General features: G+C 29.5%; 8 protein-coding genes and 1 pseudogene across 11 annotated transcripts in view; 4 read left to right on the forward strand and 5 right to left on the reverse strand.

Moving 5' to 3' along the window:
• Window positions 1-305: 305 nt before the first annotated feature.
• LOC113548691 (myocardin-related transcription factor A-like) lies at window positions 306-59,566 on the reverse strand. Of its 4 annotated transcripts, none has more exons than XM_026949703.1 (10): window positions 38,042-38,793; window positions 19,928-20,203; window positions 5,036-5,101; window positions 4,378-4,674; window positions 3,521-4,095; window positions 3,232-3,439; window positions 2,781-3,136; window positions 2,027-2,256; window positions 1,543-1,951; window positions 306-1,268 (listed from the first exon to the last, which is right to left on the reverse strand). In XM_026949703.1, exons 1-10 carry the CDS (start codon window positions 38,100-38,102, stop codon window positions 888-890), a joined length of 2,859 nt encoding a protein of 952 aa, XP_026805504.1. In that variant the 5' UTR covers window positions 38,103-38,793; the 3' UTR covers window positions 306-887. The 4 variants fall into 4 exon arrangements, with proteins under 4 accessions (XP_026805504.1, XP_026805503.1, XP_026805506.1 ...); XM_026949702.1 differs by having other exon boundaries at window positions 1,543-1,954; window positions 38,042-38,102; XM_026949705.1 differs by lacking the exon at window positions 38,042-38,793 and adding an exon at window positions 59,328-59,566 and having other exon boundaries at window positions 307-1,268; window positions 1,543-1,954.
• Window positions 59,567-59,910: 344 nt separating this feature from the next.
• Window positions 59,911-66,382, forward strand: LOC113550624 (ATP-dependent RNA helicase DHX8). The gene is made up of 18 exons (XM_026952573.1): window positions 59,911-60,004; window positions 60,111-60,196; window positions 60,520-60,740; window positions 60,820-61,275; window positions 61,389-61,584; window positions 61,666-61,775; window positions 61,837-61,981; window positions 62,049-62,219; window positions 63,177-63,339; window positions 63,404-63,585; window positions 63,663-63,910; window positions 63,985-64,510; window positions 64,595-64,735; window positions 64,983-65,123; window positions 65,188-65,340; window positions 65,401-65,726; window positions 65,800-65,979; window positions 66,055-66,382. Exons 1-18 carry the CDS (start codon window positions 59,911-59,913, stop codon window positions 66,275-66,277), a joined length of 3,762 nt encoding a protein of 1,253 aa, XP_026808374.1. The 3' UTR covers window positions 66,278-66,382.
• On the reverse strand, window positions 66,355-68,306 carry LOC113550625 (RNA-binding region-containing protein 3-like). The gene is made up of 4 exons (XM_026952574.1): window positions 67,947-68,306; window positions 67,670-67,881; window positions 66,604-67,608; window positions 66,355-66,542 (listed from the first exon to the last, which is right to left on the reverse strand). The coding sequence occupies exons 2-4, from the start codon at window positions 67,810-67,812 to the stop codon at window positions 66,380-66,382; spliced, it is 1,311 nt and encodes a 436-aa protein (XP_026808375.1). The 5' UTR covers window positions 67,813-67,881; window positions 67,947-68,306; the 3' UTR covers window positions 66,355-66,379.
• Window positions 68,307-72,146: 3,840 nt separating this feature from the next.
• LOC113547946 lies at window positions 72,147-75,566 on the forward strand (annotated as a pseudogene).
• A 7,391-nt stretch (window positions 75,567-82,957) lies between these two features.
• LOC113550653 (cyclin-dependent kinase 5 activator 1) lies at window positions 82,958-99,511 on the reverse strand. Its single transcript, XM_026952615.1, has 2 exons — window positions 98,051-99,511; window positions 82,958-89,534 (listed from the first exon to the last, which is right to left on the reverse strand). Exons 1-2 carry the CDS (start codon window positions 98,867-98,869, stop codon window positions 89,199-89,201), a joined length of 1,155 nt encoding a protein of 384 aa, XP_026808416.1. The 5' UTR covers window positions 98,870-99,511; the 3' UTR covers window positions 82,958-89,198.
• Window positions 99,512-113,749: 14,238 nt separating this feature from the next.
• On the forward strand, window positions 113,750-118,482 carry LOC113548089 (protein son of sevenless-like). The gene has a single exon (XM_026948758.1). The coding sequence runs from the start codon at window positions 113,888-113,890 to the stop codon at window positions 117,551-117,553; it is 3,666 nt and encodes a 1,221-aa protein (XP_026804559.1). The 5' UTR covers window positions 113,750-113,887; the 3' UTR covers window positions 117,554-118,482.
• Window positions 118,483-120,592: 2,110 nt separating this feature from the next.
• On the reverse strand, window positions 120,593-122,943 carry LOC113549246. The gene is made up of 5 exons (XM_026950455.1): window positions 122,807-122,943; window positions 121,757-122,147; window positions 121,454-121,689; window positions 121,047-121,381; window positions 120,593-120,973 (listed from the first exon to the last, which is right to left on the reverse strand). Coding segments are annotated over exons 1-5 (1,311 nt in total). The 5' UTR covers window positions 122,808-122,943; the 3' UTR covers window positions 120,593-120,625.
• Window positions 122,944-132,305: 9,362 nt separating this feature from the next.
• LOC113549175 lies at window positions 132,306-134,706 on the forward strand. The gene is made up of 5 exons (XM_026950356.1): window positions 132,306-132,442; window positions 133,102-133,492; window positions 133,560-133,795; window positions 133,868-134,202; window positions 134,276-134,706. Coding segments are annotated over exons 1-5 (1,311 nt in total). The 5' UTR covers window positions 132,306-132,441; the 3' UTR covers window positions 134,624-134,706.
• A 2,118-nt stretch (window positions 134,707-136,824) lies between these two features.
• Window positions 136,825-144,179, reverse strand: part of LOC113548582 — a 13,174-nt gene continuing 5,819 nt past the window's right edge. The window contains exons 6-10 of the mRNA XM_026949537.1: window positions 143,961-144,177; window positions 142,119-142,348; window positions 141,801-141,998; window positions 138,723-138,835; window positions 136,825-137,758 (exon numbers count right to left, since the gene is read on the reverse strand). Of these exons, the coding sequence (XP_026805338.1) occupies window positions 137,353-137,758; window positions 138,723-138,835; window positions 141,801-141,998; window positions 142,119-142,348; window positions 143,961-144,177 (1,164 nt within the window). The 3' untranslated portion in view covers window positions 136,825-137,352. The remainder of the gene's footprint in view (window positions 137,759-138,722; window positions 138,836-141,800; window positions 141,999-142,118; window positions 142,349-143,960; window positions 144,178-144,179) is intronic.

Consider the following 144,179-nt stretch of genomic DNA (forward strand, 5'->3'; position numbering starts at 1 on the left):
GTGTGCCGTATGCCGTTTCACATGCGCTCACTTTACAATATAATACTATGGTACTATTTTAATAACTATTCAGCACCTATTCATTGGTTAAGCGGATATTATAATTATGTATATCGTTTTTCAACCGCTTTTTTTGTCATTTTATTACTTCTTATTTAAAAATAAATAAAAATATAATTTAACTATGAAATTAGTAATACTTAATAATATTTAAAAAAAGATAGTTTAATACAAACATATTATATTATGTACAAGATACTTATTACAAATAAAATACGATATTTAAAATAATATTTTTGTTTATTTATTAAACACTATATATCATTATGCCGGACGTTTTTATTTTAATCTTTTAAATAAAAATTAAGGAATGTAAACCACAGATAATGGATTTAATGGGTTAGTTTTTTTATTATTTTATTTTCGGTTAAAAAAAAAAAATAAATAATAATAATTATACAATTTTGAGCAATGAAAAAGAAAAGAAAAATTAATTGTATTTTTATAATTTCTCTAAATAAATATTCCTTAAGTAAACACGACCCTGGTAAATAAATGAGCATATAATAATTTTTCGTCAATTCATTATTGTTTTTAACTATTTAAATAAAATGTAGTAATTTTTTTAAAATCTTTATACACATCGGTCGACACGATCAATCGACTCGAAATGATATGACTGGTAAATGTAAACAAACGTTAGTTTACTTCATACTTGATTTATTGGCGTTGGACGAGAATTTTCAGACGAGTGAAGAAGAGATGAAGATACAGAGAAAAAATAGACGAAGGGGAATGGCGATAACGATAGCGCGCAATACGCACGTATATAGAAGTAAATGTGTACACATATGTAGCGACGATATAATAATATTTTACATGTAAAATTACGTCGCGAAGTCTATTCGGTCCCACAGGAAGTCCATATTGGCAGGAAGTTTAAAGTCATTGTCGGTGGCTTCACCATTGAAAAGGTCGGCCAGCGGTTCAGCTGATGGAGGTGGCAGGTCCAATGAATCGAGCCAGTCGGTATCCACGTCCATCATTAGATCATCGTTGCACACCACGTCCATAGCGAATGGATCGTCCATGTGTATATCGAAGTCGGATGCCGCATTTACCACCGAGTTATCGACTCCGGATCCCGCAGACGTCTGATCGTGCGCCGCCGACGCGGGCAACTCGCCGTTCCTGATCAATATTTCCAGGACGTCGTCCATCATCTGACTTTTGGACACATTATGCCGGCAAGTGTCAGCCAAATGGTCCTGAAACACAACAACATTTTTTCATTAAAAATTTGTCATTATAAAAACGATTAAAATAAGAGATCGACTTTAACAGAACATATGGGGTTAAATTTAAAATAGCGTGTAGGTAACGAGCTGTTTAACGATTTTATTTTTTAGTAAATAAAAAAAACAATTTATGATGCTTAAAATAATAATGACCCAACACGTAAATTGAGGAGAAGAAAATCAATCGCGAGGTTCTATCCAGATACCAAGTACAAGAATTTAGAATATTAAAGTATCAACTAACGTTTTGAAACAGTTTCGTGTCGTCGAACACCATTGGCAGACTGTTGATATCGATGTAAGGAGACGACGATGGTGATGGTGGTTTTACGTCCTCCTGTTTTGGACTTTGGTTGTTGTTTTCCAACGTGTCTTGGTTTCGATTTTCCGAAGATGATTCAATAACTCTCTCTATTAGCTGCTGCTGCGATGGTAAGTTTACGGTGGTTTGCTGCTGCAATTTCACGTCATCTACTACCATGGGAACGTCGATTTTGTCGTCATCCACCACCTTGTGGAACCCAGAGGGGGTCTGAACGACTGTGATTGTCGGCTTGTTGTTGTTGTTAATGTTAGTGTTGTTGTTGTTGATATTGGTGGTAGTCAGGTTGGGTTGAACGAACGTACCCAAAAAATTCGGCAGAGAAGTTGTTCTACTAAAATAGATTTAATATAATATAATAAACACGATAATTAGAATCAATTTCAAAGTTTAATTTGACACATACCTTTGATTGTTGTGGTCTAACTGACTCAAAATCGATGCCGCTTGTTCCTTGTCCAATACGATTGTATTGCTCCTCCGTTTGGTTGTCTCAAGATTGTTGTTATTATTTTTCATTGAATTATTGTTGTTCGTCGTCAAGATCATGTGTTTCTGTTGTTTTTGTTGTTGGTTCAACTGTTGCTGCTGAAGGAAGGCTGCCAGATTTGCTTTCGCATTAACCGGCTGATGAGGCTGAAATATAAATAATAAAAATTAATATTATGAAAAAAAACATTATGGTTTTAATCATTAAACTTAATTAACAATAATTGCGATACAATAATGCCAAAATAGGGGATAGTCGTTTATACGTATACACGGTGTTTCTTTACCTCTAATGTCAAACAATTAAGTATGAGGTTAGGTTATTTTCAAAATACATATTTAAAATATTATGTACAACTATATATATACATGCATATTAAGTATGCTTAAATATCTTAAAATAATAAACTGTTGTAATCATCAAATAAAACCTAAAATGGAGTTAATACGTTTTTTATTTAGGTCATTAAATTTAAAAACGAGTCGATGACGATACCGTTGATTACATTTAATTGACTTTTAATAAATTCGATAATGTGGAATTATATTGCAATCATTTAATTATGTTACCTAACTGTATTTCTATTACTATGTCGTATTATAAATTTTCTTAAACGAGTTGCTTTTTTGGTAAATGCATGTTACGTGAACGCATTTATATTTTTATATACCTGGAATGTTTGTACCCTGGTTTGCTGTTGTTGTTGAAGCTGTAGTTGGGAGTTAAGTAGTTGTTTTTGTAGCTGTTCTATGCGCCTCTGTTGTTCCCGTATGATGCGGTCTTCTTCTGGCGTATTTTGGGATCCCGGTGATGGTAAGGGTGGTGGTGGTGGTGGAGGAGGTGGTGGTGGTGGCGTGGACGACGACCGAGGAGGACTGTTTGGATTCGAATGACTACTGGGTGATAGTATCATGTTCGACAAATCCGAATTGTGTTCAGCAAATGATCGTAGCCTTTCAATTAACTGTGGTTTCGGCCCAGACACGGGTAAATTACGTTTCTTCAGCTCAGCCTTTAAGTCACTCACTAAAACCAAATTTAATAATTATTTAAGTACAAACGTTAAGAAAACAAAAATTACATTAGAATGTTTTATATGTATACATTAATATAGTACTAACCCTTTAAATCATCGAGATTTCGTAATGAACGGGTTTCGATAATCTGCGGTAGATTGTTGATGGTCTGGGCGGACGTTGTAGACGACGCAGACGATTGCGCAGACGACGGCGAAGACGATGAAGACGACGATGATGATACAGTAGAAGATTGCTCAACAATTGATGAGGTCGATTTGTGTGGTGGGGCGGGTAGTATGAGTTGGGGATACTATGGATAAAAAAAAATTAATTGATAACATTTTAATGTTAATGTTTCCAAGACACAAGGTACCACACGATGAACTCTTACTTTTTGTTGCCATTCGAGTTGCCACTGTAAGAACAACTGCTGCTGCTGCAAAAGCAATTCGTACGAGGTCTCAGCCGAATTGGCATTTAAATTTTGTGATTTATGCGCACTTGGTGGACCTTTGTACTCATGAAACTTGATCGTTCTGGTCTTCGCCTGCGACTTACTTTTGCTTTTCTTTCGGTTTTTGTCCTTACCTGGTGCCGGCTGCTGTCCATGCACCTGTAGCGGTAGAGTTGACGGAGGCATTGGTGGAGGCGCAGGGGGTGGCGGTGAGGCAACAGAACTCATTGGTGACAAGCTGGACGTGGAAGAGCCCAAGGGTGAAGGTAGTAACGTTAAGGTGACAATACCTGCGTTGGCAGCGGCTGTCTCTATCATATCATACGCTGGCCTGTGGGTCAGCGCTACTGTAGGTGGCGGTGGTGGTGGAGGCGGTGGTGGCGGAGGTGTAGAACACGAACTTCCAGCACCACCCGAACTTTGAGAGTCCTCGTCTAAAGTCAAATACTGATCGGGGAGTTCAGGTTTGATTTTTTGTCCTTCGCTGGTGGCTTTGAATTCGATCTGACCCTCTGCAAAACAAACGAATGCACATCGATCAAAACACACTCGTGAAGCGAGATTCAACGCCAAACACAATCGCCAATGAATTTTGTATTTTTACTAACAGCTAAATAAACCATGTTATTTATTATGCATTTTGCAATTTTTTACCTCAGATAATAATTTACTGGCATAAAGAGAGAGGTAAATTTTAACGTCTCTCTTTCACCTTTATATAGTACTTTCAAAACTGTCAACTATGAATATTTCAGAAATGTTCACCTAAATTTGTGGTCAATGTATACACATACCTTTAACGGCCCTTTCAATAGGCTCGTCTGTATGAAGTATATTCTTTTTGATCAATTCTAAAGGACCTGGCCTATGTGCTAGTTGGGTATTTAGCGAATCGGCCAAACGACACTTGACCAACATGCGCTGACGTTCGGCTAATGATCGGTCAACGTCACCGACGTCCTCTAATATGTGCTGTCTGACCAGCTGCTGTTTGTCAGGCCTCTGTTGAATTTTGGCTTTCAACAGATCGCCCATCTTGGCCCTCTCCAACTTTTGTCGTTGTTCATGGAAGGCTGGTGGGCTTTTCAAACCTGCAAATACGCCAAGCGACGATTAGTTAAAAGACTAAATCACAAATGTTGACACACTATCGTAGTAGTGCCGACAAATAATCATTAGACAACAACCGCAAGACTCGTGACTGATACACAGTAATATCATCTGGTACATATCAATTAACAACCAAAGGCTTCGGATTAAGTATATTTTTTTTTAGATTAAGTGCGACTATAATGAAATAAATGCACGCCAAACACAGAATGTGAGATTTGCTAATAGTTAACTTTCGTTCAACCTTAAAGGGCGGTGGTGCATCATAAAAAATAGGGTATAACGCTCAAAAAATCGTCTTGCGTGTCACCAAGTATCTGTCGGGCGTGGTCATATACTTACAGGGCATAATTCCTTGGGCAACCAATTGGTTAATGGGTCTCCTCAACATCAACTTGACTTTGAGAGCTGAAAAAAAAACAAAAAACGAATTCATAATAATAATTATAACCAAGATGAATAAACCAGAGAATATAAATGTGTCGCGTGCGTACACAATTATTACGCTTATGGTTTCGGTCATAAATTAATGGGCGTAATGTATAGTCACTATAGTAGTAGTAGTAGTAGTAGTAGTGTGTGTTTGTGTATGTATGTGTATTAGAGGATCAAGTAGTTAAAAAAAAATCATAATCTCCATCGCGTCCGTTATTTTTACGAGCGTACAAGCGGGTTTTTCTATTTCGGTACGGCTGGCGGCGGCGCGCTGGCTTAAGAAGACGTTAAGACTGTCGTGGGATATTAATTTGAATCTGCGGGCGAGTGAAATGAAGAACGGGGGAAAAAAATTACATAACACGAACCGCGGAGAGTAAAACGTTGAGATTTTTACAGGCTATGGCGCGGCAGAATGAATTATACGTGTCATTATGTGGACATTGTGGCGGCGGCGGTTGGACGCCAAAAAATAGAATTTTTTTTTCGCTGAACCGATAACAACACATTGTAAAATCTCGGCTTTGGCCGTCGCAGCAAAATAATTATTTCGAAGAAGAAAGAGGCGACGGCGGCGGCTGCGGCAGCGGTTAAATATGCACACATAATATATAAATATATTAAATATAGGCAAATACTTTGCAGACCTGTGCCAGACAATTAGGTACTATTATTTTTACTTTTTTTTTGCTACCATTCATACATAAAATATATACATAGTTTACACCAGGGATAAACAATTAATATTTTTGGCCACTATAAAATGCATGAAGTTTTAGTCTTCGTCATATTCAATGAACATGTTCATTCAAATAAATCTAAGATAAAATAAAATATCAAAAGAAATCTTATAAAAACCTCATTTAATTCAGCATAAAAGTAATAATATATATTTTGTCCTCGCGCCTTCATTTGTGGTGATGTCTAATATACGTTTTGACAAACAACGTATATGGTATGGAATAACAATGCTAGAACTTGATTACGGGAAATTAGAAACGATATAATTCATACGTTCACATACGTAAAGCTTAAGGATTTCATTGTCGGGATTAAGAAATGTCTGATGAGTAAGAAAATGGTGCTGTTTTGTTTTACCAACGACGCGACGACAAAAATTTCGTCATCTCTGCAGGATGAACAATATTATATAAAAGACAGCTGCAGTTGGATAAGATAACATTCGTTTTCGGAAAGACAGCTATTGTTTACCCGCACTGTTGTCGGTCCAGACAATAATTCATGTACGACAGTCGACGACAAAAAAATTAATTTGGCCGGACACGAGTACGTTTTTTAAATGTCTATATAGAGATGGAATACGAAAACAGCTCGTATGGGGTCAAGTCCGCGACGATCATATCACCACGACTGCACAACTACCGCAACGATTGTCAACACGCCGCTAAACGGAATTACTTAACAAAAATAATAATAGTAATGTGTTTATGTATACACAGATAGAGATATGTACGGTTCGTGATTGATGGCCTATGCTTTACGGCCGCCGCCATCGAGTCGACCGCACGATTAGAAAGGGCCAACGTCTACGAAAAGGGACACCACACACACCATGCCTTGCGTAATTAGGCATATATATATATATATATATTATAGCACAAGAACAACGGTACAATTACAGTATACTACATAATATACATGTATTCTTGTTTGTGTGTGTGTAAATTCGAGATCGCAGCAAACGTTTCCGATTATACATTATACGAGATGAATATCTTGGCGACACAGTCTTGCGAAACCAACAGAACTATAAATGGGAGGTTGTCGATCGGTGTTTTTTTTTATTCTCCATAGATAGGTTGTACGTGAAATGACCACCGTACAATCACAACGATCATAATATTGTATTTTTATTCGTCGTGATTATACATTTATGTACGTACGAGTATTTATTTATTTATTACTTTTTTTTTTCAACAAAAATTATGGTTTTGATATTAAAATTATCTGGACAAGAACGAAACGGTACGACGCGACAATATTAAAAAATGTTTTCCTGTCAACAACTGTCGACTAACAGTTGCGGCGCAATCGCTAAATGTGTCATCATTGGCGTGATTAATTTAATGCCGCGCGGCGGCCGAGACTTGGCTGTAATTATTGTATTGGGTAAAATATAATATATACTTCGGTCGAGTACCGTATATTAAATACTAATTAGCAATCGTCAATCGTAAGTTTTTTTACTCCAGCGATTGATTAAAGTATGTACATTATACATGGTGTAAGTACGTATAATATACATCAATGTGGTCAATCCCAAAACCCAAAATTCTTCTAATTGACCACCCCCCCCCCCACACCACCACCGATAAAAGATGAATTTAAACGAAGTTAAGTAAATTCATTAACTCTCTAAATCGAAAATTCCGTAGATTAATATATTGAATCGAGTCTGGAATACCAGAGACCAATGAAGAATATGTTTAATATAATTATTTAAAGTATCATCAGTGATAAATACAAACAAATTCTTAAAATAAAAATAAACATATTTACCGGTCCATCATATAACAGCCTAAAATTAAAATAAAATAATTAATGCCTATTATTGTGTAGACCGTGTATAAATTATAACATTCAACAGTATAATTGCAATTTGTTTGTTTTTATGCACTTTTCGCGGCTCCAGATGGTATTTATTAAATCTAACGTTAATTAAAAACTCGACTATTAGCGAGTCATTCAAAATTCCACACTTACATAAAAATATATTGATGAGAGCACTTTAAAATTATTGGTCTTACAGAACCTATAAATGATTTAAATTTTCACTACGCTGCCTAATATATTTATTGAATAATTCATTATTTCTAAATATAAAAAAAAAAATGTTCGAGCCAAATGAACGTGAGATAACTTTTCTGGTTCACAGGTCATTGACTCAGACCAAACAAATTAATTAAGAAATGTATTTATATTATTAAAAAAATATTAGTTTCCATATTATTTTTAGATAATTTTTTCTTTGTATTCCGCTGATTAATTACTAATATTAATTTTATAAACAAAATATAGTACAATACATATCTGTGGTAAAATGTCCACGAATTCACTGCAAACTTTGACTAAACTCAACAATTTTATCCTACAATAAATACTCTGAGAGGACGGAATAATAAAATAAATAGTTACTACGACATAAATTAAGCTCATAAATTATTATTCATTTAGTTTATAGTTAAAATATCAAAAATCACACCTACTTCCTTCACACACAATATGTATACTTCAGTTTAATATGTAACTCAGAAATATAAAATATTAGGGACAAAAAAATTACCAAATAAATGCTATACAAACGATTTATTCCACAACAGTATAATAATTAATAATCAACAAACATATAATATTATTATAACATTTCTATGCCTACAAGCGACACAGTACTCATTAATGTATTATTTAATATAAAGTAGAGTATAGCACGTAGTGCATACTTAATGCATTTTATTCACACCATGGTGCCTGTAATATGGTACAGTAATGGGTTGTCAAGGCGACGATGAGGCATTCAAACGCAACTACGTTATTACGATGACAAAACGAATGACAATAAAATTTAAAAAAAAAAACGATATCGCTATGTTTATTATCCAAGAAGACCTCGTTCGAGTTTTCGAACAATATAATAATATAATTATTATTTACGTGCGAACACACTTTAAACAATTAATCTTGTCTGTGCATATAGTATAATTTACAGAAGTTTATCGCGTGAACAGTAAATACACTGTATTGGTTTTAATATCTATTTTCATATGTTTCCTTATATACATACATATTTTCACCCGCCGACATGCCATGAATTGTTTATCTTTGTTTAGGGTTGTGTTGACAACACGCCCGTCTATTTTTATTAAACACTTCAGCACATATTATACATATATATATTTTTTATATCTTAGTATTATACAAACACATACTACACACGTTTGGTTTACAGCATCGTCTCACACGAGAGTCAGTCGTAAGTCGTAACCCAACGACGCGACTTTATTGTAATCGGTGTTTTGTTTCTCGTACACATAATCACACTGCAGCTGGACACAACGCCATTATAATATGTTATAAAATGGTTTAATATTATGGACTATATAATGCGTACAAGACGATAGTGTTCATTCTTATGTACATCGTATAATATTCACTACATTCGGTTAGGCAAAGTTTCTCTATAACATAACCGTTTGGTTTTTGAGCATATTAAACACATTTTTGGTGGGTTGTGACCAAAAACAATAGATTTTCGTCATATCAATCGTCGCGTACGATAAAATATAAACCGTATTATATTATATACGAAATATCGAATGTTTCACACTAAGGTCATCTCCCACGCAACACGCTAGACTAAATAGAAATACGATACATATAAATAGCTTAATATGACATGCAGATCGTATCACACATCGTGTAACCTAAACCTATTTGCAGATGGTTCACCGCCGTCTTGCGAGTTAGGCGGTACAAATATTAAAAATTCAACCGATAATCGATTTAACCGCTGAACAATAAGAAACTATAAATGTTTTAAACAAAAAAAAATTTTTCCGAGAACATTTATGAGACTAATTACAAAAAAAAAATTCCATCACCCCACCCGTCCAACACCCACTAATCTTATTCTCGGTTTAGCTATTTCATACGCGAAATATCTCGTGATGCTCCTATCTACTTATGCTAAATAGCTTAATTAAACTAATTTTGAAACTTCCCAAAACGTTGTACTCGAAGCCGTGGGCGAAATGAGCAAATTACTTTATCATATTAGGACTAGAAGAGAAAAATTATTTTTGGGCGAAAGGAGTTGCAGCTCATGAAATCCTGTAGTCATTCACTTCGAAAGCACATGTGGTACAGGTACATAATATTATTATGTAGATAAACTAACACATATGTATATAATTAAGACACAATAACAGAACAACGCGATCGTCGATTGTCGTCGGACGTCATTATAGACGATTATTAGACGTTTTGTGTTTCGTCGAGGCTGCGATGACTACGCCGAAAGAAGGAAATCATTTAAGTCTTACGTGTGACTATGTGAGGTCTAAGAACACCGCGAAACTCGTTGGACAAAGCCAATTAATAACCCCGTCCGTGTATGCACATTGTACGTCATCACTCCTTCCACCCACTCGGACACCCATGGAAATATCCTAATCCTTCTCTTCCTTCACGGGGTGAGTGAGCACATCTAGTCGTACGGGAAGGTGTCATAAGGCATGTCGTACACCGACCGTAATGGTAAACGGGGAAGGTAGTGAACAGAAATCTGAGTGGAGGTATAGAGGTGGAAGAAAGTACACGCAGATTTCGCAGCCCGCGGACAGACCATATGTCGCAGCAGCGCTCAGACGACGCCGCTAGGCGCGTGACATAATCATATAATATTATTATTACTATAATGGTTTTTATTTCGTAGAACGGCGACGGCCACTTGTTATTATTGAAATATTATCGTTTCGTTCGATAGCATAATGACGGCGCCACCGCAGCCGTCGGAAAGTCTGTATTATTATTATTATTATTATTATTATTATTATTATTATTTAAACACTGTATAACCACATATTGCAATATGCACGTTTAGTCGTCATTGCATCGCGTATTACCGTAGTCGTGGTCACATAAAATTATACAATTGATATTATAAATCCTTCGCAGCAACAGTCCTTTTATAATAATAATAATGCATGCGATATGCGTCAATAAATTGCATATCGTATTATTATTAAAAATAGTATCATTTTTTATTCGCCGCACAGCAGTGGACCGAGAAAATCACAAAACCATCCCGCTCCGCCCATTCCTCTCGTCGGGAATCCACCCACCCGCGAGTACAGAGTTGACATGTGTGTAATAATCGTCGGTTATTAGTCCACTGTGAGCATATAATGCATATAATATATATTATTTTATTATTATTACTGACGTGCGCGTGTACTGGCTGCAGTATAATTACGCAACGTAAACCGCCCACGGGTCCATATTATATTATTTGTATATAATATACGTTATATATTACGAATGTGTATCATATATATTTGGTTTATTAATATCGCACGTGTCGTCCGTGGCGAATCAACGGGACACGATTTTATATTTTGCGGTCGTCATTACGCACGCTACCGCCGGTCACCGCAGTAGCGGCAACGATGACAACACCGCGCCGCTACACGCAGGCTGATAAACGAATGACGAATACTCAGCAGACGGAATAGATTTAAAGAAAACTATATCTTATATAATATAATAATGAATGTAAATTTATAAGAGACTCCTAAAATTGAAAAATGTAAAACCAATAGGCACGACATTTCATACATATTGATTAAGCCTCGCGGGATGTTCTTTGCTCAATTGTTCAACCCATTTAAAATAGGTTACACGTAAATTTCAATTTGATTCACAATAATCAATTTTTTTTTATTTATACTGGGTGATTTTTTTTATCTAACAACAATACTCATTATTTTAAAGTATATTGACGTAGGTATTTGTAAGAAAAAATGTTTATTTACATAATTTCCAGAGTATAATTAGTAGAGGTTAAATTGTATAACGAATAACGATTTATAACGTTTTAAAACGTAAAAAATATTAAAATATAATCTTTTTTTTTTATGGTTTTTTCGGCTGAAAATTATGTAAACAATTATTTTTACTGACATTTTAAAATAATAGTGTTCTTTGATAAAAGTAAAACCCTCTACTTATATATCGGACTTTAAGAACTCGTCAATAAATGTATAATGCCTTGACGCAAGATAATATTATACTATTATTTTAATATGATATAAAATAAAAACTCACATATTTCATAAACAATTTTAAAGCTAAATATTATTTTACGCTACTTCTACAACTAAAAATGTTATTAGTTATTGAAAAGTATACTGATCTAAATATTTTATTTTATTATTTGGTTAATGGTAACACCACGTTTTGAATTAATAAAACTGTCTGTAATAGTTGATAAGGTTATAATACACCTATTATATTTTGTACATTATTTTAAATTATTTATTATTATTTTAATTATCATAACTTTATTAATTAGTAGGAAAGCTATATTTTTTTTTACAATTGCGTAGTATATACTTCATTTACTACTGTTAATTATAATTTGTAAATTAAGTTTTCTCCGTACATAGAGTATAATAAATAAATAGTACTAACTTATAATACAGGGTAAGTGGTAAATCATAATATATGGCAATGTTGCATACGAAGTACGAACAAATGTATTCTGTTAAAACTTCATAGTTCCCCCAATAATTGTTAACGGTAGTTATATTAGTCACTCGAACGGCATTTTCGAAAAGACATATTACCAAGTGGTATGCAACACTAAATTGTATACAGTCCAAATAAAGTAACTAAAAAATCTCACAGTAACGTTGTGAATTCAAAAAACTTAAGTGTTTTTCATACTGGGATCTAAACTATTACAAAAAACGAGAAAATAAGACTTGCTTTATTTTTAAGTTTAAATATTGTGGGATTCTCAAGTACTATATAATACACATACACCTATTGTACCACGAGTGTACGCAGATATATAAGCCGCCGGGTCGGTGCCAGCTGCAGCGGTTGCGCACAGACAGACGGACGCAGCTTTGCGTCGGCAATGTCATATGGACTGTTTAAGAAATCGCGTTAACACCTCTTGTTTTCGGAAACCGTGTTATTATTATTGTTGTTGTTACGATCCAAAGAAATCCGCCGGACGTTACAAACACCAGACTCACGTGTACGGGTGGTATATGCCGTGAATGTTATGTGTGTAAATATATATATATATATATATATATATGTTTTTTAACGTTTCAAACAGGCAACTTTCCAGCATCAGCTGGGGCTGCCGAGCAGACGAAAATCGAAAAGCATTAAATATATATATATATTATACATATTATACATATGTATAACGAGAAAAAAAAGCTATTTACTTACTATATGACATTATATTACATAAACATGTAAATATTGCTATACACGCGTCATTATAGTAAATACATTGCATGAATGGTAAAAATGGGTTAATTTTTTGTTATCTCATTTCCCTACAATAAGGGTTCATTATTATTTCGCGTTCGGTTAGATTCTCTCTCAATCACACGGCTGCAGCATACACGTTATTACTATAACATTATATTATTATACCGTTTTTATTATTTTAATTTTAATAATTACCGCCAACAAACGTCCCGTGATCGTGATTGGCAGTCTCGGAGGCGGGCGAGAAAAATAAAATGATATTATATATACGTATATTATAATAATGTGTATATAGAACCGTGATGTCGCTGCAGGAGCGGCGGCGGGTTGGTCATTAAAAGATGTATGAAGATAATTAAAGAATCTTTTATCACGCCAGAACACAGTTGGCAGTAGATGCGAGAAAGCACTTTCATCGAGTGTGTCGCGCGAAACGGCCGCCATCAAAGCCAGCGGGCACGCGTGTATATTATACATATTATAAAATAATATGCTCACCCGCTTCGGCCGCCGCCCCATTCGTATATCACTACGTCGTCGTCGCAGCCGGGAATCGTCACCGGTCATCATCACACAACTAGACCATTTACGATTTCTTCGTATCAAAATACCATCAAATGGCATATAGACCTTTTGATTTCATAGAAGGGGCTTAAGTTTAAGATTTAAGTCTAACTTAAAATGTTCTCTAACTAAATGCCATTTTTTATTCTAATTTTTGCTATATTAATAAAATAATAATTTTAAAAGTAGCTTAAAAAATGAATCAAAGACATTAATAGAAAATAATAAGACCTAACGTCTAGTCTTTTTGAACCTAACTTCTTTAATCTCTTCTAATTCAATATCATTAGAAACATTTCTTTCAAAATGTTCTTATGATCATACTCATATTATATTCTACTTGAGATGCAATTTTGAAAGTATAATGTAAAGACGATCATAGAGTGACATTTTTATTTAATAAAATAAGTACATAGTATAATACGCTCTTCGTGTACGTAATAATCGTATTGTACCAAACGTGCGCGACCTCATTTTTAATGTATATGTGTCAAAAAAAAAAAAAATTATAACTTTTCATCACATGATTCAACTGTTACAGAATCAGATAAAAATATTAGAAACCAATATAACACACACTCGTGCCCGAAATACCCATACATATTATATATTTTTTTAACGTACTTCCCGGAATATCGTTTTGGTTTCCAATAGTTTGTCTCGTAGACTTCAAACGAAATATATTGGTCAAATGTTAACTGTCAGACGGTTTTGGCACGCAAAAGGATCGACAACTGATTACGACGGCTGAGAAAACGATCCTAGAATAAGGCTTTAAAACGATCACCGCAATATAATATGATGCGGACATGCGGTTAACTAACTACATTTAGTTGTAAAAATTTAAAAAATATCTATTATAAATGTTTCACGATAAATAGCGTATAAATAATTAATAAGTATATAAGTATTATCTAATAAATACAATATTGTAAATTACGGCTGCTACGCTGTAGTAACATTTTTTCACAAATCCAAATGTTTTTCACATGCTCAGAGACGCCGTACAAAATGAAAACTGACCAAATTTAAGAAAAAACAAACGCACCCACATATTTTTCTGTTTTTTTCTGTTCTTTTTATTTGTAGATGCGCATCGAATAATATATTTATAATATAATGATAATCGTCGTTGAATAAGGTAGGCATCGTGAACACAAATATAGCATAATTCAGTACCTAATAGTAAAAAGAAAAATGTGTTCGTGGCAGATAAATGTGAAAAAGATCATTATTTCACTGACAGACGAAAGTTAAATCACGAGACGATGCCAAAATTAATCCTCCAAGCTGGACATGACCTAGCGAGACGCGAGTCCGGCGACAAAATCCCAAAAACAAATGTTTCACGCGAAAAAATGGTTAATACTATTAAGTTTCTCCTGATAACACACAAATTACTTATATGATCGACATGTATACGGAAAAAAAATTAAAAATTCGAAGATATAGATAAGCAAACGTGATTTAAACTAAGCTCATTTTCCTAATACACTAGTTTTCCGTCATTATTTTTGAATTTTAAATTACAATACAAACATAACACGTCTTTCTTCTGCAAATTATTATTTTGCAATTAGTTTTTATGTGAATCATGTATCGATAGTAAGATGTTTGTATACTATATAATATTCATAATACGTACGGCGTACGCGTAAATAAACTAACCTATCCACTTATTCGTGAAGTAAAATTAATATATATAGGTTATAGTCGAAGGTTCAATTTTTTGTATTTCTTTAATAGAACCTTATCGCTCTGACGATCAGTTCCAATTTATTGTTGTCAAAACGGTATTTTATATTCCGCACTATAAAAACATTTTAAACGATAATTCGTCTGCGGGAGTCTGCTGGAGCAAAGATTACAAATATATATTGATTGTAATATGTCTATACTAAGATATATTATAATTTATCGTTTATCACTATTTGCGTTGGATATCTACGTACAATATATAGTATATTGATAATATTATAATTCAGTTGGGATGATATGTAATAATTAATAATAGCTGACTGTTGCACTATACAGAGATCTATTATATCGATGACGAGAGATTAGGATAGATGAGGATTTTTAAACATTATTAAGTATCCTGCAGCGACGGTGAGTTTATGTGCGCGTCAAAAAAAATGTATATACATAAATATAATATGTAATATTATGTATAGATAAAAAAGTTTCATTACGATCATATAATAATGGTACGGAAAATCAAACGGCACGTTTTATACATTAATCGAATGATTTATGTATAATATATATAAACACACATATTGTCAAGGATGCAAAATTCAGTGAATGGACCCCACGCTGATTGCCTTCAATAGTAATCGTAATTAAATTGTCATCATTTACGGCGATTTTAACGTAATAATATATAACATAGTCGCGACCTCATCGGTAAACGATCACATTAATATACTATTATATAACCGCAAAATTTGACATGTTAGAGAATGTACTTAATGACAGCTATTGTATAATATGTTTTAATACCATTATATCACCAACAACTAGACTAGATATTCGTTTTCTCAGTTTTTCGTAGGTTAAGATGTACCAATGGACTCACGAATCCGACCAACCCTTCCTTGGCAGTACACATGATAACCGAGAGCTGTCTGACCGCGAAATGTCTCATGTTATTTCTTATGATAAAATTGTATTTCAAATAATAACACAAACAAAACAAATTTACAATACTGGGATTTTCTATGATTCTGGAACAACACTTTGAGTTCATACTTGTAGTATACATTTAAAAAGAGTGACATGCCAAAACAACTAATATAAGTCTCTTTTTTAAACTTAATCCTGAATCCCCCTTTTCCCGGCTGAGTATTATTTTTATAAACAAACTTTAAATCAAAATCCAGACTTATAAAAAAAACTTTTTAATGCTATATTTTATATTCTCTACATCACGAATGACCAACATAACTTATTATATGACCATTTTAAAAACTGCTAAATGAGAGCGTACAAAAATGTTCCTATTTCAATGACGTTTTTTTAAATATTCAAAAAATTTAAATTTGAAAATAAACAAATGTGGGTTGAATTTAAAATACTCTAATTTATACTTTACAGTTTTACACTACGGACTTCATTTTATTAAATTTTTTGCACAGCATAATTTACCAACTATGCTTACCACTTGCATAGGTATTAATCTATACCTAAATCTATTTAATATATTGTTTAAAATAATCATTAAAGACTATATCATTTGTACACATATGTTTTGATAACACGAAAACTACTAATTCAGATTTCGATGAACAAATTAAAGAAAAAAAGAGTTACCATTTGAAAAAAATAATTCTGCTGTGTCGTCATATAGACAACAGTGCTCTACATAAAAGTTTCGAAAAATCTAAGAATTTGAAAATATTAGATGGTATTTTAGTAAAGTTAAAAATTCAAAAAATACGAATTTGAATAAATGATGATGAAAGAGAGGTGAAAATAATGATTGGTAGTAAATCACTGTTTACAGTGAACGTAATTGCCATTGAATGACTCAAGAATCGCGTATTTCTTTTGATGATCACGTTGTACACCGTAGCGTATCACATCGCTTTATCATAATATAATATGTACATCTGCAGGCACTTCAGCGACTGAATATAAACACACGCACACACACACATATATATATAATAGGTGCGTATAATAATAATGTATATATGACAGGCTCGATCCGCGGTCACGTACACGCGCACGGACGGTGGTAATAATATAACAACACGAGTTCGTATATTATTTTCGTATTTACACGATTTTCCTCGAAATGATAATATTATATACTTGTTTATTATTTTTTTGTTTTTATCCAGCGGAGGCGTATAAGTAACATGGTCGCACGTGACAATAATCGCGTGCCGGTCGCGTGTGTTTATTTGGGTCATCGACTCGAGCAACGGCGGCGGCGATGGCGACAGTGCCACCCCATCACCGTCGTCTCCTCTCTGGAGGCCGAGGCGAACGTTCCTCTCGCGATCTGGCACGCCGCCGCTGTCTTGGGCAGTTTTTCTCGGAACAATTAGCTTCCGTTATAATAATAATAAAAAACAAATGCTAGCGAACGCAATAATATCAACGACGATTTATCGCTATATCACTTATATAATTATATACATTGTTGCCGTCGCCGTTGCACAAAGTCATTAATCGTTCGGTAAATAGGCCGTCGCCGCAGCAGCGACCCAACCCTATCTCGTCGTATTTTTCGAATACAACTGCACTGCCGTTGCCACTGACGCCGCCGTGACGGGATGAACGGCCGGCCAAGACTTTTTTTTTCACTTACGACTATTATTAAGTTATTTTTTCGGTTCGATTTTCGAAGGCGGAGTTCAGGCGACAGATCGTGACATAAACAATGCGATTTGTCACGCGTCGGCTAATAAAACGAATGTTTTATAAACAACATAATTATTTAAACTTTAAACACGCGCCTTCTATACAGCGGGTTCTAGGCCTACACGAGTAATGTATATTTATATAGATGTGTGTATATGTGTGTGTTTATGTAAAAGAGACGCCGTCTTGAAATTTTTCGTAATAAACGATCCAGCAACAAGAATCTGTCAAAACGGTATTCCGACGACAATATGTTTTCGAGTGTTTTTTTTTTATTTTAATGTGTGTAATATTAATATTATTTACTTATTTTTCAACGGATTCGAATCAACAGAAAAGAAAAACAGCTCGGGAAAACAGGTCATGACGATAATAATTTTATCAATATGTTTATAACACGCGTCCTCCGTAAACAAGCGCTATTCTCGGGATTGGAATAATGAAATCATTTTCAAATTTTTTGACTTTTTTAAGCGATATTCGTCGCATCTGCTAAAATATACATTATAAAGGTTTTATTTTCATTTCAAAAAATATATTGTGAATGCGTCTGAATAGATTTTGTATGATGACGGTCACATGTAAATGTTTTTGCAGAAGTAGCAGTGTTTGCAGTGTAGCGAAATAGCTACACTCTCGAAAACTTTCAAAGCGATCAATTATACATTTGATGATCGTTATATATTTTGGTATTCACTACCATGATACCAAAATTGTTTGTATTTATATAGGTAACAAATATTTATAATTGAAATATGTCGACAAATAAACATGCAAAAACAGCAAATCCTTAGAAACCATAAGCTCGCAAAGTTTACAAATTAATGTAAATCTAACGGTAGGTACACTAGTACAGTCGTCCATTACGAAATAATTATAAACTCTAAAGCTATTGGAATATACTTAGAATGCAGATTATACAGGCATTTATATGTTTCAATAATTCATAAAAAATTATAGCTTTTTTTCGTATTGTGGTATACCTAACTACTAACATAACCTATATAGACCAAAGTGAATAAGGCCGACGAAAGTCTCAATCTATAACTTATTGATTTTAGCGGAAATATTTATTGTGTTTACTTATACGAGACTTTTGTGATGAACCATATATTTATTATATACATAAATAATGTTTTATAGTGCTAATATAATCGTAACCCAAACAATGCAAGACTAATGCGATTTCATATAAACAAAAAAAATATTTGTGCACTATATACATATAAATATGCAATCATTGACTCAATGTTCCCTCGTCATTATATGTATTGATTAAAAATTAAATTTATATAATACGTACAACAATAAAGTATAGTAATGTAATAACTCCATGGTATAGTGTAATCACAGTCATAACTGATGTTGTAGTGGGTACTAAAAATAAAAGTACTATGTGTAAACCTTACTACTATATATTTATACACGGGAGTGGTGTTATTGTCTCATGTACTAGATAGCCAATAGGTGTTATATCCGGTGATTTGTAGACGGAATTTCCATCGCCCCACGCGATGTCCTGGAGGAAGGGGAGCTGGTCCACGGAGTCACGCATGCACGTCAATATAATATAGTAACCTCGCCCACTACTGAAGTACGTATTTGTGGTTAACCACGGGTCGAAACGTACAAATTTTAAATTGTGGGTTATTTACATAAGGATATTCCAATTATGTGTTGATAGCTTAATTATAATAGTAAATATTAACCTATGATCGTATTTTAAGATAAGCACATAATCTAGGACTGATACCATACAGCTGAGAGAATTGCTTTTATATAAATAATATATATATATTTATATTCATAAACATAAATCAGATTGTCACTCACACTCTTTGTTTTTGTCCATAGACTTTTGCAACGGCGATTCGTCCACCTCGGCTGAGGGCGGAGACGATTGTGAAATATTATTCTGCATGGTTAACGAGTTGGTATGCTGCTGTTGCTGCAGCTGCTGTTGCTGCTGCTGTTGCTGTTGCTGCTGCTGTTGCTGCTGCTGCTGCTGTTGCTGTTGTTGGCGGAACCACTCGGGGTAAATTGACGAAATGGTGTCCACCAGGTCTTGGTCAAGCTGAATTTTCCAAAACAGCTCACCGCGGCCGCGATCTATGGTATGAAAAGAAAAAACGAAAAAAATCAATAAAGATTCGTTACCGGTTATAAAATAATATCGTTATATTATACACAATATATAGAGCAGACTGTAGGTATATGATTTTTTTTTCATATACGTAGTATCACATGCTTATGTAGTACGGGTTTATTTTTTAAGTTTCGCAATTCGTAGGACGAAGGTCACCGCCGTGAAGTTCACAAATAACAACAACAACGACGACGACGAACGAGAGCAATCCACCGCATAAACACGCACGTAACGTATATTTAATAAAAAAAAATTATAATGAAAATTATGGTAATTAAGTTATAATAATAATAAGTATATAAATATTATAATAACGCGTTCCATTGTCGCACGCGCACCGCGAATTTGCAGGTATAAGGCTGGCGCTGGTGGGCGACCGGCAGCCGCCGCCACCACTAGTGCCACCCACGTGCATCTCTGCGTCGTGCCTCACTCGCCTACTCGTCCCATTATATAGCCATTTTCCATTGCACTGAAATTCAGACATCCGATGATTGAAGACGGTCGACCCGAGCGAATTTCCGGTGCCAAACCCGTTCCAAAAGCCTACCCACCCTCAATATAACCTATACAACCGATCACTTTCGAGTAGGTAGGTATAAATATATAATATATATTACATGATACACCTATCTAGTATACTATATAATATATTATATTCCGACTACTGTGAGTCGTAGTCAGCGAAAGGTCGCGGGTGAATCGTTTATTACGTACACTAGCGCAACGGCAGGCGCGATGACACCATATTATGACAATATAATAATAATATACTTGTTTATGTAATCTCATAACAATATTATTTTATATATAATACTATATACTGTACAGAAAACCGTTTGTCCTCCGCGGTATATAGTGGTTATACGACGAACCGTCATGCCGTGAGCTATACAGGTATAGATAGGGTCTTTCTGGTATCAAATAGGCGTATATAATTATATGCGCTATCACTGGACGAATAATAATATTATTTACGTTTATATAGAACAAAATATACACAACCAATGATAAAAAAAATTAAAAAGTCTTAAATTTTTTTTTAAACATTTGTCGATTTTATATATACTACAATCAATAAGTTGTAATAACTTAAGACACACAATATCTATGCCTGTATTTAATATTATGACGAAACTGTATTTCCTATTAATATTCGTATAGTTTTGTACAATAATGCATTTAATGTGCATATTAAATTTATTAGGTTAAATTAATATACAATTCGAGAAAGGCCCCCTGGACAAGTCCCCCGCCCAATCGATCCTCCCTCGTAGACAAGCGTATTATACATTGCGTAACACCATACATGCTGCATAATACATATACCACATATAAATAACAATCAATATATATATTCAAACTGTAATATAATATACTCGTCAGTTGTCGTAATCGACGCCAGTACATATAGGTATGGATTACGAGCGAATGGAAAAAAATATATAGCGTCTTAAAACAACCACCTGTACAACAAATATAACACAACATAATTTTTATACTCGCTCTGATATATTATATAAAAATAACTCCTTATACGTGAACGAAAAATAAAAACAAAAAATTATAGTCTAAATTTATTTATATATATTATGATATATACTACCTACTTTCCGACGTTTACTATATACGCACATAATCGTTAATATCATCAATATATATATTCGCACCAACTGTTCGTCGTAAATTAATCGTTCAGACATCGTTTTCGATAAAACGAATATATTATTATTTTTAACCGACTATATTATACGCACATCATCCGTCGATTCCGTTTAAACTTTAAACAAAACTCGACTTGTTTGTTTACCCGCGATTATTTTGCTCGTCAGATACGGCTATATACGTGAGTATTATGCTGCGGTATACTGTAAACCATTTCAGTGTTTTGTACTCTCGTAAATAATCGTAAGCGAAATAAACAAGTATGTTACGGTTGAGTACAACGTGTGCGTAAATTATATACAGGAGGTACCAATACTGTATAAACAATATTAAATTATATCGATATGATGATAGTATCATACATAGCAAACTAGAAATCGTGTATGGTACCTACCATATGTGATTAAAAAAAAAAAAAACGACTGAGCGAAATGGACTGAAAATTGTGATCTCATACATTGGCCAAAACCTTAAAATATTTTAAATGAAATACTAGTACTCGTGTATAAACGAGTATATACGCTGGAAACAATAAAGTATTTTATTTATTTTGTTTCACATAAAAGTGTAGTGTACAAAAATAATATTTTCGAAATCAAAAAGATCAATCTGAATAGACAATTAAACATGTAATGATATATACATAAAGTATGTACAAATGATGATATGTATTTACCTACATATAGTCGCAATGTACACGAGTGCCGTATACGACGGCAAAACAAGGACACTGTAACAGTAAAATACAAAATAATGTTTAATGCATCGACCGTAGGCTTCTGCAGGCTCGTCAGTCGTCATCGTCGTCCGGTAAAAATCGCGTCATGGTTTTATTTTATTTATTTTTTTTTTTTGCACGAGGTAGGCCGGGCAATAAATTAACGTCAAATTACTTATACGAGTAGACTACACACTAGTACGTGTACTCACGAAAACAAAAAAATAAATAATAACCGTTTATTGTTTTTGCGTTCGATACAATAATAAATGATATTATATATAACAGCGATATAAACTTTGTATATATAATATACGCGTCTTATCGCACGCGTGTTATTTTCTCTGAAATGTAAGAATTCAAAAAAAAACGAAATCATCTGAAATTCTTTAATAATTAATCATTGCGTGATGCAGTTTATTCAAAATACTGCATACATCATGTGCCAGAACTCAATAATTATAAGTATACAATAATATAATTTTCAACAAAATAAAGTATATTGTACGTGCCGGTATAGCCAAAATATTAAGTTGGTGGCATCCACTCGAGATAACTTACTATAGTATTATTATATTATGTACGTTGACCCAAAAGTGAGTTCTCGAGCGTATCATTCTTTTTTAACACAATTATTGATATCTTCGTTTTGTCGTTGCGCGAACGGCAAAGATACGGCATCATATTACTCGTATTGTTATTCTATGGATTGTGCACGATTCTATATATTATATAATATTTAACGGTGGTTGATATATTTTTAAATGTAAGAACATTACCTGTTTTTACTGCGGTTTTCTCAATGTTTTAATTTTTAAGCGAGACGTAAACATTTTTAAATTGTTATATTTCATATATTACTATTACGCTTAAAAATTAAAATATTTTCAAAATACCGATGCAATACAACGGAAAATTTTTTTACCGTTAATATTTAAATTCAATACTAAATCAATTCACTTCAATATTAAAACTAAAGACGTGCAATTGAAACTGCCAGACGTAAGTTTGTTATGCGTGTTACCTTCGTATGTAAAACAACATTATACGGATGTCATATTGTCCTCTTAATCCTCTTTTATTCTTCTCTGAAGCGTGCACGAAGCATTTTCACAAACAGTTGTACACATGTCATTTCAATTCAATAGTAAGTGAAATAAATATACAGACTGCAATACTCAGTACCTACGAAACTCGAATCCACATACACAGGATAGACACTTGATTGGAAACAGAGAAAAACACATCAGTCGCCGTTAAATATATAAATATATACATCAGAACTGTATAATATACAAAACTATAATTCATAACGATATCATAATAATTTCATCTCCTAACTCCTTGCAACAAAAATACGAACACAACAATAATAATTGTGTAGAAAAAAAGTAAGAAACGACGCGATTGAGGATAATCTTCTTTTAGGAAGATACATATAATATAATAATAATATTCTATTGTTATTTATATAAAATAAACGAATAAATGTCACCCAACAGCCAACACTATTAGCCAGCCCATTGAAGATTGCTGACCGTAGTTTCGCGTTGGCGACCCGGCTGGACTAACAGGTGTCAGCGGCCGGTCCATCCCACGCGGTAATGCCGGCGCCGCAGTGGTTTTACATCAGAAGCTGATTGAGAAACTCACGACCCCGTACATACAACAGTAACACGTATTAAACATATGCTGGCCACGGGAAAACCATATACTCGAATGCAAACAGAAATCGAAAAAATGTAAAAAGACGATACTCATAATGCGTGTCCATACGGCATTTATAAAAGTTAAAATAAAATAAATGGCTCTGCCCGATATAATATACGTGTCTTGCACCTCTAGATAAATATATTTATTTATATACATACATATATATATAAATATATGCGTACGCTCTGTAAATTTAGAACACAACATATTATACGCAGCCAAACGCCTCCCACAACTGCAGTACACACATCAAAATATATTATACGTATATGCTAACGTGAAATAAATGCACAGCCTTGTCCAGATGACAGACAACCAGACGCAGCCTTGGACGAGATGACGGTGAAAGCAGCTTCTCCATACGCGAAAAAAAACCAACACGCATAATATACTATTGATATACATATACACACGAACATATGCGTATAATACGACAGGTATACGCACACGACAACATAACGTATTTAATATTATAATACCGACACCTGTTTGCTGCAAACCGGGAAAACGGATTGTCAATAAGGATTTATCGAGTGTTCGTCGACTGATGTCCACCCAAGTCATATGGAACTGTCGGAAAACGCGAAAGAAAAAAATCCCTATTTTCTCTGTTTGACATTATCTATAAAAACGCACATACGCATATAGGTGAAATGATCTGCTACCGAGATGATCACCCTTATCATATTATTATACAGAATACTTAGGGCTCGCAGCCGCATGGAGAAAAATTGCTAATTACTGCGCTAGGCCTTAAAATTTCATTCTTTAACTGTTGGCTGAAAATAGTTGTATATTTAACGCTCAACAATGTCCACTCTTCTCAAAACTTAGCTAATCCAAACTGCGAATTCAATCCATTAGACCTGGCATAACATATGTGCGTATTAATTATAAATATGATAGGTGGGCAAGATGCAGACAAAGTAAAAAGATTGTTCCGTATAGAACGTCGAAATGCTGAACTAGAGAAGAAATATGCAACATATATTGGTCGATGTTTATAATACTATACAAAATATCAAAAAATATAGTTAGTTAGGTAACGCATATAAGTACTATATATAATGCTATACACGATATATAAATTTTTCAAAGGGTACTGCACTGGATTCCCATGATGATTCTACATCGCGATTTCGGAGTCCACGTTACGTAAAGCGTGAGACGAGTACAAACTCATTGTGTATATAATATATACATAAGCACCTACCAAGTTATTATATAATATGCGTATAGATAATATCATATTGGCACAAATATAAGGGAAGGGGTAAGAGAGTTATTTAATCCCCTCAAATTTTAGTTATGTATCCTTATTTCAAGTCAGTACTTAAAATTCTAAGCATATTAAATTTTTTCGAATATATCCTGCGTGGACGGTTGCAAAAAATTTGAACTATTTGCACCCATATGGTTATTATTATATAAAGTATATATATAATGCATCATCAACGTGTGATTTTACTTTTTGACTGCTGCCCGAAGCGTACATGACGGCGGTGGTTGCCGGGAATTCGAGCAAGCAAACGGTAACCGGTGCGGCGACGGCTGAGGCAGTGGCGTTTGCCGGTCAGCTTGACGATTACACTCGCACACGACGAAAAAGCCGAACGGAAAGAACACTATTTAACGCGACACACCACCGCCGATGACGAAGGGAAAAACACACGCGAGCGGAACTTCGGCGGGGACGCACGACACATATACACACACAGTACGACGACGGTCGGGGGAGGACTGCGCGCATACGACGACCGGTTCGAGCGACGTTTCGGTTCGTGATGCGTACGAGTTCAGAGCGAGCGGTGCGTGCAAAACTGTGGGCGAATCCCACCACTTCGGTCCGTAACAGTGTCGTGCATGCAAGCGTGAGATAACGAGGTTACTGGTCCCGCGTATATCGGTAGGGGTGGTGCCACAGTGCCGATTGCGGCGGAAAGGACATTTATTGGAACGTAATGAGGACCTCGCATAATATTATGGTATAACATAGTGTTCCGTAATGCGAAGTCTCATGAGCAACAAAAACATGTAATATCATAGAAAAATTAGTTAGAAGGGCCTCGCATGTGTAGTATCCGTCTAACAAACCTAAAATATATCAAATTAGAGTTCAGTAGAACCAATTTTTTGTTACTTGTATAAAGATTAAAGTGAATTAACCAGTTATGATCATCTTATAATAGTAAGAACATTATACCTATGAGTTCTCTCGGTGGTATTTTTACGAAATTTTTATTTTATAGCGAGTATTGATGAGCATTTATGTGCTTATATATATATATATTAAATACTATAAAACTAACTTAAAAAATAAAATATCGTATAAATTAACGAAAGAACACAGATAATATTCATACCTTTAAGTTTTCATAAGTTCATCCATTGCAATATTAAATTTAACAAAACATAATTGATTATCCTGATAGCAAATTTTCTATGTTATAAACTTATGCTTGTAGAACTGAGACAACACGCAGGGGCCGATGTGGCGTTAATTTAAATACAGTTCATTAAATTTATTGTAATTTGATTTGGTTCTCAAAAATATTTCGTTAACAGAAATGTTGTCGAATGGAAATTCTTTACACGAAAGTTTCAAAGTATCAAACTAAATACGAACAGGTTTTTTCTTGGAAATCGTACAGTTCACGCAACATCTTTACAGCATGCCAAGCTGCTAATGGTCACACATATATTATAGATGATACACCAATGCTTACCATATGAGAATTAAGTAATAAACATTAAAGACACGGAACCCATTATTTTCAATATTTAGTACTGCAAAAAAAATGTCCATCCCTCTCCCCAACCTCTAAATAAAATACCACAACACCATATACTCTTATAGTTAACCCTAGACCAATCTAATTGAAAATTAAAAATGTATTAAAGGTCTGTGTGTGTGTGTGTGTGTGTGTGTGTGTGTGTGTGTGTGTGTGTATGCATGCATGTTTATTAAATGTGTGATTCTCTACAAGTGAGTACGAACAAAAAATAAAATCAGAATTTTAGACTAAGGAGGTATATTTCCTTCTTAGTCTTATCGGAAAACTTAAACCGGTATATACTCGTATAATAATTCGAGTGGAATAATAGTCGTTATCATCATTATCACCTTGATCCACACGTTGCCGTATGATAAGTGCTACGAAATAGTTTCGTCTTATAAACATGTTTTATATGTATAATGTATTCACATACTTCGGTTATTAGTAAGCAAAGTTTATATCTATTGACATTTTATCAGAACACAAAACATGACAAACGAGCTTCAATTGTTTTATATTCATTTTTTCAGAGCTGTCATAATTTAAGATAATAATCTAGTAAGTATGTATAGATTCTATGCAATTAAAGAAATCTGTGATTATATTATTATGGTAGAGGTGCACATATATATATATACAATGTACGCTCCATCCATACCACAATTCACGTATAACTACAAACGAAACGGGAAAAGGCCACGATTTATTAATGAGTCACGGCGCGGTAGCAAAGTGCACAAAAAGCTCATATGGGTATTATAATCACGCTTAAGGACATCGTTTTTTGGCGTCCGCACACACGCGCGCCTTTGAGCATTTAATCGCATTAACCTAGTTTATACGCGGCACAATGGCGACCGCACAAATATAATATACGTGTGTGTGTTTTATCACCTTTAAGAATATTTTTTACAATGGCTAGTCGTCCGTCCAAAGCGTCGCGGCACGTACGATTTGGGTACACTCAGTTGCCGCCGCGAGTTTCACGGTCATCGGTAATGAATTTCGCGCGCAGTAGGTGTGCGTCTTATAATATCAAAAAAAAAAAAAAAAAAAAACGAGAACGGTCTTCTTACACTTCAAAAGATTAACATAATAATACGTATACTGAAAGCTGCTAGACCGAAGAAAATAAATATTTGGGAGAAAAAAACGCCCGTCCGAGCCAATAATATTATATTATTTTCGCGCATAAAGGCAAACGAGCATAAAGGCCAAACGTGCCCTTTTTTTGGCTACAAGGGCATCGAGTACGGTACAGTAATAATAATAATTTTGTTGCTGTCGACTCCGCCACGATTTTTATATTATTATATGTATTTATCGGTCGACGGCGGCGCGTGTGTGGTAACCTAACGCACATGGTCCCGTTGAAGGGTTGGCCGGTCCGTCCCAGGTCGTGGTCAGAACGACAGCCGTCGCCGTTGTACGAGCCCATTGGCCACAAACCACAGGTGTGGCCGACCGGATGGACGGAAGACTGGCCAGAACAACACCATATGGTTCGGCCACCCGGCCGGATGACGTCATAACTATTACGAGGACGGGCCGTGTGCGTAGAATGTACACACGCGCTGCCGTGCTAACTGCTAACGAGTGGTTTTGCGTTTCGCATAACACAACAATAATAACAATATAATAAGATCTCAGTGATTATCAAAATGCGCGTAGTCCCTTAAATACTCGAGTGTTGGGGATGGAGATAAATCGATTTCTTGTAATATTATTAATCCAATATAATATGTTACAGAGATTTCTCTTGTATGCACATAATATATTTTACACAAATTATTGTAACGTGCGTAAAATAAATAATATTTATAACATACTTATCCAAGAGCTCGTAATATATTAACGTGTAGAAGAAACGTGTTGTACAATACTGTGTATAATTATGTAGATCAGAGAAAATCGCCGAAAACAATTTTTGTTTTTCACAGATCTATCCGAGTTCTAACGGATTTTTATTTTTATTTTATCGTTGACCACTATTCACTTGATATAGTTTGGAAGAAAACCGCGCATAATTTAGATATTTAAAGATTGCGTCAACCGTTACCTACGTAAATCAATAAATTGTTATAATATATGGGTATTGTAAAATTAAATTTGTCTACTGGAAATTTATATCACATAAGAATCGACAGTAAATTAGTATACGATACACGTAGTTATAATAGCATTATTATGAAAACCAATTGGCCCATTCGCATTATATACATATTTATGGAAACCAATGGCAAATTCGTTTTGTTGTCATGAGAAAAAAACGTATAGCCACGACAACAATAGTGACTTTCACCGTTAACGTTTTTAGAAGAAAAAACTACTATCCCATATTATTTTTACTGTCATTATTATTATTACTAGGTCAATGGAGGCTCCTATATCTGACGTTATTTTTAATAACGACATTTAAAATATCATAAGTCGATATGAACACCAATATTAATACAACACGTGGTGTTAAAATATACGTACGAACCCATATATTGTAGTGCACTTTAGAGCGAAATAATGAAATATCTATTTGGCTACAAGGATGACCTCATAAAATGGCAGCATTCCAGGAGAGTGAAGTGAATTGTTAGTAAAAAAAAAAATTAACACCCTTTTATTTAACTACCCAGCTATTAATTGTAGAAGATGTATGAAAGCGATGCATAAGTTTCAATCATTTTATTTTACTTCTAAAAAAGCCCGCATTGATAGCATAATTGGTTAAAATAGTATAACGCAACGATGATTTAACTAAAGATGAATTCTTTTGACCAGTTGGCGATTAACAATCCCGAGATAATTACGTACATATATTAATGATATAATGATATATACATAATATTATACTTATACATGTCGCTAGTTCGAAAAACATATTATATTAGTAATAAGAATAAGTATTATAGAGCTCTCTAATAAAAGTGTTTTCATCCTTTGTGCAAACAAATTAATTAAATATTAAATGTAGCTTAAAGTAAAAAATAAAAGATAAAAAACAAAAACAGACGTCTCGTGCCAACGGTAACACAGATTAGTTTTTTCGGCGTCTCACCGTCGCAATCGTGTGGTGTAACGCCGTCCACACGAACATAATCGGACGCAAGTATAATATTAATTATTATTATTATTATAATGATCTGATATGATTGTAATGTACAATATAATCTCCAAAACAAACATGAAACGTTCCAAACCCTAACGGGACGTCGCCACTATACACGCAACTCGCAAGAAGACGGCTGGAAATAAAAAAAAACCTACCTATATAGTCAAGTAAAATTTCTTTTTCTATATATCCCCTCCCCACATTAGCCTATCAACACCCATCCCCAAACACTTTATGATAATAACAATAATATATTATTATAAAGTTGTTGTATGACCATCACACATACGGCACAGACGAGACACGACGCGTATTATATATAGGTATGCACGCATGTTTGTTCTCTTCTCCTGTCATAATAATGTGAAAGTCTATAAGACGTACCGACTACATATATATGTAATAAACGTTTTATTACAATAAATCAATGCCACGATGACGACGGCGTTGTCGCATTTTGTTTACTCGGCGTATATTATGTTTATAAGCATTATACGATTGCTTCTACTGGCGTATAGATATTATACCTACTGAAAATACAATATGCGCAAAGTATATTATCCTCGTTTAAAACAACTGAGGTCAGTGTGGTTTTTCAGAGTCCAGGCATAAGAAAAATGAACAAAAAACATCGCGGTGTATGTACATAATTTAATATATGCTGTTTATATACGCATTATGGACTTGTACTACATAATATAATACATTATATATGTGATAATATTCTGTGTATCGACCACCTGATTCGTAATTGTCATAACTCATAAAATTCAATTTTGTGTCTTTATATTTAAATTTTAAAAAATTGTGATAATAATAATCATACTAATATAGGACAATGGTAAATTATATTCTATCGTATCACTTTTCGATTTGGAAAAATTAAAGGAGTTAGTTTTATGAAAAATTGCGCTTCTCTAAATAATAGAACTCAACTTACATCAATATCCAGCCAGGTTTTGTTAACCACATATACGTGTAATCTTATGCAGCGCATTTAAAAAACTCAATAGTGTACACGTTATATGCATTGAGCTTTACTAAATGGCAAACACCACGTTGACCAGGTCCTAGCAAATAATTCTGCGATAGTTTTACGAGAAACATATTTTGATGCGTTGTTGCCAGTTTGTCCATTGATCTAAAATCACTTGAATTTCTTAGCCACATCATATTGAATTTTGTACCATAATCTGATCAATAGTTGCAAAAATCAGATGCAGTAAAAAACTGATTATGTGTGTATATTGTAAATAATATATACTATTTATTGGTCAACATTTATTTTATAAATCAATAATTTAAATGAATTTACGCGATAATAGAATAATATGGTAAAAGTTGGTATTTGATTATTTTATACCTAATTTTGTTTTTATATTACTTATGTCTTGACGCTGACTGTTTCTATCATGCTTTACGTTCAGCGACTGATAGCAATAATATTGTACAATGCTGTAAATACAATCCCGTCAAACATCGCCTTAATTCTAAGGTCACTCGCTGTGTATATTTTGAAAACATATCTTACGTACTGCACTTATATCGTACCTTATGTGTATGTTAGTCTCTGAGGTAACAACGAATGAAGTCAAATTAAGGGTAGTTAAAAAGTATATGGTATAAGTTAACAAAACATATAGCTAAGATTATTATAATTTATAAAAAATGTAATACAGGAATAAAAAACAAGCACGTTATTATTATTAATATGTTATATTCAATTTAAGAATAATAATACAATTAATCGTTTCCTCTAGGAAAATCTCTTATAAAACAACTTATCGATACCTATAATAATATGGAATTATACGATGACTGTAAATTAGGCCAAACGATAAGTAATTTGGTCGACCGCCCGGTTTATTGTATTTTCTTTCAGTACCATAAAATACTATTGTTATATGACGTGTATAATAGGTTTTGTACAAATCATTTCTTCGTCGACGCTCAGGCAATCGCGAGTTATATTGGCGACTACGATGAATTAATCAACCAACGGCGACGGTGCGAACGTTTGCCAACAACCGTTTGATAAATTCACATATTAAAATCGAATCAATCACACGCAATATTATTATGATATATTAATCAAATATACATAATTATAAATAATATATCATACGCGATACGTATAAATCGCAGAGCATATTATGGGCACCGATGGTTAAGATTTTAGCAACGATTACGATGTCAACACAACACAGTGGGGTGACACTATGTACACATATATATATTATTATTAACAGGACGAGGGATAAGTCCCCGTAAAACTTCGCTTTTTTTATGCGGTGGCGACGACGGACGACGAAGCGTGCGTTGAGAATTAAACGGCTAATAAAACGCCGGGAGATGTTATTTTTATCTGCGCGCTAGCGCCGCGAAACCACTGATTCGGATTTAAAGTTGTTTTTTATTTCGTTTTTTCTTTTTTTTACACTGGTTCTCGGCATTGATCAACGCGTTTTATAAAAGTCACGCGCGTGTGGTTTTTCTAAATTTTAATCGCTGTTTGTCGGATTTGTTTTGTTTACTTTCTACCTATATCTAATAATTAACTATATATTATTATGAATATGTATATAAATATGTATAAATAGTATAATGTGTGTGCGTATATATATATATATATAGAGGAAGTGAGAGACGATAGGGTTCTATATTTTTTTATATATATAATTCGCTACTTTTTATAAATAATATTCAGTTTAATTTTATTTATTCTTTTTTGTTTTAAAATGTTTACATGGAAAACAAGAAATAACAGCACGCGCATAAATAATACAATCCTATACGTATTATTCACAGACAATAATATTAATGAATAAACAACAAACATTGCAATCCAATCCAATCCACCAAATTCTTTTTTTATTCTTTGAACACCCAAAACTCGTCTCGCGTAGGTATGTTAGTTCTATTGAACGTCTGTTCGTGATATGTATTGATAATCTTTATACATTTTTCCAAATCGCTCTTATAAAAAAATGTATTTTTAATCAAATGTTATAAATAGTAAAATATGCAATAAAGTCATATACTCGACTTAACAGAAAAATAAAATAATTAAATTTGAATTAAAATTGAAAAAAAAATTACTTACTCTTATACAATCGCAAAACATAATAAACCTGTACAGTACGACACATACTTTTAGAAACCAAAACAACACATGTTTTTGAATTTAAATCAGAAATATAAAGAATTGACATACATTAAATTTTATTGTAGGTGCCTACCTAATTAATTTTTATTCTTTAGAACAAATAAGAGTTTTTTAGTAATATAATGAATTAATAAAATGCGGTTAAGAAACAAGGTATATTTCAAAACTACACGTCCTGATAATACTGTATACACAATTCAGAACAACAAATTTACGCATAATAAACTGAAAAATTGCGACTTTCAAAGACAAGCCTGCATGTATTACCTGTACTATGTGTATACCTATATCTACTTATTTCACAAGCAATCCATATTAATTTATAATTCCAGACATTATGTAAGTGTTAATTTTTTTTAAATATTATTTATAATATAAGTAAATGTCATAACAAACAACATTTTATTTTTAAAGTTTTTTAAATTTGTTATCATTTGAATGACAACATATTATTTTGTACAAAATATTTGTTTTTATCATAAGTACTTAGATATTTCGATTAACATAAATCGTATTTTGAACGATAATTAATTATTAAATATTTATGTAAGCAGAATTAGTAATGAACTAACATTTTTCGAGAATACCTTTTAATCACGCTATACCATTCTCAATTTAACTAAAAAAGTACGATGAAATTAAGATTCTATATTGTTATTCAAAAATCTAAAAACTAATAACGATAAAATATTATTAAAAAATATAGTCTTTTTCAAAAACTATTGTTTGCAACGACATCAAATTACAAGTAAAAATGGTATGTTCGAAAAAGTCAAAACTTCGAAATAAAGATTGCATAGACACTTCAATTTCAGATTCTACTGATTATTATACCCATATACAAAGTGCATTAAACAAAATACATATATCATAATATACAAATCGATGGCGCCGCGGACATTGCACAATAATTTCTCACGTCGGATGTCTGTGTACCGTACTATTTAATAACGCGGCATGCAACCTGCAACCTACGCGTTCGATCGATACAAAAAATATAATAATCAACGCGTAACATATAAATTACACGATCGTACACTACACAAGTCGACCAACTGTCAACAACAATTCCACAGTTATCAAAATGTAATAATAATAATAGAAATTATTATTTATTATCATAGCTGCTGAGATGGCCTTAACTATTCCTACTCGCACAATCATCACCCAGTCCACCCATTAAGCTTCGCTGCAAGAGAAGCTGCACGAGCCGCAAGAGGTGTGTGTGTGTGTGTGTGTGTGTGTGTGTGTGTGTGTGTGTGTGTGTGTGTGTGTGTGTGTGTGTGTGTGTGTGTGTGTGTGTGTGTGTGTGTGATTGGCGTCGTCGTCACTTTATCGTCGTGACAAATTCGCATCGGCATTCGTTGGCAAACGACAATGTGGGACTCGACTATAGTCGGCGAATGCCGAACCACGGCGGCAGCGGTAAATCTGCTACCTAAACGCGACGGGCGTGCATAGCACAGCGCATACAGAAAACTTGCGTACTCGCGCGCGTAGTACAGTATACGCACGCACGTACGCGCACGCGTAATGCCTCTCCGGGCCGCCGCGTTTGTATTATATGTATATAATATGTTTTAGAACCGAAAATAGCGTTCATTCCGCCCGGCCGCCCGGTGCCAACAAAACGCCATCGCACACAATCGCGCCGCGCTGGCGTGTGCCAATAACCACCAATATAATACGCTCTAAATAGGTCCGTCTATAACCCCATTACGACCGATGCTACGCCGCGATCACCTTGCCTCCAGGACGAACGTCAAAATAATCGCCAAACGACCCCGACCGTCACCTGTGCGCACCGTCGTCCCGCAAACACTATATTCTTCGCCGTGTACACGCGAATACGCACTACAATAATATAATATATAGGTAGTGGGCACATATTATTATTATTTATTACTGTTGGTGGGGTACGTATGCGGTATTGGAGAATAATTCCTAGAGAGAAAAAGAGAGAGAGGAAATGAGAAATATACTACAGACGGAGTCGGGAGCAAATAAATTGTTTGGCGCGAGATTAGGTACCTACTATAATATATTCATATATTATGAGATGTACACTTGTATAAAATTTTGATTATTCTATCTTCCGAGATGCTCTCAGCGTACGCCTAATAATAGTAACAACAACAATAAAATATAATGCACTACGTCGCAACCATATTGTAACGTCATTGAAAATGTATCAAAGTAAAAATAATAAGTAATTATCAATTAAATATATACATATACAAGTCGGTTTACAGTCTCTAGATATGACTCTAAATAATACATTATTCTATAGTAGGTACTCGTACTACTGATTGGTTTTATTTTAAATATATAAACAAAAATATTGGTTTTATATGATCTATAAAAGTCGAAAGAAACAATACAATAGTACGTAGGTATTCTAAACTAAAAATATTTTATCAATTTAAAGATTTTTATTTATTTCTAATTACTTATTATCCTAGACTTTAGATAGATACCTAATTTTAATCCCCCAAAAGAATATTTACTTCAGTGAACAACGATAGTAGGTGTGTTCTATTTGTATTAATATATCAGACATTTTATCTGTAAGCGAAGTTTAATTGTAGCAATAAATATAAATATTATACATCGTTTTCGTTCTGATCGTTATACAGTCCCGTATACGTAACGGGCCGCTTAAAATCGTCAGAATATTATATTATTTTTTTACCCCCCTCGTCTAAACGGAAGCCGGTCGATTAATTTTTGGAACCTATACACCGAGAGGAAACGTCCCCGTGTGTGTGTGTATACAAACGCATCTATTTATGACGCTAACTAGGTCACACGGTTCAGGTGCGTACATAAAAGACTGCCGTAGGGTTAACTCGAGTGAACAGTATACGAATAGGTATATATTATATTATATATAGTGTCATATAGTGGCGTCACGGTTGCAGCGGCGGAGCGGCGGCGGCGGCGGTCGTATTTCTAGACTCGGCCGCCCGCACCCGGTGGACCCGCTCTGTGTCAAGGACGTTGTTTAGCGACTACCGCGAAGGATAAAAAGGACGACGGCATATCGCTCTACAACTGCTTTTCATGCTGGAGAAAGCCACACATATGCGACAAAATACTACATAGGTATTTATATATGTGTGTGTGTGTAAAAACGAAAAATAATACTATTATCTTTTACACTCAGATTTACTATACGGATTTCGATCTACGCGGTTGTACGTTATTGAATGAAACGTCCCACTCGCAGATGCTGCTGCAGTACAATCTCTACGCAATAGCAACAATTCATCGACGATTGATGTAGAATAAATTAACGAATGACCACATGTACATATAACGAGTACATATATATACAATATTATATGCATGTGTTTTGTAGGTACGCTCAGACCGTCAATCCAAAATTCTGTAAGCAGCCGTGTTTTTCGTTTCGAGCGATTTATAAAAAGAACAATCGCGTTTCCGGGTTATATCATTATAATATTATAAGTTATATACTGCAGGATAGCGACCAGCCGGCCGACCAGCATACAGTGTCCCGTAATTACACAGAATAATCCTGCCACGCGCGTATATAGACAGTCCGAGCCAATTTGGCGACTGCATTTAATATTTCCTCTGGTCCGGAGAAAAAATAAATAAAAGTCAAGACTCAAAAAACACGGTAGAGTGGTTACATTAGTGTGTTTTCTTTGAGTTTTAAAATTAATTATTATGGTCAACGAACGTCGGCGAGTTAGTGAAATAAAAAATTATGATTCTATACATTTTTTTTTTTTTACTACAAAATACAGAGCGATGATCGTCGTTGAGAATATTATATAAATATTGCACTCGTACATAAGTATTAGCTAAAACGATGATAATCATAGACACCGATTTATTTATTGCGAAAATAAATTATGAACAATCAAAACATTAGGACAACAAACGATTTATCAAAATGACGAAATTTCGCATCGTGAACATTATTCTCCTTATATGCTGGGATAATAAATTACATTAGTATGCATGCAATAAAGCTGCTTCTCTAACGTTGACAATTAACATTGATCTACGAAATCTGTAATGAGATAATTACCAGTGATAAGACTCGAATAAAATAATATTATTTAGATTTGTAAAGAGTCGACTAGGCAGTTTGGCAGACGTCCTGTTTTTTTAAACCATACTGTATAAATATATATATATATAAATATGTACCTACACACACACCGAAAATGTATATCTATGCGTATCGTGCGCGGATGCGACGTTTATCATTCGTAATTATCTACTGACAGGAATATTTTCTGGCGTAAACTGGCCGAAACTAATCTAGGACGAGTTTCGAAATACTATATACAGTATATACACGTGATGATTCTGACGGATGTTATTAGGAGTATTAAGAATTTATCTTATGCATTGATTACCGACAAATCGTTCGATGATGGTAGACTCCACGCGCAACAGTTGGTCGGTTAGGTTAGGAAGAAAACGAAGCAACGACGGCTGCAGCTAGATTAGAAATCCACTAGTGCGACTGATCTACGCCGTTAAATACACGAATTTGTGTACCTACATTTTATAATTTACTAGGAAGCCCTACTATATGTTTATATCGTTGTTCGACTGATTACAAAGCATATCACGCTAAATATTTATATTGTATTATATTTTGTTCAACAGTACCTTGACAGTGTTTACAACAGCATTTGGCATCTGGTACCTCTGTGCTGCTGCTGACCGGCATAATGACCCAGTGACTCTACGGGAGACGACCTCCACGCTCGCCGTTCCTCCCATAACACGTGCCCCTCGCCACCACGCGCATCACCGACGATGACCGCCGGGACCGCCGCCGTACCTCTGCCGGTTCCGATGGCGATTATGTCGGGACGACGACAACGATAAACAAACCCCAAGGGTTTGCGTTCATCAGCGGATGGTTTCAGGCACCCCAATGACGAGGTTGAGAGAGATTTTGGCGACGTCAGTTATAATAGTACACACACGACAAACCGTTGCGTTACGACACGATAAGATACGATACGATACGATGCGACGACAGCGATCAATTTTTGTATGATCAACAAAATATTATCAGAATATTATTGTTTAACTATTTATGCGTGTGTATTATACCTACGTGTATAACAGTACGAGCGAAAAAATCGGAAAATTTGAATACGTTTTCTCCTGGCTACGAATCATGAAGATCAAAATTTGTTATCGGCTTCTTTTTATGCGTGCATGTGTGTATCTATTGTGGTTGAGTGTTACTATATGCAGGTATGTCCGTGTTATCATATAATTGTATGTGCGATCGTTCGTCAGAAAATAAAAAACTGTTTACATCGGTTTTGCACTGTGCGCGGGATAGGCTGGCGTTTCGGCGTCTGCGGGCCGTATGCGTTATAGTAACGTGGTCCCGGGGACGTCGAGCACGCTCGGCATCAGTCGGACGCGGAATTCTTTGGCACCCGTCCAAGATCCCCCGTGTGCGTGTGACTCACGAACGACGGGTCCCGACTAAGAATCCGCGGTCACACCACCCTAAACATCAGTATACGACCCTTTTCCTTATGTATAAATACGTGTGCGAAATATGCCTACATAGACTATAATATTATATACTATACGACCACACGATTTCCGGGTCGTCCATTGACAAATAATATAACAAATATAATTTCCAATTTACCTAATATATGTATACAACTAACTATTTCAAAATCTTGATAGTATTAAAAAAATTGTCTATTATGTTTTCATTGTTGGTGGTAAAAAATCCACAAAAATACCACCCCACTAAATAACTGTAGGATAAATCAATGTCATATTGTCACCCATACTTAAAATATGACTATATTTATGTATTACCAGAGCAAGATTAATGTTATTAGAGAGACATGCATACATTCATACTTGAGGCCAAAGGAAACGAAACCCCTCATTGATTTTAAAATTGTAAATACATATTTTTAATGTAATATATCACATGATTATAATTATTATATGTTACACGATATAATTTCTAACTAAAAATATTTTTAAGAATATTAATTAATTAACCAACATTATTATTTGTCTTAATTAGTGCAGTTTTGTGTATTTACTACATTATCGACTTCCTAAATTTTTCATATGATCAAATAATATAAAACAATGTAATAATATAGATGCAATAATAATTTATTCAAGATAAAATCGAAGTAACAAGAATAATAATGAAAAACATTATTATTTATTTAATTTTAAAAATCAGTATTATTTTTTTCTTAGTTATAATTATTTCCTACATAACGTATTTATCTCCCCTTTTATACAAGTCTGTGAATCATAAGAAAAATAATAATGTTATTATCATTATGACATTATCTTTATGGTACCTTATTTAATATATAAATGTATTATGTAAGTACAGCATACAAATATTCATGTGTTCGCGGGCGACTAGGAATTTATAATTAATCTCGTGAAAATATGCAGCTAGACCCTAGAGAAGATCTATATTTAGAACTCGATGCAAACCCCGGCGGATTTATGGCCCAGTGTGGGCAGCAGCCCGTTAACGATGCACTTTTTCGCACTTTTACCCATGCGTCGGGGTCAAAGATAAGCTGCATACGCACGAAGTAGTGAAAACCCGCGGCCATCAACAAACTCAACGGACCGGGAACGTGCAAAGCCAGAGCCCAAGGGCACCACGTTATAATATTCGCTATATCAATATTGAAAACGATAGATGTGCGAGCTATAAAAAAATGCCACCGACGCGAGACTTAACCCAATTATATTATGCTGCATGCATTTGAACGGGAGGAAAGGGATGAGGTGTTTGTGTTTATTTACCAATGCTGCACCGCAGTATTATACTCGCTGCTAAGTCTCGATTATGTTTAATTAAAATTGCATTCTTGGCGCCGTATTCCTCTTGCAGCAGACACTTCATCGAGTGTATAGCAACGGTATACATACTTAACAATTATATTAATGCGCATTATTCTATACGTGTATAATTAAAACAAAGATAGATAATATGATTATATTGATATTTTTAACATTATTGGTGCGATACAATATTGTTACTGATTCATTAAGACCTGATAATATCATAATAGGCATTTACATTATACATATATATATATAATATCAACTGTCGATCTATAATAAAACACCAACGCACGTTTATAAATTATAAAAAAAATGTTTTTGTCCTTCAGATTTTACTTATACCTGCAGGCCTTATCGATTCAAAATAAAATAAACAAGATTTATGTGTACATAAAAACACTAGCAATAATACACCAATTTGCAGACTAAACATAAAATAAAAACATACCTACTGCTATAGCGTTTACGAAATATGCGGTTTAATAAACATTGGTAGGCAATTATTGTAAATAACTAGAATATTTCAAACAGAATCTAAGATACATGTTTATTATACAACAAAATTCCAGAAAAATACTGTCGCATGAAATAACTGAAGCACTAAAAATTATATTTTCTTCTTTCGTTACTATTTAAATTTGATTTTGTCATCCTTAAAACCCTTATAGTTTAAGAACTAATCAAATTAATTCACGGTCCAAGCAGATACACATATCATATAATCAGATCTATATTATGAGTACAAAGCATATGCTTCTACTTAGTAGTTAATAATTACAGAAATATATTAACATTTATTTATTAACTTAAGAAAAAAGAAATACTGCAATAGTTTTGTTATTTGTTGTTTAACATTTAAAACTCATTTTTAACGTTCATAAAATATATATTTGACGACATTGAATGAACAAAAATAAATTTATAGCATACAGAAGATTGAAATTGTTAAATATATCCAATAAACTTGTGCAAAAAAATGTTAAACGACCAAATTAATTTCCTTAGAAAGTAATTATTTTCACTATAACAATATGTTAAGATTTAAGAATTCCTGGCACAATATCATGTAACTTAAAGTGATAGCAGACTTACTTAACTAAACAATTTATGTAAACATTATATAGTATGATCACTGTTGTTGGCAAATAAATGATCATAATTATTATAATTTCAACACATGAAGTGTTTTACAGCTTTATAAGTTGGAATGGGAGAAAACGATTGGAAATATTTTATTCAATTTATTACAAGATTACATTACAATATAAGAAAGTTTTCATGAGTATTCTTAACTTAATTCAAAGTGAATTTTTATAAATAATAAAAAATATTATTATAACTTATATATAGGTATTCAACATTTTTAAACAGTTAAATACTAATACGATATTGTAATAAATAGGATTTTTAAATATAAATTGGCTAAAGAAAAACAGCTAAAAATGCAAATGAAAACTGTAAAATGTACCTACAAGACATTTACTACTTAACAAGTCATACAAGTAATAATCTAAATTTCGATCTTCCAAATAGCATTTATGTAAGATCTATAAAATTAGATACTAATATAATTAAATATAAAAACAAGAAATATACCCAAAATAAGCAATGATTACATTGGCCACACTTCAATTGTAAATCATTCAGATTGTAAAAAAAGCAGTTTATTGTTAACATACCAACGTAATAAAACAGCGTAAATTGCTAACTCGGAGTACAATAAAAATATGTTAATACCATAAGATAAAAATACATAAATAAATAAATATATATTAGTGTTATACCAAAAACTAATTTTATAAATGTCCACCATCAAGAGATTATACCAAAATTAAAAATACGTATTTTGTTTAATTATTAAAGTAAATGCCAATAATATTATTATGAAGGAGGGGAGAGGGATGAGATATATACATGATCTAAACTCTCATATATACATTAATTATATGCTCTTTCCAAACGAAGACGCATATTTCAATGTAACCCAACGACATTTTAACTTGGCTAAACTGAATGGACCACTACAGAAATGATTTCCCGCAAAACTCTGATCAAACTTCAAAGACCGTATTTACATTCAATATCACCAAGTATATAATATGCGTGAATAATCTGCATTGCAGCAAACAGGAAGAAGGACGCATGGGCGCGCGAATCGTCGTGGGCGCCGTCGGTATAAGAATGGATCGGACCAGCTGATCAACAGGTTTATACGGCTATTTCGCGATTTCGAATGAGTATATATATATATATTCAATACAAGAAAGAGAAAAATTGTATACTTGTTCGCCAAAGCGAAAATATATTTTTATTTTTTGTTTTAATCCAGGTGGGCGACTCCAATGGGCGTAATAATGCAATAATATCCGAATTACGAAGACAAAATAAGAACAGAAAGACGCCCACTGCACTTGAAATACACAGTGTTTTTATTTTGTAAAATCTATAAATTAAAACAAAAATGCTGCCAACTGACCATTAGACTTTCGTATACATATTAATTTTTTTAAATTCAGAGTAAGTCATTTTGAACAACAATCATTACTGTATTATTCCTTGCATGTGAAAAAAACTTAAAAAGCTGTAATCACCATAATTTTTTGTTATTTTATTATTGCAAATATACCTACCTACCACATTCCTCCTTAAGACAAAAACTATTGACTTTTTATTTAGAATCTATATACTAACCAAAGTCAACAAAATTTATTTTATACAAAAATAAACGTCAATTATGGAAGTTTACTAAAACTACATTAAAATCGTAGAAACTGTGAGCCAAATGTATAAGCTAGTATTGACATTCTGAAAAATATTCTTTTTTTAAGTTAACAAACCAACTAAATATTTTTAAATATTGCAAATAAGAAAAAAATTTACAAATATTGCCAAATAAAAAAACAATTTAACTTTAACTGGTAATATAATGTTACTATGAAACTAAGAATGAATAGGCTATTATTACTTAATGTATATACATAATGCATCATATAGATATAATTTATTGTTTATACACGAAATATTAAGTATTTATGCATGTACCAAAATTTAAAAATTATCAATAACATTTAATATGAAAAATGTTAATATTTAAAATATTATTAATGTCCATTGTGTATCGTTTTTATGTCTAAAAAGCAATTAAATATATACGTTATTTTCATCAATCACTCATTACGTACTAAAAATCAACTATTACTTTAATCATTACTTATGAACTATTGTTTTCAATAATTTCCATTATCAATACCAAAATCATGAAAAAAAGTTCGAATGAGAAGTGTTAACTCATGTTAGAGTGTATGTATACAAAAATGCTAAAAATAAAATGTTTCATCAATCTGTAAAAGTTGTAATAAGTGGCAAAGAAACTACAATACGACATAGGTACATTACGTTTAAGTTAAATATTATTCTATATATACAATGCACGTCGAATAAAATTTTATTTGTTAACTACCAATATTTCACTTACTAAAAAACACATTAGTATTATTTTAACGTATCAGAGTTAAAATTAAAATACTAAACATATTTTTGGCAATTTGTTATTTAGATTTAATATACTAGTTAAAAACATACTAGTTATATAATTCAATGCAAGAAAAGTGCAGTTTTTGACGTAACATACATGATTAAACAATATATTCTATGCTCAACTGTTTACACTCAGCAGTATGAACCCGACAATATGAATTAGGAACTTATTGGGGCAATGCTCCAAAATTCAAGTGTACTTGAGGACTGCCGATGATGATCACGATGGGACATATTTTAATGGTCATGACCCTCGTTGTCATTATGACTAGGGGAAACAAATAAATAAAAAATAATACTACTCTTTTCAAGCTCTACAGACACCACGTAGCTGCGTGAGACTAAACTAAAAACGGTCCATAACTTATGCAGAATCGCTCGGGCAACCTGCCGATCATTCTGTACCATTATAATAATATACAATATAATATACTACCCAAAGCGGAAAAATGTGAAACGAGAAAATTAAAGAAAGAACAATTTTTTCAACGAAATTTTACATAATCATACTACGATGGGATGGCATTCGGACGTTGTTTGTGACAACACATATGCACAACAAATTACTGTGCATTTACGGTCTATTCGCCCACATAAATTGGCACGTGTAACGGACATTTTTTTTTCTTCACCGCCAAAAAAACACGACCCGGCAACAGCGATTATTGCGATTTTTTATTTTTGAAACTAGCAACATATACACAAACACACACACACACACATTCGTTTAAAACAACAATTCCAGACGCCTTCGGACAACAACAGACCATCGGACACGGGATAAAACGAGCTGGGTGACCGCTTACTGTAGAGACACAACAACACTTTTCACGCAACTACATAATAATAATATAATGTTTCCCCCTACCCAATGAGTTCTCTTGCTATACCACAAAAACGTCTCTCATCGTTTAGATCGGACCCACGCGATTATTCCGGCTTTTCGTCGCGATGGGTATATAAGAACACACGCACACAATAATAGATGGTAATTCGTTCTCGCAAAGTCTGTAATCAATAAATAAACACACACATTGTATACCCACGGCCGTTGATGGTTTGACGACTTTATAATTTTGTGACTCGAGTATAATATGTGCATGTATTATATAATATTTTATACCTAACCTATAAAATATAAATATATAAACACAAATAATATGCATGTGCATATGTGACATTATTTCATTATACATTATACTATTCTGTCCACTGGTATAATTCGTGGACGTTTCCACGTTCAATTAAAGAGCTCTCAAACAATGACATTAACTTTTTCAACATATATTTTTTCACAGTATAACTTGATTAGAAATGCTATAATAAAAACAGTAAGACTTCTAAAATGAATACCAACTTCGAGCGATATATATACCTAATATTCAATAAAAACACGTAAATGATTAAATTTTGATTTTAATATACGAATTATACAAAATAATTATTTCTTCAATTACTACGTTAATAATGAATTTATTCAAAAACCAATCTTTTGAATTTTTAAATATACTTAAATAATTTATTTTTAAATTATTAAAATAAGTATACTAATTATTGAGCATCCTGTTTTTGACACTTTAATATTTTCAGAAAACTATTTGCTAAAAAAATTACAGTAGAAAAGGGGGTTCTCATTTGAAAATTAGAAGCTTGTACATCGCCATTGGATACGACATAAATAGAAAAAAATCTCAATATTCTATACATTATAGCCTTGAAGAGGATTGAAAGTGGTGATTTTCTGTTTTTGTCTAACACGCATAGGATTATAAACATGTTATATTTCAAACGTACCAATTGATATAATAAAACGATAAAAATTTTAGAAATATATTCAAATTTATCTCCAAGTTCAATTGAGATCGACATTCCCATATTTTTTATAGATCCCTCCCCGCAAAAAAAATTCTAAAAAAGTAATTAAAAATTGACATATTTAAATTTTTAGAAAAATTAAAAACAAAAATATGATAAGGCAAATTTCATAAAGATTCGATAACAAATTCAAATCTGTTTTCAGAATTTTTATCACTTAATTATATCAATCGGTACGTTGAAAATATAACATGTTTTATAATCCTATGCTGCGCAAATATTGAACAAAATCACCGCTTCCAATACCCTTAAGAGGGTATAATTGAAAGTTCAAAAATGAGATAATAAATGTATAATTCAAAAAGAAAAAATGGGAGAGTATACTTCGTGAATCACCCTATATAGTAAAGAACTAACACAGTGCATGACAACAAATGACTAAAATTAATTAAACAGTTAACGTAAACTTATCTATTGCCATCACCAAAAACAATAACATAAAACAATTTTATTTTTATTTTTTAGAATACAATGACATTAATACAAATATAATCCTTTTTTACCTAAATATTTATTTTGTAAAACATAGTAGCAATTTTTACAATTTCACTACATTCCATTACTTATTCACCCTTGTTTGTTCATAAAAACAATATCAACTTTTGGTTTTTACAAAGCAACCTATATTTTTAATTTTAAACCCTAAAGCAGAATATTCTTTGACATAATATATTAATGTGTATATTTATACAAATATCGAGTAATGAATGAATGATTTATTTCAATAATAAGTATTTAAAACCTATATATTACCTATATTTTTAAACTGTTCCTGTAGGCTGTATATCATACATTTTGTAGAATACCCCTTAATACTACACTTCCCATAACTAAATTAGATGTAAAATGGAATTTAAAATTTGATGTTTGAAATAATAATATATTTTATTATGTATATTATGCTTTGTAAAAAATAAAATAAATATTGCAAATATCAAAATAATCAAAGAATAAATATAGGTAGATTCCGTTGCTATTTCAAAGATTATAGATATAAGATGTTTGAATCAATGTTTGTTTCAATCTTTGATAATTAATGTAAAAAAAAAATCATTTTGAATACTTTTAGGAAATAGTGGTGTAATTGAACACAAAATATCATTAGAAAATTTCATTATAAGACCGAGAATTTTATTTTTGAGATAAAATTATGTAGATCTATTTTTTAACCAAATTATCATTTACATTCATTCGTTTCAAATACGTTTATTAAAAATAATTTTTTCATAAAATACAACTGATCTACAAGACTCCTTTGGCTGAATGATCCAGTTGAAAAGAAATTATCTTTCAACCCAGCCGTGGGTGTAGAGCTATGGACGGACAGCATTTTTATTGGTTTCTTCAGTTATTTATGTTAAACTCGGTGGTTATTTGGCAAAACCTCGTTAAACATAAATTTTGGTTGACGGGCAGACGAAAATGTTGGCATACAAATTTTTAGATTTCAATGTTCCGGTGTATTAATCAAATTTAATACAGCAAACACCAGGAGAAATCGAATTTTTTATACAAAGGAGAGCTGTTAATTTGAAGAAAATTAAATAATTCTATTTAATTAATGAAAAAATAAATTGATTAATTTAAACATTTATATAAAAGATAGCCCGATTATAACTATAATTTTCTAATTTTGAATTTCTGTAAAACAACAATTTAACTAAAAAATGAATTGTTAAAAATGTCAACTGCTTTTGTTAATTCTTTTTCGTATTATATCATTAAAAATATTAACTTCTAATGAATTTATACAATAAAAACCACCTAACTTTAAAGGAATAATTACCTCATATTATTAATAATAATCAAGATATAATTCTTAAAGAAATAAATTTAAAAATCATAAAACTATTTTTAACTATTAGTAAAATATAATACATTCAAGTAAGTAGTATTAATATATGATATTGTTACATCACATTTATTATAAATTTGATTAATAACTGTGTTATAAAATTATTAATTAAATACAATGAAAACAATTGATTCGATTTATTTACAAATACCAAATAATTTGGTAAAATTAACATCCTAAATTCATTATAATTTCTCCTTTTTTATATTTACTTCATATAAGTTTAAACTTTTTTCTCTTTAATTTCTTGCTTGTATATTTAAAATTAATTTTCAATATAATTATTCATTTTTACCCTTTAAATGTTCATACATTTTTAGTATTTTTTATTATTTATTCACATCGAATATTTATATATATACATAATGTAGCAAGAACTACAGGATGAATAATAATAAATTCATAAAACATGAGCAACAAAAAAATGTAGTAGATATTAAATAAATTATGTATTATTATTTATATAATTCACTGTGTTGAAAATATAAATGCGACATAAATTTAAAACATTGTATTCTAAAACTAAATAAAATGAACAATTTTCGGATTACGAAGAAGTTGATTGATATCTTATTGATAACCTAAAAAATTTAACACTTAAATTTTATGACAAATTATGTAGAATTCAAAACCATAAGTAATACTATTTTAATATCTGAATTTAACAAATAGTTATAGCAGATATAGACTGAACACGCCACCTTCATAAACATCTATTCTTCGATCACACAACTAAATCATATTATATACTAGATTATGGCAATACATCTTGCGAGTGCAAGACGAATAGGGATATTTTTTTACTCTGATCTAAGGTAACAACACATTATAAATCACCAAAAATAACAAGCACACATGTAGTTGTAATTTTGGGGTGACAATTTATGTGATTTTTACAACGTGTGCTTATTTATATAAAAATAAAATACGTACGTAAAAAGTCTCTACAGACGTTTAACGTGACAATTTCCACCGACTCACAAATCATATTTGCTGGCATCGACATCAGGACACGTACGCCTGTAACACACCGTATATACCATATGCATATACCCACTGCTGCCGTGCGGACGCCCCACGTACACAAGTGTAATTTATTTTGACGCCCGAAATTCCCCGAACTTTTAAATTTATTTTATTTCATTTACATTTATAATATACATGTTAATATTATTCATACGTGTGTACTGGAGCTTATTATAACTTTATTTTTTTAAGTGTTTTGACACCACCGCGACAACGTTAAAAAAAAACTTCGTTAAAGAAAGTCAGATTCGATAATCCAAAAGATATTTTGTAATTTACCACGTATCATTCTTATTACTCCGCATAAACACGTGGTCACCATAAAAATTGCAAGAACCTCAGAAAGTTATATTTTTATTTAAATCTATTTAATGAAAAAATTAAAATCAAGAAATTTGTAAGATGTCAGTGTGTATAATTCTATTTTTACCAAGATGTGAAATATCGCTGATGCGGACATTTTGGCGAGCATTTTCTCTGTTTATTATTATTGTTATTGCTGGAAAGAGTAAAAAAATTAATTGCGCAACGACCATTGGAGTTATTTAATGCACACACGTATATTTTACAACACGTAAATTTTAAATAAATCCTGTATAAAAGGAAATATATCTGCAATCTTTAACAAAACGATAAGAGTTGCAAGCCAAAAATATAAACAACACTTTAGTGTAGTGTAGCAGTTGCAGGAATTCTTTACATACAATTTAAATAATGTTAATAATCAAAAGTGAATTTAAAGAACAATTGGACAAATTAAAATGCTGCCAACATTTTTTATATAAAGAAAAAGATTAGTATAGTGTCTAGCGAATATTATTATTAATATTATAGAATGTTTCAACCATTATACTTTTACTATGAAGGTACTTGAAATAATGTGGTCATTATTATGTAAAGTATAAACATTAGACGTTGTTTAATTGAGACATGTCTCTCAATTTAAATTACACAGTTATAGTGTTATACTATTAATGAGTTGTTTTGCTTAAATTATCTGGAGAATGAATATTTTTTATCTTTTCTGTCCAAGAGAGGACGAATATGTGTTTAAATAAGGTAATAAAACAGACAAGGGGGAGTCACATCCCAAAGGCTTACACGTAAGAGAGCCCATAGTGTTTTCAGCTTAAAAGTACATGAAGTGATCACTCTTTATAATGTAAAAAAAGTATGTATTAACTACTACAGCTACTAAGTCATTACCAGATAGTGCTTTAAACTATTATATCTGTTTATAAAGTATATATATTTTGATATTATTTTATCTTCTCAATACGAATATAATCGACAAAAAACAACATATTTATTTAATTATATTATAGTATTGTACCCTTTTAAATATTATTTGAAAATGTATGTATAATCTAACAGTATTCAAAGACACTATTATACTTTTTATAACTTACAACTATTAAAACTGAACGAATTGCATCGAATGATTGAAAGCAAATATAGACCTTTCTATTTGACATTTTTTAGTTTCTTTAACTTATTGTCAAATACGCAAATACGAGTAGACATACCTAGCTTTGAAGTGAGCAAAAGAGAGAACATACGCAGAAAAATGCTTTGAATTTCTATTTTAAAACTGTATATCTAATCTAAGGGGACAAACATCCTGTTCCTTTAAAGCGCTAAAGCAAAACGTAGATGTTAATATTTTTTGCTAAACAAATCCTAAATATATTATTTTTAAATTGAAGTCAATCAAACAGCGATTAACCGACAAAATTTAATGAAATTAATATATATTTCATAAATAACATGATTCAATAAAGTAAGTAAAATAATAATAATATTTAAACAATTTTTTCGATCATATTTAATTAAATATAATAAATAATAACTGTTTCAAGGTTAAACTTTAATTTAAAGTTAAATTAAACATAACATTTTTTCGATACATTTAACTTTTAACTATTGTATCTTTTAAGTATCAAAACGTATACCAATCGCAAAGTTACATAACATTGCAAAATTATTGAAAAAAAATTTAATTTTTTTCGTTACAATTAATTTTCTCATAAAGTATTTAAGTTGCATGGTTTAAATTGGACAAATTGAAAATTGTATTTTTAAACATTAAATTTCTTAGAATATTCTAACCGGAGTATGAAATTAAAAACATACATTGTTGTTAAACAAAAAGTAAAAACCTTAAAAATATTTTTTTTAATAGTTACCTATACATCCTTTTTCAATAAAGTTGTGTTTTAATTGTAATGTAATGTTGACTTTAAATAATCCAAAAAAAATATTTTCAAAAATATTTAAACTTTTTGAGAAAATAATTTTAAAAAAAATCACCACCTGTTTTGTACACTTTTACCCTAAATTTAACTTAAGTTACTTTTGTCCTAAAAAAAAATTTACCAACTTATTCTTCTTAAACTAATACTTGACTGGCTTGATTTAAACTAAATTTTAAATAATAATAACTTGCTACTATATTAGTTTAAAATTTAAATCATGAGTATATAAATTGTATATAAGCTAATAAATAAATTTATTTATACATTTAAATCATTAAAAATAAATAAACAAAACATTACATTTAAAATTTGACGTATAAAAACGTCATAACGCAATGAAAGTGCCACTATTGCATCATTAATATGTTCTAAATTTATCACTATACGTATTATTATTGACATTAGTAGACTGCATAGTAAATTTGATCATGAAAATAAAACAGGTAATAAGAAAATTGGTTCAGGAAAAATAAACCGAAAAAAAATATTAGTAAGAACAGCAAACAATAACTTGACAGGTTAACTATAATCAATTATTATTAAAAAGTAATAACTATAATATTTTATAAGACGCTAAACCTATCATAATGTTATTCGAAAAATTATTCTGTAGTAATTATATTTTTGTAATACACACAATGCATCCACAAAATAACGCAAATATACATAGTTATAGTTGTAGTTATGCAAAAATGTAATAAGTACCCTGTCAATAACGAAAATGTAGGAGTAGGGTGGAATTACTTTTACTCGCAGTTGACCCACTTACATTATTTCAGTGTTGGCTCAGCCAATTAGACAGGCAAAGATATGTAAGTCTATTTGTTTAAATGACGCGTTTTTATGGGCGTCTACAGATTCGTGTCATATATGATTGAAGTTCCAAATTCAGATAGCTTAAACTCCGCCCACGGTCATTAAAAATGGGGGGCAAATTTAAAAAAAAAATGTAGGCTGAACATAGGAAGTCAGCATTTCTAAAATTAAGTCACCGAAACAGTAGGGAAAAACAAATGGAGCCTGAGTGCCAACTGTCAACTATAATCCGTACTAAGAGTCATTCCAGATCTACTGACGACGACGACGACGACGAATCGACTGTATGCTGGACTGACAGAGTAGACATAGATAAAAAAAAGTCGAAAAAGTCGGATGATTTAATGATTTTGACAACAGATTTTTTAACCCAGAATTTCAAATTCAAGTAGATATACAAAAAAAAAAAACTCGCAAATAACGTTCGCAACCCATGTTTTCTTCTTTACGCCCCAGATGCAATTCTCCATATGCCACACGCCGTATAACATCTAGAATAGTATACGACGAGTGAGAGTGCGCGATGTACCTAAGGGACAGGATAAGATAAAAAAAATAAAAATAAAATAAAACCCATTAAAACACACACCGAATGGCAATATAATAAACATTAATGTTCTAGTTTTTCTTTTAGTTATATATATACACTCAGATATACACAAATTATACTTAAATATATAATATATATAATAGAAATAAAACTTATTCGCCTGTTAAACCATTTTAATGGGATACACTTATAAAAAGGGAACAGAAGCTTAAGCTGAATTGAAAAATAATGAATATACATCACGATACACGTCATATACAACAATAAGTACGAATGATACACAAAATAAATAAATGATACAATGGTAATAATACATAATATACATATTAAGACAAAATTCTGAAAAATAAAAAAAATAAACATGTATACTATACAGAACCTAACTAATAATATCACATTATAAATGCAGAACTATATCACATAAAGAAGCAGTAAAGAAAAACCCGATTACAACGATCGTTCTACATCGTAAATATTTTTTGTGAAAACAACTAGTACATTTATCGTCAATCATTATACATTGTAATTCTATGTATTTTCCCATTATTTGTTGACTGTTGTTGGAAATAAATATTTAATAAGCTTTCAAAGTTATAGTTCCAATTAACAGTATAATTTTCAAGTATAAATTATTAAATGATGTTGATACATACATATAAAAAATGAAACAATATAGAAACTTTACTAAAGAATTAATTTATTATAAATATACCCAGAAAATTAAATCCAACACTATAATCTAAAATTTATTTATCGAGGCTTGAATTATCACAACTCATCGACTGATTACATTAAATACACAATACTAGTAAAAAATTATGAGTACAATTATAATGCTACTCCAACGAAGATTAATTAAATCTTTCATTCAAATTTTAAATAAGACATTCACATATTTAGTATTTTTAGTGACGATATTTAAATTAATAATTTAAGACCATTTGTTTTTAGGTTGAGATTTTTTGGCATGATATACAGAATACATGAACATGATAATCCTAATAAACTATTTTAATGGCATATTGTATCTTTAATAGAGTGGTTTAATAAAATAACTGACTGGAAATTAGAATAAATAAAAAACGACACAAATAACCTATAATCTTAGTTAACTGCAGATATAAAAAAAATATCTTACAAAATCAACTATGCATACAATAGATAAGTGTATGTATAACCTTTGTTTAATGAATCCCAAACTTTGTCTGTATGCACAATAAATTAGTTGAAAAATATTCAATCTTCAACTTAGAGAGTGATTTCTGATAGAAAATTGAACCTAATTTGTACTTTTGAGGGGACAAAACTGAAAATGTCCAGTTTTTTATGTAATTGAGAAAACGCACAAAAATAAAGAAAAATGAGAATTTTTACATAACACCAACCAATTTTTGAAAAAATAGATTGCCTTTTTTAACTCAAACAAAAACAAATAAAAAATGTATATTATTTTTTTAACTTTTGAGTCAATATCACCTTATGATAAAACAAGTGTAAATTGTTTCGTGGTAAAAATATTAACAGTAGCTTAATAATTAATCTACGTATTTTTAAAATGTTATTATGAATAGTAAAATATGTATAATACACGTAAAAATGTTATGTCCTCGCAGTGATAATATTTTTGAATTATAAAAAACTTATTAACATTATTTTCCATTTAAATGTGCAGTTTGTTCCAAATTTTTACTTCAAGCATATAAAAATAGTATATATGCTAATATATTTTTAGATTTTTTTTATGTGTTTATCAAAAATTTAAATATATATAATTTAACATACACATTCTATATATGAGCTAAATCTTTTATAATAAATATATATATATATATATATATATATATATTAAAGAGAAAATTTAATAACACTTTTCTATAGTTGATTTCTGGATACACTGTGAACAATTAGTAACAAAACTAAACCAAAATAACTGCAATACTAGTGCAATACATTAATATTATATAAGTAACTGCTGAAATATTTTCACTCCCGTAAGCTTATCTATATATCTATGTTAATATTTGCAAATGTCACGTATGCTTATTTTTCACTAGTATTATTTATAATGTACAAACAAAAGAAAAATACTATGAGCAATATGAAAATTATACATTTATACGGTTATATAATTATTATTAACATAGTATAATAATGATGATAATTGATAATATTAATTATTATTAATGGAAACAGCCGTTTGTCTGACTTTCCACTGGCGACAAAAATATGACGGTCCAAGCTATCTGCTCATTGTTCCGGTCACGGAAAGTCAAAACGACAATATCGGTCATACCTTTATTACAAAAGATTGAAGAGGTTTTTAAACAATATCCAAAATAACACCGATGGAAGGTACATTTACCTAATAGAACACAGACTTAAATCAATATTTTTTAGTACGTATAAATCTCAACCTCAGTCATATTGTCGATAAAAAAAAAAAGTGGAACATAATAGTATTGTACACGCGACAACAAACGCCACAGCGCGATTCGCTATTTTTTAATGTGTAATTCCAAAGGTACATCTAATAAGTTATACAATTAACAATTCTTAACCTGAGAGAAGTCAATACATAGACTCGCCAATACATAACATAATGTAAACTTAAATTTAAACAAATATTATATAGGTAATATATATTTTTCTTTGTAAAATCTGTTTTAAATAAACTTTGTGTACCTATTAGATTTTAAATTTTAACATAATGAATTAATTAATCAAATACTTATTTATTATTTTAATTGTTTTACAACAATGATCATAATAGTTTTTAACAACTTTTTATAAGACATTTTTTTGTAAACACACACAATCCATATTACACATGTATACATATAATTATATTTTATATTTGTACGTGCGTATCAGACACGAGTCATGGCATTACGACAGCAATAATTGTTATCTCGTCATTAAGTAAATATGCAATTCGGTAGTTTGAAGAATGCTGTTTTCTAGTCTAAAAATATTCATAAGCAGTTTATATTTTGTCGAGTACTCGACCAAAAGCCATTTTGCCACCCACGTAACGGTCGAACATATTCACGCGTTTACAGATACACACACACATTCGAAAACAAGTGGTATGTTAACTTATTACGCAAAAGTTGCACACAACACATATACACGCACATCCAATATAGCTAATATACCTACCTAATATTATAAATTATAAGGTTTGACGAATAGATGTCTAATAAATCAACTACCGTAATATAAATATTGCAACGACCAACGGTAGCAACGATCTATTTGTTCTTCGACAATTTTGGACACTAAATATATCATAGGCGGACTTGGGGGTTGAGCAAATAGGAGATTGCCTCTCTCCCACAATAGTAATTACCTTATTTATTTCAGTAAAATTCAGTCATTTGCATTTTCTACTACCATAAATAAATCTGATAAAATATTAAGAATCAAAATTCCAATGATATAAATGGTTTTTATTTTTGTAAGGACGTTGAAATAATTATTATAACGCTATTAAAATGCTAATTAATAATTAATAACACCAATAACATCACACTATTAATATTATTCCATGATAATTTAATATCATTACCTAGCTATGATAAGTTAATTTGTAATAAAATAATTACAGATATTAGAATAAAGCCTTTTACAAGCCACCTAAATGTCTTAAGATTATTTTTGACTAAAACCTCTCTTAAAATTTTACAAATTCACCTATAACGACATATTCAAAGACGTCTACCCGAACTTTAATATATACGGTAATATAAATTGTATAGCTAAACAGCACAGCTGCACAGTAGAATGGCTATGGTTTTGTGACAATTTTTACATGTATAGTAACATATGAATACATTAATTGCAAAATGAACATACAATAAAAAAAATTACAAAATCGCATACAGTTTAACATACATAGATCTCAAACAATTGTATCATTTATAATGGAAACGAAAATGGCAAATACTCGTGCACAAACCTAACAAAAAGTATATACACATGGTAGATACATAAGCAAATTATTATACTTGATATATTATATTATACTGACGACACGATTTCTGCTGATGGGACAGAACATTACATCGCCCTATACGCGCTCTCCATACGTTTTAAATTTACGAAAATTCATCACGCACTGTAAAAAATAAACAACATATTATAATAACAATAATAATATTCAGAAACCAATGGTCGACGTACATAATATTATATATGCCAATACCAGTACTTTGTGCGCGTGCATACGGCGTCGTTCCAGTTAAGCCAAATAATAAAATAAGGCCATAAACCATGTGCCAGCGCCAAACATAAAATGAGTCATTTGTTTTCGTATGACACAAAAAAGCTCTAAACTGCTGCCCCGCAACGTGGTGCAGGCGGGGGCGAGACAGACCGGTGGTGCTATTTATAGTCGTTAAGTTTCGCTGGTCGACAAGAGAAAATGGTCAACAACTGTACACATATACGCACACGGGCGCAAGCGCACACTTATTTCATACTCGTCATGTATACTAAGGATGTTTTGCGGCCAAATGCGAACGACGTATACAGATGCGAAAATAAATAAAACATATTAACAATATTATCGTCGACACTAGCAAGCATAAGAGGCGATGCCCTTCGGTACAGCAGAGAAAAACATTTAAAAAATCCAAAAAGGTTCTGTAGCTATCTCGATTTTCGGTTCTGCAATATCCCAAAAATATTAAGCGATTAGCTTTTTCAACTTTATCACTGTAGACGGGTTTCTTCACATTTAACGTGCACTGTTAGGTCAATATCTGTGATAAGACATTCATGAACAACCCACCTTTATGGCTATATTCCGTAACCGTACGCCAATACTATTTCATTGTACAATAGTAAACCATGAGGTATGAAAAATATTTAATAACAATCTCGTGCGGTCGACAATATATTATAGAAAAGTATAATTAATACATAATCGTTACATTTTAATGAGATGATCCAATACTCGACAGACGAGGTACCTGCTACCTATCGTTCCTGGCGTAATAACAATAGTGAATAGATAGGTATTATTTTAATATTTTTAATATTATATTAATATCAACAATTTTAAATAATTTTAAAATAACGAGATATATTTTTGATATATTATCAAATACTGTTAATAGAGTAACCTACCTGTCTCTTTCCTTCATCACTTTTATGTAAGCATTTATATCTTTAAATTCGTTAGGAAATCTGTTAAATCAACAATTATTAAAATAATTGTAAAATTGCTGGCAATTAATACGAAGTTTTTGGTCACACCACTAGCTGTTAAAACTTAAAGGTTGTATAGAAACTTACGAATTGTATTATTAACAAAACAAACCGAAATTCAATTTCAGTTATAGATTTATAATATATATAAAGGTACCTCAATAATCTAAACATTGATGTATTTAGTAATGCAATCCACGTATACGCTCGTAATATCGTAATAGTACGTTATAAGTATACGTATATAATAGTCATATAACATTCATTATACAGTATAGTCATCACTCATTATATTATTCATTTAGTTTCAGTAAATTTTATAATCTAAACAATTATTTTGCGCCAATATATTCCGTTCTTTAAACGTACACATTAGAGATTCTGAAATGATTAATTGAAAACCAGTAGGAAACTCAAAATTTAAATGCACATTATTCCTAATTAAATTTAAATTTATTTTATTCTCAATATCTATAATAAACCAGAATACATTTTTAACATTGTGTGATACTACTATTTAAAATGGTAAACAATCATAACTAAACAAACTAATCCAAAAAAATTAAAACAGATTTCAAATAAATTGATAAAGTTTTAGAACAAATTATAAAGAAAATTATATTTATAACATTATTAAAAATAATATTATCACCTAACATTATAATAAACCAAGAGTTGCGAGACATTATGTGATACAAAAAAACACAACTAGATATATAGTATAGTTTCAGTTTGTTCTATCAATAGTCAACACATAAGTATTTCAATTAATATGACCAATTGAATTAGCTATTTCCAAATAATAAAATGTAAAATAAAGTAATTCATAAAAACAATTATTAGTTCTTACTTAAAGTACTATTAATCTAACTTTATAAATGAGAACAAACAATTGAATATGAATACCTATAAACAAAATTGTAGATCACATTAACAAAAATAAAATGAATGATACAAAAATACATAATTGTAATATGTAAGTAAATTCACTTTTCAATATACTTACTCCATAATAAGTGAAAATGAAATCATTTATTATCATTATTATTTATGTAGGTCAAGGTTAACTTTAAAATATATAGTTAAAGGTACCTATGCTATACCTTAATGGTTTATCATTGTTATTGTAATAAATTTAAATGTTACAAAAAATGTATTTGAAGAAAAAGTGAATTTAGTATAAATATGCTAAGTCCCTACTTGATTTTTAAATATTATGATTTTACAACTTATTTAAAATAATCAAATCACAAGGTCAATAATTTTTTCAATAGGTACAAATATAAAAGTTAATAATTAAAGTTTAAGTGTTAATTTTACTCTGAAACTAAATAATCTTAAATTTGTATCTATTAACCCAATAAACTCAAAATGTCAATTATACCAACAATACATACTTAAAAACATTGTGTTTTTAAATAGTTATCATTATTTTATACACTGTACTTACACTAACATTGTCACCTAACTAAATTCAATAATAAAGTAATACAACTACCTATATATTTAAACGCCTGAAACAAATAAATCTACACCTGAATATGTTTGTATTTGACAACACAATCATCATCCAACTACCTGCTTAAACAAAATTATAAGTGCTAAAATATTGAGCACAATACAATAAAACTTATGTACCTATTTAATTATGAAGTAGGTAATAAATTATGGTAAGAAGTTTATTACTACATGCCTACAAACTAACAACAAATTATTTAACATTTTACAAGACTTTTTAGTTACATCAATATAACAACCTAAACAGCAAAAAAAACAATCAAAATGTATTAAACATAACATAGGAAAACAATAGATGACCACCTATATAGGTGCTAGATATTTTTGTGTTCTATCAAGTATGAATCCTATAATAAAGGTACCTATATGATTTTATTTCATTATTATCTTCGTTCAATAATAGTAAAAATTAGTGAAATAATAGAAAAATACACTTACATAATTACGTTCATGGGCGAATTCCAATGGATAATATAATATCTGTGTTGATATTCATTATTTTAATTTTCTTTTTGGTAGTCTGCATCTACGAATTATTGAATTTCGCAATAAATACTTTGACACTAACACTAGTTATTAACCCTAAACACAAAACAGACACAAGGAAACTTAAACGAAATAAAGATAACATTGACTAAAGTCTCAATTATTTGAAAAATAAAATATGAATTTTTTATGTGTAGGTATTATAAATTACAATAATAATAATAATAATAATAATAGTGATTTGACTGAGAATCGTATTGAAAAGTCTCTCGTTTCAATGATAAGCACGACGCCAACCTAACAGAAACCAAATGAGTTTGTTTCCGCAACGTTGGGACTCCCGGTCTATATTAATTGTTTTCAAACATGAGTTGATAAAAACAAGATTTTTGTTATTTACTGATGAATGATAATATTCCGTTGGTGTACATTTTCACTGTTCCGGTGTTTATGCTTTTGACCATGATATAACTAACATATCATGCCTTTGATTTTAAAATTATAAATACCAAATAGTAAATACCATCTAGTAACTATGGATGAATTACCGAAATTAGAACATTTGTCATTAGTATCAAAAATATGTACCGAATTAGAAAACCATTTGGGACTCAACGACAAAGATTTGGGTAAGACATAATTATTTAAACCTAATATTTCCTTATAATATTTTGTGTATCTTATTTTATACTTATTCTGTTTTGTATTATATTTATAAATTGTATTCATTTCTAGCTGAATTTATTATTGACCTAGCTTTCAACAACGATACATTAGAAACATTCAAAAAGGCTCTCTTGAAAAATGGAGCTGAATTTTCGGTTAGTTAATATTATTAACACTGGATATAGAATGTTGATGGCCTAAAAAATAAAAAATAAATGTCCTAAAATCTAAAATTTAAGAAAAATGCTTTGTGTTGTACAAAAACATCAAAAATTTATAATATAAAAAATGACATTAAAATCGAAAAATGCAAAATAAAATTAGTATGTTCTAAATCTATAAAATATAAAACAAATTTTTAGCTGCAATAGCATTTTATGAGATTAAAGCGAAAAAAATGTAAAAGTTATCAACATCCTAACTCTAATTATCACATACTTTTTAAACATATTTTGTATTCAATTCTTTTTTTTTCAAGGATTCTTTTATTGCCAATTTGTTACGTATTATACAGCATATGCAACCGAAAACATCAAAACAATCTGGAAATAAATTATATGATAATACTGACAAAAGTGATACATTGGCATGTAAATTTCCCGGTTTAGCAATACCCAATGATATTGTTGGTGAAGAAAATGACCCCATTAGTGCTGTCATGGCTGAATTAGAGTCTTTTGCTCCGATTCTTAGCACCAAGTATGATTACATTTTGTAGAATAAAAATAAAATTTAAACTTTTACCTTTCTAATATTGTATTTAAATAATTATCTTTAGTGGCGCTGTAGATGACAAAACTAACAAATCAAATGTTTCACATGACAAACGTTTGTCCAGAAGTCGATCTAAGAGTCATGATAGGCAACACAGGAGACGAAGTTCTAAAAACAGAAGTAGAAGTCGAGAAAAACATCGTAAGGACAAAAGTCGTGATAGACAAAGGGATAGAAGCCGTGATAGACAGAGGGATAGAAGCCGTGATAGACAGAGGGATAGAAGCCGTGATAGACAGAGGGAAAGAAGCCGTGATAAACAGAGGGATAGACAGGGGGATAGGAGCCGTAATAAACAGAGTGATAGACACCATAAAGAAAAATCATTTAGAGATAGAAGTAAAGAAAAACGAAGAGATCAAAATAACGATCGCTACAGAAATCAAGATAGGTATGACCATCACAATTCTAATAGAAGCAGGAGTGAAGATGGACAAAGAAAAGAAAGACATGATAAAGAGTATGTTATTTTCTATAATCTAGGATTGGTATCAAAAAAATTACAATTTATTCTATTATAGATTGGTCTTATGTAAAAATTGATTTTTAATATATTTCTATTATTTCATTTAGAATTGAATCAAGGAGCAAATTTCCAGAATTGGGAAAAGTGTATCCTGGTAAAGTCTTGAATATTGTAGATTTTGGTTGTTTTGTACAATTAGATATGTTCCGTCAATCCCAAGGACTTGTACACATTTCACAATTACGTCAAAAAGGAAGAGTGACTTCTGTTAGTGATGTTGTTTCTAGAGGTGATAAAGTCATGGTATGTAATCATCGTTTGGCAACAGAGACATGCTTTAAAATTCTGTGAATTGTTAAAATATTAGTTATTCAATTTTTACAGGTAAAAGTTTTATCTATTAGTGGTAACCAAAAGATTTCATTATCCATGAAAGACGTTGATCAAGACACTGGAGAAGACTTAAACCCTATGATACAGCCTGGAGATTTAGAGTATGATACAAAATATGTTAATAACACAATATCTTTTTAACCTCTCTTTTAATTATTTTAGTGAAGACGATGATATGATGGGTGGCCGTAACCCTGATAGACCAACTTCTTTATTGGAGTTACAAACCATTGCTGATGCAGATGAAATGACAAATTTAAAACGTATGAATAAGATTTCATCTCCAGAGCGCTGGGAAATAAAACAAGTAAATACTAAATATATTTAAAAATGACATACTTTTTTACTTATTTTATTATTTTTAATAATTATAGATGTTATCTGCCAATTGTATTGACAAAAGCGAACTTCCCGATTTTGATGAAGAAACTGGTATTTTACCCAAAGACAACACTGAGGAAGAACAAGATATAGAAATTGAAATTGTTGAAGACGAACCTCCATTTTTACATGGCCATGGTAGAAATCTCCACGATCTCAGTCCAGTATGCCACTTGAAACAAAATATTTAATTCACTTTTAATTATATTTATTATTTTTTTTTTAAAATAATGAATTTTTGGGTTAGGTTATTGTATAGAACAGTGCTTTTCAAACTGGGGTCTTGGCTATATTATTGGAATACCGCGAAATATTTATTTAATTTAAACTATTTTCTTTATGCCTTAAGCTTTTATATAAAATAAGAAAATACCATAATTATTTTCGACTCAAATTTAAATAAGGTTGTTTATTTAGTTTAATGGGTTGTTTGAAAAAGAGATTTCAATTTTACAGAAGAGATCAAAAACCTTATTTTGGTTTTCTGGTAGATGTTTCATTTTAAAAATAACCCATTCAGTTATTAAATTGACACCAACATTTCTCTATGGAACTGCATTTTTATAATTTCAAATAATAAAAACCAAGCATTCATCATGCGTTTCACAACACACAACAGTCTGTAGAAGCTAACTTGCACATTGCAGTCTCAAATATCACACAGCACATTAATATGTTGTGCAAAAGTATAGAAACCCACCCGTCACATTAATAATTATCAACATTTTTACAGAATATTTTTGTATAGTTTAAAAGTTATTAACTTTGTACTGTTAAGTTTAACAATTATTACTAATTTATTTGTATTTATACATGTCTAAAGTTTAATACTATTAAAAAAAACATTAAATTACAATATATTTCAATAGTGCATCTGTATGAAATACTACATGTAATTTTAGTATATAATAAAGAAAAAATAATAAATAATTTTGATTAAGGTGGCCTTAATAGTTTTACATTAAATTATGGGATCCCATGACAAAAAAGTTTGAGATATAGAACCAGATGTCATAAGCTTTTATAAAATAATATTTACTGTTTAGTACATACAACACCTTATTTTTACTTTAATATTTTAACTATTAAAAATGTATTAGTCTTATTTTTGTAATTTTTAGGTACGTATAGTTAAAAATCCAGATGGCTCTCTTGCACAAGCAGCCATGATGCAAAGTGCTTTGTCCAAAGAACGTAGAGAACATAAAATGTTACAACGTGAACAAGAAATGGATTCTGTGCCTAAAAATGTTACTAAAAATTGGATTGATCCTCTACCAGATAGTAAGTGATATTAAATTGTAAAAAATAAAAAAATGTACTTCATATAATTTTCAAAAATATTTAGACGATAGTAGACAATTAGCTTCAAACATGCGAGGAATTGGTTTGACTGCCCAAGATGTGCCGGAATGGAAAAAACATGTTATTGGTGGTAAAAAAAGTTCATTTGGAATGAAGACCAACTTGACTCTCTTAGAACAAAGACAAAGCTTACCTATTTATAAACTCAAAGATGAACTCATCAAAGTAATAAATATTATATTTATCTTTAAGTGACATTTAAATTATTAAAAATGTACATATATATTATTCATTTACAATAGGCTGTGACTGACAATCAAATTTTGATCGTCATTGGAGAAACTGGTTCAGGAAAAACCACTCAGATTACTCAATATTTAGCTGAGGCTGGGTTTACATCAAGAGGTAAAATTGGATGTACTCAACCTAGAAGAGTGGCAGCCATGTCTGTTGCAAAAAGAGTATCTGAAGAATTTGGATGCAGATTAGGTCAAGAAGTTGGTTACACTATACGTTTTGAAGATTGCACTAGTCCAGAGACCGTTATCAAGTATGACTAATATTATCTATTTTATTTGTAATATTTTTTTAATAGTCTAACAAAATATTTCTTATTGTTTTTAGATACATGACAGACGGAATGTTGCTGCGTGAATGTCTAGTAGATTTTGACCTGAAAAATTATTCTGTAATCATGTTGGATGAAGCTCACGAAAGAACAATAAACACTGACGTTTTATTTGGATTATTAAAACAAGCTGTCACAAAAAGGAAAGAACTTAAACTAATTGTTACGTCTGCTACTCTAGACGCTGTGAAGTTTTCTCAATACTTTTTTGAAGCACCCATATTCACAATTCCTGGACGTACATTCCCTGTTGAAGTGTTATATACTAAAGAACCTGAGACTGACTACCTAGATGCATCACTCATTACAATTATGCAAATACATTTACGTGAACCACCTGGTGACGTATTGCTTTTCTTGACGGGTCAAGAAGAAATTGATACAGCTTGTGAAATTTTATATGAGAGAATGAAGTCATTAGGACCTGATATACCAGAGTTAATTATTTTACCTGTCTATTCAGCTCTACCTAGTGAAATGCAAACTAGAATTTTTGAAGCAGCCCCTCCTGGATCTCGAAAAGTATAAATAAAACAGTATTCTATCAAAACATTAGAAATTTGTTTCTAAAAATATATTAAATTGATTGTCATATTTATTTCTTAGGTTGTAATTGCTACTAATATTGCTGAGACTTCATTGACAATTGATGGTATCTATTATGTTGTCGATCCTGGATTTGTAAAACAAAAAGTTTATAATTCAAAAACTGGAATGGACTCTTTGGTTGTCACACCAATTTCTCAAGTATGTTTTTTAATTACTTTTTGAATATTGGCTTTAAATAGTGTGATAGTACTAATTTGTAAATTAAAAAATATTGAAATATTACCCATTTAATATTTATTTTTTTATATGTATAGCTTACAATAGTATACAAAAACAATTTATTGTTTTAAATTCATTGTATATTAGTGTAGTGTAATATTTTAAATATTATATTTATTACTTACATAAAATTAATTATTTATTTAATATTATATTGCCATTTTAGGCACAAGCCAAACAAAGAGCTGGTCGTGCTGGCCGTACTGGACCAGGTAAATGTTATAGACTTTATACAGAGAGAGCCTATCGAGATGAGATGTTGCCAACACCTGTACCTGAAATACAGCGCACAAATTTAGCAACTACAGTATGTTATTAAATATTAAATTTCACTTATTTGTTAATTTCAATTTAAAAATTATTTACTCTAGGTATTGCAACTGAAAACTATGGGCATTAATGATTTACTTCATTTTGACTTCATGGATGCCCCTCCAGTTGAAAGTTTAATCATGGCCTTAGAATCATTGCATTCTTTGAGTGCATTAGATGATGAAGGTCTACTTACCAGATTGGGAAGACGAGTATGTATCTGCTTTAAAAAATTTAAATGTTTAATGCATAAAAGTATTATATTATTTTAGATGGCAGAATTTCCACTGGAACCAAATCTCTCCAAAATGTTGATTATGTCTGTTCATCTTCAATGTTCCGAAGAGATATTGACTATTGTATCCATGCTTTCTGTTCAAAATGTTTTTTATAGACCAAAAGATAAACAAGCATTAGCTGATCAAAAAAAAGCAAAATTCAATCAAGTTGAAGGTGATCATTTAACACTTTTGGCCGTGTACAATTCTTGGAAAAATAATAAGTTTAGTAATGCTTGGTGTTATGAGAATTTTGTCCAAGTACGTACACTCAAAAGAGCCCAAGATGTTCGTAAACAATTGCTAGGAATCATGGACCGGTAATGATTAAATTATGAATACTTATAAGTTATAACTAATTAATTTTTAAAATCTACCTCTACATTTTTGTAGACATAAGTTGGATGTCGTTTCAGCCGGTAAAAATACAGCTCGAATACAAAAAGCTATTTGTTCTGGATTTTTCCGTAATGCATCTAAAAAAGATCCACAAGAAGGTTACCGTACTCTTGTTGATGGACAGGCAGTTTATATTCATCCTAGCAGTGCTTTGTTCAACAGACAACCTGAATGGTTTGTATTTTGATAAATTAATTAATTATGTACTAATATTAATATTCATAAAAATTGAATGTATTCTATTATCAGGGTGATGTATCATGAGCTGGTTCAAACTACCAAAGAATATATGCGTGAGGTAACAACAATAGATCCAAGGTGGCTTGTTGAATTCGCACCAGCATTCTTTAAATTCTCTGATCCAACAAAGTTGAGCAAGTTCAAAAAGAACCAACGGCTAGAACCACTTTATAACAAATATGAAGAACCAAATTCCTGGAGAATTTCCAGAGTGCGTAGGAGAAGAAACTAACTTTTTTTTGTATACATTATTATTTTTATGTACAATATTTTGAATATAAACATATGTATAAATAATTAACTATTTCTATGCATTAAATTATTGTATTAATACTTATTTTGCTGTAGCTGATCTAGCAAATTGTACAATCATAGGTTTGTCTTTTAAAATATATCCATTGGTTTCATTCAGTGCCTGTTGGGCATTTTCTACACATGGTAATGTCACAAACGCTTGACCCTTCATACGCCCATCTTGCATCAGCCGTACATCAAACCTGCAAATATAGAACATTAAATAATTATATATTCAAATAAATATTATTTGATCTTACTAACATAGTTCCTGGTTTGAGATCTCCAGATTTGATAAATCTCTTATAAATGTATTTTAAATCATTATCCAGTACTGTTTTTGCTAAATTTTTAATGTATAACCTACAGGATGGAGCTCCAGGATAATAATTCTTAAAAATAGGCATATTATTCATATCTTTGTCTGACAATCTATTTGTAGCTAATTCTTCTTTACTAATACAATCTCCTGTTAAATCATCATCTGAATCGCTTTCTTTTTTATCTTCTTCTTTGTTTATACTCTTTGATGAATATATTACACCAAATCCGCCTTCGGTGTCCGCAGTTGGTCCCTCGACAGGTTTTAATTCTGCTGGTACTTTGACTTCAATTTTCTTTGGTATCTCATACTCAACAGCGTCAAAAACATTGGCCAATTCAACTTTGGCCTTTTTTAACACTGTAGTTGTGACATTTTTTAAACGCTTAGGCTTTATAACTTTACATATTTTCTTTTTGAACAAAGATAACTTAGGTTCTATATTATGATCACTTTCATTATCACTTTCCATTTCAGATTCTGAAAGATCTGGATCAGTTTCATCAGTGGTGGTGTACTTATCTGCAGTTTCGATTTTCATAAACTTATTCAGAGGATAACCTATGATAGGTTCAAAAGGCGCAGGCAGGTTCATGCGATTCATCAAGTGTAAGACTTGATAGTAGAACTTCTGATTATAAGCTAATGCATTGGCAATATTTGACAGTATGTATGGGTTTGGATCAGGATAACTATAGTGCAGATGATGTGGCGGTGGTTGATTTAGGTCAATTGCAGCTGACCAACTATTTAATTTTTTTAAATAATCCTCTTGTAATTGTTTTACTTTGTCAGTGTTGCATTCAATAACTGGTAGTGGCTTAGGGCATTTCATAAGATTGACATCGAGATCGTTTGCAGATAATTCAACAGTCAACCTATGGCCTAACAATTCTTTTTGATGCAACCGCTGAATAACAGCTTCAGCAAATTCTTGGGATTCAAACCTAAAAATATAGACAGTATACAGCAAAAGAAATAAATAGATAGTATCTTTAAAAAAATTACCTCGCATACGCAATAGATCTCTGATTTGTTCTAGATGTCAATATTTTAACATATTTGGCACCAAAATACTTGAGAAACTCTTCTTTATCTTCAGATGTAATTTGTGGAGGGAAATGACGCACTATGACTGTAGAAGATGCCATAGTTTTCACATAAACAAAACATGAACTATGTAAATTGGTAAATTGTTGAATACTTTTTGGATCTAGGTCCTAAAATAAAACAATAATAAAATATAACAACAATTTTTCTCATATAATTTTAAATAAAAACTCACCTATAGCAGAAGTACTACAAATAATAATTAGTCACAGTAATATAACATAACGTTTACTTGGAAAATATTACACCTCATTCCGAATTTAAAAACATAAATAAAATAGAACTGTTCAATAGGTACTAAGTTATAAGACGTGGATTAAGTAGTTAATTTGGACTAAACCTACTAAGATACCTATCAATATTTTACAAAATAATAAAAATTTAACATTAATTTTCGTATTGCAAATTTACAACTGATCACTGTGCGTAAATGGCCTGTGCAGGCAGCAATGCAGTATTGCAGTTGCTATTGCTATTTGCTACAATTTAAACAACACCACAACGGAACTTGACAGTTTGAGTTATCGCAGTATCACTAGAGCCTCGCTAGACATGGATAAGTGATAATAAAAAATATAATATCATCGAGAACAGTCATAGCCGATGGCCGTCCGTACAAATACAATTTTCTTATTATACCAAGAGCGGAGTTACAATAGTTACACATACATTAGCTCTATCTAGCAGCAGCCATGGAAGTTTCATCACGGATAAATTTTACGCGGTTATGGTTTATCGTCCTAAGTATAAATCAGTTTTTTTTATTTTACTCATAAACATGAATCTTGAAATAGTTGTAACGCTACCTAAAAAAAAAATCACTTGGTTTATCCGCGTTGTATGTTTCTAGTTTTTTGCGATAGTTCTATAAATTTAACATTTTTAAAATGAAAATTATTAAAACGGAGGGAAACCGAAAACTAATGTAGATAGCTTTACCTTACCTATGTAATACAAAAGTTGATTACTGTGGAAGTCGTATTAAAAGATGAAAATTATATTTAAATATAAATTTATAATTATTTAAAATTCATAAGAATTATTACACAAATTAACTAATTACAAGAATATGTAATTTTTATATTTAGGTAATAGGTATATTATCATAAGCGTGGATCAAGGGGGGGCTTTGCCCCCCCCCCCAAAAAAAATAATTTGAAGTTTAAGCCCCTATAAAAATATTAAACAAACAATACCGTACTTTTGTACAATTTGTAGATTTTTTATCATTATTGTATATTCTTATATCCACAATTATATAAATGTACCTAGTAAGTACTGTACTGTATTCATAGAAAAACAATTTTCTACCAATTGTTGAGACTATCCGACGTTTACCAATGTATCTTTATATCACTATTATTATTATTATTATTATTTATTCTATCGACTATTCTTGATTATCCAATTTTACTGGTGTATTATGTCATTCTCGATGCTGTTATAGTGCTGTTAGTTTTCTCTCTCCAACCCACTCGCAACATTGATAAAACAAATTCACGCAAAATCGTCCAAAATGTTTGTAATTGAATGTAATCTATGAGTAAAATCACCCATCCAAAAATGATAGTGAGTAGTTTTTGTTTTTAACGTCGATTTTATATTTCATTTATTATTTGACTCTACCTTCAGCTTTAAAATGGATATTTTCGATATAGTATTTAGACAAAATGTCCTGTAAATCCACAAAAATATTATTCTCTATCATTTTTGTTGGAGGCGATTTTACATTGATTACTCAAAAATAGAAAAAATCAATTTTGAGTGAATACACTTTGTTTAATATATTATTACATATTCGCATGTGAGATAAAGTAAGAAAAGTAATAGTGAACTGACATCTATAAAAAAAAAATTAAATTAAGTTAAAGTTTTTAATTAGTAATAATTTGATACATTTTTAGTAACATAATTAACTGTATTTAAATATTTTTAAAAATTACTAAACCTAAACTAAAGTTTAAAATTATAAATTAATAAGAAAATTTCACAGCGTTGTGAAAGTACATTAATATTTAATACATAATACTATTGTGCAAATAATGGTCGAGTTTAAATTATATAACACTACAGTATTCAAATATTTTAATGTTTATCTAAGTAGTAGGTGTAGGAACAATGTTAATTTAATTTGTATTATAGTTTCTAATAAACTAAGTAAAATATCTAGCTATAAAACTATAAAATGATAAAATGGAAATTGTTTAATTAACTTGTAGGTACATTGGTTGTGTGAATAGAAATGTACAGAAAATATTATCCAAATTGTATAATATAACTCCTTAGTAGGACTGTGCTTGTGGTATAAATGTATAACTATCATACTTAAGATATGAATAATAATAAATATTTTATTTTAGATATATTAGTACACAGGAAGAAGAATATATATTAAAAATAAATAATCAATTTCAACTAGAAAAAAATTATTTCACTTACGAGGTGAGGGCGATATTTAACGAGCTACCATTTGAAATGAAACGCATGAAATAATAATTAAAATTTGCAAGGAATTGGGAATACCGTGGAACATCTATGTAAGGAGGAGTGACGGAGAAAAAATAAGGACCGGAATACGAAGACACAAGTGCTCTATGTAGGTCCCTGAATATATAAGTGGGTGCTTATTATAAGTACTTGTTTTAAAAAACTCGCGTTATTCGTATATTACTACAGGTGTGAGTGGCATCGTACATAGGTCGTATAATATGGCTTATACAAATCGAATTTCCGTGTTTTCCGAGTACGCGTACTTGAAACCTTTAAAACCAATATACACATATTATGTAGGTGTGACAAGTACGTAGCACACGACTTTTCTACTTAAAATAATAAGCACCTACATATAATAATATAATATCAAAATATACGTAATGTCGTTCGATTAAAACAACGGCGGTGGCTTCGAATGCCGCCAAAAACATGGTACCTATATAAGTGATGTTATTCTACACATTTAGAATATTATCCGTGACCTACTCTACACAGCAGTTCTCGCGATAACGACCACTAAAAAGTCTGGGCCGATCACGCAGGTCACCCGTGCGCAGGGACACGCGTCGTCGCGTCCTCGGTCTTGCACCGGGTCAATCTGCGCCGTGTGTCCGTGTGTATACGATTATAATATTATTGTTGTGACGATGCGTATTATATCGAAAACGCATTTTGCGCTCATCTATTATGCAATGTCGGTAGGTACATCGCGGGCCGCGTGTTGACAAATTAATTGGGTCGATTTATGCGTTACGGTTACGTTTCCCAACACTCGACACACATGTATATTATAATACCGCGACACGATTAACCGCGATATTGTACATACAGGGCGATGTTTTTTAACGTCGCGATTGCTCGCAATTATGTCTCGATTGATTCTTGTTTGTTTGCAGAAAAACTACGATTTTTACGATTATACGCAGTTAACCATAATTTAACATATTTCGTTATTTCAATCTCCTATAATTCAAAGAAAAAGAATAATATACCAATTATAAACAATTTCTTATAGAATTTCTATAAATATATTATTATCTTATATCAAATAAGTATTTGCAATATTTACGAGAAATTGGAGTTTGAAAAAGTTTAATGTGTATCAGTAAATTCCTTGGAAATATTGACATTTCACACCCAAATTTGCTGAAAAACCACCAGGACCATTAGAAAAAACCTAGAATACAGTAACAACAAGTATGTTGGTGATGTGAATACATGCAAACAGAATTGATGATATCATAGTGTTGTACGTATAAAAAAAACTATAATACCATAAAATAAAAATAAAAAAGTGCATGTTTATGGGCCGTATAAATTTGTAATAGACATGTCAAGATTCAAGCCGGAAGGATTCGATTCTAGGGGCAATCTCTTCCTATAAATTAAGTCTTACTAAAAAGCAAATTACAATTTAGCGAATTTATTTATACCGTAATAAATAATAATTGATTAAAAAAAATGTATCTTGTGTCTTAGGCGATAATCAAACTCATAGGTATAGTATCTAAACCCATATACTGTTGTAGGTACCTATCTTATTCATCACTGTACGTAGTGCTATTGATTTGAGTTGCATCAGTGTAAATAAACACTGTTCGATGAACGCGAAAATCCAGCGAGACGATATAGGACGAGTATACCTATACGGTATATGGACGACAAACGAATCACCCTGTATACAAAATACGCGTGTACCTATATTATTATGTACACTATTGTATGTATGTATAACTGCTGATAATGTTATGCATGTCGCATATATTATTACGGGTTGACATACGACAACAAATAACACGTTGTTGTGATGTTGGCGCGAGCGATTAATGAAAACAAACAGGAAAGGACATATTTGTATTATTCTTTTTTCGCCGCGATAACGGTCATCCCACATCGTGTACCGAATGGACAACGGGAGAGGTCGATGACGACGAAGAGAAGGAGTAACGGGTAGAAGTGGTGGAAACGGAGACAAATTTGGCGACGGTATATAAATGACGACGATGGCGATAGCAACAGTAATAATATACGCGTTTCGTACAGATCGTGTTGGATTTTCATTTTTATAGCGACAAACCGTCGACGCACCTACGCGCACGTACAAATTACGGCAGAGTCGGACCAGAAATCTCGAGCACGTCTTCTTGCCACGCGGCGCACTCACTTACACCGCCGTATACACCGTCTTCGTCGATCCACACCGACCCATCGATCCTCGGGGTTCCGCCTGCTAAGCACGATAAGCAATTGGCCGCGGTTGCAGGATGACACCGTCGATTGCGGTGCAGGTTTCGGTCTTCGTGGTCTTGGCGTTATTCCGACCGCGGTCCGCGCTCGGCGGTCCGCTCGGAAGTCTGCCGCCGCACGACTACTACGCCACAGAGGACGCCGTGTACAATGCCACTGCAGCTGACCGCGAAGACCGAACATACCATGCCCGACACAGTTACGGTAAACATCACGTGCACGTTTTTTAATTTTTTTTTTTCGTTCAACGTTGTTACCTGAAATATGGTTGTTACCATAAAGAAACACCGTGTCGATTCAACTTCTGTCCAACGAATTACGTTCTCACTCATGACGTGACGACGTGTACATATTATGATATATTATATATATCTATATAAAGAGATTTATGTTATAAAACGAGTATACTAAAAACCGTTTGCCTTGTAGACCATTATCTATGGCATACACGAAGGTTTCTATGAAATTTGAAAATGTTTTTATAAAATACATATTTGTATAAATTTTATATAATCACCTCCTTCTTACCTTCTTTTCTAAGGCGAATTGAATCGATGCGACGTGTGCTTTATATAATACGGTTGCGTAATACCTATTTGTATTTGATTTAAACAGAAAAAAATAATTATTCACGTGCTGTTTTTGAATGTTGTTATTTTTACCAAAGATTTGGCAGCTACAAACCCCTAAGTAGATGTATCGTCTTTGGTAAAATCAACTTTCTTAGACTATGCGTGTATTTCTATTATGGTATAATAATCTATTTTATTTTTTGAGTGCACTATACACCTACTTAATTTTTATTAACTAAAATATTATACTGATGTGTGTATGACAAATGGTTTTATATTTAATCATTTTATATATTAAAATGTATAAATAATTTACTGTATTAGCTTTTAACAATATATGTAGGTATGTGAAACAAAATCTATACTTACTGCTCAATGGTTTAAACTTACGATGATGGATATTACATACCGACAACAAACCGAAATGGAATATAAAATAAACTTTGGATATCGAATGATTCATTCCATTAAATCGAATGCTTCTATTAAAAACAAAAAAAAAATTCTAATCTAGTTATTATTTATTTTATTAGGTCTATTTTTTTAATTATATACATACCTATACTGGGTTGAGGTCTTGACAACTGTTCAATTTTTCATCATTGTTTTTATGACAAGCACGCACTAGCTATAGAGATATTAATATTTTATTTCTTGAATTTGAAGTTTTAATTATTATTTTATGAAATAATATACAATATAACATTTTTTTTCGTACACGATGTAATAAAATAAATTTTTTTATACCTACCCCAATCTACGGATAGCTTGTGTTAGATATTTCAAAATATATGGTTTAGTATCGGCATAATATATACTGAACAATCAACAAGGTACCGATATTAGTTACTCCAAATAACTAACGACTACTTTTTATCAAGTTCAATGATCAAAAATATTTGTTGAAAATTTCATTACATTAAAATTTACAAACATAAAATATAATATTATACCTACTCTAACAAATCATTTTGTAAATAAGGTATGTTTACTTTATTTTTAATTAATATATATATATATATATATATATAATACACATTTATTTATAAATAGGTACCTTATCACTACATGCAGTAACAGAGCAAGACATACTAATTGAGAATACTATTATATAATATCGTACGTCATTTTTCGATCTCATATTTTAAAATCAGCGTACTATTGTGTGTCAACTGATAATACGAGTTAATCATAGTAGTGAAAAAATTAAAATATCTAAAACAAGAAGAGGCGGCTTGTATTAGCAGTTTTAGGTACCTATTTTATTATTTTGTGGGGTATTTCAAAATACGTATAGGTCATTTATAACATAAAATATATTTTAAATAATTTTATTCATTTATCTTATAAGTTTGCATAAACTAATATTAACTATAGAATATTTAATTAAATTTTTTAGATCAAATCTGTAAGAAATGACATTTGATATAAGCTTATTGGAGCCAAACGATGTTTCCATAAACTTGAAATTATCCAAATTATTTTATATGTTTCCTCTATTTGATCCAAAAAGCAAAACAATTTGCAATTTCAATGTGTACCATCTAGCTTGGTACATCATAAATTGCGTTATTGGTTGTATAGTAGTATACGGATTTTTTGGTTATTTTACTGAAATGGAAGATGAAATCGACATCGTTGATCAAATACAGTTAATGTATATGTACCTACCTTCTTTATTCTACAGGGTTACTTAAAATAAATACATTTTTATACAAAGCAAACAAAATTTGGGATTTACTCCGTGTTACTGATATACATTTTCTTACCAGTACACATGTGTCAAACACGTATTGGAATTCTCCTTAAATATCGCAAAAAGTCAATAAAAATTACAAATATCATAATTTGCATTGGAATTGTAAATAACATTCAATGGATCCTGTATCCTCAAATTCTGCTGTTGTTGCAAAAATTTAACGTAAACCAATCGAATCGACGCTTCGAGAATATTATGAACTTTCGGTTCCCGGTGACTATAATAATAATTATGTTAAATTTTATATGATGGAGTCGTCTACTGCAATGTTTCTGTTTTACATAACGTAGTGATTGACATCTTTTTTATTTCTGTCTGGTTTGTTGTAATTGCTCAATACAAGATGATCAAAAGAGCTTATGAAAGTGTCAACAGTGAACTGAATTCTGAAAATAATAATGGTAAGTAATAGATATAACATTTTTTTTGCCACCTTGAACTTGAGTGAATGATTTAACTGGATAACTATATCACGTGAAGATGAAGAATAAATAATAAAATCCATGGACTAATGGTAATGACTTTATATTATATATTTTCAGAAAAAAAAATGAATTTAATGTGAACGACTGTTTTGAAGATTTGGTATCAATTATGAAGGACCAACAAAAACTTTTTGCGTTAGTGCCTAATACCTATAGTCGTCAATACATAGTTTAAAACTTTAAAAATCAGTTATAAGAGATTTATTTAAGATTTTTTTTCTTTCTTTACTATATCGTATGAAAACCCAATTAAAATTAATTTATCAATTAAAATATTTATTTTATTTTTCAGGAAATTAAAATTATTTTATACTTTGTATAAGTTTATTATTTCATCAACTGTTATAATAAATTCGGGGTCCATGGTGATTTTAACATTTGCATCAGTTGTGGTAAAAACAAAATTAGATCAATTGAAAATGTATAACTCGGGGCGGATCTTTATTCTATAGAGTGTGTAACGATTAACAGATACAAATTATAATAAAAAATATAACTTCTTACTAAACAAAAATAAATGTCTAAATAAATATAATAAATATATTATCTTAATTCATAATGTCAACACAGACCTACAAAACAGGTGGAATGTTGTTTAATAGGTTCCGTGTAAGAATGTTTTAACATTCCCCAATTCCTAGATCCACCCCTGTGTGTGTGTATATATATATATATAAATAAGTGGTGATAACGGATTATTGCGAATTTACGTTTATATAATTTTAGGTTTCACGTCATCAGAATTTATGCCAGTTTTTGGTGTAATCAAGTTGATATCAGCGTTTGGGTACATGTTACTTGTTTTATTTTTCATTTGCTATTTATTAGAACGCATTAATAATAAAGTGACGTTAATTTTGTTAACCTCTGATTTAGTTGATCTATAAATGTAATATTTTTTGCAGATAAAACCCGTTTATTTTGGAATGTATAATAGTTGTAATTGGACTTCGATGAATTTAAGATCAAAAAAAATGTTGTTATCAATGCGGTTGAATAATGCTAATGAATTTATGATTAAACTAACACAGAGAAAAATTGTCAATCTACAATTATTTAATAGCGTAATACGTATTAACATTAATGTATATATTATAATTATAATAATATAATATGTAATCATAGAATAACATAGATTTGGATAAATTAAAAAGAATCAATTCTTAATTTGAGGTAATAGTGACATGCTATAACGTTCTATCAGCTATGTTGAATACACGATCTAAATAAAAAGAAAACAATTAATAAATAACATCAATAAAATTTCAAACATAACGTTGACTTCTTTATTATTTTAATTATTAATGATATATCTGTATTCTTTGCTAGTTATATAGTTGTATTCTAAACATAATTCTTTCTCATTTATAAATTATATAAAATAAGTTATGAGTTATCATTAGTCAATAATCACCTAAATCATTTTCTAAAATACTTTGTTCTTTATTCTATAATTTCACTTAAATTATTTTTTTGTAATTTATATTGTTTATAATAATTATAGACATTATACGTGTATTAATTTAATAGGTAGTGAATAAATAAATTGATTTTATTACAATTACGATCGATGACGGTACGTATTATAACTGTAATCTATAACATATTATAAATAGTATACGTACTATTATTTCGCTTTCGTCATCTATAATACTCTTGTTGTGACGAACTACGAAAATAATCTTGATACAGCCTATAATGAGCTACATGGGCTATAGGCAACTCGCATAATTTACTATGAGGCCCTCATAGTGTCAATGACGAATACAAGCTTTACAAAGCTGCTCAATTTACTGCTATTATTTGTTCAATATAATATATCGCTTTGATAACAACCAGATATTTACTATTTGAATTACTTACATAAAATAAATAATTTTAAGTAATACTATACTTATTACGACATTGTTTATACCTACCAAATACATAATTTTGTGTCTTATATAGATGTATAAATTGGCTTTTATTAATTTATACATTAAAATTAAAATTTCTTACAAGACCTTTAAGTTTGTAAAATTATATAAAAAATAAAGTAAGTTCATTAAAAAATAAAATAAATATATATAGGGCCCTTCAAAATTCTGCACTGGGCCGCAAAATCCACGATCCTGGCACTGCCAACTTAAACTACGATTAAAATATTTAAAAAAAAGTTAGAAGTTATAACTAATCAGTAATCAGTAATCACCAAAATAATTATTCAAAATTTTCTATTCTATATTTTATAAATTCACATGACGTATGTCTTATGTGTTACTTTGTAATTCGTATTATTATTAATGATATTAGACATAAGGTGTATTAATTAAATTAGTTGTAAATATTTAGATTTTACTTTAATTACAGGAAAATGTTCTGTTTTATGTTTTCCACTACCTTTAAAATCAATAAAAATACTTCAATCTTCTTTTCATTATAATATTATCACATAATAACACAAATTTTAATAAATTAAAAATAGTTAATTCTTAATTACAAGTAATTAAGTGAAACTAAACAATTACTACTAGATACTACTAGATATAAAATTATATTAATAAACTTTCCAAGACATCGTAAAACCTAATAAAATATTAAAAGATTATCGATTTGTACGTAATGTTATAACAGTTGTACGCTGGAAAGTAATTTTATTTAGGAACCAATTCTTACACTTTATTTAGGAACCAATTCGTACACTTTATTTGATCCGGGAACCAATCCCGCATTACCCGATTTATATTTTGTGGTACCTATAAGTAATATGCTTTAAATTTTATGACTTATGTATGGTGTTTTAACTTACTATAATAAATATTACCCTTTCAACATGGCACTTTCAAGGTTTCAACGGAAGGGTGCAATAAGGGTGTTCAAAAACAAAACATACATATAATACTATTGTCATAGATGCTATTACTATTTGCGGTTTACACGTACGTAAATACATCAGAAATATCACCCCATTTGGGGGATGGTATGTGAGATGTATACGCGTGTAGTTATTTTAATGTACAAATAAAATCCTCGTCGTCATCTACTCTACTACATTCGCATTAAGTTTTCAACCCTCGAAAATATATTTTCGGAGAGTAATGCTTATATATTTTCAAGTGAATTTTATGCCCACGGTAAATAAAACTTGACGTCAGATATATACTATAGACTTAATTCTAATTAACTAAAATATACCTCGGTAATTTAAAAAATGTTATAAAATATACATTTAACTATACTTGTAATTACCCGAGAAAACCTCTGTATAATTCGAATAAAAGTAATACATTTAAATCCATTCTGTAGAGTGTAGATCGAAGGTAAAAGTGATGAGAGACTTCTTGCACCGTGATTAGAATTTTTCGACTAGAAATTTATAATTTTAATTAATATATTAGCTCTAGGATTGCTTTCAAAGCTTGTGGTTTTATAAATGGAAGACAAGGAGTTTCGAATAAATTTCTGTTATACAAAGTGAGAACTGAGAAGGCTTATAAAGTTATAAATAAGATGCAACCTTACTGAGCGCATGGATCAGACTTGAGACGCAGGTGGTTTCCCTTTCATTTTATGAATTTATTCATTTCGACATTAAGTTTTGGTTACATTTCAAACAAAGCGATCATACAACATGTACACTATAGGTGTTCAGCTTGACTCCGATCAGAACGATAAGGAAAAGGATGAAAAGGTTTCAATCATATCATCAAACGAAGTCTTGTTCAACAGTACTACTATGTCAAATGTCAATTATTTAAAAAGACAGAAGTGAAAAATATAATTTTTTTAATCTAGTTTAAATTTTTAGAAATTGTCTTGGATTTGAATTTTTCCTTTATTCTAATTGATAATTTTATCTCTGACTTAATTGAAAACATCAATAAATTTACCTTGATCCTTTATAAACTTTGAATTATTGAAGAATAAACTATATGCTAAATTTGTCAATTAGTTATTATTAATATACTTATCAAGTTATATATATATGGACATGTTATATTATTAATCGAATAAATATTACACCATTTTTATCATTTCCATTTAATATATAAATATATAGAATTATTTACATTGTTCATTTTTTCTTAACTACTTTTATTTACTGTATATTTATTGTATAAATAATCTCATTAATTTAATACTATCTTGTTTTTATCCTATAAACTAAAATTCCGTTTAATAAAATGCCCTTGAAAAATTAAATTGTTTTAAAATTTATTTAATTCAATATTTTAAAAAAATCACTGGCACAGACAATAAGCTTATAGATTATTTTATGTGCAGTGTTTGCTCGTTGAGGCCTGCGATAATATAATCATGGAAATAATGAAATGTACTCTATATTTAGAGCGGTATAAAATATGATTTTATGTAAATTATATTGGATTTAATTATTAAGTTAGCCAAACTTTTATCATACCCATTTTGTGAGTTAAATTAATCTTTAAAGTCTTTATTGTTTTTGGGAGTTTTTATGTAGCTTAAATAAATAAGCCCGGAGACCAATACATACATTTTTCCGTACAACACAGATTATATTAAATTTTGCAAAGCTCATCACACCCCTCCATTCTCCAACATGAATTTAAACTATAAAAATAAACATGAATTAGTGAAAGTTTCTATTTGAATAATATACATATAGTACGTTATTAATCTATGTATATATGTATACATATTGTTAACAGTTAGTATATTATATATTACGGGCAAAAGTTTAAATGAGGTTGGTCACAACTATGTTTATTCGGGCAAAAGCCAAAATATGACATTTTGCCCATAGGTAGAGTTAGCGTTTTGTATACGCATATTTTCTGAAGTTTGCCCGATTTTTACTTTTTACCTAACATAATAATTATATATTGTGCAGAAAAGATTTTTATAAAATATGTCAGAATTAATTTATATATATGAATTAATCAATCAAGAATGGATGAAGATAAATCTGTAAAAAACAGTTGGACTATTACACATTTTTTAATTTTGTACTACACACAATTTTAGACCCTTAATAAACTACGTATAAACATTACTTTAAAAATTGAAATTTAAAATACCTTATTGTTTTTCAAATCGTATTTACGTAGTATTCATCAATTATATATATTTTATTTACAAAACTCACGATGTTATTTATAATAATATTATATGCAATAGTTAATGGTGGTTACTTAATTGACGGCTAACGTGTGTCTGTCTGCATCTGTATGGTATTATTTCGAAAATGAATTCGTATAGGATTTACAAACTGTTACGTTTTGTTATTGTGTCACATCGTTTATTTAAATATTGTTTTTCGCATCATTTCAAAACATCATTTACACAGAAGATAACAATATGTTTATACAAATGCACCGCTGCGTAATACTAATCCACTGTGGGGATTTTGGGGTAGCGTATAAATAGAAAGCTACACATATATTACCAACTTGCATAACTTTTTTGAATACCTACCTATGGTACCTATTTAAAAGAACATTTTTATTTATAATTGGTGTACACAATATATATAATATATATATACAGATAAGCTTTGAAAATATCAACCATAAACGTTATATGCACTATACTATATTATGAGTATAAATACTATTTTGGACTAGCTCTCCAAAAAATTATGGTCGGAGACGAACACTACTACAGATTGGCGAGTGTTGATACATTCTGTATATCATACATTATAACTAGTAGTTAATAACGTGACATACTAATACGCATAGGTATAATAATATTGCAAATGCGCTGTAGTGTATTGTCTTTATGCTGTTTGCCATTGTCCTACCAGCCACGGCATTGAGTCCATTAACGTTACAATCATTTCAAATGGTGTGACACGCAATGCATTGTATACACGCGCTATTACATATTATTACGATAATATGTATTATCGCGTACAACACAATATTGCCAGCCGCGCCTTGTGCTGCCGGCGACGAAGCACATAATCTTTGTGACACTCATATAACATCATATTCTTCTTTACGAGTCATTATTTTCGCAAATGTACAGTTTACATAATCGATTATTGATATCGAAATGCTGACACAGTGACAAAACTGCATGTAATATAACGATCGTATCTCATGCCATATAATATTAAGAGGTATATAGAGTATATACGTATATTACTATAAGCGTCCAAGCGGCAATCTATAATGACGATTCAGTGAATTCACCTTAAACTGATTTCACCTTCAGCAGCGGTGCAGATATATTGTAATGTGATGTACAATTAAATTGTTTACTAGTTACGACTCATAATGATTATATTATATCATTATGCGTATATGTTATTATCACAATACATATTACTTATTAAATCTAAATATATACTATAGGAATACCGATTGCGTGTTAAGAGATATTTGCGTATGGCACGCCGTACCAAGGAGAATGCTTCGATTTTCAATTTCGAGGGTGGTTTTTATGGCAAATTGGATTTAGTTTCTACTTTAGAGGCATCAGAATAATTGGGAAAAACAAACAAATATTCTTGATATAGAAGCATATATTATAGATTTATTTATTTTTATTTGTTGTACCAAATTCAAATTCAACATATCTATTTCAGTGACTCGTTCAACGAACAGCTGAGCGGTACCCACTAACCCATCTATTTTAAATTGATTTTTAAATCGTTGAAACTGTTTATGTTTAAAAAAAAATATAGAACTCGTTTTATAAGGATTTAATTTATTATACCTGATTTAGCATATAATTATCTCATAATATTGCACCGTTGCAAAAACATCAATGGTGATATTTTATAATATACGACATAATATGGAATATGCTTTAAAAATTATAAATTAGCAACGTTCTTGAAATCCTCACTATATTGGTTTTTAGGCCATATAAACTATAAGTAAAATTATAGGTACTTCTTGATAATGGAATTACTAAATTATACGACACGTTGCCACATTTTAAAATATTTTAATCAAATGATTATAGTATTATGCAACCACTTAATATATTCCATTGATGCAGTAATAGTATAAGTTTTAATTATTTTGTGTTCTTGCCGAAAAATACATTATCATGTCAACGGCATAAGACTATATAGTATACAATGTTTATTGTATACTTGATACAGACTATATAGCGTACAGCATACACGGTATACAGCATATTCTAAAAAAAAAATGTATCGTGCAGTCAGCAGATTGTTACTAGGTGGTAACAGGTAACTCATACCAATACCTGTTATAAACTTACACCGCAATGTTTATCTATAATAAGACAAGTACGAATCAACTGCAATTTGAAATTATGATAAAACTATAGAAAAACTATTCATTATGTACTATTATATATTATACTTTATACATATATAAATTATATATATATTATATAAGACATTTATAATTTGTATTATTTATTTCGGTTTAGAAATAATATATTATTTACGATATAAAACAATTTTGATATTTTCTCAGAATTCTTTTAACTCGACGGTCGTCAAATATATATAGAGCTGTATAATAATATTATGATTTATGTTATAATATAATAAGTATATTGTGTATATTGTTACGGCGACTGAAAACAAAAATAAAATAATGAATAGCACACAATAATTTTTTTCTCTCATCGTTTTGTTCAAAATACAAAAAAAAAAACATTATTCACTTATTGATTAACACACCTATTAAGTATTAATAATTAACAAAACAAAAAAATATAGTAAAAGAAAAGGAAATATTTTTACAAAACATTATAAAATGACAAGAATTACAAATAAACAATATTATATACTTAATTATAATAATATAAGCCTACCAACAAATATTTCGTACATCGAGACACAAAACGTTTTAATCACTATAATATATAGACACAAATATAAGTACACAAACGAACACGTATATTTTCAAGTTCATATTAAACAGAGTACTCAATATAATTGTGAAACATGCGAAATTCATCATGTTTATTATAAATTATAATATACATATTACATATAAGTATTATTTATCATTATGTGTGTATACTGTATAGTATGATTTGTTTTTTGATCGGTGAAGGGAAATGGTACATATCTTACTACAAAAAACAAAACTGATTATTATTATTGTTATTATTATTATTATTATTAATAATATTTGATTGCACAAATTGAGGGTAAAGTCTAGCTCATAGCTAGTGTTTAATTTATATAACAATATTGTCATTATACCATTAACATAACGTAGTAATAACAATAATAATAATAATAATAATAATAATAATATTAATAATAATAATAATAATAATAATAATAATAGTGATAATAATAATAATATTTAAGTTACAAAGTTTAAGAAGTAATATTATTGTTTAAGTAAACACGCCGCAAGAGAGGGAAATCGTTATTGGATTATCCCAGGGATAAAAACTAAACGACGACATTTTTCAACGTGGTCGTCATGAAAAGCTAAAACATGAGATCATTTGAAGCTTGCCTCTTATGTTTTTTTTCATTTAAAAAAACAACAACATAAACAAAATAAAAAATTACATTTAACACAAATAAAAATAAAACGAGAAAACAGCGGTGAAAAATGATCATTCTGAATCATGGGCACCACTCAATATTTATAATAATACAATGGTCAGTGACTATATAATAAGTGATAAATAAGTGATGGTCAACGATATTGAAAAATAATATGATGAATCGAATTCAGTTTCATTGAAAGCGTCTGCATTGGATCCTAGCTAAATCCAAAAATTAAATTTTATTCTAATGAACGCTTAATTTTGATCCAGGAACAAATATAATTTTTAACTATTTGAGAAAAATCAAAATACCTTTAAGACCAAAATTTGTGGTACTAGTATTAGTTATATTCAGTTATATATATTTTTTTCATTAATCATATAACATGAAAATGTTTGTTTTTATTCGTTAGTACATAATTCGATATTGCGATACGATATTGGCATTAAACATGAAGTCGTTGGGTACTTTGGGTATCACAAATATTAATACTGAACGTAAGTAAGTACATCGCATTGTGTTATATTAAATATATATAATATCCGGTGAGATTAGATTGGAAGAAGGTATCCAAGTATAATAATATAAACGTTCGATGGTGTCTGGCTCTCTCTCGTTTTCCATTCTCAGAACAGCCATTTTTCGCCCAATTAATAGTAAATGCCTTAATGATTATTACACATAATATCAATATAATTATAATAATTATACATATATTTATGTACAAAACATAAACGGTTTAAAGACGTTCGGCTAAATTTTAAAATAATAATGAACATCATATTATAAATTTAATTTGCATGTGTAACACTAAGATATTATTAATAAACCGATGCGGTCTTCGGCCATAATATTATTATAATATATAGTAATATTGGTTTTAACGTTTTTTTCAATGTTGGTTTGTGCCGATTTTGAATTGTACCGAGAGAAGTAAAATATAATAATGTATACTAACCAAGAGTTCGAGTGTGTTAAGAAAACCATGTATTATTTTAAATAATACTAAAAACCAACCTATTGAAACCCCTGGAAAGTTGTAATAATAGCAGGAAAAAATGTTATTTACGAGAAAAATAAAATGACGAACATCTTATTAAACGACTATGACATTAAATCTTAAATATACCTATCATTTAGTACACGTATATAATGTATATGAATTATATATATATATAATATATAAATAAATACTTAAGTTCTAATATTCTTATAGACTAAATGTCGTGTCGGATTTGGACGGTTTCTCGAACGAGAAACTACAATCGAAATCGCGATCACGAGGACTAGTGACCCCACTCGCATTTTCGGTCGACGTGTGATAATATAAATATATTATACACGCACGACCACGTAATATTAATAATAATAAACGTATAATAATAATGTTATGACTAAAAAACAAACCGAACAAACAAATAGATAAAATAATAAAAACAAAACAAAAATTGCAAAACGCCTACAAACTACATTTTGTCCTCGACCACGGATGCCTATTGACCGCATTTTATTTGCACACCCACCACATTGTCATGTGGAAGATGGCAGTGCAGTCGCCCGGGGAGAGGACATCATATTTGAAGTATTAAATGGCCACATTCGTCACGGTAACGATTTAATTATCATTGGTACCTACATGCTTAATATTATATAAGAACTTAGTGTGTTAAGGAAAGAAAAAGTATAATATTATATTATGCTATAAAATTATTATTTAATTTATTGTATTATCAATATTGTATATAATATATATTCGATTGTTGGATAACAATAATGTGATGTATAGTGTATACTTAAAACCTACGGAATTGCATCTTCCCAGCCTTAAAAATAATTATGTTTAATCATTTTTTTATTTTGTTTTTATTTCAATACTTTTTTTCTTTATATTTATAATACAACATAACTTATTTATCATTAAAAATAATATTAATCTATTTATGTTCATTAAACTTAGATTAAATATTAAATTGTTAAAAAGAACCTTAAAAAAGTAGGGATAAAAATATGAAAAAAAAATATTTCATCAATGTCAGTCTTCTGAAGGGAAAACGTACAACATAATAATAATAAGTAATAACAATGTCAAAGATTAATTTAGTTATTAATTAATATTAATATATCCAATGCATTTACAACATGATATTGTGTTGTCTACTTATATTATATATTATAATAAATGGAATGTTTTGTATGGAATACTGAAATTGTATATGGTGGAAATATATTCTAACAACAGTCGAATCTAAAAAAAATTGCTTTATATTTGCCTATATAATTACTTAGGTATTATTTCATTAAATGATGGCGTCGTAATAATTATATTGCATCGTACGGCTTCTCAAATTTAATTCGATACACTTATAAGTTATAACAACATCGTTTTATGTCTACTTATAATATAATAATATTTATAATATGTGTAATATTATAATAAAATAATATTAAAACAAATATTAATTACCATAATAATAATAATATTTTTTTTCTTTTATTTAAAAAATGGAGGAATTTTGAACCCGTGCTTTACGGTTGTCCAAACGACGAGTAAGTACGACTACGTGGGGCGGAGCGGCCGCGGTTTTTGTATATCACGTGCCCCACCCCACCCGCACATATGCACAAGCGTTTGGGTCACCACAAAATAAATAGAAAATCGCCTCGAAAATGTATAATTTTGTTCAATGTTACGTTATTATATTATATAATGTATTCAAATTGAAAAAGTAAAATGCCTTTCTTCTGTTGTGCGTGCAGTTATTTTATAAGGGGAGGGTTATCACTGTTATATGACGAACAATAATAATGTATTTTATCAGTATGGAATATTATTATATTAACACGACCACGATAGAAAAACTAATTTAAATTATTGCCAGAGAATTCAACAGTTAGACATGGTGGGTGACGGCGAGGGATTAAAAACTGAAAAAATTAAAACGACTAAAATACATAATTATAATAGGTATATTATATAAACCTACTCGTTGATTTTTTTTTTTTTTTTGAAATATAATCAATTACACTATACATTGTTATTTTTTTTGATTATTTATAGTTTATTCGGTATAATATATTTCGATAAAAAAATATAATATTGGTTATATGAAAAACCACTAAATCAGTACTAAATACACATCAATCGCTCTGCAAGTTCGATCTCTGTGGACGTAAAACTGTTGATGAATTATTAGTACAATAAAAACGCGTATACGATAACTATAGTGTACGTTGAATAATGTATAATTTATGTATTGTAACCGTGGCATATGTATTTAATGCCTGTAAAAAAAACCACAACGCTCTCTTTTCAAACATCGGTCAAACAATTGTGTAAAAAAGGACAAGGAGGTAGGGCAAAGTTCTGAATGCTCTTTTAAAATTTTTTTTTATGTATATTGCATACTTAACTCGGGGTTGGAATACGTATGTATATTTGTATTATACGCAGATTGCTGATTTTATATATTTGTCAGTTTCCAAAAATATAAACTAAGAAGAAAATGATACATGGCTTTCTATAGTTGGCGCTGCGTGATGGTGAACATTTATAGGCGAAACGATACATTAGTTTCTCTGTATAATTTAATATTATTCTGAATAATCGTACACGGCGCAACCCCACATGTATTAAGAAACAAATTACTTCGCCCTATCTTCTTATTTTTTGAAATCGAGGCGCGAAAAAACCTGACACCGCACACGCGACGAACCCCATGTATTATATATGATTTCAGCCCCCATTTCTATTTTGTCAGAGAGATTAGATTTGAATCCCAGAGGCCTACGAATGGTTTCAAATGCTGTCTATAGAACCGCGCCTACGGTTATGGCGAAATAGCCTAAATATATTTTTGAGAATGGTCACTGAATTTTTATCGTCTCCGACGAGGTGGTTGTGGAGAGAAATACGATTATGCGCATTTCCGAGTATTGGTAAATGAACGGCACGATTATAATGGTACGAGGGGAAAAAACTTCAACTCCACCCACACAATATAACATATCTAGGAAAATTTGCGGTGGGTAAACGCACCCCGGACAGAGGGATTTATCGATTCGAAAATGTGGACGGACGTGAAGGGTGGTGGCGGGTGGACGGGTGTGCGCAAACGTTATATTCACCATGCGCATCAGTATATTACAATAATAAATAATGTTATACGACTGACGGTGTTTCGTCGCGATCTCGTACGTACTGCGTAATATCCGCTTAAGCAAAATTAAAATATGTTTATACATAATGTATATGCGACACCGTGATAAACTGATAACATATCATAATCAAGCAGTATACTCGCTATACAAACTTCTCGAATATAATAATATATACGCATTTATTATTAACAGTATAATAACCTCGGCATATTACTGAAATCGTATAATTTAATTTTGTTAATTTAAACATAACGTTAGTTCGATATACAAAATAGATGGTTTATGATAATATTAACCGTCAGTTATGACGAGACGAGATTGTTCCAACACTGTAGTCAACCCATCGTATAGAACTATTGCGATGGGAGTATAATAAAGTTTTGCGGTATAAACACGCCTGAAGGAATTCAAACTTAAACTGTCTGACGGATGTTTCAACACATTAGTAGACTAGTTCTTGCAATTGGTTTTTAATAGTCAAAATTATCCACGCATTTTAAAAATAAATAGGTACGTCAGCAATAGTACGAGTTTCAGTTACACCGTTCCTAGTTATATATTCGTGGTTTACCTTATCTCGTTGGTCAAAAGACAAGTCCAACATCGTCATATCATATATACTACCAACGAGAAGAGGTTTTTATGGATTAGACAGGCTTATTGACGATATTTGGAATGGTCGACGAACACGACTCGTGTCATAAAGTTACTGACATACCCATGTATACTTTTTCGTTGATTCAGACAAATACTTGAAGTTGGAGACACTGCAGTTCGAAACGCGTTCCGACAGAATCTCATTAGCGTACGCTCGGTGAATCAATCACAAATCAGTTAGAAACTAGTCCCCAAGTCTTCGCATTCCGTTTTAGAACAAACCTTAAATATGTTGTCGTTTCACAGAAGGTGATATGGCCATCGAATGGTGGCGGAGAGAGCGGGAGTACGCGGTGGCATTTAATAAAAATAAAAATAATAATTATTATTATACTAATATTATATAACGTGGTAGACACTGTGGGAAGACGTGTTCCAATACACATAACATATTATGTTTTATAAACATTTTTTTTTATCATGGTTTGGACGATCGACAGTATTTACGTGACGTTATAACAGTATTAATGACGATGCGCGTTACCGTTGCAATTGACAGGTGTTACAACTGCTGCTAGCGGCGGATGCGGCGATGACGCGGTTTGTACTGCATGTTTCGCGGTGGTTACTGTGCACGACGGCGGCGGCGCGATCATCACGCCGACTGCAACACCGCGTTGAGCGTGCCGCACGCTTTGAGTTCGCTGAATATCTCCGTGAAGTACGCGGGCTCGGCGTTGATGCGCAACATCTTGGATGACATGGCGCGGACGATGCCCAGACATCGGTCCCAGAACGCGTCCCGGCTGTCTTCGACCAGGAAGGGTTTCAGCGGATACGATATCTCGTTGCCCATGTACGAGTACGCTAAGTACAAGCATGTGAGCACCACGGCTTGTAGTTCCGGTTCCGTGGCCACGCGTTCGTCAACCAGCTCCCGAACCAGCATGTACACGAACACCACGTTTGCCGGGTTTATGAACGGCACGTCCTGCAAAAATGCATAAACGATACAGACTTTATTATTTAACAACGACGAGTAACAGTTATATTTTATATAATTAAAAAACACAATATAGTTTATAGTTTAAATCGTATTTCGGATAAATATAAATCTAACTTCACCTTAAATTCATGCCATAAAGTCAATGTGGAGGGAGGAGTGAGTGAGGATTTCAAGATTTAGATTTTTTATTTCTTCGTGTGACATTTAATAGCATTTGTAACATTGCAGCTAACGTTTGTTATAAGTCTATAGTGTACATCATAATTTTAATTTCAACAGTTCAATGACGCATTTGACTTTTCCAAATTTATTTGTGTTTCGAAGTAACTAGCTATTACTATAGAGTCCTCGTTACGGTATTTCATAAAAGTACAAAGTACTTATGATATTTCAATGATAAATGTCGTTTTAATAACACAAATATTTTTTTGTTTTTATCAGACAGCGTCCTGGATAGGCAATTTAGACATACTATTTGGTTTTCGTTTTATTTTAAATTTTTATACAACATCGAATATAATAGAGGTAATAATAAAATAAAATATAATAAGTTATTAGAGCTATTAGAATTAAAAAACGGTAAATTTAGTTTTATTTTTTTGTACAATATTTTTAAAATATAAATGTTCAAATGTTATTAAAATTAAATATGTAGGAAACGTATTAATAATAATAATAATAAATGTTTGAATTTAAAGTATTATTTTTACATTGGAATATTTTTTTATATTTTCAACGTATTTTCATTATAAGAAAATACACCAGGCATAGTATTGAAATTAGTTTAATAAATAATAGAAATGGAAATAATAAACTAATTATATAAAAAAAAACAATTTATATAGATAAAAATAACTAATAATAAAAATGGGTAAAATAGTATACATATTGGACGACTCTCTCAAGGAAGTGGTTTTTTATGGTAGAAAAGCAATGTTTTAAAATGTACTTTTTGGGGGGAATTTTATATTTATTCGTCATAATAATAGGTATATAATTATTATAATAATAATACTCATTTTAATTTTAATTTATTTTTTCAAATAACTTAACACCCCATTTACGCAGTAGTCACTTAACGCACAAAGTATCTAAACTTTAAAACTGAAATCTCAATGGATGTTTCACGAGAACTGGTATAATTAATTACTTCTTGTTATTTATGTTGATATTTTCAGATAATTTGTTTAAAACGAAAATGTATAAAAGGTTGAGTTAAAAAAAATCAAAAATCTATAAACCAATTAAGAGAGGATAAGAAATAATCAATTAGGTACAAAAACTGTTCTTATAGTATCATAAAATGTTTTTTTCCAAAATAATAACATTTTACCAATAACATAGAACATTCATTCGTTCGATACGGTCTCGGTATTATGGTATTATAGCTTTTTATATAGCTGTATACGTATATTTAAGCGATTTTTATGCTTTTTAAACACCATTTCTGATTTTTTGAGTTACCTACACTTAACGATTGGTATATTTTAATATATTAATATTATATGGTACAAAAAACTGTTACATATTTATAGCTACTATAGTATTACGAGTATATAATGTAAGAGACTTTATAAAATATACAGCATACACATAATATATATAACACGCTGCAATTTTTTTTTATATATTTTTTCTTATGAAGTAGCAGAATTTAATAATTCTATATTTTACAATTAGGGATTATGAGTACTGAAAAATCAAATTATTCTCCATTTTTTATAATAAATTTCGATGACATATTATATTATATACGAGTATAGTGATGAAGTCAATTTACAATAGAAGACAATATATCAATATGCATTCAAACAGTGATACTACAGTACATATATATTAAACTTATTATTTAATGTTGTTATTTTATACAAATTATTGTTACTAAACGTGTAATTTTTTGCCATGATTATACACAGTGGTAAGTCATTAATCAAAAATAAAAAACCAATCTACTTATCTACATTTTGATACGACTACATGACATTTGATAGACCTTTTATCATGTTTTTTTTAAATATTCGTACACTTGTTTAGCATATTATAGTGATGAATTAGTCAAAATTAATTTATTGGTCCGTTTATAATAAAATCTGAGGTATAAACAGTATTAGCCGATTGATAACATAAATGAGTCTATTTTTTACAAAACAAAACATTAATTATTAAAATAAAGTTTGTAAATTGTTTACATATGTCTATCAACTATGCAATAGATTCAAAGATAATTAAAACTTGATGTTTAATATGCTTTACATTTCAGCAATATATTTTTTTAACTTAACAGAATTAAATATATATTTTAAAATCAAAAAAGCAATCGTTAAGTAACAACACTAATAACTGACAAAACAATATATATCTATTTAAAAATGAAACAAAAAATGATGTTGAACAGATTATACAGAGAAGTCTAAAGTAACTAAATATTAATGTCCATAAATTTACGTTATTTTTAGAATAAAACTATGATTCCAATGTTATTAAGTTCTTATGAGACGAGTAGCACAGAATTATTTAAGCCATTTAAAGTTTTAATAATGATAACACATTATTCAAAAAAAAATTATAAATGTAAAAATTAATGATTTAAAATATAATTATTAAACATAATAATATTATGTATTTGAATAAACTACATATCTACAACTTTTAATTTTAGTGACTGTTTGGCGCCTTCAAACAAGCCTTAGTGTACAAGTACACTTACGACTTATTACTAATATGACCATCAGATCTCATACTTGTGAATACGTATTCGCATAATCCTATTTCCGGAAGTAAGTGAATAGAAATGAAATCCGTACATGTATACGTTTCGATTTAAGCTACCACAAATCACCGTTGTGTCGGAATGATGTATATTATTAAAGCGCCATCAATGAGGTCGGTTCTATTCTACTCACGCACGAATTTCATTTTACTCATTTTCACAAACACAGCTATTTCACACAATATATTCTATACATCACGTTCTATGCGAAAAATACATTATCATTGCTTGCACAATGCATTAGTTAAATATCTTTAACCTATACTTGTGTTGTAAAATATAATCGAAAAATTACGTATTTACACGCAAGGAGATTCGCGTAAATACGGTATTATAGTTGCACTTGATCTTCGATACGATACGACTCGTATACGGCCCTACGTCAACTCGATCCTGGTTCCCTCCTCGCAGTTTTTATTATGGTAGAACTATTGTTAATAAGGACATAAAATATATTGTAATAACACGAGAGGCCATTGTTGCTGATTTGCACACGTAAGTGGGGTATGAGAATAAACACATTATTATATAGGTAATATAATTGTACTTCTACAAAACAGTGGTAGCAACACCTATACAATTTAATGGGTGATTGGGTTGTTGAATATTGGATGATTAATAATTCATATTAATATTATTAAATTGTTTTTTTTTATTTTTTTATCACCTTGAATTTATAAATTATAATGCGTCTCAAATATTTTAACATTATGCAATTTTTATGTTGTATACTTGTATAAGGTCTATGGTCTACACAAATTAATAATTTTTATTAATTTTCCTATTTTTGTATATGTGCAAAACTGACTAGAACTAAAAAACCTAGGACCGAAGTTATACTAAGTGTACAATATAATTCACATTTTGAGAATTAATATTGATGTGTAAATGATGTAAAAATAGAAAGCAGGTACACATTTATTTATATTAAAAATAAAATTATTTTTTAAAATTAAATAAAAAAAACCTACTTTTTAATTAGTTTTTATTCTTGAGCAAAAATAAAAGATTATTAGTAAGTGCGATTGATAGCCATAATTTAAACATTTTCAAACATTTTACGTGAAAAGTTTCCAAATCTTTGTTTTAGAAGTGTCATTTCAGGCACATCACGTCAAATTTGAGATTTATCTGATTTACTGCAGGTAAGATATTTAGACGTATGCTATATAAATTGAGGTATAGGTACTCAAGTGTATAAAATATAGATATTCTTCGCTTGGAGTTTATTATTATATCATTAAAACTTGTTGATGTTGACTTTTTGACATACAACGTGCATGTACATACGCGATACGCATATGTCACGATTCACGATGATGGCGAAATATTAAGTGAGAATTTACCGTATTACATTATGTTGTTATTTTATAAAATTAATAATGATTTTACTTGACGGGGTAGGGTATACGAATGATTCATAAATCATCCATACGGATATACTGTGTAATATATAAAATAAACTATATTAACCATAAACAAATATTGGTACAAAACGACACAGTACTTTTTCGTTAATCTGATTACCCTCTATTACCTCAAATTGAGGAATCCTATTGTGCATCCTATTTATTCAATAATTATAAATATATGTCAATTTTAATACAATGTGCCATATGTAGCAGGTGTATTATAATCAATGATAACATATATTATAATATAATATCATTATGAACTTATAATAATGTATATATATGTTATATTCATTATCCATATGCGAATAATTGTCGAAGTCAACAATCGATTTGGTTTTTTTTATAATTCAGATGATGGTTAAAATAATTTACAATTTATTGATTTATATTTATATTTATCATGTGTGAAAATTGTATTTTATTATATTTCACAAGTTAAATTGAACATTTTTAAGCACACATCTATGAAATTGTATTTTGATTACTATTTCTACGCATGCGTTTATTGCAGTTTACAAAATGTACGTTAAGTATAAATCAATTTAATACACTAATACGGTTGTAGTATGTTTATGAATAAATAATAATACTTGATAGGTTAATATATGAATATAAAGTCGGTCATTGCTGAAACACTTTATAACGACACTGACCTAATTTTCTGATATCATCATACTAATAACCCAGTATAATATAAGACCAAGTTTCAAATTGTATTCAACTCTATACGATATTTACAAATCCGCATTGTAAGTATTTACTTATTTACATAAATAACCTTTAAATATCACTTCTTTTTTGTAGCGCATCGTCTTATTTACATATTATAAATATATTATCTTATGTTATAAAATTGTAATATAGGTACTATAACTATGAATTATAGTTAGATATATTAAACATTTTCTCACCAAATATAACCTTTTTCTCCTTTATTATAATATGGACTTCCATGATATATACCAATATTAATAAATTATACAATTTTCATGTTATATTATTGTGTGTTTACTTTATTGTATTAAAAACCATCTCATTTAAAAGTTAAAATACGAATTATGGCTTTTAAACACCGAACTTAGTTGGTAGTTGACAGATGTGTATATTGCAATATTTTATATTATTATATATAAATATAAATATTTGATATTAATTTATACTCAATGTATACTATAAAGTAAAAAATGCAATTTATTAGCCTTTGAAATGGCTTGGCATCACGCGAATTTGTCAATTTATAAGCAGTTCATTCAACTTAAAGAATAGTTCACGATATATGTATACACGAAGTATCTATAATTCCAAGACAGCTTAACTTATAAAAAATCAAATTTTTTTTACTAAAGAAATCAAAATAATAAATACAGTTTCAAAACTATAACATGAGGCCAATCCTGTAAATATATTGTTCTCTACGAGTATGTAGTAGCGCATAATTTGTTTTGACACAAGCTGGAATTTAAGTAATGAATTCCCATACTAAAATATATTCTAAATTCATGTACATGCTTGTCTCTTTCCTTTACGTAACCTGGTGCTAATGCGCTAAAGCATATGCTATAGCTGTACGACTATTACAACTTTTATTCATATGTGCACTTGTTACTTGTTTGGCTGTTCACCGTTTTGCGTTTCATTAAAACTTTTGACGAATGCGAGTGTAAGTTAAATGTAATGTAATTATATGTCAGATAGGTACATTATATAATTAGTAACTATTTTACCAAGGTTTGGCTGGAATAATCCAAGCATACATTATGTAAGTATCTATACAATATACACGCGTTATACGTGTATAGTATACAATTTAATTAAACACTATAGTGATATATTAAATGTTTGTTATTTCTATACAAGGAACTCATGAGTAATAAAGTTATTGATGTACATCCTATTGCAACCTACCTTTACAAGCCACCAAAGCACGTAATCTTCGAAAAATACGTAGATATAGTCAGTAGTCACACTTTACACACTTTATATGGTTTGATCGAAAAAAAATGTGAATCTGCAAGTGGACTGGAAGAGATGGCTATTATCGCAGTTGCCGGCTTATAGAACACGCGGGCTTACACATTTCACGACCTTACTATGAAACACGGTCAGACGCGATCAGGAGGTTGGCATTGAAATATTTACTGATAAAATTCGGTGAAGTTCGAAACGCACACGGTCTGACCGCGGTAATCGTTGACAGAAACGACCGTCGACCATATTATTATTTACGATATACTGTTTTTGTACATTTTGTGTTTCACTTACACAAGTGCATACTATGTATAAAATAATGTTGTTCAATACAGTCAATTTTTAAAATTCTGGCCGTAAATCTCGATCCAACTGTTTTTGCAACATCGTTCACGAATTCATGAACCTTTACCTATATAGTATATATTGTATTTCTATAATACCATTTTATGTCTAAATTGTGCCGTGCAGTGATGAAATAGGGGTGATCACCTATTCACCTCCGGTCTGAAAACATGGCATAGCGCCTGTTTACAGAGGATCAATATTGCAAAGTTGCTTATATTATGTACAGGTTATTGCTTGTATAAAAATCATTTTTGTACACGTCGATGACCGTTATTTATAAAGCATATTAATATGTATTATATTTATAAATTAGTATATGGGCAAGTATACAGGTTTGAAATATCTTGAAAAAACCTTTGTTTAATTATTGTTTTATTTTTATTTTTAATGATATTTAATAATTCAAGCATTTTTGCATTTACATTTTGGTTATTTTAAATGAATTTAAATTCGTGTTTTGTTGGTTACAATCATAATATTACATTAATAAAAAAAATTATTTACTTATTGCTATTAGTTTTAAATGTTATTGTTATTAAACTCAACAACAAACATTTGGTGAAAAATAAATTTAATATTATATACTTTCATAATATTCACATCATACAATTTGTAAAAATACATCAGACTTACCGATTGGTTATGAATAAAAATTAAAAACTGTGTATCAATTTATCAATAATTAATTTTTAAAAGAATAGATGGTTTAAAATACAATAAATTAGAGTTTAAAACTTTTATAGTATTTTATAGTATTAACTAGTTCTCAATACATTAATACATTTATTCGAAAAATTTTAATGTACCATAAATAACTTTTATTTTATTTTTAAAGCTGTATAAACGACGCGTGTACGTAAACGTGTAATAATTATTGATTAAATGTTTCTACGCGCGATGACGAGTTATCAGAAATTCTCTCAACGGTCTCATAGAAATGTAACATATGTATATCGATTAGAAGCGACATTATGTTTATGCCGGAACGACAAGTGTTTTACGCGGACGTCGGAATTTTATTTCACCCTCATTTTCCGGATGGGGATGAAAAAAAGTTTGTATTCTATAGTGTATACTCGGGAGACCACGGCGGCGACTTCTAGCGCGGCTGCATAATAATAATCGACATACGTTTATATATACGTATACAAAGTAATTTATTGCAACGGTGAGCGAAAAATGGGGACGATGTTCGAAAGGGGAAAATTGCGTTTTTACTCTCTTAAGTTATAGTACACGTCATCGGACCATCAACACAGCAAAGAGTGCTACGAAATTCGTATAAAATGGGGAGAACGACTGAGGCCGCGTGCGCGTATATACCATAATAATAATATAGAGAGTCTTGGTGGCGCCGGAGGGGGTATGCAGTAGTCGACGTGGCAGCGCGAGGGTGGCGGTGAACTCGGCGGCGCGTAAATCACGCGACGCGCACGGCCTGACACTGAAGAAGAGGTGGTATAGGGTATATATATATATACAGGGGGTGATTGACCGGGGGGAGGGTTGCAGATGGGTGGGGATGATGGTCGTATGACGGGAAACGTAAAGCGAGGGTTTGTGTGCCTGCCGTAGGAGGGGATGGGTCAGAGGTGGGTGGGCGCACGCGAGAGGGTCGAATCGTTTGCAAAACGGTGGCGGTGGCGACGGCGCTATGAGAATATATATATACATGTATACATGTATATCGACGAGAGTATAATATATTATATACATACGCAATACGCACATAAAATATGCACGAACCCGTCATATATAATGCATCCACCTTATTTCGAAAACAATGTTTCGCTACAAATCCACGGTGTACCATTTTTTTTTTTTTTTTTACAACATTCACGGCATTTCCCAGTTTGAGGAAAATAAAAACAAAAACAGATAACCTCCCTCCGCCCTATAATAACCACATATATTATATAACCGCGCTATCACCCCGTAACATAATATTATTATTATTATTATTTATAAAATATAAAATATATGCAACTAATGCGATTTACCTGCCATCCCTGTATGAGTAGACTTCGGTCCACCGTCCTCAACCACATGACCGCGTCGCCCGCCTGGAAATCGTTGAGCTTGTAGCACTTGTGGTGCAAATAGATGCCCAGGCACTTGAGCAACTCGGACGTGCTTGCTTGTATGATGGTCTTCCGCGGCACGAGGTTGTGGCACGTGTGCGACGGGACCAGCGTGGCCCTGGGCACTAGCTTGTCGGCGCAGCCACCGCTGCTGTTGTTGTTGGCCACGTCCAACCCCGTGGTGGTGGCCGACCGGCGGACGCCGTTGGACCGGCCGACGCAGTCGACGTTGGCATTGGTGTCCACCAGCGGTTGCCGGCCCGCCAGCAGTTGCTTGGACTTGACGCCGCCTCCGCCGCCGGTTGTGCCGCCGTTGTCCAGCTTCTTTTTGTTCTGCGACGTGCTGAACCGCTTCCAGCTGAGCGCGTTGATCAGAGCCGAATGTTTTTTCATGCTCTTTTCCAGCGTGCCTCGCTGCTGCTGCTGCTGCTGATGCGGTTCGCAGCCCGTTGTGGCCGTCTTACAATTGTTCTCCGAGTTGTTGTTGTGGTGGTGATGGCTGTGATTGTTGTTGTTGTTGTTGTTGTTAATGATGTTGTTGTTGATGGAGTTTATGTTTATGTTGGCTGGCAGCATCATGGATATGCTACGGCCGGCCATGACATCGGCGTGCCGACGTTTCGTCAGCTGCTCGTACGTGAAGCTGCTGAGCGTGAACTCAGCCGCGCTGGCACTGCTAGCCATGGCCGGGTACACGGACTTGCGGTCTTTGGGGCTGATACTGAGCACGGTTCCCATGGCAGATAGCCGAGCTGGGAACGGCGCGGACAGGCGTTGACGCGCAGGCGGTGCCGCGAGTGCCGGTGCTGCAGATGCAGCGGCGACGGCCGCCACAACCCCGGGTCCCGAACGGCGGTTTTCGAGCTGCTCAGATGCGGCGGCACGTCCTATCCGTACTGTGATTGTAATCTTCACAGTGGTCGTCGTTTTCGCCGACGTTTCTATCGTTGTCGGCGGCGTCGTCGTCGATGTACGCCGCTCGCACAGTCGTCCTAACTGCGGCCGACCACCGTGACAATCGATAGCGGCCGCGGCATCGTCGCGGCAGCCGTCGCGCGGGCGGCCGTCCCGCAGCTGCAGCGCATTCGGTGGCGTGCACTTCGAGCTGGCCCGCAGTGACACACCGACGGGCGAGATCTGCACCGTATAGGACCGCAACGTTATCGTGACCGTTACACGGCCGCACGGGGAGCGCGTGCAAATCGGCCGCGGACGACCTACGCCGCTGCTGACGGCCAAACGTCGTGATAACTATTATATTACCGTACGCGATTGTCGCGCGTTCGAGACGAGGCTGACACTGACGTGTGGTGATTCCGGGTCATCCCCTGCAGCACACTAGTGCGCCGACGACTAGCACGCACCGACCGCGTACGCAACACAACGGACGTCGGGTGTACGTGGTGTGTACGCGGGTGTACGTGTGTGAGGGTGCGCGCGTGTAGCGACAGCAGCGGCGGCGGCGGCGGCGGCGGTGGCCGTCGATAGCTAGGCGCGCGCGTGCGAGGGTGGGCCCGGGGAGCTTTTCACGGCGACGGCGCTCCCGCGCCGCCGTCACTCGAGGCCGGTCGATACGCCGCAGAACAAGCGCACGCGCGCACCGCCGTCCACGTATATTGCGCTGTCGTATTAATTACGTCGAGCCCGCGATTTTCGGACGAAGCTATGTGGCGTGAAATATAATAATTTGAGTATACACACACGACGAGTATATTACACGCATGTGGGACACATTTGTATAGTATTTGTGCGTAGAGCGTATAGTACGTCTGGACGCTATAGATGACGAGGGTAGACGCATTATTTGCGTTATTATTGTTTCTGTGGAGTTTAATTTTGTCGTATAGAGCTCGTCGCCGGATACGGCGATGGACGATTTCGTCTATATAATAATAGTAATAATTATTATTTTCACATAATTGCCGTATAGACACACCATACTACAATTGTATTCATATAATCGTATTTATATGGAGATTTAGTATAGGTATATAATATTTATGCATGATGTAGTCCATCAATTTTTTTTTTAATTCGTGATAAATATTGATAAAATTTTAACATTGAACGGAATAATGCATTTTTTTCTTATCAATTTTCAGTACTTTTTTTATTAATAATTTAGTAAAATTGAAAAAAAATGTTAGTTACTTGAATCATTTATTTAGAACCATTTAGACATTTTTTTTATTCTGTAAATATTGATACAAGTAACTTTTCATTGTATCATATGTATTTATAAATATTAAAAAAATATAGGTAAACATTTTTTATGAACATTTGAAGTTCAAATTTTGACAAAATTCGTTAAAATCACAAAATAGATAATTATTGTATAGCTAAAAAATGTATAAAATGTATAATATTTATAGTTCATATTTAAAAATTTAATACCTACACGATTCCTCATAAGTATTTAATACTGGAACCGAAAATATTTTAACACATCTCTCTTTTATATATTATAATGAAATCAGATATTTAAATGAAGAACGGCTAAACTATTTTGTTGTAATTTAAAAACATTATTCGTGGGTACTTGAAACTTTTACGAATATTAATATTTTTTATATACCTATACACAATGATATTTTCAAAACATTTAGATTAATTTTAAGCTATTGCTTACGAATATTATACTATAAACCCGTTCATAACCAACCATTGGCAATATGAGCCCACCTTTTAAATGTAATACTTTTCTTCAAGTCTTGGGATAAAGGATTACCTAAGTATCAATTAGGGAAAATTGTTTCAAAGAGAAATATTTTAACAGGCAATAATAATTATAGAATATACATCGTAATGCCAATGCATAAAAGCACTATATTTTTTAAACATTTCAAAAGTAGGAGATCTTCCTCCCCAGCTGCCAGCTGCCACATTAGACAATTTATGTTATGACAATATGTACATTTAGTATTTACATTTCTGGTGTCAATTATCTGATACTGCGTCTGTTTGTGAAGTCTCTTTGTGTACTCTCGAGGTAAGCTCAAATAGGGTAGATACTGAACATAGATGCTTCAAATCACTACGTTACTAGGTATTTCAGTATTAGTATTAACTATGTAATGTGATGTCTTAGTCAGTAACGTGTGTAGGATTACACGCACATTAAAGTACCTACTCTACTTTACCGTTTTTACCCCACGTAGATCAATACAAAATCCACCCTGTTTATGGATACTATTTAAACGGTTTATTGTGTTGTGATTTACTGTGCACGCTGTTTATTGAAAAGCTTAAACTCAATGATACGTCCGTATTTATTTCTAATCGTTTTTAATTGTTGGCCATTTCAAATAATTAATGCGGTGGTCAGCATTACTTACAGTACTATTAATTTATTAATATTTACAGACAGACAGACTACAGCATTTGATAAGACATTTTTCTTTGTGAAATATATTTTCGTAGGTACTATAATTTATGAAATTCTCGCATGACCTGGGCGTGACCTGTTCTACTTACAGTTTTCCTTCGTGCGCTCATATGTCATGTACTCGTGTACAATAGTATTATGTGTAATACTTGAAACATAAAATGCGTACCTAAATATAATACTTATAAAATTGATATATATTTTATATCATGCCATAAAGGTAGGTTTTTTTAACGATTAAATATAAGTCATAGCAGCATATCGAACATAAAATTATTATTATTACTATATTTTTTGTTTTCAATAGAAAAAAGAAATTCAATTCAATTTGTCCAGAAAAACATATTTTAATGACATTTAAATTTTAATAAATTTCTGTTAATATTATAGTTAATTGCTTACTTAACATAGAAAACGATTTATTGAAGAATTTAAACAAAGAAAAAATTCTTAATTAATTTACTAAAAAATCAAAAAAATTTTAAATTTTCATTTTTATGACAATATTTCAAAATATCAAATAAAATAGTGTATGTTTAAAAAAAAATTGCTTATACTTTATTTTGTTAATATATAGATTATAGGTACTGACTAATATTCATTATTCTAACAAATGTGACAAACATACAATATTATATCAAATAGTTGGTACTTATGCGTTTAAATTGATTTATATAATTAAATATGATCATGGGTTAGTATTATACTATTTATACTACTTACTTATTTAATAATATCTACAATTTAATATAATTCGAGGCTGATTTAATAAATTTTATCAATTTTTGACACAAATTAATCATAATAATAAAATTCTTCTTTTTCAAACGAGGCCACATAATATAATATATAATATATAATAAATAACAATAATAAAATATTATAATATTTATATATTTTAAACTTATAACCACCACAAATAAGTTATTCCAGACATACGTATGAAGTTACTCCCAGGCACCACCATATCATGATAACTGCACAACACTTTTTAAACCTAACAGATAACAATTTTTCAACTAACTTGATTACGAATCGAAAAACATATCTTTTAACTTAGTAGTAATGAGTATAGATATTTATCTAAAAGTTATAGCATAAATTTATATTAAACGACTTTTTTTTCTGTTGTCTATTACTTATATTATTTATATTATTTTTTTATAACGATAAGATAATTTATTTAAAATTAAAATATCGATACTTTAATACAATAATTAATATATAGGTATAACAAACTGTTAATAAGACAATTAATAATGTAATATAAGTGATGGCCATCATTCAGTATTCTAAACATAATAATTGATAATTGGAATTAATTGCAGCAAAAAATAATTTTAATTTTTTTAAATATGACTGCTGTAGCTGCTAATGATTATTATTTTCATTGATACTTATTAGCAGAGCTCTGGACTTATAGCACTCAAAATCATTAAAATAAACACTTAAAAACATCGTTATAAACACTCAAATAAGCATTTGAAAAATATAAATTTGAGCAAAAATATTTAATCAAAAAAAAAAAAAAAATTTTTTTACATGATAAAGTAAGTACTAGATATAATTTGTAACTATGCTAAAAATAATATAATAAATTCATTTTCGAGACATTTTGTCTAATTGTTTATAGATTTTCTTAGGGATTTTCCGAGAAAAAATATAAAAAGTAGAAAAACTGGTCAACAAAGTAAAAATAATCACAAAAACTAGAAATAAGCATCTTTTTAAAAAATCGTTGAAAAAAGCAAAAAAATCACTTTCAAATTTCATAATTGAACGTATTGTAACATGACATACACTTTCATAACATTTTAAGTCAATCCATAAAAATAAGCAAATACTTTAAGTCCCGAGCCCTGCTTATTAGTTATTATCAAGGCTGTGAATTTAATGCATTTAAAAACTATTAAATATGCACTAAAAACTGACAAAATATGTTCTCATTTTTCAAAACTATGCAAAAAACACTATTAAAATTTAACTTTTATTATTATTTCTTATCAATAATAATTAAATATTAGTAATATTACAAATCGGTATGCTTGCATGAGTATATGACTTATTGGACAAGACTAGTCTTGATTTTCGTCGTGTTCAAGATCTATAATAAAGATATGCATAGAATAAAATATGTTTCTACTTAAAATTATATATTTTATATCTTTAAATTAGTTATTGCCTTGTACAATCAAGTGATTTTTGTCATCCGTTATGTACGAGTTGATATCAGTAAATTAATTAAATCTCGACTTCAAGACTACAATAGTCAATAATACACGTTAAATACTCGATTAAAAATAGAATAGTACGAAAAAAAGCATTTATACAAAAAAAAAATCGTTAAAACATGCATTTATATGCTCTAACGTCCCTAACCTATGAAATATGCAAAAATATGCAAAATATGATTTGGTATTTGAACTATAAATAAGTCAAAACAAATTTTGGCCGAATCCATTTTTTATTATAAAGTGTAGCAAAAAAAAATATGCAAATGCATTAAATTCACAGCCTTGGTTATTATACATTTTTATACTTACTTATAGTATAGAGTATTATATACTCTATTAAAATTATTCGATTATTACTTATTACTTATTAGTTATTATTCTTTAATTTTACAAAGTTTGGGAAAAAAAATCAATACTAATGTAGCGTTAGTCTCAATTGACGTATTCTCCATTCGTTGTATTTTTATATTTTATTTTTTATCAATGATGATTCATATAACAGAATATGTTGAGCCCGTTAAAAACTCAAATGGGGTAGCTATTAGAACCCGAGCACCATGTAGCGCTCAGTGCGTTGCCCCTGTTACAAAACAACATGATCTATATGTATATAATAATATTTATTGGATATTATTCATTTCCATTATATTCATTATTCGTGTCACTGAACTTTTTTGTTTATTTTGTTGTAAACTAACAACTGCAGCACCACAATTGAACTTCAAAACAAGTACATAAACCAATAGCATGTGGACAATATAAAAGATAATAATAATGTTATTATTATTAATATTGTATCAATAAATAAACAAACACTACATAAATGGCGTATACTAATACTATATGTTATATTAATATATAGAGCATTGGTAGCTAGAATATGCCACTTTGACATGAGTTGATGACATTTATCAACTATATAATACAAAACGTTGAAATGTTTAAACTTTAAATAATAATCACCTGCCTCTATATTATGTATAACTAGGCAGATATTAATTTCGTATAATAATAATAGTTTAATCTTTAATGATCTATGTAATATAATACATAGGTTATAAATTATAATGATATTATATGCGCATAGCAAACTTCAATATTTTATTTTAATTAGGTAGATACAGCGTATGATTTAAAATTTTAATTGGAAGATATACTACGGGTACCTTCTAAAGTCTGTTGTTAATGTAGAAATTAAATATTCTTATTTGTTATATTATGAATTTTAATAATGCCTATGATTAGAAATTAGAACTTAATGAAATAGTTTAACTAGTTACGTCTGCCAAAAAAAGACCCATTAATAAATTATAGACCATAATTATTATTTAAGTATGTATAAATTAAGTTTCGTGTACGATTTAGAGGTTATGAATGTTTGTAGATGAATTCTACTATAAATATGGTATATACAGAATGTCCCGCGAGGATTTACCCATTGCAATATCTTCTGAAATAATGGAGATATCATAATTCTGATTTTTTAATAAGATTCACGGGGACAAGAACTACAAATATTTCATGTTTTAATTTATTTTTATGTTTTGGTAAAAAAGTTAAAAATGTATTTTTTTATTTAATTATTTAAAAAATAATTGAAGATAGCCATTTTGTAGAGTTTTTTTTCTGAAAATATTGAGGTTTTAACATTTTAATTTCATCAATTTCCTGATTTTTGATATTTTTTCTAGTTTCGAAAAAACTGCGAATTCTTTAATACAATAGTGCCATAGTGGTATTATTGTATCAAACACACCGCGTGCTCGTACGGCTGACGAACGGGTTTCAGTGTGGCTCGCAATAAACGTCATATTTTATTTCTTCAACATTGTTAAATTTTTAAATTAAGTTAATAACTATTATACAAAATATTGATATGTACATTTTTGTTATACCTAGTATTAAATACGGTTATATTATAATAATTATAATAAATAGATAAAACAAATGTATTTTGTTTACTTTGAATTTAGTAAAAAAAGGTGTTTTATCCGCCAACGTATAAATACGTAATAGTTAATATTTTATGGCTTGTTGGTAATTTGAGTATGGCTTAGTCCACAATTTAAATACCTAATTTAATGTTTTGATATTATTACCTTGTCCCATTTTTTAGCAAGACGTAAACATAATAATAATTTTGTAGTTTTTTCAAAACTAGAAAAAATATAAAAAATCAGGAAATTGATGAAATTAAAATGTTAAAACCTCAATATTTTCAGAAAAAAAAAACTCTACAAAATGGCTATCTTCAATTATTTTTTAAATAATTAAATAAAAAAATACATTTTTAAACTTTTTTACCAAAACATAAAAATAAATTAAAACATGAAATATTTGTAGTTCTTGTCTCTGTGAATCTTATTAAAAAACCAAAATTATAATATCTCCATTATTTCAGGAGATATCGCAATGGGTAAATCCTCGCGGGACACCCTGTATAGTATACCATATCAGTATACATAGATTTTACTTTTTTAGTTTCAAAATTACGCAAAACAAACAATTGGGATGGATTAAAAAAAAATAGCAAACTATAAGCTTTTAAATTATTTTCATTTAAATATACAATTAATTTCGAGAAATTAAAAAAAACCTATAGAAATAACATTACATTATTATATGATTATAATATTTTAATATTTATATTTATGAAATATAAATAACAATATTAATAAACCATATTATATCAATTATAACAATTATCAACGTATATAACTCAAAATTTAATAACATCTTCCTGTAAATATCGTAAAAAAGTAAAAATAGATAATAGCTTAAGATAAATCAAAAAATTATTACGTATAATAAAATTACACATAAACTAATATACCTACGTAGATATATGTCTTAAATTTCCATAAATAAAGTTTTTAAATTATATCAAAATAATTAACATCGTTGTTGTAATCGATTACGTAAGTAATTTCGTCCAAAATTGAATTTAAAATGTCTATAAGTACAAAATAATTATCTTTATACATCTTTTAGATTTTATGGTTTCAGTATGAACTACTTATGAAAAATCTTGAATACATTTTCAAAACATAGATATAAAAAGAAAAGTTTTAATAAATTCTTAACTATAAAATAGTTTACAACTTTTTGAGATTTTGGTGAATTTCTTCAAAATTATAACTTCAAATGTATATTAAATAATTATGGCTAGATATTTTTAATATTTTTATATACATATAAAATAACTTATGTGAGATATCGATTATATCGTAATAAATTTTCAAGAACTTTATCCCAGTGAATAATTTTATAGTATAAAAACTAAAAAAACTAAAAAATATCATACCTCTAAATAGCTCAAAAAGAGTTAAAATTATTTGGAAATAAAAAATTAAAAACCAATAAAATTAATAATTATTATGAATAGTTGTATATTATAATATAAATTGTTGCCAATTAAATTTTACATAAAACAATTTTTTTAATTATTATACTATTATTTTTAATAATTTTATAGATATAATTATTAATTAAAACTTTAACTTTGGTTACACAATTTTTACATATCTACAAAAATAATATTAACAGTTTTTAAAAATTGCAATAAAATATTAGAATAATAGTACATATTTTGTTTTTATTTATTATTTTTTTTTTTTTAATTACCGATTTATATTATTTATGTACATAAACAAACACCCGAGCACAACTATTTATATATCTTTGTAAATACACAAAACATCTAGGTAATAATTTTTATTGTAAATAAATAATGAAAACGTGATACCCAACTTATATTATCCAAATTTGGTTATATACGCTATTATTATAAAACGTTACCTTACCATTTCACATTTTCATACATGATCTTAATACTACGTTCATTGTTTACAAAATATAAAGTAAAAGAGTGAAATTTTCTATAAACAATTTTTTTCATTAACAGAAAATACTTGTATTTCTTTTTATCCATGTAATGTTTCTTCTTTAAATTGTAATAAATAATTAAAAAGTCTCAAGAAACATTTCGATTTTTATTAAATTTTTATATTCTCTGTGTGAATTCTGTTAATTTTGTATCTTATGAAAAACCGAATTTTAAACTTTAATAAATTTAATAGTTCCTTTGTAAATATTTAGGTTAATGGATTCAGGATTGTGTATTTGTGTAACAGCGTTGTCTTCCTAAACAAATGGTACCATGTCCCTAACCCTGCCTATGCATTGCCTAATAGTATTTAATAATATAACATAATACCATATCATGTGTAAACTTTAATAAACTATACTATTTATTTTAATAATAAGTATATAATTTGTGCCTTTTTCTTCTCTATTGGCAAGATTTTGTTCACTAAAAATATTCGATGGACTTAATATAATGACTGTCTGCTATAGACTATTTAGTAATGTAGTATATATAATACATAGTATATACTTTAGCATTTATTCTTAGCCAGATCGATTTTTCAAGAATCATTCTATGAAGCCCAACAAATTAAAATGTATAGTGTTTAATGAAAATGTTTGTTATTGCTATGCATGTCCCACTATTCAAGAAAATATTAATTACATCATCGTTTCAAGAGAAGTCATATTTTCATTTGCTACGGTATGAATTTCATGCTTTGGTAGGACTTGTTTATAATCGATCCGAGAACTCCCTGAATCATGGATTTCACAACTCCTGTTTAAGTACCAAGTTAGGTAGTAACTATTATTACAAAAATTATATATTTATTCAATTAAAATACCTACCTATTTGGACGAGATAAAATAAATTCAATACAATATCAATATACCTATAACTAAAAATATTATTTTAACTGCGAACTTTATATAATGTATTAATTTAGATATTAAAAATTTGAATTAGTTATTTAATTATTCATATTTCATAATATTTGTATACATAAACAATAGCAAAATTTAAAAACGAACAATACGTACAAAATTTATTACAAAAACTGTATATCTATCTATTTATTTTAAAAGTGTGTTTGTCGTCTATGAAAGTAATTAGCATAAATACCTTTAGTTAATAATTAGGTAACATTAATACTACATAAACCACTAAAATCAAACTTATTTGGATTCAATCGCTATGTTTTATTATACGTAGGTTATTCGAGATTGTTCGTTATATTAACACTCTACTCCACCATAAGCCAAGGCTTACTATATATTCTTTATCTTTGTATTATATTAACATTTTTTATGTATTTGTAGTAAATTGTAAAAAAATATATTAAATAAAAAAAAAAAAATAAATCGAATTTTAAGTATGTAGAGTTTTAAAAAAACCCAATATTAACAAGTTGACTGCCTCGTAAATTTCACTGGTCTTGTCACAAACACCTTGAGTATCATATATGCACTCAGTAGTATTTTCAACCCGGGCTGAATATCATAAATGATACTCAGGGCAGTCAACTTGTTTTAATAAAGTTTTTTTCGATAGTATACGTTTTCTGCAAAATGGAAAACACAATATGACAGATTCAAACAAAATAATAACTCTAATTCCTAAAAGATGAATAGTATAAACCAATTTCTTACCTCTTTAGCCATTTTCGAAATGCATCATTGGGGACAAAATTATTCCAATTATCTAAAAATGGAAATTGCCTATAAGTTACTTGTAGGTACGTCGTACGCGTTTCACTCAAATGGTAACACGAAATATTTCAGTTCAGTGACCTTGGATTGAATTGGGTTTTTTTCGAGGAGCTAGGGAATACTAAAATATACTTGTTTTGATCATTTTAAAATTTTTAATTCTTTTATTGGTGGGTCAACATAAACTACAGTTTTTAAATGACCCCAAGCTATTGGTCCATTTGTTTCCATCCAATTATTTCCAAAATTATCATTAAGGTATTGCTTAACAACAATAGCATTATATGCTGGAGCACCATCTTGTTGAAAAAACAAGCTTTTCCGAATATTTAATGGAACATTTTCCAACATTGATGGTAAATGGTTAGAGAGAAAATCCAAATATCTTCTTCCATTTAGGGTTCCGTCATAAAAGTAGGGCCCTATTATGGAATCTCCTAATATTCCACACCACACATTTGTTCCCCATACTGTTTGAAAATTAGTTTTAAGTGCCCAATGTGGATTATTACTTGCCCAAAAACGGTTATTTTGTTTGTTTATCACGCCATTATTGGTAAATTTACTCTCATCCGTCCAAAGAATATACTTTAAAAATTGAGAATTATCTTCAATTTTTACCAGTACCCATGCAATAAATAATAATCTACGTTCACTATCTCCCGCTCGAAGATGGTGAACTAAATCCGGTTTGTAGGGACGAAGTTTAAATTTTTTCAAAATTGAGTGTACTTTGCGTGGGTTAATTCTGATTTCATTTGCAGCGTGGGTTAATTTGAACATACACCAATACTTGTATTTCAATTTCTTCATTTACTTCAGCCTGTACTTGTGGTATTTGACGACGAATACCCCTATTTCCAAACGAACCATAAATTCAGATTTGATTTTCGAGCCTTAAAAAATAATTATGCGCTGGTTGATATCTATTGGGATATCTTTCGGCGTATAATTGTGTAGCTTGACGAGAATTTCGATGACACTCATTATAAATTAAAATCATATCCTGCAATTTTTCACTATGGCTAGCCATTTTTTTATTATAAATAATCGAAAATATTAAAATAAAATAAAAAAAATCAGAATTCAATTCAAACGTAACCAAAACGGACGTAATTATCGGTTTTAATAATTTAATTATTATTAAAAAAATATAACTGTCTGTGAAATAACTTAATAATCAAAAATAGGTAAATAGTAGGTACTCATTTAATAAAATAAATGAAGATAGGTAGTAGTGAACTACTTAGTGTTATCCATAAGTCAGCCGATAAAGACACGTTATAAATATTATTATTCTATGCTATCTGTTTCACAATACACTAAGAATTATTTTGAAATAATTAATTAGATTAACTTTTACCTTCGTTATTTCCAACCAAAAATAATTTTAAAATGATAAAATGCAGAACATTGAAACATTTAGAAAATTTTTTTTTTTTTGTTTAAACTTAGGATTACTATAATTCAGTTAATTTTTGAGATTGGAAAAAAGTTTGTTTATCAAAGTTGCTTAAAAAAAATAGATCTATTGAAATCTAGTGTTGAAAATAGTTGTTCCTCGAAAAAAACCCAATTCAGTCCAAGGTCACTAAACTGAAATATTTCATGTTACCATTTGAGTGAAATACACTATATATATATTATATATGTAATAGCTAGGTATACCCCGTGATTACTTTTTAGTCCAGATAACCAAAAGCTTATCAAGATAATATAATAATTTTTGTAAAATAAAGTATCAAAGATGTAATACAAATAAACATAACAATTATTTGTTGTTAAGAATGGTATATTACAGTAGAAATGGAATTTTATCTATACTTCATTTTTCTTTGATATTACATTTTATGGCTACATTTTTATTTTTACTTTGCTTTTTTCCACCGAAGTAAAACATTTTTATTGAGATAAAATATACCTCCGATTTACGAGGCTACAATAACTTATGAATAGCGATACAAATTTCAATGACGCTAAAATATCATACAATAAATAATCGTTTCGCCTGTGTCCACGGGCTACGAAAATACGGATTATAGGTAAGTATATATTCTCTATTTCTTTATAGTAGTATTCATATAATAACCATAAATCTCACATCGATCTATACAATTTAATATTACAATAGTATTATACTCGTATTAACGATACAGACGAATGCGCACGACTCTCTCGATCACTAAAAATCACAAAATGTCCTGTCCCGCAGGTTTATCCGAATTAATCATGTATACCTACTATATAAGAATATCCTTTCATGATGCCTACAACTATGTGTGTGTGTGTTGCCAAAGGTGAGTTAATCATTAAAGTGTAACAAATATTGGTCAATTGTCATAAATATGTACAATGTACCTATGTATAATATGCAAACTTCAATAAACGCAACACGATTCGCCCACCGCCGTGTATATAAACATACATAAAACATTAACGTCATTAACATACAACTTTTGCTGCTCCTGAATACTCCACGTGCACACAATTATATTTAATAAAAAATGTATTGACTGTACACATTACGACTGGGTATAAAACTTTGTCAACCAATAAATAAGGCCGTAAGTTCTAGATATTGATTTTAAGTAAAAATATCGTAGAATAAAATATCCATAAACAAAATATCTAAATTAAAAAAAAAAATTCTCTATAATTTAAATTTAAATAATAGGTATACTTATCAATAATATAATAGTTCAATTTTATATGTTATACTACCTGAATACCTACTATAATAGAGTAGGCTTATTATACTTATTAGTTATTATTAATTATTACATCATTTATATCATAGATACATTCATACATTTAAAAATGTAGTTATAATTGACAGGTTACACTTTTAAATTAAAACACATTTGTATCAAATCAAATTTTTAATACGAGATATACTAATTGCTTATAAATATGAATTCTACTACTTATTTAGTATTTACTATTATTCAATAGTTATATTACACAATAATATTGTATAATTTATAAACCGTGCAATGAACTGATCTTGGTGTCAGATGATGAAAGGTACACTGATAGCAAAGAAATATAGTTACGAAGACTATCATCATTAGAAAAAGATAGTATAACAACATTAACAATTTTAGGTCCATTCATAATCATTCATAGTAAAAAGAGAGAAAAAATTTAACAAAATAGATAGCATATATTATACAGTTGTGTCATATTAGGTCATTAGGACCATTAGGTGTATATCAAAGTTTAACTTTTTCTTACAATGTTCGTACTAGGCAATGTTTAAATGTCTAATGGATAAAACTAAACGTCGTTGAAGTATATGAAAAAACATTAACAAAGATAAAAAATTAATTTCCCAGACATTTACACAAAATCCAGTAGGTAATCAAACAAAAAACAGAAAATAAGGTAATACTTTAACACATATATAACATACATACTAATTATATAGATATATACTTAATTACTTTGAATTTTGATGCTATTTAATCTTTTAACTACAACACAGTTAAAATGTATAATAATAATATTAACATGCGTTTGAGAGGGAAAACAAATATTGCGCTGACATCCTCTTGTAATAAATAAATAAAATTAAAATTAGTTGTTTTTTAATTAGGTATTTAATTTATTAAATGATACGAGAAATATTTAAATTCAGGACAAACATAATCATTTAGTTTAAACACCATAATATTATTATTTATTATAAAAAATCCGTAGTACAAATCACTGCGAGATTGATTTAGAGTTGGACAGTTAATGTGTTTTTAAAAGATTTTTTGTGGAAACGTGATGTGTTTTATAAGTCGGATGTCGGAATTTCCTTAAAGTACAATAATACTTCTAATTTTAATACCTAGTACTATATAATATTCCTTATATACCTATAAATTATAATAGGTATTAACTTATAAACTATAATTGTAAATTACAAAGTAATATTGAATCTTTATGAAAATGACGGGGAAATAAAAACGCAGCAAAAGTAAAATAATTTAAATAGATATAAAAATTATCTAGATGTATCTCTTGCATGTATAAAAATCTTAAGAATACTTACCCAAATCATTGAAATACACGGTAAAATCCTTGCAACAAATTACAAAGTTGTATCTTGTATCTACTACTACTACAAAACGTGTAAGTAGTATAAATAGTATAATGCCAAGTTTAATACTACGAAATTATACATATTAATTGACAATATTAGAAATTACTTTGGCCACTTAGGGTTAAATTCATACCTAAGAATACATTAAAATGTATTTAAAAATCATTTGTGGAGGAGAAAACACCATGAATTACCGTTTACTCCATGATAACCACACATGGAATCTATAGATAATAATGTAAACAACAATAATATTATAACAATAGATATAATGTTTATTTATTAGTATGAATTAGTTTATCTGATAATAATGTATTAAAGTCAACAGACAACAGTGAATAGTGATAAACAAGTAATTTATTTTAAAATTAAATTTGTTTTTTTTATTATTACCTTCACAAGTTAACTAATAACTTTATTATCCGAGTTTGGCGGTCAGGTAAATATAAAGTGATTTTTCTGGCCAGCAGATGGTCTCCAACTCGTTCACCAAAGCGGAAATCGAAAAATGTTTGTGTATACAAGGTAATCCAACGAAATGGAAGGGGCTGTTGGTGGGATCATTAAAAAAGGTTGCCGATCGAGTGCACCCTTCGTTAACAGTCAGCGACGAAGCATTAGAATGTGTCGAAATGCTAGTTATACAAATTCTGGAGATACTCACGCTAAGGTCATCTCCACCACACACTGTTTACGATATCGAAGACCAAGTTAAACGATGGTTTCCCAAGCCAATAGACAAGTGGGCTATTAAAGATGCAAATGAGGCTATAGAAAAGAACAAGAAAAGACACCTATTTTTACCGGCTGATAAAGTTCATAATTTAGTGCAAAAAGAAATACTCCAATACAAATTAGACTATCCAGTGGCTCTTTATATAACAGCTGTTTTAGAATACATGGCATCAGACATTTTAAAATTAGCTGGTAACTATGTAAATAATATACACCGTGTAGAAATTAGTTACCAAGACCTTTGTGTTGCAATATGTGGCGATAAAGTATTAATGGACTTGTTTGGCCAGCATGACAACAACGGTGACTTAAACTTGTCTGAATTAGGTATTGATAAAATCCAGAGAACTACTACTTATGAGGAAGTTATAAGAGACCTAATGCATGATGAACGACAACTAATTAGAGATTTACATTTAATTTTAAAAATTTTCAAAGAAGAAATTGATCGTATCATACCCACAGGTAGCAGTCAAGAATTGGATAGCATGTTCAACAATATTACAGACATATGTAAGACTACCGGATTGTTTTTAAGTTCTATTGAAGACATATTAGAAATTGCAGAGGATAAATCAGCTACAGTTGGTTGTTGTATTGAAGAGTTGGCTGAAGCCGCTGAATTTGATGTGTTTGCACGCTATGCTAATGATATCGTTAAAAAGCAGTGTAGGAATATATTTTGGAATTTAATTGGTAAACCAGAAGTCTCAAATTTACTTCAATCAGCTGGTTATGGTTTTAAAGAAGCAGTAAAATATTATTTTCCAAAATTATTACTTTTACCCCTATGGCATTGTATTCTTTATTTTGAGTATATTAAAATTTTACATCAACTTTCTCCTTCCCAGCTTGATAAAGAGTGTTTAGAACAAGTAGAAGGCATTTTGAGACCTTTACAATTACAAATGACTTCAGCTGCAAATCAAGTTAACTTACCAGATAATGTCAAAGAATTTGGACTTAAAATTAATGCAACACCTAGACGATTACTAGCCATTGAAAAACTGAATGAAATGCAAAAAGCTATTGATGGTTGGGATGGTAAAGATATGGGTCAATGTTGTACTGAGTTCATAAGAGAAGGAGTTCTTGTAAAAGTTTCAAGTGGAGGTAAACGTTGTTCAGAGCGCAAAGCCATCTTATTTGATGGTGTTCTACTATTATGTAAATCAAATAGCAGAAGAACTTCTGTATCAGTAAGCTCTCAACTTGTTGGTGGTTTATCTGAATTCAAATTGAAAGAAAAATTGTTTATTAGAAAAGTGGAAATTGTTGATAGAGAAGATACAGAAGAGACTAAACACTTTTTTGAAATAGCCCCTCGTTTACAGCCACCAGTTATATTAGTTGCCAATTCATTTCAAGATAAAGCTAATTGGATGGCTGATTTAATTATGTTGAACACAAAAAGTATGTTAGATAGAACTTTAAATAGTATTCTACTCGATGAAGATAAAAAATTTCCTTTACGTTTACCTTCCATTGAAGAATACAGATTTGTTGAACCTGATTCTCGATCTAACATCATTTTTGAGGAAAAAGAAAATAATGGTGTTCCACTTATTAAAGGTGCCATTTTGTTGAAACTTATAGAACGTTTGACTTATCATATTTATGCTGATCCAAAATTCGTAAAAACATTTTTAACAACATATCGTAGTTTTTGTTCACCTCATGATTTGATGGATCTCCTAATTGAAAGGTACAACATTCCTGAACCTTTTGGTATAACTATGGATTCAGTAAGTCTTCGAGATGAAAATAAACGATTTAAAAAAGAATATTTAGTACCTGTTCAATTTAGAGTATTAAATGTAATTAGGCATTGGGTCGATTATCACTATTATGATTATCAATGTGATCCATATCTATTAGATAAATTGCATGCATTTTTAGATTCAATTAATGGAAAATCAATGAAAAAATGGGCAGATTCTGTTATTAAAATAATTCAAAGAAAAACTTCTGAAGCTCAAAAAGAAATAACGTTTGCATTTGATTCACCACCACCAGCAATTGAAGTTCATATGGATTTTAATGGAAATGATGAATTTAATATTCTACTTGTACACCCTATTGAGTTTGCAAGGCAATTAACTCTTATTGAATCTGAAAATTATAGGGCAGTCAAACCTTCAGAGTTGGTTGGATCTGTATGGACTAAAAAGGATAAAGAAATAAATTCTCCACATTTACTCCGGTTAATTAAACGTACTACAAATTTTAGCCGTTGGATTGAAAAAGCTGTTGTTGAATGTGAAAATATTGAAGAAAGAGTAGCGATTGTGTCAAGATTTATTGAAGTAATGATGGCATTAGATGAATTAAATAATTTCAATGGTGTCTTAGGTGTTCTCTCAGCTATGAGTTCAGCCGCAGTATTTCGCCTAAAATTTACAATGCAATCTGTCAATGCTAGACTTGAAAGAGCTCTGGAAGAAGCTCGAGACTTAAGTAATAATCATTTTAGAAAATATCAAGATAAATTAAGAAGTATAAATCCACCATGTGTCCCATTCATTGGTATGTATTTAACAAATATATTACATATTGAAGAAGGTAATCCAGATTGTTTAACAAATAGCCCAAATTTAATTAATTTTAATAAACGGAGAAAAGTGGCAGAAATTATTGGAGAAATTCAGCAATATCAAAATCAACCTTATTGTTTAAATGTGGAGCCTAAAATAAAAAAGTTTTTAGAGAACTTAAATCCATTCAATGATATGAAAGATACTGATATTAGTAACTACTTGTATGAAAAATCATTAGAAATAGAACCAAGAAATTGCAAACAACTTCCAAAGTATCCACGAAAATGGCCAGACTTAAATCTTAAGTCACCTGGCTTAAAGACTAAAATAAGAGTGCCATCAGTATCATCCAAAGACATGGATGTCCAGGGTAGAAGAAATTTTAGTTCATCCAGTTCTCTAGTTATTCAAATGGATAAAAGAGATGCAGATGACTCTGTCTTTTCACCCGTGACATTTACTTTGGGTAAAAGTAATGATGTTCCTCCAGTTCCACCTCGACTGAGTAAAATAGATGGATCATTCAGACCCCCTATACCACCAAGAAGAATGGCTCCACCATTACCTCCTAGAAGATTACAAGTCGAAGAAGTTTTAACTTTTAAAAAATGTGTTGTAGATTTACCCAAACCAGAAATTAATCAAGATTTCAATTGGAACAAAAAACTTGTACCAGTTAGTCCTATGAAAAAGTCTATGGATCTGAAAACAAAAGTAGATCTTTTTCCCAAACGTAACAATACTTTTGAACGTCTCAACGGACCACCATTCTTTAGACCAGAAATTATGCAAAACTCTAGGTTTCCATTAAAATTATTTGTTCTTAAAAAAACAACTCCTTCTATGTTCCAATTCAATGTCTAAACGCACAAGACTATTTTTGATAAGCAATATAAATCAATATATCAAAACCCATTATAAAATAATTGCCATGTTCAAATTTAATTTTATAAATATATCCAGACAATTTATATTTTAGTTCACTGAAGTAAAGATGAAAGTGTTTCATATAAACTTATAATATGTATTGTAAAATTCTGGATGAAAAAATATAGGTGCTTAAATTTTATTTCTATTGCCTATATGGCTATACACAATTTTCTTTTTGAAATTATCAAAAAAAAACAATTTTTTCATTTACACTGAAATTCATTCTTTTTCCACTTTTTATACTTAAGTTTTTATAATTTAGTACATTTGATATAAACTATATTTCCCTGTTAATATCATTTTTACATTAATTGTAACTCCATAACACCAATATTTGGTCCAATATTAAATAATTTTAGATTAAAATTATTATTCAAAACAAATTGCATATTGTCTGTGATAACCTGTGTATACTTTAATCTTGGATAATTTTATTACAAATTGTGTAGTACCTATTGATTATTATTGAAGATTGTAAAACTATATAACTAAACTATAGACATTTTAAAATATTTAAAAATTTATTGTGTAAGTGCTTATAAAATTATTTTACTCTTAGGTATTAGAGTAGTATCTTTATATGATATTAGACTATAATAATAATATGTATTTATATACCAATTGATATTAATCTTTTATATGGATATATATGTTGATCAAAATCTATAGAATAGTTAACATGTGTTTATTATATTCACATAGTGTGCCGTGTGTGGCATATAGAACTTAATATGGTGCTTTTAAAATATAAAAATTGTTAGAATTATATACCAGTTTAATTAATTAATTTTAAGATGTAATCCAACCATTGATCATAAAATGCCTTTCTATATATATTTTAGGTTATTTAGAATTAAATAAAAATTAACCCATATAAAATATCATTATTTTTAAGAATAAAATTATTTTAAAATATTATAAAAAACTTTTTATAATAAAGGATTTATGTTAAGTTGTAGTACTTTGATTATAATACTTTTTGTAGTTACTAGTTAAACACCGTGGTATGTTCAACATTGTTAGATGGAATATAGAGCTATTATATTTTTATTGAATAAATTATACTATAATGTTATGTATTAAATTGAATTTATATGTCCATGACCCTTTTTTTCATCTAATAATATTTTTAGTAAAACACTAAAACAGCTTATAGTCACTTTAAGCTGTAATTGTTGTAGTGTAGACTACAATGATAAATTATAACCTAAGTAGTTAATAACATAATACTTTTAAATAGTTATATGAATATTTTATGGAAAAAAAAATTAATATACAATTAAAAGCAGTTTTTAGTTTTAAATAACACTTACCTATACTTGTGATCCATTTTATACTGATATTATGTTGTATACTATTTTAATTATATAATCCATCATCAAACATTTCAATTTGAGAATTAGAGATTCTCAAATTGATTCATATTAGTTTAAATTTTAATAAAATTGATTGTTTGTATCTAAACATTATTTTGGCTATATAACTAAAAAGAATTAAAAAAGTCACAATAGGAGTTTGTTTCAGAAATATATACAAATTATGCAGATATCAATTAATTTTTTATCTTCAGAATACCTATAGTGAAAATTATCATAGTTGTATATCTTTAAAATGTAACAGGAACAAAATAAATTTCAATAAAAAAATTTATCTATACTATACATATATTAATATATTTTTAGTTTTAAATACTGCTTACCTATCCATGTATCCATTTTATACTGATAATATTATGTTGTACACTATTTTAATTATATAATCAATAAAATAAAATAGGAGGCTTGGCATAACAATTGAATAAGAAAGATTATATTTTATTTAGTATTTTCTAGTTACCTATTAAAAATGCCTAATGAAATATTGAAATCCATAATTAATCCAATAATATTTCTATTAACAATAAGTTTATAGCAAAAATGTAGTAAAGTTCAAAGTCTGATAACACTGTGTAAATCTGCTATTTAGTGGAATTATTATAATTTGTAGTTAAAAAACTGTATATTTGAAATAGGTAGTTGACAAGCATTAAAATTACAATCGACTTCACTTGATCAAGGAAATGCACAGTCGTGTATAGATAAACGTTGGTAAATTGACAAGTATTACAATTTAAGATATACAAATAAACCATAGTTTATCTCATTTAAGTTTTACCGACCTAATAACTGCATTAATGAAACTAAAATGTGTAATGTGTGTTATACCTAACACTGAAGAGGAATACATTTTGTTTGGTTCTGTCGGTCAAATAATACAAATATTTTAATTGAATAGGTACTTTAAAACTAACTAATCTCTTAAACCAATAAATTATAGTAGTTAATATTTTAATAAAAAATGTATATATTATGAAATATTTAAAAAAAAAAATCTAGTAATTATATGAACAATTATATTATATCAAATCAAGTAAACATAAAAAATACAATTAACAAAAAAAGTTTAAAAAGTCATCTCTTTAAACTAAGTATAGACTAAATAGTAACAATAATATAATTAAGTCTCAAAATGGTTTGTTGTTACATAATACATAATGGTAGTATAAAACATTTAAAACAGAACAATTTAATTAAATTAATACAAAATCAAAAACATGCAACCATAATAGATTTTAAATATAATTAACACAAAACAATAAAAAATAAAAAACGAATTGGAGTCTTTTAGTTACGTAAAATAGTAATGTAATGATCAATAATAATACAATAGTTAAAATTATCCAATAAGTATAATTCAAGTGTTTTGAGCACTGAATTAATAACAAGTTAACAAAACAATAATTATAAATACTAACAATTGAATATATCACGCTTCATCCATATATATATATATATAAAAATATAAAAAGTTAAGGTCGTAAACAATGATATACATTTTAGATAAATAAAACAATTAGGTATTTTAAAATAAATCAGATATGTATCAGTCACTAACAACAATATTAAAACTAAAAAAAAAAATGCATATGTAATATGAAGTTTCGATGGCAAGATTAAAATGAACACATTAGTTAAAGTTTCTAGGCATTCTATGGATTTTATATTTCAAGGTTTCAGCAAACATCAATGATTTTTCTATTTGCTGTTTCATAAAAGTCTGATTACCGATTATTAATAAGACGCACTCCAAGTATTTATTGATAGACATTCCGAGTAGACTCTGGGCGACTAAAGAACGGACCATACCGAGCTTTTCTAGCAGCTGATTTAACAATTTCTCCATGACAAGGACTATGTCTTGTTGTAATTGGTCGCCAACAACACAATGCTTGTTTGGTATGGGATAATGCAATATGTCTCGCATGTATGACATGAATTCACACAGTTCATTTGGCGTTACTTCCAAATCCAAAGCCTGTAATCAAAAGTAATTTATTAGTTTCTTTTTACTCTCAAAAGTCACATATTTATGTATTTAAAATTATTACCAATAATAAGTCGTTCAACTTTTGTGGCCGATCTCGCAATGTCTTTGTTGATATGCAGATCTTTTTTTGTGCGCCTTTTGTAATGGAATTTTTGTTAACTTTAGCAATGAAATCGTCAATATTGTCTTCGTCAATGAATACAATTTCAAGATAACTGAGACTATTGAAGAACCATTGGTATTTATGTAGTTTTAAGTAGTGAAGCCACTTAGCAACTGCTCCGTCCATTTCTTGATTAAGGATTGTCAGGTCGATTAGTGGCTGTGAGTCCCCAAAAATAGTGGCCCTGTTTGTCTTTGCGATCATTTCCAGATGGTTGTACCCAAAACATTCCACTAAAAAATAAATTGGGCATAGTTAGTATTATTTTCACGACAATTGTAAATCGGTCAATGATTAATTCTTACTGCTAAAGTGTGGAAGACCAGCAGAAACAGATTTATTTAAATTTGTCGATTGCAGTACGTTTGGCCAAACAGGGGTATTCACGTGTTGAGCAGACTGAAAATTGAATCCTTCGAAAGGGTCTACTTGTGGTGAATTAAAATTATTTGTCCAAAAGTTTCCTGTCAAGGTTTCTGTTGGCATGTGACGTTGACTTTTGTTCAGTTGATTTACTTGACGAATTAGATGTTTCAAATTCCTAAAAATTTATAAATCATTATTAGTTGAAAATGTGTATTGAAAAAAAAATCAAAATTTTGACTCACTCATGAATGATGCTCAAGTTTGTTGATTTCTCGATTAAATGGCATATTTTCACTGCTGCCTCAATGTTGGTACCATTTTCAATTGTTTGATTTAGCATGTGCCTTAAATTATTCATGTACTCCTCTTTGGCCATTATGTTGTTATTTTTAACCAACATCAATGCTTCGTGAAGTTTTACAAATGATTTAGATGATGGATTACTTAACCATTTAGTAATTTTATTTGGATCATTAGATTCCAACTCTCGTCTTTTCATCTCTCTAAACCATACAGTGTAGAGATCAGGATAGTTGAATGACAGATAATCGAGTGAATCACTTAGACGTTCTTGTCGCTCTTTGAACGATCTACTCTGCATTAATGTCATTGCTAGTTGTTTCATTTCCTCCACTAGAAGAAATAAAAAACAACAATAAGAATTAAATTAGAAAAATGACAGGAAAAAAATACATTAAATGAAAATAATAAGTTACCTATATTTTCTAAATTAATATATATTGAGTACATAGATATTATGAATGACAATTATTGACAATGTTTTTGATTTGGTTTATTAATTATTGTTGATGTTTAAGTTATAGTTATTAAATCAGGTCAACATAGTCAACAACTGTAATTTACCAATCAATTAGTTACATTAATTTTTTAAAATTAAATCTGACCAATAGACGAAATACTTTATTTGAATTAATTTTGAAAGGTAGGTACATTCAAACAAACATATAAGTATTTTTTAAAAGCAACATATTTTAATTTATATTTACATCAATATTAACTATTATTTATTATACGAACCTATCTTTATCACAAAAATATTTATGTTTTATTAAGTAATACTAGTTGTATAAGTATGTTCAATGAGGAAATAATTTAAACAAGATCTATAACTTAAAATTATGTAACATAATATGTACTTATTAATATTTTTAAATAAAATATAAATAATAAAACACCTTTTAATTAAAAAAAAATTAAAAGTTTTAGTAGTGGTGCTTGTATTATTATTAGATGGGTATGTAATAATTAAATATCAAATTTTCAATACTTACTGTTTAAATATTCAGAGCATAAATAAATTGATACCACGACGTTTGGTAGGTAGGTAATAAATGAGTTGGTATATCGGATGTAAAAGACGTAAGAATCGTAAAATCTTTTGAAAAGTGCAACGGTTATTTCACTGCAACGTCTGATCACGGTTTGTTGGTTGATCACGTCTTGGTTTTGATCGTCTGGTCCGCGCCGGTTGTTTTTCTCCAATACTCCCTCTCTAAAAGCCACTTCTCATCACACGATATACAGGTAGTCAGGTAGACAGCAATTTACTGTTTATGTCTGCATCCCCTTTTCACTTATCTATATACAAATAATAACGACAATTTTTTTCTGTGTGTGTTTCAGATATCAATGATTTTATTACAACAATTCCAATAAAAACAGTTTAATTCTGTTGTGTAGGTACCTACCTATATAATGTATATAATTTGAGCAGTAATAAATAACAGTATAAATAAATATAAATAATTTAAATGCTATACAAATGTATTTGAAATATTAATGCTTGTTGCTTAAACTCTATATAGTCCTATAATCAATAATCTATGTATAATTCATAGGAATTAAATTAATTTTTAAATAAAATGTTAAAGCATTGATTGTTAAATAATACAATTTAAATAGATGTATTCGTTAGTAAATTATTGTCTGTGTATAACGATTATCACAGCTAGTGTACCACTTATTATGACTTACCTATAGGTATCTCTAATAGTCTAATGCAACATATTATAAGGAATAAATTAGTGCATTTATTTTTAAATCTCGTATGTACGATGTACATGCATATTTGTTTTATTCTTAAGATAAGATCGATGCTGTTTTGATATTTAAAATAATAGTACTATACTTATTTATACTTATACTTATTATTTCTACCTATTTTTGAGTATAAAAATTCATAAAATTAATCGGTTTGCGATATGTTGGTGTTTAGGAACAACTAACAATTGTTTTGAATACAACTTTATGGTAAACGGAATAAAATTCCCCAAGGAAAGAAAAACTCATGAAAACTGGAAAAAAATGTCTAAAAATAAAATATTACATTTCCTCATATAATATAGAAATATAATAGACACAGATGAACATATTATATCATAGAAAGTTGAAACGATAGATTTTCGTATTATGTTGAAGTTAAATGTAATAAAATCTGGTATGTTATAAGAAAAATTAACCTCAGAGGCTGCTGTAGAATTATGCACAATTAGCATTAGATGACGTTGAAAACTTTAAAAATACTACTTAATTGGATAATGGCAGACGGTAAAAAAGTTAAAATTAAGTTTATTTGTATACTTATACAGTGATACAATTGATACATATGGGTTGTGATAAACCAAATTTTATTGTTAAAAATGTAATAGTATTTTATACCTAGGTACTACGTAGTGTTGATGACCGAAGTCACAACGATAATAATTATAATATAGAGTACAGACACCTATTACTATTATTGAGTATAATAAAAGTTTAAATTAAAACTGGATGTTATGGTAATATTATGGATATAAACTATAGGTTCTACTATATTTTGTAAAACATTAGGCGTCAGTTACGTCTTGATCGTTCGACGTGAATACGCGATACCTCCTTTATGGAAATTTAATAATTAATTAAAAATAATTGACTTTTTAATATATTTATACTTAATTAATACCTATTTGAAATTTTAAAGTTAACTACATTTAACGTTTTTTGTCTTGTCGTATACCTATATCAATTGTATTGATATATAATATAATATAATATATTGATATATAATTGTATATTTTATTCGATATGATATATTGATATCTATATCATTTATTTTTATTATTACTTATTTATAAAATGTCGTTTTTTTCCTAGATTCCATAACACATACATAGTTATCTATATATTCTAAAAACTAAAATTTATCAATTCGAGGTTTTTAAGAGAGAAAGTTACAACAAACAGAATGATATTATATTGTACATTATAGACAAGAATTCATACAAATATTTGTAGTTCTATACAAATTTGTATTTAAAAATAATAGGTACTTTTAATTTTTAAGTTCTGGACCCCAAAACCCACTCTGTATACGCTCCTGTGTACAACAAACAACTGAAAATATATATGTTTAAAAATTACTAATACCTTCTAAGGATTGAAAATAAATTTAAAACATGTTATAAAATCGTTTTATTTGAATTTTTTTTATAGAAAATCAATTAGCATATAATAGTTATTAATAATATTTTTTTTAAAATAACGTCAGTTGTATATGCAGGTATATAGTATACTATGACGGTATTATTCAAAATGGTTCAAAAATTAAAATTCTGTGCTAATTTTAGAATGTTAGATATAAACTTACAATGGCGACTAATAAGATGAAAAATCACGCACTGGATTTGTATAGTATTATTTGAAAATCATACTCTAACGATTAAGTGACGTAATACTTTTGAAAATGTCAAATTATTTGACTCAATTATGTATATTGTATACACATAAAATTGATTTTTCTAAGAAAAAACGTGATAACTACTCTATCCAAAGTGGCTTATCCAAATATATCTTCAACAGCGTATAAAATATCTTTTATATAATTACGCAGTGTCATTGATGTTAATACTTATCTACTATTAACAGTATTATGTATACTTAAACAATCCATTCTGGAAGCTTGAAGACTTGAAGAACCTAACAACATTTTTATTTCAACGACTATATTTAGATAATAAATCTAAGATAATCTTAACAATAAAATAACCGCAGGTATAATGTAGTAAAATTAAAATTTAATATAGAATATAAAATAATTTTATTATAACTTAATTTATACTAAAAATATTTAATTTCATAAGCACTTATTATTTATTAGTACCTATGTAAAGTAAAATTATCGTCTATCTAAAGAATCAAAAACTGACAGTATTAATCATCTCATTTAAATAATGTAGATTGTATGTGCTTACATATAGTTATGACTTATGACTTATGACATACCTACCTTGGCTACCTATTCGATTATTCGAATGATACCTACATGGCTACATTTTAAAATATATATTTCTAAATTCTAATTATTATATTCTATTCACTAAAAATGAATTTGGTATTTGATAAAAGCAAACGTATCAATATTATTTATTAAGCTATATAAGTTTATAATTTAGGATTCATAATGTTAAGATACGATTGAAGCTGATAAAAATGTACTAACGTAAATTGAGAAAACAAAACGTCATTTATTCTATGTATACAATTGTATACGTTTTGGATTGCATAGTAGTTGGTTTAATTTTTATAAAAAAATATGATATATTATAAATTAAAATGTATATATGTTTAAATTAACTAAATGTATTATTAACATTTATGACTGATAATTTAGAGTATCATTTCAGGGGTGGACTGAGAGGTTGTCGGCCCAGGAGGAAATGTCCAACAATTTTTATAAATTCAAATCGTGAATTTTTCTATTAAAAAATTTAAAGTATGTTTTATATAATTGTAATATTTTACACGAAAAATGCAAGTTTGTTTAAAAACGTATACCTTATATCCACGCGATAATAATAATGAACAGAATCAAAGAATTGTATTCAGTAAATATTAAAATATCTTATAAAATATATGTGGGTATTTCTACAACATTGAAATGAACAAATAATTTCTCAATTTAAATTTATAAAAACTATCATTTCAATCAACGAAACAACATATTTTATACTAATGAAAAATATACACAACATATAATATTTGGTTGTTATTACATTAAGTAAATAACTATTAAACTATATGTTGTGTACTTCATTACCAAAATTACATTATAAATCTTTAATAGATCATAATAAGTACAATGTATATATTTTTCTAATAAAAATACTACTTAAGTTTTTTTATGCAACATAATATAAAAAAACTCATGGATTTATATTCTGATTACTGTACAACTGTACACCATTTGCCTGAAATACTTTAGCTTAGCCATAACAAAAGTTATCGAATGTCATATACCTTGCATGGCTGATTTTTGATATTTATAGATATTTTAGGTATTCAGACATGACAAATAACAATAATGTTAAGGATCACTGTTTTACCGGCATTTATAAAAGAAAAATGTATTTATTTCCATTTAGACCTAACATTTGAAAAAAAAGGTATTTCCTAGAACATATTCAGTAAGATAAGGTCGACCCTCGGCTTGCAGTCACGGCGGTCTCCTTTGTAATTTCATGTTCACTTGACAGCAGTTACCCGTATGCCGTACAGAGAGTGTAGCAGAGTATATTATTATACAGTACCTATAGATTTTATAATAATTTTATTATATATGGTTTTATTAACAATATCCAATACCAGCAAATTAATACATTACGCCCCTTTATAGGTATATGATTGTTATTATTTTTATTTTATTCTTTTGTAACTAAATATCACATGAATCTACTAAATTAATCGAATATATAAAACGTATCACGATTATGATTTTCCAGATTCCCCGGAAAAGTAATCCTTAAAAATTCATTGGTAAAATATCTGATATAATATGATATACCTATAATTGTTATTCATTAATTATTTAATTATTTATGGTTTTTGATAATATGTTAAAAGAAGTGTTACATAATTATTGATGTTAACTTAATTATTAAAAAATGTACTATAAAATAAAAAAAATATTATGTAATTAATTGGAATACCGAAATAAAAATCCCCGGAAAAAACCCATAGACTTAATTTTTTTAAAAGCTAATTACAAAATTATTTATAATTTATTAAAAACATACAGGTTTTATTAAAACAAAATATATCATTTATAAACACAATGTTACAATACATATACAGGGTAATTCTTTTAACAACTAGTAGTTGTTATTTATCTCAGTGGTTACGGAATAAGAAACTAAAACTCGTATGTTGTCATTCAAAAAAGTAAAAACATAAAAAAAATAAAGGATAAAAAATATATTTTTAAAATACCGTTGATTTTTTAACAACATTAAACAATGTAAAAAAATATTTTCAAAAACATGAATAATTTTTGAAATAATGAGTGGTTCATGATAAAAGAATCACTGTATTAAATAAATGAAAATTTATCATACATTCATACCTATATCAAATACAAATGTTTTGAATGATCGAAACGTCAAATTAAAAAAATAATAATGATATTAATAATAATAATAATAAATTCAATAATTATAATAGTTAATAGATGTATTTTCTAGACTTCAATATTACTCAAAATCACATGAAAATTATTGAATAAATTTTTTTTAAATGCTAGTTACTAAATTATTTATAATTAATTAAAAACATATAGGTTTTAATAAAACAAAATAAATTATTTATAAGCACAATGCCACAATACATAATCTAAAAACTAAAAATACGCAAGTACAGGATTGTATTAAGCTATTCCATAGCTTTTATTGCGAGCTCGGTGTGATGACCGAAAAAAAAATTGACATTTTAATGTATTTTGTCAAAATGTAATCAAATATACATATACGAATACGATATATATAAATTAATATGATATAATGGAGGTGATAGTAATTATTGTTATTAATATTTTAAATTAAAATACAAAAAATAATACAGTTTTAATTTGTATGAATTGGACTACACATAACACGTTTAAATACCTAGATACAAGAAATAATGCGCAATATAATATATGGTGTACAAATGGTGTACAGTTGTACAGTAATCAGAATATAAATCCATGAGTTTTTTTATATTATGTTGCATAAAAAAACTTAAGTAGTATTTTTATTAGAAAAATATATACATTGTACTTATTATGATCTATTAAAGATTTATAATGTAATTTTGGTAATGAAGTACACAACATATAGTTTAATAGTTATTTACTTAATGTAATAACAACCAAATATTATATGTTGTGTATATTTTTCATTAGTATAAAATATGTTGTTTCGTTGATTGAAATGATAGTTTTTATAAATTTAAATTGAGAAATTATTTGTTCATTTCAATGTTGTAGAAATACCCACATATATTTTATAAGATATTTTAATATTTACTGAATACAATTCTTTGATTCTGTTCATTATTATTATCGCGTGGATATAAGGTATACGTTTTTAAACAAACTTGCATTTTTCGTGTAAAATATTACAATTATATAAAACATACTTTAAATTTTTTAATAGAAAAATTCACGATTTGAATTTATAAAAATTGTTGGACATTTCCTCCTGGGCCGACAACCTCTCAGTCCACCCCTGAAATGATACTCTAAATTATCAGTCATAAATGTTAATAATACATTTAGTTAATTTAAACATATATACATTTTAATTTATAATATATCATATTTTTTTATAAAAATTAAACCAACTACTATGCAATCCAAAACGTATACAATTGTATACATAGAATAAATGACGTTTTGTTTTCTCAATTTACGTTAGTACATTTTTATCAGCTTCAATCGTATCTTAACATTATGAATCCTAAATTATAAACTTATATAGCTTAATAAATAATATTGATACGTTTGCTTTTATCAAATACCAAATTCATTTTTAGTGAATAGAATATAATAATTAGAATTTAGAAATATATATTTTAAAATGTAGCCATGTAGGTATCATTCGAATAATCGAATAGGTAGCCAAGGTAGGTATGTCATAAGTCATAAGTCATAACTATATGTAAGCACATACAATCTACATTATTTAAATGAGATGATTAATACTGTCAGTTTTTGATTCTTTAGATAGACGATAATTTTACTTTACATAGGTACTAATAAATAATAAGTGCTTATGAAATTAAATATTTTTAGTATAAATTAAGTTATAATAAAATTATTTTATATTCTATATTAAATTTTAATTTTACTACATTATACCTGCGGTTATTTTATTGTTAAGATTATCTTAGATTTATTATCTAAATATAGTCGTTGAAATAAAAATGTTGTTAGGTTCTTCAAGTCTTCAAGCTTCCAGAATGGATTGTTTAAGTATACATAATACTGTTAATAGTAGATAAGTATTAACATCAATGACACTGCGTAATTATATAAAAGATATTTTATACGCTGTTGAAGATATATTTGGATAAGCCACTTTGGATAGAGTAGTTATCACGTTTTTTCTTAGAAAAATCAATTTTATGTGTATACAATATACATAATTGAGTCAAATAATTTGACATTTTCAAAAGTATTACGTCACTTAATCGTTAGAGTATGATTTTCAAATAATACTATACAAATCCAGTGCGTGATTTTTCATCTTATTAGTCGCCATTGTAAGTTTATATCTAACATTCTAAAATTAGCACAGAATTTTAATTTTTGAACCATTTTGAATAATACCGTCATAGTATACTATATACCTGCATATACAACTGACGTTATTTTAAAAAAAATATTATTAATAACTATTATATGCTAATTGATTTTCTATAAAAAAAATTCAAATAAAACGATTTTATAACATGTTTTAAATTTATTTTCAATCCTTAGAAGGTATTAGTAATTTTTAAACATATATATTTTCAGTTGTTTGTTGTACACAGGAGCGTATACAGAGTGGGTTTTGGGGTCCAGAACTTAAAAATTAAAAGTACCTATTATTTTTAAATACAAATTTGTATAGAACTACAAATATTTGTATGAATTCTTGTCTATAATGTACAATATAATATCATTCTGTTTGTTGTAACTTTCTCTCTTAAAAACCTCGAATTGATAAATTTTAGTTTTTAGAATATATAGATAACTATGTATGTGTTATGGAATCTAGGAAAAAAACGACATTTTATAAATAAGTAATAATAAAAATAAATGATATAGATATCAATATATCATATCGAATAAAATATACAATTATATATCAATATATTATATTATATTATATATCAATACAATTGATATAGGTATACGACAAGACAAAAAACGTTAAATGTAGTTAACTTTAAAATTTCAAATAGGTATTAATTAAGTATAAATATATTAAAAAGTCAATTATTTTTAATTAATTATTAAATTTCCATAAAGGAGGTATCGCGTATTCACGTCGAACGATCAAGACGTAACTGACGCCTAATGTTTTACAAAATATAGTAGAACCTATAGTTTATATCCATAATATTACCATAACATCCAGTTTTAATTTAAACTTTTATTATACTCAATAATAGTAATAGGTGTCTGTACTCTATATTATAATTATTATCGTTGTGACTTCGGTCATCAACACTACGTAGTACCTAGGTATAAAATACTATTACATTTTTAACAATAAAATTTGGTTTATCACAACCCATATGTATCAATTGTATCACTGTATAAGTATACAAATAAACTTAATTTTAACTTTTTTACCGTCTGCCATTATCCAATTAAGTAGTATTTTTAAAGTTTTCAACGTCATCTAATGCTAATTGTGCATAATTCTACAGCAGCCTCTGAGGTTAATTTTTCTTATAACATACCAGATTTTATTACATTTAACTTCAACATAATACGAAAATCTATCGTTTCAACTTTCTATGATATAATATGTTCATCTGTGTCTATTATATTTCTATATTATATGAGGAAATGTAATATTTTATTTTTAGACATTTTTTTCCAGTTTTCATGAGTTTTTCTTTCCTTGGGGAATTTTATTCCGTTTACCATAAAGTTGTATTCAAAACAATTGTTAGTTGTTCCTAAACACCAACATATCGCAAACCGATTAATTTTATGAATTTTTATACTCAAAAATAGGTAGAAATAATAAGTATAAGTATAAATAAGTATAGTACTATTATTTTAAATATCAAAACAGCATCGATCTTATCTTAAGAATAAAACAAATATGCATGTACATCGTACATACGAGATTTAAAAATAAATGCACTAATTTATTCCTTATAATATGTTGCATTAGACTATTAGAGATACCTATAGGTAAGTCATAATAAGTGGTACACTAGCTGTGATAATCGTTATACACAGACAATAATTTACTAACGAATACATCTATTTAAATTGTATTATTTAACAATCAATGCTTTAACATTTTATTTAAAAATTAATTTAATTCCTATGAATTATACATAGATTATTGATTATAGGACTATATAGAGTTTAAGCAACAAGCATTAATATTTCAAATACATTTGTATAGCATTTAAATTATTTATATTTATTTATACTGTTATTTATTACTGCTCAAATTATATACATTATATAGGTAGGTACCTACACAACAGAATTAAACTGTTTTTATTGGAATTGTTGTAATAAAATCATTGATATCTGAAACACACACAGAAAAAAATTGTCGTTATTATTTGTATATAGATTAGTGAAAAGGGGATGCAGACATAAACAGTAAATTGCTGTCTACCTGACTACCTGTATATCGTGTGATGAGAAGTGGCTTTTAGAGAGGGAGTATTGGAGAAAAACAACCGGCGCGGACCAGACGATCAAAACCAAGACGTGATCAACCAACAAACCGTGATCAGACGTTGCAGTGAAATAACCGTTGCACTTTTCAAAAGATTTTACGATTCTTACGTCTTTTACATCCGATATACCAACTCATTTATTACCTACCTACCAAACGTCGTGGTATCAATTTATTTATGCTCTGAATATTTAAACAGTAAGTATTGAAAATTTGATATTTAATTATTACATACCCATCTAATAATAATACAAGCACCACTACTAAAACTTTTAATTTTTTTTTAATTAAAAGGTGTTTTATTATTTATATTTTATTTAAAAATATTAATAAGTACATATTATGTTACATAATTTTAAGTTATAGATCTTGTTTAAATTATTTCCTCATTGAACATACTTATACAACTAGTATTACTTAATAAAACATAAATATTTTTGTGATAAAGATAGGTTCGTATAATAAATAATAGTTAATATTGATGTAAATATAAATTAAAATATGTTGCTTTTAAAAAATACTTATATGTTTGTTTGAATGTACCTACCTTTCAAAATTAATTCAAATAAAGTATTTCGTCTATTGGTCAGATTTAATTTTAAAAAATTAATGTAACTAATTGATTGGTAAATTACAGTTGTTGACTATGTTGACCTGATTTAATAACTATAACTTAAACATCAACAATAATTAATAAACCAAATCAAAAACATTGTCAATAATTGTCATTCATAATATCTATGTACTCAATATATATTAATTTAGAAAATATAGGTAACTTATTATTTTCATTTAATGTATTTTTTTCCTGTCATTTTTCTAATTTAATTCTTATTGTTGTTTTTTATTTCTTCTAGTGGAGGAAATGAAACAACTAGCAATGACATTAATGCAGAGTAGATCGTTCAAAGAGCGACAAGAACGTCTAAGTGATTCACTCGATTATCTGTCATTCAACTATCCTGATCTCTACACTGTATGGTTTAGAGAGATGAAAAGACGAGAGTTGGAATCTAATGATCCAAATAAAATTACTAAATGGTTAAGTAATCCATCATCTAAATCATTTGTAAAACTTCACGAAGCATTGATGTTGGTTAAAAATAACAACATAATGGCCAAAGAGGAGTACATGAATAATTTAAGGCACATGCTAAATCAAACAATTGAAAATGGTACCAACATTGAGGCAGCAGTGAAAATATGCCATTTAATCGAGAAATCAACAAACTTGAGCATCATTCATGAGTGAGTCAAAATTTTGATTTTTTTTTCAATACACATTTTCAACTAATAATGATTTATAAATTTTTAGGAATTTGAAACATCTAATTCGTCAAGTAAATCAACTGAACAAAAGTCAACGTCACATGCCAACAGAAACCTTGACAGGAAACTTTTGGACAAATAATTTTAATTCACCACAAGTAGACCCTTTCGAAGGATTCAATTTTCAGTCTGCTCAACACGTGAATACCCCTGTTTGGCCAAACGTACTGCAATCGACAAATTTAAATAAATCTGTTTCTGCTGGTCTTCCACACTTTAGCAGTAAGAATTAATCATTGACCGATTTACAATTGTCGTGAAAATAATACTAACTATGCCCAATTTATTTTTTAGTGGAATGTTTTGGGTACAACCATCTGGAAATGATCGCAAAGACAAACAGGGCCACTATTTTTGGGGACTCACAGCCACTAATCGACCTGACAATCCTTAATCAAGAAATGGACGGAGCAGTTGCTAAGTGGCTTCACTACTTAAAACTACATAAATACCAATGGTTCTTCAATAGTCTCAGTTATCTTGAAATTGTATTCATTGACGAAGACAATATTGACGATTTCATTGCTAAAGTTAACAAAAATTCCATTACAAAAGGCGCACAAAAAAAGATCTGCATATCAACAAAGACATTGCGAGATCGGCCACAAAAGTTGAACGACTTATTATTGGTAATAATTTTAAATACATAAATATGTGACTTTTGAGAGTAAAAAGAAACTAATAAATTACTTTTGATTACAGGCTTTGGATTTGGAAGTAACGCCAAATGAACTGTGTGAATTCATGTCATACATGCGAGACATATTGCATTATCCCATACCAAACAAGCATTGTGTTGTTGGCGACCAATTACAACAAGACATAGTCCTTGTCATGGAGAAATTGTTAAATCAGCTGCTAGAAAAGCTCGGTATGGTCCGTTCTTTAGTCGCCCAGAGTCTACTCGGAATGTCTATCAATAAATACTTGGAGTGCGTCTTATTAATAATCGGTAATCAGACTTTTATGAAACAGCAAATAGAAAAATCATTGATGTTTGCTGAAACCTTGAAATATAAAATCCATAGAATGCCTAGAAACTTTAACTAATGTGTTCATTTTAATCTTGCCATCGAAACTTCATATTACATATGCATTTTTTTTTTAGTTTTAATATTGTTGTTAGTGACTGATACATATCTGATTTATTTTAAAATACCTAATTGTTTTATTTATCTAAAATGTATATCATTGTTTACGACCTTAACTTTTTATATTTTTATATATATATATATGGATGAAGCGTGATATATTCAATTGTTAGTATTTATAATTATTGTTTTGTTAACTTGTTATTAATTCAGTGCTCAAAACACTTGAATTATACTTATTGGATAATTTTAACTATTGTATTATTATTGATCATTACATTACTATTTTACGTAACTAAAAGACTCCAATTCGTTTTTTATTTTTTATTGTTTTGTGTTAATTATATTTAAAATCTATTATGGTTGCATGTTTTTGATTTTGTATTAATTTAATTAAATTGTTCTGTTTTAAATGTTTTATACTACCATTATGTATTATGTAACAACAAACCATTTTGAGACTTAATTATATTATTGTTACTATTTAGTCTATACTTAGTTTAAAGATATGACTTTTTAAACTTTTTTTGTTAATTGTATTTTTTATGTTTACTTGATTTGATATAATATAATTGTTCATATAATTACTAGATTTTTTTTTTTAAATATTTCATAATATATACATTTTTTATTAAAATATTAACTACTATAATTTATTGGTTTAAGAGATTAGTTAGTTTTAAAGTACCTATTCAATTAAAATATTTGTATTATTTGACCGACAGAACCAAACAAAATGTATTCCTCTTCAGTGTTAGGTATAACACACATTACACATTTTAGTTTCATTAATGCAGTTATTAGGTCGGTAAAACTTAAATGAGATAAACTATGGTTTATTTGTATATCTTAAATTGTAATACTTGTCAATTTACCAACGTTTATCTATACACGACTGTGCATTTCCTTGATCAAGTGAAGTCGATTGTAATTTTAATGCTTGTCAACTACCTATTTCAAATATACAGTTTTTTAACTACAAATTATAATAATTCCACTAAATAGCAGATTTACACAGTGTTATCAGACTTTGAACTTTACTACATTTTTGCTATAAACTTATTGTTAATAGAAATATTATTGGATTAATTATGGATTTCAATATTTCATTAGGCATTTTTAATAGGTAACTAGAAAATACTAAATAAAATATAATCTTTCTTATTCAATTGTTATGCCAAGCCTCCTATTTTATTTTATTGATTATATAATTAAAATAGTGTACAACATAATATTATCAGTATAAAATGGATACATGGATAGGTAAGCAGTATTTAAAACTAAAAATATATTAATATATGTATAGTATAGATAAATTTTTTTATTGAAATTTATTTTGTTCCTGTTACATTTTAAAGATATACAACTATGATAATTTTCACTATAGGTATTCTGAAGATAAAAAATTAATTGATATCTGCATAATTTGTATATATTTCTGAAACAAACTCCTATTGTGACTTTTTTAATTCTTTTTAGTTATATAGCCAAAATAATGTTTAGATACAAACAATCAATTTTATTAAAATTTAAACTAATATGAATCAATTTGAGAATCTCTAATTCTCAAATTGAAATGTTTGATGATGGATTATATAATTAAAATAGTATACAACATAATATCAGTATAAAATGGATCACAAGTATAGGTAAGTGTTATTTAAAACTAAAAACTGCTTTTAATTGTATATTAATTTTTTTTTCCATAAAATATTCATATAACTATTTAAAAGTATTATGTTATTAACTACTTAGGTTATAATTTATCATTGTAGTCTACACTACAACAATTACAGCTTAAAGTGACTATAAGCTGTTTTAGTGTTTTACTAAAAATATTATTAGATGAAAAAAAGGGTCATGGACATATAAATTCAATTTAATACATAACATTATAGTATAATTTATTCAATAAAAATATAATAGCTCTATATTCCATCTAACAATGTTGAACATACCACGGTGTTTAACTAGTAACTACAAAAAGTATTATAATCAAAGTACTACAACTTAACATAAATCCTTTATTATAAAAAGTTTTTTATAATATTTTAAAATAATTTTATTCTTAAAAATAATGATATTTTATATTAATATTATTATATATAACATGATATAATATATCTTTATTATTTATAAAAAAAATTATCAAAACAACATATTAGGTACACAGTTTTATAATTAAAAGTTACAATAATTGTACGAAAAAAAAAAAAAATTGATGAATAACAGGTTGACGTACATGACTTTAAACTTAAATACATTTAAGACTACAGATCGATATAATTTTTTACATACCTACATGATACACTAATTAGTTACTCGTAAACCATGGTAATTATTATTTTATAAAATATAAACTTTTTTGGAATTTTGGTTACAGTCTACTGCTTTACTGCCGCTGATAATCAATGTACTAATTTTTTACACGATATCTTTGTTTTAAACAATATAGATTAGTATGATGTATTGAACTTTATAAAATACATGATTGTTAATTGAGTGTATAAAAATAAATAAATTTAATTTAGAACCTAATCGTTTAAATGTACAGGGGGGATACATTTATCGGGAAGAAGCAAACACTACTAACAGATTTTTCACTAACAAGCTACAAGCCAAATACATTATTATAACCGTTCCACTTCATTGATGTTCTGAATTATTAGGTTAGCTCCGGCTTTCCCGTTACTTTTCGTCGAACTTGACGGCCACCTTACCACGGAGGTGTCCGGCTTTTACCCGACCAAACGCTTTCTTCATATCTGCAAATCCGTAAACGCTGTCGACTGGGACAGTAATCTTTTTCTCTGCAGCTAGAAGGGCCAACTCCTCTATGCCGCGCTCTACGGGCATGAAAAATCCCCATCGAATTGTGGAGCCTTTAAACACGGCGCCTGAACAGACGTTCGGCGCCACCAGGTCGTACACGTTTTTCAACATGCCGAACACCATGCCATACGAGTCTGTATTATGCAACACGGGACTGCGCAGAGTAATGAATTTAGCCCACGACCAAGATTTCAACAGTGGCGTGTACGCGCCACCGATGTCTTCATACGGTATCCCGGCCGCGTCTAAAATCAAGTCGTACCTATACAATATTAATAATATTACAATGATGAAAAGGGTGGGAAAACGGGTATCGTTTTGCTATGCATTAGAATCTAATGATACCTAGTTGTTCTGTTGTTCATAGTAATAGATGTTTAAAATATTTAAATTTAAATTTAATGATATATCATTACAAAAAAAATACAATAACGATTCTGAGTGGTGATAGTCAATCATTCTACATTACTATAGTAGGTATGTATATTTCATATGTTTATACTAAATAAAAGCCTCATATAGTTAGTACATTTTTGTGATTTTGACGAATTTTATAAGTCTTCACTTAAAATTTAATTATGAAAATTGTGCCTAAGTAATTTTATTATATTTATACTAATATTAAAATTGTCGGTTAGATTATTATTATACGTTAAAATTAATAACTTATACGAAATCTTGAATACAATTTTCAAGCTTCGACCGACCCCTCCAAATCACCGAATAAATCCAATTTTATGTCGGAAACCGACCCAAAATTAAAAATCGAATCATTTTTACTGTCCCAATAGTCAAAAAGTTAAGAACACTTCATCAAACATATATTGATTTTAATCACCACTCTAAATCTAAAGTGCATCATAGATCAATTATTATTTTAACAATTATTTTGCATAAAATGAATTAAATAAAAGTTTAATACAATAATATAATATAATATGTACCTTATACATAAATACCTAAGTCAACATTTTCAACGGTACAACTCGTTAATATACATACTATTACTATACGTCATATAGATACCAGATAATAATTTTATATTTTCATTTGTTTTCATATATGTGATACGTCACATTTTATCTATAATAGGAAAAATTTAACACATCTAGATAAATTCAAACGATTTCCTATCCCATTCCCATACTATAATGCGCATTATTATTATTATATTATAATAATACTCCAGCATTATATTATATAAAAGGTGTTTATAATTTACATACTTTCCGTATTGCTCCAACTGTTTTTGTAGATCTACGGTAGTGTAGTCAATGATATTATCTGGTCCAAGTTCTTTCACTAGATTTATGGCATTTGTACTACACGTAGTAGTTACCTAAATAATAGAAAATATAATTATTAATATATAATTCAAAGTACAAAGAATATTATTTTTTAAATATCTAATTTTAAATTAAACGTGAAAAATATATGGTACAATATAAACTACGAATTACGATTCATCTAATTATCTGTAATTATTTGTTTATTTATTTTTTAACTAACTATAAGTAATTTAAGAATTCATAATTAACTTTGACTTCCGAATTTCAAAATTACTACAATAAAAGTTAAATACATGATACGGATACCTACCTACCTTATTATATAGATTGAAAAATAATTGGTCTAAATGGTATCTACTTTAGAGGTCTTTGATATTTTAAGTAATAAATGAAACAGTTCTATATTAACGAGTTTACGACAGTCTTTCAATATTTGTAACAAAAATAAACTTATTTTCATGTGGTAATAATTCCAAAAACAATATTATCAAAAATATTTTCACAGATTGAATAAATTTATTACAACAAATGGATACAGCTATTTGAAAATATAGATTTTATTATTAAAAAATTAATAAGAAAAACTTAAGTTGTTCAACTAATTTTTAAATTAGTATTTTATAGAAATGTTAAAAAAAAAAATATTTTGCGCTTTTTCAAAAAAATTTTAGACATGTAATTTTCATATTTTTTGGTTTTTTAAAGTATTGATAAAAATTTTTAAAGTCTGTTAAAAAGTTTGAAAATTTAATAATGTAAGGTTCCTCGTAAGTTGTTTTTAAAACAATTAAGGAATATCAAAAATAGTCACAATAATTTTGATATAATTTGATATTTAAATGAAAAATTATATCATATTTCGCTGTGATCGAAACTTTTTGCCACTAAGAATACTGTACATCATTATTTTTTATACATAATTAACTTCTCTAAATATTTAGATTATTTTTAAGCTAATGATACCACAATTCTATACACATCGTTCTACTGTTCTAGGGTAGGTCCGTTGCAGTATCAACTAATATAAGATCAGTTTCTGATATAATTTTATAATAATTAAATGATATTTAATATTTATATTAACCTACAAACAATTTATAGTTTAATACATAAAGTAGTAAGTACTAATATGAAAATAAATTTGTAATACTAATATATTATCTAATATGAATAAATTATATAAAATATCTTCAAACATAATGGCTGAGTGATAAAGGCGTCTTAATTACCTAATTATAACTTATAAGTCGTAACTAATAATATATATATATATATATGCACTAGAAATAACATTACAATAACCAATAAAATATACATATTTTTATATCTATACAAAACATACAGTAATACATACATAAATACACAATACACATTTGGCTGAACAATAAAATATTTTTATATTATTTAATATTTATAAATTTTAAACAAATGTATTTTGATGTAATATTTATGTATTTTTCAAATCAATGAAATTGCAAAAAAAAAAATAAAAAAAAAAAGGCAGTAGGCACTTACACTTATTCTAATAATTATAATAAAACAAATAATAATGTTTTAATGGTAGCTATAGAATTAGTTAAGCTGTATGTTTGCATTGTTGTTTATATTAATTGTATTTAATATTTTGGTCCATGTTTAAAAATGAATAATTCTAATAATAAACGAAAATGTTCAAAAAAATGTCAAACAATATTAAGAAATCAACCAAATTGCTTCCCAAAATACAATTTAAAAAACAATAATATATTGCAATATTTGTTCACTTCAATGTCTGAAGAGCAAGAAAACATTGAATTATCAAGCTATGAAGTAAAGCCACTCATTTTTTTAAAAACTGATTTGCAAGAAGTAGCAATATCTAACACAGATCATGAAAACACAAGTAAACCAAATATACCAAAAAATGAAGATAATTAAATGAATAAAAAGAAAATTAAAAAACCTATACGTATGTCATATAGGTAAAAATTCATCACACAAATGTTAAGTACAAAACCAATAAAATCTCAAAAAATTAATATCTGATTAAATTGATTTGAATTAATATCATCGATGTATAATATATACATACCTATAATATAATATAATATAATATACCTATTATAGTATAGGTAATATTATATAATAAATGTTTTTAACTTATAGGATCTTATAAGCTTAGCATAAATAAAATTATTAGGTTATTATTTTTTAAATTATAATTCAACGAATTACAGCATAATAAATCTAAATCGGGATTAACTATATATATTATCTATATATTATGTCTAATAAATTAATCTATATTTATAGAAAAAAAATTATTCAAAAATTTTAAACGCTCACAATACATGAATAATACGGCTTTAAACAAATTTTTTTTTTTAAATTCTAGTAAAAAAAAATGTATGAATCATTTTTCAAGCATAAGTTATTAAAATAAAAATATTGTACAAATTTTAACTAAAAATAAATAAAATTATTGGAACTTGTGCGTTATCACGACTACCTCATATTATGGGTTATAGCGTCACCGTTTTATACGCAATTTTATTTCTATTTCTATTTTTTCCAGCGTCGTTACAATCGCACTTATCGTAATTTTTATAGACTGGCTGGGTAACTTTTAGAACACTTAAACATTTAGTCACAACTACGCTGTCACGCTGGTAGTAGTAATAACTTGTACAGTTACGATTATTTGGCAATGGATCTGTGGAACTTACCAACTACGGAAAAAGATGCTGTAGCTTTTTTTCAAGAAAAAGGCATTTTACCACATAAACGAATCTGTTCAAACTCTACTTTGGAAAACAAGTATTTTGGAATGTGCAATAACGCACAAGTACCAAACTGTTTAAATTTTAAGCTATTACATCACTTATCTGTTATCAAATATACCTACTGGCTATTACCTGGCTATACTACCTAGTATAGTAATGTACATTTATAAACATTATGTAGTGATAATTTAGATATGTCGTTACATATGAATTATAATATTGTGCAGTGTTAATTTTTGCGCGTCTACAGTACCTTGGCGCCCCACGATTTGAGTATCTGTATTGCACTATTACCGACACCACCGGATCCGCCGATGACCAGTACGTTCTTGTCGGCTGCGTTAGAAGCGTTTAGACCGCCTGCCGACGTCAAGGCGCACCATGTAGTCAGGCCTGTGTACAACAAGCACGCAGCTTCCTCGTAGGGCATGTGATCGGGCTTCTTGGCTACCTATAAAAAAAAAAAATAATAAAATAATTCTAGTTTACGTTTGGTGTACATAAATTGCTGTTAAAATTTAAACAAATACAACAATTGTCCAATCATCAGCGACTGGCTGGCAATTATTACCTGAGTTACAGGAACTGTGACAAATTGAGCGTGACAGCCGTGTTGAAAAGGGGCTACGACACCCAGAACGGCGTCGCCGATAGCGAAGTGTTCCGAGCTGACTTCAGCTCCTTTCGCAACCACTTCACCAGCGAAATCCCGCCCTAAAGTCAATGGGAACTCGACGGGCCTGAACAGCGACTTTTTTTTCGCCTGTCGGACCCTGCCCAATAGTACTTGTCCATAACCCTCTACGAGTAAAAATCACAATAATTTATATATAATAAAAATTTACTCATGATACTATAAAAGAAAAAATTAAAAGTTTAATCATATAAGTCATAAAGTGATGGCGTATAATATATAGTAATAACTTTATAAAGACGTTATACCCCATGTCCCATGATTTAATATACACAATTAACTTATTTCAGTAACTTTGTACTTAATATTGGTGTTACTTAAAGTTATTCAAAATACCGCATTATATGAATTATGATGTGATTAATTATGAAATTCAAATTTTTAAATTTTAAATACCAACATTCACCATATTATTAGAGAAATAAAACATAACTTTTTATACATTTTTAGCAGCTATATTGCTTTGAATGAAATATATTTTAAAACCAAAAACCCATCCCTGGCTATGTTGGATTATCAAATGTGCAATGTATTTTTTATTTTCACATTAGTCAACCGTTTTAAATCTTCACACCATTTTCTCGTTATATTTTTGTGGTTTTTGTAATGAATTATATTATACTTGTTTCAGTTTCGAAAAAAATTTCGGCAAGTGTAAGGACATAATAAATTACACAAATTATCAAAGTTCAAGATACTAATTAAATTAAGAAAGAAATTCGACACACATAAGTTCTTCTAAAAATGTTTCTAATTTGTTTATTATCTACTTTTTACTAACAATTTCAACATATTATGACGAGATACTTTCATTTTAATATTATAATATGTTTAATAGTTTAATGTAACTATACAGATACAATATACTATTTATTAAAGTTTTGATTTGTATAGAAATAACAATAACTGTGTCTTATCGTTTACTAAACAACGAAACTGGTTACCTATTTTTAAGTATTATAATTATCAAGAAATGTACCTAAAATTACGAAATGGGTATAAAAACTTTAATTAGGTATAGGTAAATAACTTATATAAGTATTGCCAGGCTGAAATAGACATTTTATTATTGAAATTTAAAATAATATTTTTTTTTAATTGCCTATAATATAATTCACATAGAAAATAACGGTTATTAAAAATTGTAATGTTTTATTTATCTGAAAGTTTCATTAATAACTAGATATTTGCAGATTGTCATTAAAAAAAATTAGAATTCCATACGAAATTAATTAAATTACGTAATTCGTGTAGGTAACATAACATTAACATAACTATATAGTATTCTTAGAAATTCAAAAACATAATTGGCGCTACTTTGGTCGATTTGTATTCAATTTTAGTGTATGTTTTATTTTTTGAACTATTTTAAAACATATGATTAACAAAATAGCCAACTTGAAAATTTAAAAAACATAAAAAATATTTTGATATATTTTAAATCTGCATTTAAATATTATATTAATTTTTCACGGAGATACTAAGGGTGATCCGATACTTTTGGGACACACTTTTTAGTATAAAATAATAGGTATTTTTTTTTTCGTGACGAATAACTGAAATTGAACTGACTGCTAGTTGATATAATTTTAGGTAATATAATATAATATGACTAGGTATATATTTTATAATTGTAATTTGGCCAACACTAGCTATATTTAGTTAATCTAATGGAATATTAGGTTTAGACTATATTACAGATGCCTAGTGCTTACTTACCGGCCATGAGCACATCTATAGGATTGACAGACGACGCTTTGACACGCACCAGAACTTCTCTGGGCCCGAGTGATGCCGGTAATTCTGCCTTATCGTTGATCACGGCCGAGTCCTCAAATGGCGCGTAAGTGTCAATTTGCCACGCCGTCATTCGGTCGGGCCACGTCCGTCCACCCTCAGCGGCAGAATCGTCCGTCTTCGTCATACTGTTAATGTCTT

Source organism: Rhopalosiphum maidis, chromosome 4 (genome assembly GCF_003676215.2).
Source record: "Rhopalosiphum maidis isolate BTI-1 chromosome 4, ASM367621v3, whole genome shotgun sequence".
Classification (NCBI taxonomy): domain Eukaryota; kingdom Metazoa; phylum Arthropoda; class Insecta; order Hemiptera; family Aphididae; genus Rhopalosiphum; species Rhopalosiphum maidis.

Coding starts and splice junctions, on each gene's coding strand:
- LOC113548691 (XM_026949702.1), bottom strand. CDS start 38,102: ATGCCGGTCAGCAGCAGCACAGAGGTACCAGATGCCAAATGCTGTTGT. Junction 20,204..38,041: donor CTGTTGTAAACACTGTCAAG/GTACTGTTGAAC, acceptor TTCATACCATAG/ATCGCGGCCGCGGTGAGCTG. Junction 2,257..2,780: donor CCAGGGTACAAACATTCCAG/GTATATAAAAAT, acceptor TTTATATTTCAG/CCTCATCAGCCGGTTAATGC.
- LOC113550624 (XM_026952573.1), top strand. CDS start 59,911: ATGGATGAATTACCGAAATTAGAACATTTGTCATTAGTATCAAAAATA. Junction 61,776..61,836: donor ATACAGCCTGGAGATTTAGA/GTATGATACAAA, acceptor TAATTATTTTAG/TGAAGACGATGATATGATGG. Junction 65,341..65,400: donor TTACCAGATTGGGAAGACGA/GTATGTATCTGC, acceptor ATATTATTTTAG/ATGGCAGAATTTCCACTGGA.
- LOC113550625 (XM_026952574.1), bottom strand. CDS start 67,812: ATGGCATCTTCTACAGTCATAGTGCGTCATTTCCCTCCACAAATTACA. Junction 67,609..67,669: donor AGATCTATTGCGTATGCGAG/GTAATTTTTTTA, acceptor CTATATTTTTAG/GTTTGAATCCCAAGAATTTG. Junction 66,543..66,603: donor GATCTCAAACCAGGAACTAT/GTTAGTAAGATC, acceptor CTATATTTGCAG/GTTTGATGTACGGCTGATGC.
- LOC113550653 (XM_026952615.1), bottom strand. CDS start 98,869: ATGGGAACCGTGCTCAGTATCAGCCCCAAAGACCGCAAGTCCGTGTAC. Junction 89,535..98,050: donor TACTCATACAGGGATGGCAG/GTAAATCGCATT, acceptor GCATTTTTGCAG/GACGTGCCGTTCATAAACCC.
- LOC113548089 (XM_026948758.1), top strand. CDS start 113,888: ATGGTCTCCAACTCGTTCACCAAAGCGGAAATCGAAAAATGTTTGTGT.
- LOC113549246 (XM_026950455.1), bottom strand. Junction 121,690..121,756: donor AACTTGAGCATCATTCATGA/GTGAGTCAAAAT, acceptor ATAAATTTTTAG/GAATTTGAAACATCTAATTC. Junction 120,974..121,046: donor AGTTGAACGACTTATTATTG/GTAATAATTTTA, acceptor TTTTGATTACAG/GCTTTGGATTTGGAAGTAAC.
- LOC113549175 (XM_026950356.1), top strand. Junction 133,796..133,867: donor TGGTCTTCCACACTTTAGCA/GTAAGAATTAAT, acceptor TTTATTTTTTAG/TGGAATGTTTTGGGTACAAC. Junction 134,203..134,275: donor AGTTGAACGACTTATTATTG/GTAATAATTTTA, acceptor TTTTGATTACAG/GCTTTGGATTTGGAAGTAAC.